Source organism: Marmota monax, unplaced genomic scaffold (genome assembly GCF_021218885.2).
Source record: "Marmota monax isolate L192 unplaced genomic scaffold, Marmota_monax_Labrador192_F-V1.1 WCK01_AAM20220418_F8-fsc00004, whole genome shotgun sequence".
In the NCBI taxonomy this organism is placed as follows: Eukaryota; Metazoa; Chordata; class Mammalia; order Rodentia; family Sciuridae; genus Marmota; species Marmota monax.
The window spans coordinates 31672981-31817159 of record NW_026692881.1 but is presented as its reverse complement, the minus strand read 5'-3'; the positions used below and the strand labels follow the sequence as shown (position 1 = coordinate 31817159).

At 39.3% G+C, this 144179-nt stretch overlaps 2 protein-coding genes across 3 annotated transcripts; one reads left to right on the top strand and one right to left on the bottom strand.

Moving 5' to 3' along the window:
• Window positions 1-63111: 63111 nt before the first annotated feature.
• LOC124096395 (phytanoyl-CoA dioxygenase, peroxisomal) lies at window positions 63112-64262 on the bottom strand. Its single transcript, XM_046450228.2, has one exon. It carries the CDS (start codon window positions 64090-64092, stop codon window positions 63370-63372), a length of 723 nt encoding a protein of 240 aa, XP_046306184.1. The 5' UTR covers window positions 64093-64262; the 3' UTR covers window positions 63112-63369.
• A 13246-nt stretch (window positions 64263-77508) lies between these two features.
• Window positions 77509-115014, top strand: Rab11fip2 (RAB11 family interacting protein 2). Of its 2 annotated transcripts, XM_046450137.2 has the most exons (6): window positions 77509-78260; window positions 83007-83449; window positions 84160-84628; window positions 93964-94004; window positions 105504-105549; window positions 110749-110851. In XM_046450137.2, the coding sequence occupies exons 1-5, from the start codon at window positions 77908-77910 to the stop codon at window positions 105512-105514; spliced, it is 1317 nt and encodes a 438-aa protein (XP_046306093.1). In that variant the 5' UTR covers window positions 77509-77907; the 3' UTR covers window positions 105515-105549; window positions 110749-110851. The 2 variants fall into 2 exon arrangements, with proteins under 2 accessions (XP_046306093.1, XP_046306092.1); XM_046450136.2 differs by lacking the exon at window positions 93964-94004 and having other exon boundaries at window positions 77517-78260; window positions 110749-115014.
• The last annotated feature ends 29165 nt before the right edge of the window (window positions 115015-144179 follow it).

Below are 144179 nucleotides of genomic sequence, written 5' to 3'. Positions count from 1 at the left end.
GAAGAGGCAGTGGGCTGGATGAGGCTCTGAGTGAATGAAGGTATGAAGACCAGGCAGGAAGCTGTTGCAGTCATTCCTGGGAGAATGAGTGACTCATATTGGGGCAGAGGGGACAGAGAAGAGTGGCTGGAGCCTGTGAAGTGTTACAGGAACAGGAAACGATGAGAGCTACATATGAGAGGGGTCCCTGAGGCCTCCCAGGCTTCGGCTCTGACTGACCTTCCCGCGGTGCTCATCTCTGGCTGGTGTTATCTCCCCATCTTCCTCCCGCTCATGGTGAGAGGTTACCCAGGCAGGTGCAGCAGGAAAATGGGCCATTTGCCTAAGAATTCATACTTGATGTAATATTAACTACCTAAATTGGTTCCTCTGGCAATCCCTAAAAATTCTTATTCAGGAATTTATTAGCCAAGAAATAAGAATATTCTGTCCTTTCCTTCTAAAAGACCTTCCATAAGGCGGAGACTCACTAAATGCAAACTTCATACATTCCTGGCGTCTTTCCATCCATTGAGATCAAAGTCCTCAAGAGTCACTGGCCTGGGTTACAATGACCATTCAGAGTTTAGGTAAAAATTAATGAAGCATACATTTTGGTTCAATGTAAGGAAGGACTTTTTGAAGAGGAAATGAGCTGCCTCCAGGGGACAAGCTCTCTTCACTTCCAGAGAGTCAGCTCAAATATCCCCTCTCACCATGCCAGCCCAGGGTCCTCCAGCGGAGTTGGTCACTCCATCCCAGCTGCCCCAGCACTTTGGGTACTTCTCTGTTTTAAGATTCATCTCCTCTTTTTCCAACTTTGTTACAAAAGACTGTGCGCACCTAGTCCTATCCATTGTTATGCCACATGGAAAGTACTACTCAAATATGGAACCATGAGTGAATGAGGGGTGAATGATGCTGGCTCACAGACGAAGTGACCACAGGACTGTGCTGTGATGGCCTTCCAGGAGCAGCCAAGGGGTGCATTACAACACCTTTAAGTCCCTTCTACAGAACTTCGTGCCCTTCCGAGCCATGAACAAACTCTACTCAGCCTGAAACCTTCAGGCCTTGTGATCCTGGGTTCTTAGAGAGCTCTGCTGGCCCCCAGCCCACTGCCTGCTGCCACTTACAGTGCCGTCACAGCACAGCTGGTTTGAACTTCCAATTTGGATTTGGTATCAGGAAAGTCATTGTTTTTCTTACAAGGATACTGTCCCCTCCTCTTGGCTCTATACTTTCCAACCAAGGGCTAGTTTCCCTCTCTCTCTTACACACACACACACACACACACACACGCACACACACACACACACTCGAATCTTGTTTCAGCATGTGGAACCAGGCGGAAGCCCAGATCTTTTCTAAGAAAAGAGTTTAAACACACTTCCTGTCCCAGTCTCTGAGAGCCACATCAGGATGGATGTTGAGCTGAGAATGCTCAGTGGACAGTCAAACCCCTAAGTCACGCCGGCACCAACCCCTGTAAGCTCCCCTACAAGTGTTGTAGGAAAACCCCACGGAAGTCACATTGTGTGACATAACCAGATGGCTGCTACAGACAAATGATCACAAATTGGTGGCCCAAAAACAACAGAAATTTATTCTCTTAGAGTTTTGGAGGCCCAAAGTCTGAAATCCAGATGTTGACTGGGCCATGCTCCCTCTGAAGGCCCCAGGGGAAGTCAGTTCCTTGCCTCCCAGCTTCTGGGGGCTCCAGACATTTCTTGGCTTGGGGACCTGTCATTCCAATCTCTGCCTCCATGGTCATACTATGTCCTCTTGTGTCTGCAAACTCCCTCTGCCTGTCTCCTACAAGGATATATTTGATTAACAGATTATGTTCGATTGCCCAGATAATCCAGAATACGTCCCTCCTCTCAAGATCTTTAATTTAGTTAAAATTTCTGCCATACATGTTGATGTTCACTCTTTTGCTATAAAAGTTCAGATGCATAGGCTCCAGGGACTAGGGTGTAGGCACACCTTTTTGAAAGCCACCACTGAGCCCACTACACTGGGTGAAGCTTCTTTTGCGGTCTGTCTTTTGGAAGATGCTTATGTTTTGTTAAGGCCGCTGGATGCTGGCGATAATGAGCCACTGAGAAAGCAAATGGAAGATCCTAAGCCCAGGGAGGTCAAGCAATTTGCCAAAGGTCACACAATAGCAGAACCAAAACCAGGGGCAGAACTTCAGGTATCCAGTCCACAGACCTGATTTCTATATCACACAGCAATCCCAGTGCAAATGGTTTGTGTGTGTGTGCATTTAGTTAAAAAAAAAACCCAAACAATAACAACAAAAAACTAATCCCTGCCTCCTGTTTGTGTGGGTGACAGGATAATCTTATGGAAAGGGAAGCCACTTGAGACAAAGCAAGTCTGAGGCCCAGTAGCAACCCTTTGTCATCAGTGAGGAATAAAAATGAAATGGCTGAAAATTCCACTCTGTGGTACTTATGAGGGATGTGGACAGATTCCACAGAATGAATGTGCCTAGAGAAGCAGAGTTTATTGTGTTTTCATAATAAAAGCCATGGTGGCTCTAGAAATAAACCAGCATAGGTTTACTTAAGCCTAATTTAAGGTCCAGTTTAAAGACTATGGCACAACTTTGCTGGAGAGCCATCTGCTTCACTGGTGTGTCTCCAGTAGAGTGATTTATGTCATTTGGAAATAGATAAATCTCCATCACAGAGTGGATTGTGACAAGACTCTAATGTTTAAAAATGTATACAGAACCAAGCACAATGACAGACACGTGAGACACTGTTGGCCAGCAACACTACAGTACCCATCATCCTTGTCTTGCGGTATAGGGAGGGAGACGCTTCCTCAACAAGTTAATGTGTTTGTATCTGAAAAAGAAGAATCATAAAGCCACATTTGGGAAAGTGTTTGGAAGCTCATTCCAACACTTTTTTTTTTTAAACCAAAACAAAAAAATTTGGCTGGCTATTTCTGGAACTGAAATTGTGCTCCAACTTCACAGGTCTTCAGGACACTGGAACCATATTTATTCTTCAGAAAAAAACAATTGGAATATGCTTATTTGTTTCAACAAAACTTCATTAAAAGCACTGAGCGTGTGCAAAGAATTATACTGGGACTTCCAAGTGCCAATTTTAAAATTATATCGAGGGCAGAGAACTATTTAACCAAACAAGCGAGGGTTCTAAATGTCCCTGAATGTTCCATTTATGGGTAGAACAACTGCAGCTGAGTTGTGGAGCACATAACTTCTGTGGAAGTCATAGTTTCTGCTTTTGCCTGCAGTGGGATAAGGCAGGAGTCACCCCAATTTAATAAAATAGCCACAGGATCAGATCAAGCCTCGTTTAAAGACTACTCTATAACTTAACACAGTAAATAATAAATATGATATGTTTTTTTAAATGAGGTAAGAAAATCAAAGTAGAACAAGATTGGAAATGAATAACTGTACTCACTTCCTGAGAGCCCATATGAAGTAGTAGGGAGCACAGCTTTGAAACCAGACAGAACTCAGGACTTGAATCTTGTTCTGTGCTCACTGACGAGACTGGTGACCAGCTACTCCTGCCTGAGACCCAACTTCTTCATCAGCATGTGGGATTAGAATGACTACTCCGTAGGATTGCTGGGGAGATTAAAATAGTGCTGAGAGTTAGGCTTACTGACTATATGCTACGTAGTAAGCACTCAATAAATGTTGTCTATTTATGAAGACAAGAATTGCTAATAGAGTTGATTCATGCAAAGAGGCAGTATTTGTGTTTAAATGCAGAAAAGCATCCATTCTTATCATTTGTGCTGCAATCTAGTATGTTCCTAGTTTGTTAGTCAGTACATATTGTTGACAGCTAAAAGGATCCGTTAAACTGCCTATTTGTTTTATTCATAGATTCATTTCATATATACACAGAAGGAAAGGTAGGTAAGTAGGTAGGTAGATTGGTTGGTTGATATACTCTTCCTTCTGCTCATACCACAATGGTGTTTCCTATTAGTTCTTTATACTAGAAAGCCAAATCATCTTACTGTTATGTCTCAAATACCCAGATAGTTCTCTTCCTCTGTCATTCTTCCATTTTATACCCCCAAAAGGAATAAGCCTGTATTGTTCATTGTAAACCCTGGCAAGGTGTTCAGAATTATCTTACAGGAAAACTTGTTCTTCTTTTTCATAGGCTAAGTTTTATGAAGGAGAGTCCAGATATTTTTCTGATAGAACGGCATTCCTAAGTGTGAGCCAATCCACATATTCCCATCATCCTTGGACAGAAAATAAAAGGAATAAATCAATACATCTTAATTTGACACATTTATTACAATTAGCTCTTTTGTGAACACTTAAAATTACTCAAAAAGGAAAATCCAGCTGACCCTAGGTAGAGCTCCATCCATTTCTTTTTCTAACTGGTACTAATAAGAATTCATACCTTGCTTGCATTTGGGGGGAAGAGTAGAGGGAGAAGTGAGTACACTCGAGTAGTAATGTCATGGGAATTATTTTTTTTTAAGGTATCCCAGCAGAGGCGCTGGATGGGGAAGAATAAATTGTCAGCAGCCTTTCTACTTATGAAGGTGGAGTTTGATGGACTGGCCAGGAACTCTGCCTAACAGTATGAACTGGAGCAAATGAACTGGGCAATAAAATCGCAACGCTTCTGTGAAATGCTTCTGTGAGTGTTTGCTGAAGAGGTGGAATCTCTTCCACAGGAAAACACTTGACACACTTTCCTTGGTGGTTAAAAGTTTGGAAGAAGATGATTGATACAAAAAGATCCAAAGTGCATTACAAAGCAACAAGGTGTGCATCCACAGCTAGGAAGGAAGGAAGCTCTGGAGAGCAGGTTTCTCTGATCTGGGAGAGATGAAAGGGAACAGTGTCTGGCTAGACAGGGACAGACTAGGTGACATGGCATCCTTCCAGGAAGATCCTGAGAAAGAAGATGGCGAGTGAGGCATTTCTAGTGCTGACTAATATTTAATTTTAGGCTGTCTCTTGTGTATGGGATTGTCATTCCCTCTAGTATTTTCAGTTTTCTTTACATAACTATTTTATGCAGCAGCCTTTAGACCATACATGAGGTCAAGCCAGAAAGAGGACAGCAAATAGAGGAACTGGAGTGAGAATTCAATGGGAGCAGGAATCTGGAGGGGAAACTCAGTGTGTTGTAGTTATGTAATACACTCACTAAATGTTTGTTGAATGAATGAATGCATGAAGGGGTTGGCACTTGGAAATATTGGGGTAGGAATGCTTAACTTGCAGAAGCCTGTAGTATGGGGGTGTGTAGAACCATTTTAGTTGGATAGATATTAATAAAAAGAATGCTCTCAGAAGCTTAAAGGCCTTGGCGACTTCTAAGCTACAGTTAACATCTAGGTATTGAGAAACTACTAGTATGGAGTTGAGGATACTTTAAGGTTGAGGATGAGAAGTAGAGGAAACCTGTTCCAAAGTTCTCTGTTTTCTATTTCTACATTACACTCATTTGCTTCTGCTGGGAGAGATGGAAAATTTTTCTGAGATACTTTTAAAAACTCAATCATTCAGAACAGAAAGGCCTGGTTCTATTAGTCGGCATAAATATTGTTCACATTTTATTCCTCTCAAACAAGAGATGCCATGACCAGAAAGCCATGGTGTGACTCCTCCACAGGCATCATTGAATCTCATAACCACGGGGTCGTGAGTCATCCTTTTAAACTGACAGTGGGATTCCACTCACGGAACCAAGGGGGAAAAATGGAAAAAAAAACCCAGCTAATTTCTGGTCCAACTTCTTGCAGATGATGATGGACTGTTTGAAGCTGCCATCTTGTTCTCCAACCCAGATCTGTAGCCAACCTCAGGCGATGGCTGGAGACAACAATGGCATTATGCTCCTCAATGCAATGACCATGATCTTCCCACACCAGCTCACATTGTAATCTCCACTAAAATTCCCTCAATATAGAATATAATGGGGGAGTAGAAGTAAATTAATGGCTGACATTATTAATTAATTTTCTACATCCAAGCAATATAGTTGCCTATTTTTACTTAGAAATGTCCTATTTGAGAGTGAGTCCATACAAAGTAAAAGCTCATAGGGAAAATGGAACTTCCTTTAGCTCTTTGGTTCTCAAGCAGGGGCAGTTTTGTCCACCAGGGGACATCTGGTACTGTCTGGAGTCATTTTTGATTATCATGCTTGAGGAGTGCTGCTGGTATCTGGTGAGCAGAGATTCTGCTAAACATCCTACAATGCACAGGAGAGATCCACACAGCAGGGAACTATCCAGCCCCAAATGCCAATAGTCCCCAGTTGAGAAATTCTGCCTTGAACTAAAGGTTTCAGGTGCTTTCATCCATCTGTCTGTCCCTTCATCTGTCCCTCCCTCCCTCCCTCCCTTCATCTAACAAAGATCCACTGACCTCTTGCAATGTGCCTTATAGATTAAGAGTTCTCTTGCTCCTTCTACCACCCCTAAAGATGGAAGTGGTTTTCAAATGCTGACCCTTGGCCCTCCCTGCCCTCTGCATTGTCCAGGAGCATTCCATTTTCTGAAGCCACAAGTCACTGCCCCCGAGTGTTGCCACTCTCTCAGCAGTTTCCTGTTTTGTGTTTTGTAACTCCATGAAGTCACATCTCCTTCAGGCTATTGGAACAGCTCAGCCGAGCCCGAAACCCACAGAGAGAGAAGAAATTAGAAAAGGTGGGGAGAGTTAATGGCCAAAGCCATTCACACAGCACCACCCCCACAGGTCCATCAGGTTCTGTGATCGTCATACAAGCCTGGTCAGTGAGGCATGCCTCTCCCGGGAGGTGCAGGAAGGCCCCATTTCTCTAAAGGCCCTGCCAGGCCAAACTTCCTGGAGAAAAACCCACTATCCATAAAACACACTCTGAGCAACACCAAAGTGCACAGTGACCCTTAGCTTTCTTCTTCTGAACAAATTGTTTAAAGACCAAGATGTGTTGGGGAGATACCGGGCACTGGAGAATTAGCAGCAGGTGCTATTTATAGAGCCACTGCGCTCTGCAGAGTTCTCTCTGCCCAGGGAAAGCCATTAATCTTCTCCAGCAAGAGAAAAAAGAAGTAATAAACTTAATAATGATTTAGAGCAAAGGAGGGAGAGAAAGCACTGAGGCTAATACTAAGGTGGATCTAAGCCAAGAGATTAGTTCCTCCCTGTGGAAAACAATGCACGCACGCACACACATACACACACACACACCCTCCCCCATGCACACACGCACACGCTCGTGCACACGCATGCGCACAGACACTAGGTATAGCAGGCCCTGCTCCCTCCATCCTGCCTAAACCCACGGCTGCTGTTCCTTCTCAAATAAAGCAGTTAAATGGCTCTTCTCCTGCGACTGGCATACACACGGCTCTCAATAGCACCGTGCTACAAAGAACACTCTAGATATGCTACCCTTAAAATAGAAACGCTGAGGCACCCACGGTGACTCCACCTTGCAGGGTTGTCCACTGCTGCCTAAGAAACAGAATAGGAACGCATTAACTTCTGGCTGATTCCCTTTATCAATAAAAAATGCCAAGACATGGCATTCATATTTCAGCATGGTTTCACTCACCCTGGTGGGAAGGCTGAGGAGCTCCTGAGAAGCTGGGGGAAAGGGTTTCTGTTTTGATAGGTAAGTTGAGTCTGCCAGGTAGGTCAGCATTCAAACTCCTATTGATTATAAGGTCTTTTGCTTTGAGAAATTCTCCTAAAGTTCTCATGGGCTGCAAACACAAATTATGATGAGCAGAAGATGCAGAAAATAACTTCTTCTTTTTTTTTTTATTCCCAAGCAGACACACACACACACACACACACACACACACAAAGCACACTTCCAAAGGGAGTGACTGTCCTCATTTGAGTCTTTTAAAGTTTTCAGGGAGTGCCAGTTAGTGGGAAGTATTTTCATTACAAACAATTTTGCATTTTAAAATTTAAGTATCCTTTATTCTTGGACATCAACCAGAGACAATGGAAAGAAAGAGAGACCTGGGCATCCACGCAGAAAACAGGCCCTGTAATGCAGCCAAAATGAATGTAGAATTCTTGTGCAACACAATGTTAAGGCAGGGGCATTGAGGAGAAATGTGAAATGAAGTCCAAGTGGCTGCCTTTTAGGTCTCAAGAGCTGAAACTGACTTGATGCCCAAGACTGCTGCTTCCCTGCTCAAGTATTCAAGCCACTATGGCGCCAGGGAAGAGCAATGAGAATGGCACAGAGACCACCACTTCAGCCTGGTGTTCGCCAATGGACATGGGCCAAATGTGCAGGGGCAACAGACCCCAAACACACTTTGTGTGTAATAGTTTTACAAATTTGATACAGAACAGATGTAGAAAAAAAATGTTAGGGGTGGATGTCAATTGGGTAAGTTTATGTCCCTTAGGGAAGCTCTTGGGACGCAAGAATACTAGATCCTCTATGTCAATATCACACAAGAAAGAGAATGGTATCTTAGAGGACTTTACTACATGAAATTTTTTCTTATTATATGTAGGACTTCATGATGTTAGCTGAATTGTTAGTTATATGGAAAACACCACCTTCTAATTCATTTATGTTAATAAAGCCTATTATCCCAATTACTGTTCATCATGACAAACCTGTAAAGTAGTTGTTGCAGGTATTATTATCCTCCTTTAAATAGGAAATCTGTAAAGTGGAGGATTGATGTTTCCATGTGAATAGGATGCTACTGGAACCCGGGTCTCCTGATTTCTACTTTACTGATTATCATACGATAGCAAATTTAAAGTAGAACACAGTGTCTCTAAATGACTCTTAAGTCTCTAAATGTAATTATGGTGTCACTGGGTCAACTGGTTGGAACATGATGCTCACAAAATAAAGACAATAATAGCTGTAGGCTGAATGGTAGGAAGGAACAACTAGTCTTGCTTCACGTGGTGGCTACAGACCACACCCCTAATTCCTTTGAGCTACTTCACAAATATATACAAATTAAAAATTTTTGAAATAAGGGGAAATGATACATAGGCCAGCAGAGATTCCTTAATACAAATGGGAGGAAGAAAAAAAATCAAGCTAATATTGAATTAAGGATAGGTCAGTGACGAATTTTTATAATAAAAGATATCATGTTATCATGAAGTAAAAATATATAATTGATTTTGAGCTTTTCTACTTGTATAAGAGAAAACCACACCAAGAGTGTGGTCACCACTTACTTAAGGTATTCATCAACCTGCAGTGACCCTGGTTCTTCACACTGTCAAAATCCAAAAGATAGAATTGTCCTTATTCCCACTGAAGGCACTTTAGAACTTTCTCCTTGTGAGAGTTTCAACAACTATAAGGACCCCTGACCTTATTCACAGATGAATCATGGAGAGGTTCCATCTAAGTTGAGTCCCCAGCACCACTGACATTCCTTTAGATTTGTCTTTGACAATTCCTTTATTTTTGGTGTTATAACAGCGCCTCTGCTTGCATTTCCCCCCTTTTGAAAACCCCAATGTTGGGTGGAAATGGTAACAAAAAATAGGAAACTCCAAGAGCCCATTTTTAAAATGACCTGTCTCTTCTTGAATCACAGAACTAGTTAATGATGGTGAAGAGACTTGCTTTTATGGTCTTTAGTCCTGAATTAATTACTTGATTGATACTCAATGCTGTATCAACAAGGTTTGGGGATCTGTCGAATTATTAATATTGCATACCAAAGTTTTCTCATTTATTTTTCAGAGGTTTCACCATTAACCATAGGAAAAAAAAATCAATCTAATGATTCGTTTTACTGGTAGTTATTTCTGTATATGGGGGGAGGATCAGTAGGCCATACATGAATCTGTTTCTATTAAAAACAGTGAGCACCACAGTAAGAGGAAATAAGCCTAAGGAAAGAAGACAAGCTCAGGATCTGGGTTCCATATTAAAAGAAGAGCTGAAAAAATGACATTTAATTCTCTCTTTGTTTAATCTAAAAGGTTTTTCTATTTCCATATATGTGTATGTGTGTGTAGATCAAATATGCCTATATATTTCAATATATCAATGTACCTTGATATATATATATATATAATATATATATATATATATATATATATATATATATATATATATATATATCTCAGTATTTGTTTTAGCAAAATCATGCATGGCCATTCTACGTAGTACTTAAAATTAGTTTCCGAGGCAGATTTTTTAAATAAGATCAATGAATAATACTATAGAAAAATCCTTTGCTGAAGATACCCGTTTCTCTGAAAACAAGGGAAGTTTCTTGGCTTTGGGATATTCGGTTGCCCTTGAGAGTTTGGCATTACAAACAACTGGCCCTGGCAGACAGTGCAGCTGCTGTCAATAGACACACCTGCTGGGTGCCAGTGTACCTACATCATGAAGGCTGAGATTGCATCGAGAAAGCAGACTCCTCTGCATCACGTGGCTTCTGAGAAGGTCAGAGAGTTCGACCACTTTGCAAGGAAGTGGTCTAGGTGTCCCGGTTGCCGTTCTGGCCTGAAGACCCAACCGGAAGAACTGGCATTGCCCTGTGGCCCAGCAACACCAGCATTACCAGCATTCTTTACTGTTGCCCCAAGCAGGTAAGAGTGCCTCTCTAGAAGGTTGATTAATCAGTAATCCAATAGATCAAAATCACAAAATTAACAGACAGAGTTCAATTATATCCTTTAACAGAAGAACCATCTTAATGGCTGTGGTGCCCAAGACAGGATATAAAGCTTATGTGGGAGGTTAAGAGGGCCAATCCTCCACAAACTCTCTGGAAGTGACTTTGCAAGTCATTTTATATCAAAGCCAGAAAGCTCTCTGCCTATCCTCTAAAAAAATATTATGCTTCACCAAGTTTTCTCTGGAGCTGGTAAGCAAGGCTACTGCCCCATCAATCTGCTCGGATTTATTTTTTAAGAACTGCCACCCAGGTACATCAAAACTCACACACAGTATCCCATTGGGGTCTCTGGAGATTGATGATTTGGCAGCAGTTGGGGCTCCTGCCTGGGGCTCACGGACAACCAAGGCATGAGAGCAGCAGTTCTCCGGCTTACAGTCCCTGGTTTAGTGAAAAAGTGAAGAGCATCAGCGTTGACGGTCTCTCCATGGGTGCTGTCCTGAGTTCTCCACAGTCAGAGTAACCAGCAAGATTCGGCTCTGAGGGATCCTGAAGCAAAAAGTCCCTTTCGGTTCCGTCCCAGGGTCCTCAACTGTGACTGGTACCCACACTTCTGCCAGAGCAATGGCCCCCTGCCTCTTACCCTCTGGAGGCTGCACCTGCTACCCAGAACATGGTGAAGAACTTTAGGCAACCGCTATGTTCCCAGACAGCTTTCAAAAGACAGTAGTAGGATTCTGAAACTTCTTTGTACGTATTTATCTCCAGCTTGCAAAAATTCTCCACAACTCTATTGGTAGAGATGTTATCACAATTATTTTGACCTTGACTTGATGAATCGCATAGATTATTTACTTGGCTTCTTACACACTGCTCTGAACACTACTGGGTCCTTTGCCATCTTAAAGACCTTTAGCTTTCCTGGTGATGTTATGTGAAGCACTTTTAAAAATATATTTGTGTCACAACTACTTTTTACTGGGATGAACTCAGTGTACCTTTGCTTTGCTTGTGTTGTGAATGAGAAACTAGACTTAAGGCTGAATTTAGATAAGAAAAGCCTGTGATAATATTGCTGAATAAACTTACCTTCTCTAAAGAGTAGCATATTTGTTTCCCCACCTTTAAGATATTATTTATTCCAATTTGTTCCCTAGGCAAATTTATACTACTATTTTATAACTTTTGGGGAAGGTAGAAAACTGCAAGGACTTTCTGATAATATTATTACAACTACTAGATTAAGAAACAGAGGACCTTTGTGTTTAAGGAAGCACAGCCCATCAGAGTTGGAGCAAGGTCATGTGAAAATCCATCAGTCACTTATTAAAACCCAGTTTAATGCACCCATATCCTCCCTGTGATGAGACCAAATTCTATAGAAACAGAAAACTCTTCCACCAGAACATTTTTTTGGACTGGGTACTCGTATCTGGTGTCTCCCATCTCTCCCACTTCCTTAACTCAGTTGCTTTGTGTCTTCTGGGGATAAGTAGCTTTTGTGGTTGGACCATAGAAGGTGATAAAGAAATTGGGAATTAACTAAAGAAGTCCCAAAACCGCAGTCCTCCAGATCTCAACAGACACATACATATACAAATATTAATTAAAAATTGTCAATATAAAAAAAATCTGTGTCACTGCATAGCCATTGAAACTGAAGTGGAGATGAATACACAGCACTTTGCACAGTCTTGCTCAGGAATTAGTTCCTAATGAATCCCACTTTGGGGTATGGGATCTTTAGAAATCTACATGGTTTGTGCACTGGGGGTATTTGACATTAGTGACGGGAATGAGTCCAGCTCTCGTTTTTGGAGAACTGTAACTGCTCAAGCTGATGTCCCCCTCCCTCCCAATGTCATGCCAAGCCCTGGCCCACAACATCTGGAAGATGCTGTTTGTAAATTTAAATATGAATATAATATTTAAGGAAACTGAGCAGTCACATAATAGTATTTTAGCATATGGTATTTTATATAGTATATAACATAAAACTGAAAGTCATGTTGAAAAAGAGAAAACTAACAGAACTCATGTTGACTTTAGAGCCTGCTGGGTTAAAAGCCACCCTTAGAACTACACTCCAGCGATCCTACATTTCCGAATCACTCTGGGCTTCACAGATGTTCCGTGATCATTGGCCTTTAAGGGCACGTAGTTATTTCAGTAACGGGAGCCCTGCAGACCTGCAGCAACGATCTGCCACAGAGGAGGGGTAGGATTTTTCTGCTCAAAATGGAAAATCTCTCAAAAATTCATTGATTGGAAATTTTAAAATTATCTAACAGCCCAACCAGTGCTTCAAGGGAAAGCAGGAAGTCCTCAGTGCCCTAATAATAATATTACGACAGCATTTCTTATGGAGGAAGAAAAAAAATGCTCAACTGTCTCCTGTCAATAGACAAATCAGTAGCACATGCTGGATGATAGATTTCTTTGCGACGTTGTTGCCCAGGTCTAATGGCTGTGTCTTTGAACCAGAGATCCCGTCATAGAAGGTATAAATGGGTCCCCATCAGGGCTGGTCAAAGAGGATTGATTCTAGCAGTGTCTTTTCAAATGACTGTTCTTCAAATACTCATCGTTTATTGAGTAGTTTCTTGGATTGAAGGGCTGTGGGGTTTTTGCTTTTTTTGATGGAGTCATTGATTTTTCTTTCTGCAATGATTTCGCTTAGATTAAGTTTTGCAGCCCACATTCATCAAAACAAAATAATTTTTAAAGAGTTCCTCCCTATAGGAGATATATATATATATATATATATATATATATATATATATTTTTTTTTTTTTTTTTTTTCTTGTTCTTCAAAGCAATAAAATTCACTTATTTGATGATAAGTTTTCCTACATAAACTTGTGATGTTGTTCTTTTCGTGGTGAAAATACCAGTAACTACCAATGCCATAGGAGAGTAAGACACAAATATGTAGATTTCCCAATATAGATATAGGTATAGGTATAGATATAGATATAGATATAGATGAATTTGCATGTCTGGGGAAGTTATTATTTTATTTTTAATTAAAGAAGAACCTTTCCATCAAGATGTTCCCCAGCACGTCATTTGGGGCTAGGTAGCAGCGACACAGTCTGAGATGGAACGAGGCCTCACAATGTGCTTATTAAGGAACTTTCTTGGCAAACCACTGAAAAATATCCTAAAGTGTGACCATCACATCTGCGTCAAGTTATGAAAAAAGTAAGGCTTGTTAACCTGCTGTTTGGAAACCAGAACACTTTTATCAGTTCATATAATTGCTAACCCTTATTCACTGCTCAACACTGGAGAGTTCTTTACCTCCTAAGATCCCACTAATTGCTGACAGATTTGATTTCTCCCTGACAGCAGGAGTCCTGTTTCTGGCCTTTACATCCAGTAATTGCTTTATTTTTCTCCCTCTGCTCTAAAAAACGGAATTCCCTTCTCCCCTGCTTGAACCCCTTTAATGGCTTCTTTCTCTGTTATTAAATCCTTGCCATTTAAATCACATTTAGCGATGTTTTGAATAACTGATTCCAATTACTGAGGCTCTTACCAAGAAGCAGCTGAAAACGCAAGTCATTACTTGCCCACAGACAAGCGGCTACACCTTCCAGCCAAGTCTCTGGTGAACTGTATTGTATTTCTCCTCAGTACGGGGCAATTTATACTCACAGGAGGCTGATGTTCAGCAAATATACAGCCGCTGGAACTCTCCGACACCATCATTTGCACATAATAGATATTAGATTTTATATTTATTTTATAAATAGCCCGATCCCTTAAAGAAACCCTTCCCTTCTTCCCACAATGGCCAGTGTAGGCCAGTTGGAACGGGAGAGATGAGCAGCTGACCGCTCCATGACCCACAGTGAGGTTGCCCTGGTCAAATAAAACCCATGGCGGGCCCAGACCCAGCACATGGAGCCTCCATGTCTGCCAGGGACAGGGCACAGTCTTGTCAGACTCCGCTTCCACAGTCCACAGGTTTTTTTTTTTTTTTTTTTTTTTCCCCTTGCTGTTGTGGCATTCAGAAATAATACTAATAATCTCTACCATCCTGTCTTGCTGTACTAGCTGGTTTTTTATTTACTTGGCAAAATAATGCCTTTGATCAATTGCATGGTGTGATGGCATTTCTGTGACTGTCTCATCATCCAAGGCTTGGGTCGTTTCTGTTTCTCCAACACATTGGATCTCAGGTGAGAGAAATGTTGTACCCTGTTCATTTTGGCAAATCTAGTTGGGGAAGCACTTTTCTGCCCAACTCAGATGAGCTATATATTCTTGCAACCTGTGCCCTGATGAAACATGATTTTGTGGGTATATTTCATGCAGGAAGGCCTCTGTTACCCGAGGTATTCTAGTAGGTGTGATATCATTTATACGTCATCAGCTCTCTTATTTTAAATATCGACTAGCCAGTGAATTTAGAACCACAGGTGTCCATGTTGGGATTATATGGTTTATAGGGTCATCTTGACAAGGCCCAGCCATCAAGGCTCTCCAGAAGATCAAACTTACAGAATTGGCAAATGTGAAGTCAGAATTCCTGCTTCCAATTTTATTTGCCAACTGTATGTCTCAGGGAGGACTGGGAGCTAAGAAAAACTATCACTGATTTCCAACCTGAGATTGTTAGCAAAATCACAAGATCTCTCGATTTTTGTGTATTATATGTACTCACGAAAAGTATTTTGTGTGTGAGGCTGAATTCTAGAGGTTTAATAAATATCACCACGAGGAAAATGATTTGGGCAGTGATTCATTGAGTTTGCTATAACTCTTACTAGACTTTTCTCTCCTTTACTGGGGGTGGGGGAGGGGGTCCAACAGGGGTATAAGTCAGCTCTATACCAAGTACAGCAGTGTCTTTTCTTCCTCAATTCATGGACATTTTGGTGTTCATCTTTTTGTTAAAGTAGGGAAATTAGGAAAAACTTTTCAAACCTATTTTTCTGTTATTTGATCCTCTTCAAAACAGTGACCCCCAAACACAAGTATCTAAAAGAATCTAAATGATGGGTCAGCATCACAGAGCGCTTCAAAAGCCTCACACTCTCCGCCATATGCCCATGGAGATCCAGAAGGGGCACAGCACATGGAGAAAGATGCAAGCAGCAAATGCACCTGGGATTTTGTATTTCCCATCCTTAAACATTGCCTCTTACATTATTTATGTGTGATATTTGTGAAAAGTGCTACCTTGAATGGCCCAGTCTTCTCTTTGTATATAAAGGAGGCAGGACTGATGGCACTGCCCATCCTAACGTCTGTATTATTCATGTGCTTCTAACCTAAAGGCCATCGCCTCATTCCCTCAGAACCAGGGGGGTGCTTATTCATCCGCAGAGACAAAAACCTCGTTATGATTCTGGGACTGAGTACATATCAGCATAGGCGGCCCAGCCTTTCCCAGCATCTATTATACATAAGGAGCCCTCCATTCCCGCCCAGCACCCAGCACCCTGCATCTCTCTTACCCCTTAGCTCTTTGTTGAGAAATCCATTTGCAGAGGGGCTACCCAGACCTCAGTGTTCTTTCATGAAGGTCCCCAAAGAAGTCCCTTGGGGTACACGGTATGCTGGAGAGGTCAACAAGACAATGCAGCTCTTGGGTTTTAAATACCAAATTCATCCCATCAGACAGGTAGGCGACAGGAAGAGTCTAATTAGAGCTACTTCAGTGGTGAGAAAAACAAGACAAATCAAACAGGCCATTGCAAAGACAAAAATGCAATATATAAAAATGGTCATTATGGTGGCTCTGGGCTCAGACCCTGGAGCTGCCCTACGTGGATTGGAAATTTGCTCTTTATCAGCTCCGTGACCTTGAGTAAGTCACTTAACCTCTGTGCTTCTATGTCCTCATCTCTAATGGGAACAATAATAATGACATCTACTTCATAAGAAGGAGAATTACATGAATTTAGCTCAGAGAACACTTTGACCAGCTTGGGGCATGCTCAAAAGACTCTGGAAGTATAGCTGTCAGTCATCAACCTAAGCACTGCGTCTCTGGCCATCTCCCTTCCTGAGTGGCCTTTCCTTCCCCTGTCTGTTGGAAGCCCCAGGGTTCTCAGGTGTGTGTGCTTTCTTTTTCCTATGGAAATTCATGCTCTAAGACTGTTTAGCTTAAGGGAGAAAATGACTCATAATATTGTGAGTTATTCCTACCAGGGATACTTGTGCACTGATAGGGACCTAAAACCTCTGAAAGAGATATCAGTGGTGGCCTTTAAGAGGCAGCTAAGAAGTCTGTAGGAAGGGAAATGGGAGGAGCCTTCCCTGGGCCTCAAATCCTGCCATTCTGGGGCTGCCTCCTGTCTATGTGTCTGTGTGTTGCTACAGAACACTGTGTGGAGAGAGAAAGATGTCACCCATTACATTATTTTGCTGAACAACCCTGACTAGCTCATTGCACTCTTTGAACTACCTGTTCTTGCACTCAGTAACCACTTGAGAAAGAGATAAAGCACATGAACAGCTGCCTGGTGTGGACTCAGTACCATCTGTCCACTGACTGTAAAGATACAACTTGACATTCAGATCCTACTCAGTGGAGCTCATGACAAAGGTAAAGAACAGCTTGCAAAAGGCTTCCATTTGCATTTTTTCATGGCAATTTTACCAATGTTTCAGCTTTGCATTGGGGAAAATCCCCCACCCCCAATCTTAAATATCTCCATGGGGTAGTAGCAACAGGGTCAGAAAGACTTCCTCCTCTTTTGGTTCCTTTAGTCTCAGAAACGTGCTGTGGGCTGAGGGGGAGGGGCTGTGTTGGAGCCAGTGGCAAGCAGTGCTTCCTCAGGACAGTGAGACATCCTGCAGGTCTTGGACTAAGATTCACAAGACCTGGTTTCCCGGTGATGGGCGGGGTGACCTTGAGCAAGTCCTACCCTCCTACCCTGAACCTCTTTAGTCATAGGTTCTGAACAGAATGATCTTCACAGCTTCTTCCCTCCCCAACACTTGCTGTTTTGAAATAAATCAGCCTTCGGTTTCCAGCGATCCAGTTTTTGATTGTTTATGAGTAGACATTCACCCAGAGAGAGAGGCACATTATTAATGAGAGGATATGTGAATATTAAAGATACAAAGTGCAATCACACATTAAAGACTGCAAAGAATTGTACCAGTCTGTGCATTCGTGTTTGTATGTGCATGTATGTACATATTTGCCCCAGGGCTTCACTCAAAACCTGCCCTCCTATGACCATCATTACTCCTCCAGAGATGGCCTTAGTAAGATCCTTTAAAAGAGCATACAAGAGGGACTCTGAGCTTAGCAGAGCAAAGTGCCTCAGAAGCACAATGACTCCCCAAAAGTTTGCAGTGTGTATGAGAGAGAGGGAAACTTAGGGAATGATTGTGTCTTTACCTCTGGAGCTCTCCAGAGGCGGTAATTCTACAGCCTTTGCCTTGAAATAAGCCTTAAGACTCATCAGGTAGATGCATGTGTTTCCCCAATATTTTTTTCACTTGAATTTAATGAGACAATAGACATACAATATAGCAGTTTTTACCATCATTTCATAATAATACATGTTATATATGACACTGATGATGATGATAATAATAATAATAATAATACAGCACTGACATTGACCAAAATAGCTGGGCTCTTAAGTTTTTGTTAGTTCTTTGTAACCTGGTAGAACTGTCATGACATTTATTTTTAGTGTTTCATTAAGCAGAACACATCTGAGCCCTTAATGAATAGTAATTAAAAGTCACAGCAGCATCCCCATTAGGGGATGAAGGGTTGTTATAAACACTTTCTAAAATAGGTGCTTTTCTAGGTGGGTGTCAGCACTCAGGAGGAAATTGAGACCTAATTCTAATTTTTTCACTTCTAGAGGTCAAGATAACTGCTAAGTCTGAGAATCAAAGTTCTGACTTGATCACTTTTCAATAGAGCACAGGGGCGGTGGAAAGGTACCAGTGGCAGATTCTAGTCCTGGTTCTTTAAGTGGTTGTGGAATTGACCAAGGGTAGAACAGTTGTCCTCTCTCACCCTTGCTTCCTCATCTTCGGAAGGGGGTAGATTAAATACTCCCCAAGAACATACTTGGCTCTAATAAGCTGTGAATTCCTACCCACCCCGATATGCCTATGGCCGGTGACGTTTCCCGGGCCTTGGCAGTTAAGCCCTTGCTATTATGACAGGTATAAACAGTCCCTGAATAGCCTAGCCCTTCACCTTGGCGTTCAGTTCTTCTTGTCCCCCTTACCTTGCCTTTCTTGTGGCTCCTGACTCTTGGACTCAACTGTCTTCTGTCATCACTGTCTTCTGGGCCACATCTATCGTCAACCAGCAGGCTCTAACTTACAATTCGCAGTGGATCTCTTCACTATCTTTCTCGGTCTTTTTTTGACCCCCCACCAGTCCCAGATCCTGCCTCTGCAGGATGTTGCTGTTCCCCAGGATGAACGTGACCCCCTTCAGCAAGTTGCATCTTGTTTGAATTCCTCCAGAAACTGACTCAGGAACAAGGATTTGGATGGAAGTAGTTTATCTGGAAGGCAAAGAAAACACGGATAAAACAGGGAAAAAGAGACAGGGAGGAAATTCAACCAAGAAGAAAGAGGCAAAGGAAAAGGAGGAGGAGGAGGAGGAGGAGGAGGAGGAGGAGGAGGAGGAGGAGGAGAGGAGGAAGGCTGTCGAGAGAGCAGCCACAGCGAGTACCCGACTTTAATGCCATGAAGACTCTAGAAGCCGACAGAGGGCAATGCTCAGAGTGACAGGCCCAAGGAGTGAGGGAGTGTGGGTATCTGTGTTTCAGCTCCCATCAGCATTCTATGGGGGGAGGGTTTTTAATTCTCAGGTACATCCTATCCTCCTGAGTTCAGGCAGGGCAGGACAGTGGTTAGACTCGAGGGGATGGGGCAGGCCCTGACACATCATGGCAGCCCTTGGGGCGCCAGCCCACTAAGGATTCTGGTCATCTTAAGAGCTTGGTGATGAAAGCCCATCTGTCCCACTCTTCAGCACCAGACTCTATCCCAGGTTGGCCTCTTCTGTCCCCTCTTCCTCCTTCCCAGCATCTCACTTCTTCATCTACCTTTCCATCCTGTGACCTTGGTCTTCTGGCTGCCAACTCATCTCTCAGTGACCAGCCTTTGTCCCATGGCTGAATTGTCTGCATATTGTTACCAGTTCTGCTGGGGCTCTCTCCTGAGCTCTTCTATCAAAAGCCCTGTGGTTTAGCTGTCCAATATTTGCTCAACTTCTTCTGGCTTTGGCCTCAGATCATTAGGAGGAATGTCCAAGGGATCTGATGATGTCACATCTCACACCTGTAAGGAGCTTTACCATTTATAAAGGTATTCGTGCCGCCTTGTGGAAAGGTTGTGGAGGTTAGAGTCTCAAGCTCCATGCTGGGTCCTTGGTTCTCACAGGTGTTAACTTTGTCCAGTGATGTTGAACAAGTCAATCCTCCTTGTTGGCAGAGAGTGGCTTTTCCTGTCTCTAAAGTATGCATGACCATGGCAACACCCTCTGTATAGCTTTTTATTACCGGACGAATACCTGAGATAATCAGCTTAAAAACAGAAAAGGTTTATTTTGGCTCACGGTTATGAAGTTTTCAGTCCATGATTGGTTGACCCCATTGCTTTGGACCTATGGTGGTACATCACGGTGGGAGCTCATGCAGGAGAAAACCACTCTCCTCATGGCTGGGAAGCGAGAGAGAGGGGAAAAGACTAGGGAGGGCCCCATTTCCACCTCTGACATTTCCACCACCTCCCAAAAGTTTCGCTTTAACAAATAGGTCTTTAGGAGACATGTCAAATCCTACCCAAGCACCTGCCTTCCTCACTTCACAAGAGTTACTGCAGCGTTGAGTGAGGCAATGTGCCTAAGAAAACCCCCACGGACTCCCTCCACACCGTGGCCATCTGAACTTTTACACTTTCAGAGCTTGCAGCAGCTTTGTAAGAAGGCAGGCAAGATGGCGTGTGCCTCATTTCAGGGTTGAGGGAACCAAGAAGCTCTTCTGACTCTACTGCCAGAATCTGGCTCTCACATGCATGCAAAGAATTAGTGCAGCTTCAAACCAAATCACATTGAAAATACATTTGGAATGTTACATTCTTGAAGAGCAAAAGCAAATGCATGACATTCTTTGAATAAGTACAGTCACCATCTGAGATCTTGGAACAACTGAAAGATTGTGATACTCAGGTCATTGAGACCAAGTTTTGCTCTCCCTCTTAAAATTAGTCACATAGTTAACAGGATCAGTCATTTGAGGTTTGAAAATGTACTAATAAATAGGGCTGGGCTGAAAAACCAAGAACTATGTACTTATCTGTTATTGCTCTTTTAAAAAAAAAATCTCCCCAATGACTTTTAATTTCCTAGATAGGGGTCAGCCAGCCTTTTGAAGAAACTCATTTATTTCAGCATCATTCCGAGTTCCTAATGTAAACGTCTTTAGGGGCTGATTTGGAGGAACTAGGACAAGACATACAAGACATTTCCACTACTGCCTGAAGGCAATTTGCATCTCTTAAAGATGAAGAGGCAGAGGTTAAACATAAGCTGAAATTCATCATACTTATATACCATGAGTTTTTTTTATATATCATTTCGTACAAATCCATTTTTTAAAAGTTGAATATGTGATTTTTAAAGTCAAATATCTGCAAAGGAAATTGGACTGACCCGAATCTGCCTTCAATGTTTAATGGTAAGGATGTTGTGAAATCTGAAGCAATTTTGTTTTCCATGCACACATTCTTTTTTAGGAAGAAAATCTTTCTTTGCTCCACATTCCTCTTTGTGCCCACAGAAATGCTTGATTTGGTTTGGTATGAGTCAAACAAACTATTCTCATCACAACTGGAGCAAAGAAAAAAGAGCTTTTCATTCAAGTTATGGGTTCTTGAAAAATCTATGTAAAAGCAGTCTATGTAACTGTAGCTGTTGGCCACTCTTTTGTGAGCTCTCTGTAGAATAGTTATTTTCTTCTGCACCCAACAGGAAAATAATGGGGCATGAAAAAATTCAGCTTATTAAAGTATAGGGAGTATAGAAAAATGCTTATAGAACTCTTTCCCCCATCTCCTGAATGGTCATGCATGTCCATGGAGAATTCTTTCTCTTCTTCTTCCATGTCTCCCTCAAGATTTTGCCCCATCAGCCTACCAGGTGTAAGAGGTGAAGTACAAGACAGAAACCATATCTAATGCTGAATTCCATGTGCTGATGTGCAGTCCGTATTAAATCACATCTGCCACTCCTGCTATGGTTTGCTTCACACATTTTAGAGAAATAATTATAATTCTCAAATCACAATGTTTAAAGGTGGATCCTTAACAAGAAGGAAGTTATGAGGCAAAGAGAGAAACTACATGGTTAGCTATATTCTCTATTGCAGAAAGCTTCTTAGCAAATGTGGGGGGAGGGGAATACCATCAATGATCACAGGGGGGCAAAAACTAAAACCTCCATGAATACTTGCAGAGGTTGTTAAATCCAATGGGCCAGTGTAATAATTTGGAGATAATAGCCTCAGTTCTCTGATGCACTAGGATACAATAGTTGTCAACTGTGAGGCTCTTAAAATATCGAGTGTATGAAGCACAGCTGGGATATTAAAAGTAGAGTGGAACAGGCCTGATAAATCAAAGGAGTTTGGAAAGCTGCTAAAGAGCCTTGTGGTTTGGGTGGTGCTGCTGATGGCAGGCCAAGGCAGCTTCATGAGTTCCAGGAAGCGACTTGGGAAGAACTTTCAGGGTCCCAGGTCCAGGAAGAAACTAGAAATGGCATCTAGTCTGCCCACCTGCCTCCAAAGAAGACCAGGCCAAAACTTTTTAAAATCCCAATGGAGAACTTAAATAGGTAGCATCCTTGGATAAGAAAGCCTAGGGGAGGGGAGAGAGAATCTATTTGTTTGTTTTTTTTTTTTTCCTTCTGAAAAAGCTAAATCAACCTCAAAGGGTTAGTTACTGGCTCTGAAATCGTGGTTGATTTGCAGATAAAACATTGTGTGGAAGTGCCGGGCACCCTCCTGCTCTGGGCCGCCCACTCTTCAAATAAGCTTTGGAAACACTTAAGTCTTGGAGGTTTTGTCGTTCTGGTTTGAGATCCAGCATGACTTAAAAACACTAGCCAATAAGTAAATGTCAAAAGATGAAAAAAACTTCTGCCACATTCTGTTTTTCATAAAAATATAGATTTAATAAGTTTCTAAAGGAGAACAGAATGGTCACGTTATAGAACATTGCCAAACTTATAAACTTTGACAGTCCCACATACAGAGATGAACGGGAAAGTGCATTTCACAAGAAATAAAATACGTTTTCTTTTTTTGTGTGTCTTCTGGATTCGCTGAAGAAGAAGGAAAGGCACATCTGTCCCAAATTGCTTTGAAGGACCAGAATGGCATTCGGTTTTCCTGAGCAAACGGACTCTTTCTACTGGGTTACCTTAGACAGTTTCTAAAAAATAACTTTGATGCTATCATCACACAAAGTCAAAGTGACTAACTCGAAAAGTGTCTCTTTTAACATCTCAGGGTTGGAAATAAAATTTGTCTCTGGTCTGTGCAATTAATTAAATACTTATAGGGTTGTTCTTGACAAGTTAGCAAAAAATAAATAATTACAGCTTTCTGTGGCTTTAGAGTATCAGTTTTCAGATGGAGATAATCACAGCCATTTTTTGTCAGTTCTTGTGAAGATCATATAAATCAATGTTTATAGCTACTCAAATATAAGGTATATTTATTGTTATTCAACTTAATGTTGGGCTATGGCTCAGAGAGAAATGGGCAATGCGCCTGGGGTTCACATCCTAGCTCTGCTTCTCCGCCTATTTAACTCCTCTTTACCTGCCTGTGCCTCAGTTTCCTCATCTGTGACACAGGGTTCCTGCCTCATATGGTTGGTTTAAGAGTCGCGTTTAGAAGGGAAGCGTGTAGTGTTTGACAGGTGGGAAGCACACTGCTGGGACTTATGTTGGGTTCACTGCTGCTGATGTCATTTGTTGTCATTTGTGTCATTATTTCTACTTGGCCTTTCTGGGGACGGGCTGCAGAACCCTAAGCGACCAAGGTATGGACAAGGATGTCTGAAAGAAATCCCAGGGCTCATGTTCTCTGGGTTTCTAAGTTGGGGGTAACACAAATGGGACTGGATGACCAAGTCCAAAGGAGACAGGACAGGAAGGGCCACGATTTGGGCTCAGGAAGCACAGGGAAGTCTGGGGAAGGTCCAGGCAGAAGGTGTTTCCTGGGCTATGTGGATGGCAGTGCTTGGTGTTAAGGGGTTCCCTGAGGACCTATGGGCAGGACACCAGGAGGAGGGTCACTGCCTCACAACCCCCTGCCTCCTTCTGAAGGATTTTAAAGGCTGTTCCGGAAAGTACTACCAAATAGCAAATACCAAAAATGTTTTAAGGCCATTCTCTTAAAATGTCAAGGAAGGCAGAATTTGGCATTCAGATGCCCAGTGCTCTTGGTAGGTGTCGATGTGAGTAGTCTTTTCAGATAAGGTCTACCCTCTGGCCTGCCAGGGGACCGTGTCATCAAATCTAATGGTGTCCAATGCAGGGGGGTCTTCAAACCACATGAACCATCACCGCATCTGGGTCTACTTAGTTAACTCAGGAACTGTCGCAGGGAAAAGTCAGTCAAATCGTGGAAGACATGTCAATCAAATCTGCATTTTGGACCTGCAGAGACAAAGGTCTCATGTGTTGATCTTCAACTGGTTGTTTTCTCTCTGTATAATCAGAGTATGTTTCTCTCGCTCTTGAATGTAAGTCTTTTTTTTTTTTTTCCTTTTAGGAGGACATCATGCAAAATGTGGTGGTGCTGCCCATTTTTTACTTTAATTTTATTTTCTATTGAGAAAAAAGGAAGAGATTTCCTTTGGATTATATCTTCCAAAATTTGGCTAATAGCAGAAATGCCTGGGGTGCTTGTTTTAAAATTGCAGACTTCTGGGCCTCACACTGTAAAGGAGTCAACATCTTTGGCCTGTGGTTAAAAAATGGAAAGGAACATAAAAATATATTGGGGTAAAAAAATGTCTTTCAGAAAGGGCCATCTCTTCATTCAGAAAATTAGAAGTCTTGTAATAAGTGTATTTCAATTTTATCACTGAATTTAGCTCTAAGCTTAGTTCCAAACACCTAACACCCTATCACTCTTTTTTGTTTGATATATTATTTGATTATACAAGTTCTGCTTTTTATATAATATGGATTTAATTGTTTCTAAAGAAGAGCACACTTTTATGATCAACTGCTTTTTGGAATTAATCAGTATATAAATAAAGGAATTAATTACTAGAAAAAATACAGAATAAATGGAAAAACATTAGCTGGAGACAGGATTTTTCCTCCTTTTTTAATATATATGTTTTACATAACAGGAAATCCCCTAGTTTATTTTTAGAAGGATGTAATGCACATGCTTAAGGAAATAACCATAATCTGTTCTTTCATGAAAATACAGATAAGACCCACTGAAAATTCCTAAATACTACATTTTCTGGAAAGTTCCCAGAAATCACAAGATTGCCTAGTATGAACAAAACTAACAGCATCATAGAACAAGTTGCCAAGATCTTCACACTCATAATCACCATGCATCCTTATTACTTGAGGTGAAGTTTCTGAGTCGAATATTCCCCACATCAAAATGGCCCTTCTTTTCTACTTTCAATAAATAAATCCAACCTGATGGTGGTCCCAGAGAAATAACTTCTGTGCATCCAGGCACTCACCTTTCTCTGTACCTATCTTTAATTTTTATATATATCCTTTTTGGTGCCTGTTCTGTCTCCCCTTCTATTTATGTAGCTTTTAAACACTTGTCAACTCTGTCTGGCTCAGGCAAATCAAGCATGGTTACTTTCCAAATTATCGATGTGTCTTTTATATGACTAAGATGAATGTGAACGTGCCCCATTGCCACAAAGAAATTAAATGCTTGGATGATGTGGTTAAGTAGAGTTGATACTAGTGTGCCATCAAGTCTGAAAACCGAGGTATTTGCTGGTACTATTCAAGAAAGCCATTACTCTTTGCTCATACTCTTGCGAGAGGTCTTGCCAGGTCCCGTACATCTCTAACTCTATATCTTGCACATTATCATCACTATTACCTATGAAACGAGAGCCACAGTGTGATTTCTGCCAAAGAAGACATCCTCATTTCCATCTTTATGAAAATTAATTCCAAATAAAGACCTTTTCCTAGTAATTGAGCCAACTAGTAATTAGCTGAATAATCAATAACATGTTTAGTCTATCCAGTTGAACAATAAAAAGCCCTATGCAGACATTTATTGTTTTATAAACATGGCTCTAGTCTGTGAAGTATAGGAATGGAACATCAGAAAAAAATAGTTAAGTATTCATCTCTCAGTCACATCAAACTCATCCACCAAATTAAATGAACATTATGATACAGCTTTTTCTGGAGCTCCATATTAAGATAGCTCTGCAGAAAGAGGAGAAGCCATGTACTTCCAACCAAGGGTCCTCCAACAACAGAGAGAGTTTGCCTTGAAAAACTGACTTTCTATTTCCAAAGTCACTTATATCACCACTTGAAAACCCACAGAACGGCTCTAGCTAAAGAAAGAAATTAAACAGGTAGAGAGGGTAATTTCCTGGACACAAGGCCAGGAGGAAGAGAAATGTTGGGTATTTTACTCAATCTGGCTGGCATTCTATACTGAATGATCTACAGATTCAGTTCTTCCCTGCAAAAGGAAGACCCTCTTTTTTTTTTTCTTTAGGGACTTTGAGAAAGTAAAGAGGATCAGAACAGCCAAAGAGCACTTTAAAATGCAATGAATTTACCTTTTGAACTAAACAAACATAGGAACTTGTGCGGTACACACAGACTACTGCTCTAATAATTTGTTTATTGACCCTAAGAATGATGAGATATGCTTATTAATATTATACAAATGTTAAAAGTTTAGCCACCATCCTTGATCTTTCCTATTTTTCTGTAATCTCTGACCTAACTAGGCTGCTAAATCCTCAGAAGCTTCTACTTCAGTGCTTCGATCAGAAGGTGCTAGATTAACCCTGAGATCAGGCAACTCCAGTCAATATCCATTTGTGCTCCCTGCCCTGAGAGAAGGCAGGTGAAAGGGAGATGCAGAAAATCTTCCCAGGTACTCCCAAGGATTAAATGACCAACTCAGTTAAAAAGCGAAGTCTTGCTGGGAGGGGCTGGGGGAGGAGTGAAACAGGTTGGAAACAAGAATACTGTGGAGGGTAGAGAGTCCATCATCCTCAAGGCCACCAGTAAGATCAGATCATCCCCCTTTCCCAACAGGCCCTAAAAATTCTGGGTAGTCTCCATTCTCCAAGTCCTCTAACTGCAGGTCCTTCTGGGAAAGGATTTGGAGTATGCTTATCATTTATCTTACATGTTGGTGACATTGTGGGAATCTTCCTCTACAACAGGATTTCTCAACCATACCATCATTGACATTTGGGGCCCAATAATTCTTTATTATGGGTGGATATCATGTGCACCATAGGATATTTACCAGTTCTTGACCTCCACCCATAGATGCCTGTGCATCCTGTCCCTTATCTTACCCCTTTGGGACAAACAACAATGTCTCCCAACTTTACAAAATATCCTCTGGGAGCGGAAATGCTCCCAGTTGAGAACCAGTCCTATGGAAAACCCAACCTTCCTTCAAGTAATAGGCTCTGGATCTTAGCTGACCTAGATTTGGAAATTAGGTGAGAGGCCACAACCAGTGGCTGATATGGACTCTCTGCTTGATAGCTCACACTCTTCAAAATGATTATTATTACAGACTAGTGGGCTGTCCACATATCTCATCCTGTTAGTCATTACCAAGGTTCCTATAAGAACAGACATCCTGGATCCTTTGTGGCTTATGTTAGTAATCACGTTCTTCTTGTCTCTGAGGACCAAGTGGTACCACCTGGTCTGTCAGTCCAGATCCCCATGATTCCCAGGAAGTCTAATTCCCATGAAAATACCTCCCATTATCCACTGCAACCTGCAATGGCTGGATACATTTTCCATTATTCTGAGTGATAAGTTGGGGGTGCATTTCACAAGGTTTTATAAACAATCCCACAGAATCGAGGCATCCAGTGTGGTTTCTCTTCTCATGTTTCTGTTCTTGTTCCTGACTTTTACATCTCAGAGGATCAAATTCCAAAATAAACCATGTATTTTGGGGGTCCTTCCTTTGAGGAGCCCAGACTATGACTCTTAGTATCAAGAATCACCACAGGAAGCAGAACTCAGGGAGGATTTGAAGCTGGAACCTTTATGAGCCATATGTCAGTAAGTATCGCATTGCTAGTGGTAAGTGTGGCACAGAGACACATGTGAAAGGTGTCTTTGGTACTTTAAATTATGGGGGAAATAATAACAGGCCATGGAGCCTTTGTTTACTCCATTTAGAAATCTTGGCAAGAACATAAGCTCTGCTTACCAACAATCAACAGGAGGCGTGCACTCAAGTCCTGAAGGACTCTCTGGCACATTAGGGGATCCTGAATTTTCTACCGCTACAGAGAGACTGCTAAAAATTAGACCCAGGATCTACCTGTGAAGCAACAGAGCTATAAAGGCACGTGTTTGGGCTGCATGTTCAGGCTCATTTACAGTTCTGCCCAATATGAAGAATCTTAGCCTGGCTTTCCTCTAAGAAGACTGAAACAAAGGCCCATGTGTAGGTAGTTTATTTTGGAACGTGTCCCAGGAAGCAGGACTAAGGGACAAGGATAGTAAAACAGAAATAGGTAAAAAAAAAACATATGGATGACTCAGTCCTGTAAGACCTTCATAAAAGCCTGATGAAATGAGTCTCAGAGCATCCACTCAGAGGGATGGAAAAAGAATTTACCATTGGATCCTGTCCCTGGATAGTAAAGAATTGCTCCAAGGAAAAACTCCCCTGCATTTCTGGACCATGCATGAGTTGGTCCCACCTGGTTTCTCTTGAATGTCCCATTCCATCATGTCAGAGAACTCCGAGGTCAGGGAGAGAGGGAAGCAAGACCTGGCCAGCTCACACACACCAAAGCTGATGGAAGCCTTCATGCAATGGCTCCCCAGAGCAGTGGCTGGAGTAAGTAGCGGAGCTCAGGGAACTTGAATAACACACGAAATAGGTCTGATATGGCTAGAAAAGACAGTGTTAGGGGGAACAGCAAATGATCAACAGTCCAGTGCTGCTAATAAGTAAGATGAGGGCTGGGAATGGACCTTCAGCAACACTAGAGGTCATGATGACCTTGACAAAATCAGTTCCAATGGAGCAATGGGGGCCAAAGGCTGAGTCACCACCCAGACTCACTCCTCCTCCACATGACTGGGGAAATTCAAACTATGAGACAGCGACCTCCTGGTCCTCTACCACGCAGCCTTCGGATCCACGTTGGCAGCCATCCTTGGCCTTTCTGGAGCTCCCGGGGAGCAGGGAGTCCTCTTCCTCTCTCAGGGTTACCCTGCCCTCTTCCAGCCTCCTCATTATTCAGTGTCCCTCCTAGACACTCAGCATTCCTTCTCTGTTGAATTTTTCCCAACCCGAAGCCACCAAGGAGCCTGGCACAGAGCACCTTTCCCATCTCTGTGTAAGAGGAATGGAGAGCACGAGGCAGGAAGCAATCCAAGCCAGCTCTGGCCATTCTGCTTTCCCTTGTGCGTACCTCCTTCTTTCCAGTCCCTTTTCATCTTGAAGGAGCTTCTGCCTTTACTAACTCTGGTCACCTCCTTGCTGCCCTCCTCTGTCTCCACTCATACTATGAAACCCCTCCTGCTAAACCCACCAGTGACCTCACTGCTGCTCAATCTGAAGGATGGCTTCCTCCTTCCGACTTGGACATCTTGGCAGCACATGGCTCCTTTGGCCCTTTCCTCCTCCTGTGCACTTTCTTCCATTTGCTTCTCTGGCTTTTCTCCTTCCTCTCTGCCCTGCCCCCTTTCCCAGCTTCTTTGAAGCCTCTTCTTCCGCTTCCTGCTTCAAGGGCGGATGTTTTCAACCTTGGCCTTCAGTCCTGATTCTTCTTATTCACTCTGCTGGCTTTTATAACCATTCCTGGATCCTGACGAGTCCCAAATCCTTATTGCCAGCTCAGCCCTCTGCGTGGCCTGGTGATGTCTGCATTTGTATGTTTCAAAATCCCCTTGAATTCAGCTTGATGCAAACCCCTTCCCCAGACCTCTTCTTCCTGCCAAGCTCCTTACCTCACTAACTAGGGTCCTCCTCCCTCAACTGGAGTTGTCTTTGACCCTTCCTCCTTGATTTTCCCATCCAATTAATGAACAAATCTTGTCAACTGTAGCTTCTAAGCTGTTCCAGGATATGTCCAATCCTACCAAGGGTACAAGCAGATGCTATTTGTAATTTTATGAGCCAACACAGTTATAGTGTTTGTTAGAGCATCATTTGGGCTGGCCTCTGGCTGTGGATCTCTGGTTATTGAGTACTATTAAGATCACCTCTGTCTATCACTGCTTATCAACAAAGAAATATTTTCTGTGCTCCTTGTCTTTCTTCAGTCTCTGATTCATTTGATGTTTCTGAAACGCAAATTTGTTTCTATCCCTGTCTTGTGTGAAACCTGTTGGTGGCTCTTTTGCTTCCATATACCTAGAAAACTCTTCCTCTTTCATTCTTCCTTTTTTTCTTTCTTTTTCTTCTCCCCTTCTACCTCCTCTTCCTCTTCTTCCTCTTCCTCCTCCTCTTCCTCTTATTCCTCCTCCTCTTCCTCTTCCTCCTCCTCTTCCTCTTCCTCCTCTTCCTCTTCCTCCTCTTCCTCCTCCTCTTCCTCTTCATCCTCTTCCTCTTCTTTCTCTTCCTCTTCCTCTCCCTTCTTCTTTTCCTTCTCCTCTTCCTCTTCCTCTTCTTCCTTCTCCTCTTCCTCTTCTTCCTCTTCCTCCTCCTCTTCCTCTTCATCCTCTTCCTCTTCTTCCTCTTCCTCCTCCTCTTCCTCTTCCTCTTCTTTCTCTTCCTCTTCCTTCATCTCCATCCCTTCTTCTTTTCCTTCTCCTCTTCCTCTTCTCTTTCTCCTCCTCCTCCATCTCTTCCCTCATTCTTCCTCATTTCCTCTCTTTCTTTCCTGGCCAACTGCCCTCAGCCTTCAGGTCTCAGTGTAGATTGTCAGTTCCTCTGGAATCCTTCTGGTCCCCGACCCAAGCCTTCTTTGTTCCTTCTTCCATCTTTTCTCACAACTTACGATACCTGCTTCATTGAGGACAAATCTGCACCACTAGCCCTTCTTCATCTCATAGTCTGCTTGTGATCCATGCCTCTAGGCCCTTCAGCTCCCCCACTCTAATGACACTACATATGTCAAGGTCGCCATGTTGCCACACCAGTGAACAATGGACAGTTCGGTGACATCTGACACTACTGCTCACAAATTCTGCCTTGAAGTACTTTGTCCCCATGCTTACAGGACACTGTACTTTCTCAGTTTTCTTCCCATGTCACTGGAGGCTGACTTCTGGACTGACTTCTGCTCCTCTGCCAGGAATTCTGCTCCTCTGCTAGGGATTCTGCTTGGAACCAACATGGCTGCAGTGGATTAAATGGTGGTCCCTCAAAATATGTCCACATCCTAATCCTCAGATCATGAACATGACCTTATTTAGAAAAAGAAAAAGGGTCTTAACACATGTACTTAAATGAGGATCTCAAGATGTAATCACCCTGGTTTATCTGGGTGGGACTCCAGTGCCAATGTCCTTATAAGGCAGAAGAGAAGACAGACACAGAGGAGAAAACAGAGACTAAGGTGCTGCAGCTGCAGAACAAGGGAACACCTGAGCTGCTAGAAGGACTCTCCCTAGAGCCCCCAGAGGCCAGCAGCCCTGCGGACCCTTGACCTCTGAGTTCTGGCCTCCATAACTAGGAGAGGATAAGTTTCTGTTTTGTTCTGGTTTGTTTTGTGGTACTGGGGATTGAACCTGGGGCCTGGTACATAGTACGCCAGCACTCAGCCTATACCCTCAACCCTCAATTTCTATTCTTTTAAACTACTAAGTTTAGGTCATTGGTTTATGGCAGCTCAAGGAAACTAATTCTTCATTTCCCTTGTCAAACCTTCTTTTTCTTCATTTTTCCCCATATTAGGCAAAAATGCAAAAATCCACCAATATCCTCAGATTTAAAGCCATAGGAGTTATACTTGATTCTTCTCTTTCTCTCCCATTTCACATCCCACCCATTTATCCTCTCTATTTAAAAAAAAAAAAAATTACCCCGAACCTGATTACTCTTTATTCAATCCACTATTGCTACTGAGTTCAAGTTGTTGTCAAGTTTTCCTCTTAAACAGTTTATCTTCCAGTTTCTCTCATTCTTGAACCACTGAGGACAAGCCCTAAACTCAAATACCATTTTGTACCTGAGTGAAATCATCCAGGGGCTTCCCAAGTCCTTAGACCCACCAGGGACTCATGGGACGAATGGTCTGGCCTTTGGTGGCTCCCAGCTCCATCCTCCACCATGCTCCTCCCAGCAGAGTCCTGCATTGGACACTTCCCTGCTGGGGAAGCTGTTCCCCTAGAGTCTTCCATAGCCGACTTCTCTCCTCTTTTAGATCTCTCTTCTCCAGAGCCTGCCCCTGGCCATCCCACCTAAGATGACCTTCCATGTCTTTTTATCATTCACCTTGATAAATTGACTTACTTTCTTCACAACACAAATTATCTAAGATTACATTAACATTTATTTACTTGTTTGTTGATGATCTTTCCTAGTAGAATGTAAGCTCGGTGACAAAGGGTTGTGACTGTCATCAAAAAATCCCCAGAAGCTAGAACAATGTGTGCCATGCAACTGACCCTCAAAGCATACTGGCTGAATGAGTGGACGAGTGCATTTTCTCTGCCCATTTGCCTGGGTCTTGTTCACCATCGTGTGCTCTGTGCTGACTGTGGTCTCTCATGGTGTGTATGTATGAAATCAATGAATGTATGAATGAGTGTTTTCTTGATCACCTCAGTGGGAATCGCCCCCTCTTCTGAACTTACACCTGATGTCACTTTCTATGTCGACACCCTATTCTGCCTTCAAGTCCACTCATTTCAATGTGTCATCTCTCTTACTGTGATAAACTTCTTGAGCACAAGAGCAGGATCTCTCTTATCTTGATTTCCCACATGACGTAGTTTGCCATGATACAGGGAATGGCACTTCAGAAGAAATTGGGCGGCTGACTGAGTGAATGAACACATGAATGAACTACTAAAAGGGACGTGGTTTTCAAGTTACTTTACAAGGATCACTTGTAAGCTTCCACATGCTTAAGACGGTCAAATCCATTATACTCATCCCAGATCTGCTATAGCTCTCTACCAAATCTACCACTTGAGGGGTTAGAGATTCTAGAAACTTCATTTCTTCTCTCTGAGCAATGACTATAAGAGGCCGCAAATAGCAAAGCACTCAGGATACCCATGAGCCTACTGGGCTCTTTTTGGGCCACTAACTCACTTAATTTGTACAGTTTAGCACATGACAAGATTGTTCAAGAGTACTATAAATGATGTCAGACACCATCAGAAACCACTTCAGAAAATCATTGCCTGTAGCCGGATCAAAAGGTGAACACCTGGCAACCTGAAATACCAGGAAAACAGAATAAATCAAGTTTTCCTCTCGACCTCCTCAAGATTTGCACCTCTGTTCCCTAAAGAATGTCCATATTTTCTTAAATTTTCAGCTATTATAATATAACTATAAATCATGTGTATGATAATAAAACATTTGGTACGTGACTGAAGAGACATTGTCCTGGGTTCCTTCGCCCTCCCCCGCCCCATTGCAATTATTTTGAGCTACTTTTGGGTCATTTTATTTACCCTGATGTCTTATTCAGGTTATTTTATTTTAGTACCATTTTAACAAGTAAATTGAACAAATAGTCCTGTTTATCCTAAGAAATAAATGGAACTTGAATTTTTACTACAAAAATGTATCAAACTTCAATATTTTGACTTTAAAAAGCAATGTAGTAGCATTTAACTGCTTTAAACACACTAGTTGAGGCAAACCGTAGAGCTCAGAATAATAATACTTCACACCCTTTTGTTTTTCTTTCTATGTCAGAGCGGGTTGGAAAAACAGGTTGGTTCTTATATGAATGACAGTCAGTGTACTCCAATTTTAATCCAATTATTTATTTCTTTGGGATGCCGTTGCTCAATATTGCCTACTGTGTGCTTCACAAGACAGCGAGTGTGGACAAAATGGTTTCACCTTGGGTCATCAGGATGCCTGGGGAAGGTGACCTAGGCCAAGCTGTACTTAGGTTCAGTCAGTATCCAAAAGGCTGTGTTTCCGCAGCAGGCCCTCTCACCAAAGAAGCAAAGCTGAGCTTTCTTACAGCAGTGTGGGAAAAGGAAGTGAGATGTGGGAAAAATTAAGACTTTTTTTCAGTCATTTTTATAGCTTGAACGTGGTTTATCTGAGATTTTGTGAACTTGATATGCTATTGTGTTAATGCTTCAAGGCTGCAGAGTTCAAAAAGAGATGGTTTGTTTGAAATTATGGCACCAAAATGTGTTTCCACTTAGGATTTTACAAAACAAATGCTTTGGAGATTTGGAAAGGGAGTCAGCATGGAAGGAAAGAACTCTTGAATTTTATTTTAGCATTCAGTTTCTTGTTCCCAGGCCACTATGGTCCCAGCACACGATGACAATCACGTTTGTTAAGCCCCTTTTGGATTCATCACCCTCTCCAAGAAAACATCAAAAAATGCCTGGGAGAGTTTTGTTCCTCTGAAAAATTAACCTGCTTTATTCTGAGGACATTTTTTAAAAGACTACCCCTTCCTTGAGGTATTCCTAAACTAAAATGTATTTTAAAACAAGGGTCTCCCTTGTTTAAAAAATGTAAGACTATAAAATTAATCCACTAACCAAAAATGTTTTTTTTAATAGTTGAAGAGTTTTTAAAATTTGATTTTTAACTGATATATAAAAACATAAGAATTGTACATGTTAATGGGATACCATGTGATGTGCAATATGTGAATACATTGTGTAATCCTTAAACTTGGCTAAACAGATCTATCTCCACAAATATTTATCATTTCTCTATGTGAAAGCATTTAGGATCCTTTCTTCTAACCTTTTGAAATATCAAGTATTCAGCTATTACCTCCAGTAACCCTCCTGCACAACAGCAAATTCAAATGGGTTTTTAAGTAGGCACTGTGGTCTCAAGTTGGTTTTTCCTACTTTTTTCAATACAATGGATAAGGAAAGCATGTGTGTGTGTGTATGTGTGTGTTGGGTGTGTTTGTGTACTCTGTGTGTCTGTGCTGGGTGTGTTTGTGTACTCTGTTTGTGTGTGTGTGTCTCTGTCTGTGTCTGTGCTGCGTGCGTTTGTGTACTCTGTGTGTGTGTGTTGAGGGGGGTTTGCTGTGGTTGGTTTTTCCTTCCTTCTTTCCACCTGAAAGAAGCAGGATTACCATAATGTGGTTGGCTGTCCCCAACCCTGCACTCTGCACAGACAGAGGGAACAGGGGAGGGACTAAACAGGTCAGAGGTTTGAGAAACAGGTGAGGAGGGAGCAGTACACTATTCACTTTGAGAAAGTCAGTTCTGGAGAGAATCCACTCCCATGTTCTTCAGGATCCCTCCCTTATACTGTTAGGCTTTGAAAACCTGAAGGGTGAAGACTTAAACAGAAGCTCTTGGTAGAGAGAGATTTCCTGAACCTGTCACTGACATAGGAGGGTCAGGATTTTTTGATATATTCAAGTATCATTATCCCGTAAGTTACTTAATTCTTATTTGCAAGTTTGACTCTTTTTTAAAAAACACTTAAATAAATTTATTTTGTTAAGGAGAAGTTTCTTTTGCTATCATACTAGATGTGGTGTTTAAAACATACAGTTGCCTCTTGACATTCACTGGGGATTAATTTCAGGACCCCTTCCATTATGGATACCAAACTCTATGGATATTCAAGTCTCTTGGGTAAAATGACCTGGTATTTGCATATAATCTACATATATCCTTCAGTATTTCAAATCATCTCTAGGTTATTTGAAATACCTTGTACAATATAAATGGTATGCAAATAGCTGTGAAAATTGTATTGTTTAGAAATAATGACAAAAAAAGAAAGTGTAATTTTTTTGTGTGTTTGTGGTGCTGGGGACCAAACCCAGGGCTTTGTGCATGCCAGGAAATCACTCTGCCATTGAGCTACACCCTGAGTCCTTCTAAATATTTTTATGTGCTGTTGGTTGAATCTTTGAATTCATAAACCAAGGCTGTGGAGGGTCAATTATATATTTATTTTAGAGATACATTATATTATAAATTCATATGAATATATAATAGTATATTTATTATATTTATAAATTTTGGATATATATTAAATATATTACATAATAAATGTATGCTTCAGAAAAATATTATATAATAAGTATATTATGTGCATATATTAATATATATTAATATAATAATATTAATATTTGTTATATTAATATATTTATATATTAATATATTTGATATATGAATATATTTGAATATATGAATATATTCTTAATATATTAAGTATATTAAAATATATTAAGTATATTATGTATTAACATATATATGTGGATGTGTGTGTGTGTACTATCTATGTGTATATGCACACCGAACAGTTTGCCACCTAAAAGCAGCTCCCTTTGGGAAGCACTGTTTTGAAGTGTCCAAAGTAGAATTAATTTTTTTAAAGGCTCAGGCACAAAAGGCAGCACTAAGCCACTTTTGGGGGGTACATAGCTGGCCTGTGTCACCACTCTGCTTGGTGCGTCCCTTCTCTTTTGTTATTCCCTTTGGTCTCCATTTATCCCAGTGTCCCTTCCTACTGTCACATTTTTTCCCTATTTCCATCTCCTACCTTGACACATCCCACAGAGATCACATATAACCTTTGCTTTAAAACAATACAGGTACGACACATTCACACCCCCAAGGGAGAGCAAGCGGCTTGGCTCCTACAAAAGCCAGTCACACATTGGAGAAATGATTCGAGCGCCAGGCTCAACTTCCTGTCCCTTGTGGAATTGCACGTTAATTATATGGGATCACCTAAATATTGCAGGCATAAAATCAAATTTAAAAATTATAGTTAAGACTCTTTTTTAACAACTTCACAGAAATAATGAATTGAGGCAAACTTTTTATTAGACTGTGAAAGAAACTGCATCTGTTAACAAGAAAATTCCAGATTGCCTCTGATCGCTGGTGGATGACTGAGCCCTCTGCTTCACCTACATTGACTACGTGGAAAAATACGACTGGATTTTTAAAAATGGTGCTTCCTGGATACTAATGCAGGAAAGTTAAAGTGGCTACCCCTTCTGCCCTTTTGTTTTCTTAATTCATCTAGAAAAATAGCTGAATAATAAAAACAGGAATTTTGTTTTGATTTTTGTTTCTTTTTAAAATGAAGATTACATGTAAAAGGTACACCAAAAACAGGCAACTGAAAAGTTTTTAAAAGAAACATAATACTTTCGAACATACCATTTATGTTCTCCTTTGCAAGCTCAGTGACACTTTGATGATTTCATACAGAATAGAGGAAATTTTAGTGGGATACAAGGGTCCTGTTTTAAATAAACCCTTAAATAAAATATTCTCTCACAAAAAATTCCAACCCAGTCAAAAGACAACTGACTCTACCCATTGTGGTCCTCAGTTTCTCCATTTGGGAAAGACGTAGGTTCAATAAAAGGGCTTTCAAGCCCCTCTCTAGCTATAAAAGTATCTGATTCTGAGATCCTATATATTGCCAAAATGCCAGATATCAGGTTTGTGTAAAGAAGCAAGTACAGGTTAAAACAAGAAAACTGCATACTTCTTATTTTGTTAAGTAGTGCCCTTATGCTAACCATTTGTGTATTCATGGTTTTCCTATCTTAAAAAGATTTCAAGGTCCAGTGACCACCCCAGATCTGTTCTTTTTATATTTGTAATTTAATAGAATGCAATTATTCATTGTTATCACTTTCCAAAATTGTGCCCTGTGAACAAAAAATCAGTGAGCTAAGCTGGATCCATCTCATATGTCTTATATCAGAGCTTGATTCCAGTCTGAGGCACTCACACATATGGCTGCATATTTTTAAATTTAAAAAAATCACAAATATGTCTTTTTCTTATTTGATTTAAGGCTTTAGTGTTGATATACTATTTTATATAATTCTTAAACTAAAAACTTGAGTCTAGATAAAATACAAACTATATGCCTAAGAGGCTCACTCTGAACAAAGGCTGAGGAGGGAAAGAAGAAACTTCCTTAGTTTTGTCAAAAAAGAGCAGATTATTTGACTGAGATCTAATCAAGGCTGGAATCTAGCTGCCTTGGGATGGGATGAAGTATGCAGGGTGACGCCGAGGTCTCTCGGAGCCCCTTAGGGCCCAAGCTGGGGCCTCACATTTTCACTTTTGTGGCTATTCCTACAAAAGGTTAAATATACTGTTATCCTATTTATTTTATAAGCACCAATTTGTAAAGTATGATCATTAAAATTTATAAAGCCTGATTTTGCTTTTTTTAAAAAAAATGCATTCATGATTGGCTTCTGGATAGCTGCATATCTGTGATCCCAGGAATCTGAGTTCCTGAGAATTGGATGTCTATTTCACTCAGTGCTGTGTTCCCAATGCTTAGAATAATCCTGGCACATAGTGGATGCTCATACAGAATTTGATGAAAAAGAAAATGAGTATATTTTTGTATATGAATTTTCCAACTGTACATTCTTAAGAGAAAGGATACTTTAGGGAGACCCACAGGAACCAACTGGTACACAATGTAATCTTTCCATCTTTTCATGGGACATCCCTCAAATGTGTTTTTACCCATTTCTAAAAACTAATACAAAGTAGCTGTGCAGTGGCACACCCATGATCCCAACAATCAGGAGGCCAAGGCAGGCAGATCTCGAATTCCAGGCAGCCTGTACAACTAAGCAGACCCCCATTTCAAAATAAAATATAAAAAGGGCTGGGAGGGGCCTGGGGCTATAGCTCAGTGGTAAAGTGCCTGCCTCGCATGTGTGAGGCACTGGGTTCAATTCTCAGCACCACATAAAAATAAAAATAAAGATACTGTGTGTTCATTTACAACTAAGTAAATATTTTTTTTAAAAAGGGGGAGAGTGCTGGGGATGGAGCTCAGTGGCAAAGCACTTGCCTAGCATGTGCAAAACTTAAACTAAGGGATACCTAATATAGATAGGCAACAATAATAAACAGATATTTAAAAAGATGAAGATGCAATTATTTGTTTTTTCAACCCTACTGTTACTCTCAAACTTCCTCTCACCCCAAGCCATCTACACGGGATAGAAGAGACTGATTGAATGAATGAGTGAACTAATGAGCAAACAAACAATTTTGAGAAAGACTATATTATCTCCCTTTTTGAAACTTAATTTGTACAATAATAATAACTAGCACGTGCAAGGTGCTTATTTTGTCAGGCTCTGTTCTAAAGAGTTCTCATACATAAACCTGAGTTATTCTTGCAACCCCCCTGAGAGATGTGCCCTAATTCTGCCTTTATTTTGCAGATGGTGAAACTGAGGCACAGAGATATAAGTGACTTGTCCATGATCACATGCTTAGGGTGAAATCAGGAGTCAAAGGAGAGCAGGGCATCCCGTCCACACTCCCTGCCACTCCAGAGTGCTGCTGCTGCTATGCTGCAAACAAACAACTTTGGCTGGCTTTAGCCCTGTATTTCCAAATGTATGTGACCACAGTGTGCCAATCAAAATATCCAGAACATCATGTAGAAGCACATATTCCTTTGTTTCCTTATAAGACAAATGCATGACCTTCTAAATAGGAAAAGGAGCTATAATCAGAGACATTCTCCTAATTTTAGGAGAGAGTTAATGTGAGATGAGTTTGAGCTTTCAGTTTCCATGATATAATTTACTTATCAAATGAGAGAAGGAAGATATTCTTTGCCTTCAATTAAAAATAAAATATAAGGGCTGGTGGGGGTTGTGGCTCAGTGGTAGAGTGCTTGCCTGGCATGTGTGGGGCACTGGGTTTGATTCTCAGAACCACATATAAGTAAATAAATAAATAAATAAATGTCCATTGACTATATATATATATATATATATATATATATATATATATATATAAATATTTCTGAGTTACTAACCAAATAAAGCTATTTAAATATCAAAATAATCGATACTATGAAGTTCATGAGGAATGAAGACTGTGAAATGTTCTGTTCTCCAAAATAATTGAAAGCCAGGCCCAACATTTTACCATGAACGGTTCCAGCTTGGCCTCCTTCCTACAGATGCCAGCCAACTTCTGTAGACTGGATGCAAAAGCTAATATAGAATAGCACTTTATTGCACAGGTCTGTATTCGACCTTAGGGTGGAGATGTAGATCTAGGTAAACTGCATTTTTAGGGGAGTAGGGAAGATAAGTTTGTCTTCTTTAAGAGGTACACAGTCCTGGTCCGTCCACAGTACAGGGAGCTTGCAGCATCTTTAGCTGATCTGTGAATTCTTGTCCCCATTCACCAAGATCAAGTTCAAGGTGCAGAAGAATGGTGAGCCAGGCCCACAGGTAGAAAAAGACAATGCCAATTCACTCCACTCTTGTCCCCTGTCACCAGGGGTAGGCATCAATGCCAGTTCTGTCTTCAACAAAAGCTTAGGGCAAGCAAAGGCCTCTTGGAACACAGTGGATGGCTTGGGTTCACTTTTACCACCAAGCAGTGCTGAGAGGGATGAGGATTCAATACACACTCACAAGGAAAGGGCCAGATGAGCTGGGGCTGGCTGAGGTTTCCTTGGAGGTTTTTTTATTAAAATTCTGATTACTGTCAGCTTACAAATCAGAAAGTAACAGAATCCAGAATCCTTGGCCACGCTTTGTAATGCTCAGCATGTGAACTGGGCTGCTCTGGTCCTAGAGCAGTGGGGGAAAGCTGGTTTTTAATGATTTCACTACTAAGCTCTACAGTTTATTTTACTAAATATAACTTCTAATGTTATGTTTTGAACAAAGGAAAGCGCCGATGTTGATGACTGTAAAGAATCACACACATATCCATTCTCATAGTCTTTCAGAGTTGAAGGTACAGCATGAGATATGTCATTCGAATGCATAATGGAGTCCCTCAGTGGTTCAATGGATGGCTTGAATTAATAAAAACATAGGGAAATTATTCTTTAAAACCATGAATTCACAACTACAAAGCTTATTTTTGCTTTGCTATTATTAATACAATAAGAGGTTTGACTTTGACCCTGGAATCGTAAACGTGGAAAACATTAACAGTATTATATTGACATGTCTGAGCCCCTCTTTTTTCTGTATTAAACTGAGGCTTCTGATAAGTTTGGAGGAGTCCCTGTGGCACCAAATAAAACTAAACAATTCATACAGACCAAGATCAAGGAGGGCTCGTGAATGCAAGGTTCCTGCTCTTCCATAAAAGAAAATTTTCTGGAAACCACTGGCAATTATTAATGTTTAAAAACTATAATTTAAGAAACCATCCTTTTAAGAAATAAATATTAACCTTTGGGAAAATTTTGTCCTTTATAGTAAGCTCCATAGTAGGGTTTTCAAAAACATGTTGGACTCGTGTTGATAAAAATGACTTCATAGTATTCTTAATTTCACCTTTTCCCTTTAACCACGATCTGTTTAAATTATCTAAGAATGAATAAGAAGGCTGAGGTTGTCTCTTTAATGTAATAACATATCCATTACAATAATAATTATAAGGATATCTTATAGAATGTTGTAATTTTTTTCTGTAAGTATTTAATTCTTAAGGTTGGGTTTTGGCAACATAAAACAAAATGGGATTATGTGTGTGTGTGTGTGTGTGTGTGTGGGTGCGCGCGCATGTGTGTGTCTATGTGTATGTGTGTGTCCTCTAGATCCTCAGCCTCCTCTGTGGGTAACAAAGAGGAAGTTTTTGGCAACCTGTGGGTTTTGCAGGCTGCTCTGTAATCTTGCAACAGAAAATTGCATTTGGTGTCAGAGATTGCAATGGAAGTCTTTCTCTTGCTTCTCAATCTAAATAGACCAGTAGCCATGAATCACAGATGCAATAGAACACATTCTGGAGGTAAGTATGTAAGGAAGAGGAGAAGCTAGGACCAATTGTCATTGGTCATCTGGTTGTGATACCCCCAATAAGTATTCAAGATCCGCTTTCCCCCCAGTAGGGTAACAGGCTGGAAGCTCGGTTTGAAGCCTTTCACAGCCTGAAAAGAGCGTGTGAATCATCGGCGTGCCTACAAATATTGCTGACTACAGCTCAGTGGTTCCTTAGATGTGGCATTTTCTTAGACTTTTTGCTGAAATTTATGACTTGGTAAAGCTTTAGGAGGAACAATATTTCCAAAGATAAATTTTTGTCAGAGAAATAAAGCAAATTAGATAAAATTCATTATGAGTCTTAAGAGGATATTTCCTTTAAGTCTAAAGTATATGCAACTAAAAATAATAAACTGTAGTGACATTTGCACGTTGTACAAGGGCACTCTTCGGTCGTAGCCACACGAGAAGCCGCATGCCATCAAGAGAAGGCAGATACTGAGCCTGCTTTTCAGTTGAAAATGGGTCGAGGGGAGCTGTCTCCAGGGAGCAATCACCACCAACAGCAAAGCAAATTGGATTGATCTTCAGAATTTCAAAAAGGATATATTTTCTTTCTGAATATAAGTACTGTTATGGCAAGTGATGGGTCGTGTTGGTTTGCCTGGCAGCTGTTAATGTCCCCCTCTTACCAAGATAATAGGACTCCTTTTGAAACTCCCCACTGGGAGTATTTTCAAACACCTTGGACCACAGATGACATCAGCTTTGATGTCCTTTAGAGTAGCTTTAATAACTCAAAAGACTGTTTCTCAATTTATTTTTGGTTTAAAGAATTGAGGTTCCATTTACCTAAGAAAAACCCTAAGGTTGAGTTGTGATGACACAGAATGAAATGAGACTTTTCCTTCCATACCCTCTCTGTCTTTAAGTGCAGCTCACAAATCTCTAGTGTGAGGATAGCAAATGTCAGTAATTATTTAAACAGGGTTTTGGGTAATGTTTGGTTTCATTAAACACCTTCAAACATTTAAACTTTGTTTATAAAGTTAATATGCTTTTTATTTTCAAGTACTTCAATTATCTGAACTATGGAAACCACAGTGTATACTTAAGTAACTTTTATATATCTAGCATATTAAACTTAAACACACAATGACACTAAAGTTATTATAAATGGTCCAACACTGAACGTGAGTTTAGTAAGAGTTCAATTTAAAATCTGAATTCTAAGTAAAATATTAACCATTCCAAAATGAAGCGTGTCTGAGAAGCAAGACTTTCGTTTTTAAAATAAAAACAACCCTGAGCAAATCAGTACAAGTTTATCACTCTAAATCAAAATCATACAATTATAAAATTTCAACTGAAGTTATAAGACTTTCATTTTAGCCAATCTCAGCGTTGCATGCCTATAACCCCAACTACTTGGGGGGCTAAGGCAAAAGAATCACAAGTTCAAGACCAACCTCATCAGTTAATAAGACCATGTGTCCAAATAAAACAAATAAATAAAAGGACTGGGAAGGTGGCTCGGTGGTAGAGCACCCTTATACCACCCACATGCACATATACAAAAAGACTGTCATTTTCATAATATCAAATTCATAAAGTAACAAAATATGAACAGCTCTCTTCTGAAACCTCAAATATTAATACTTCAAGTTTAATTATCACAATCCCCCATTGCTTAATTCTAAATCTTCCTAGAGCTAAAAGAGTCTTACCTACTAAAGTCTGTTAACCATCCCAGTTAATTTAGGTCACTGTTCACAGAGATTTTGGTCTGAGTGAGGGCTAGATTTTTGCTAAGAACCCTGATGAGGCTCACTGAAACTTGGTTTAAATGTCCTGGGCTACAAAATATGAAAGTGAGGTCCACCTTACTAATCCTTAGGGAAATGCTAATCAAAACCACAATGAGATATCACCTCACTCCCATTAGGTTTATCAAAACAAGAGTTGGCAAGGATGTGGAGAAATTGGAAACCCTGTGTGCCTCTGGTGAGAATGTCAAATGGTGCAGTGGCTATGGAAAGAGATGTCCCTTCCTCTGAAAATGAAAAATAGAATATGATCAAACCATTACACTTCTGGTGTATATCCAAGAGAGCTGGAAGCAGTAGTTGTAGTTGTATATGGACAGAATAACTTTATTTTATTTGTTCACTTTTATGTGGTGCTAAGGATCGACCCCAGTGCCCCATGCATGCTAGGCAAGCATTCTGCCACTGAGCTACAGTCCCAGCCCCTGAAAGCAGGATCTTAAAGAGATGTTAGTACATCCAAACTTGTAGTAAACTTGCTCACGATAGCTAAAGAGTGAAAGCAACCCACATGTCCACCGAGGGTGAATAGAGGAGCAAAACGTGGTATACTCAGACAGTGAATTATTACTCAGCCTTGAGAAGGAAGAAGATGCTGATGCATGCTACACAGGAGGGGGTATTGAGAACATTATACTAAGTGAAAAAAGTCAGTCACAAAAAAGGCAAATGCTGTAGGATCCTACTTAAATGAGGTGTCTCAGAGTAGTAACAGTCAAAGAGAGAGAAGGCAAAACCGTGGTTGCCAGGGGTGGGGATGTGGGGAGATGAAAGGTTAAAGGGCACAGAGTCTTAAGAGTTGCAAGATGCAGAGTTCTGGAGGCTGGTTGCACAACAATGTTAATGTACTTCACCCTACAGAACACAATACTTTAAAATGGCTAACACAGTAAAATGTATGCTGTGTGTATTTTACCACAATTAAAATTTTTCTTAGAATTACATCAAGAATCTCAAGTTTCATAATCGTGAGTGTTGATGAGGATGAGTAGAAATGGGAATCCTCCAACACTACTCATAGGAAGAAAAAATGACATGGTCACTTAGGAAAATCATCAGGTAGATCCTCAAATGATTAAATATGAATGAGCCATTCCACTCTGGTATATATAGCCTAGAGAAATGAAAACAGATGTCCATGCAGAAACTTCTACAAGAATGTTTATAGCAGTATTATTCAATATGGCTGAAAGATGGAAGCAACTCTAATATTTGTCTATTGACTAAAGAATAAACAAAATGTGAAATATTATCCCTACAACAGAATATAGGATCATTCAGCCATAAAAGCTAACCATGGGGCTTGCAGTCATTCTGTCGAAGAAGCTTGGAAGTCATTCTGTCACCCTATCAGGCAAAAAGCTGAACAAACTGAAAATCAACAGCTCTTCTTAGACCTGTTAGACAACAGGTCATAGGACAAACTGTGCCCCTGAAACTGGAGAGAAAGAAGGCAGTTGCCGAAAATCACAGCTCACTGGAGCAGAAACCTCCGTGGAACTAGCACTGGAGTAGGAAGACCTACGCCATCACTGACAGATCATCAGAGTTCAGAGCGGCAAGGCGGGGAACTCCAGGGGGCCCGGGCTTAAGGGGGTGCCTCTCACTGCTGTGGATTTTACCTCCAGGAGTTAGTGATCTAACACTGAAGGGTCTAACAGAGAAGACCAGAGAAAAATCCCCTGGGGCTTCTGGCAGAAGGAGGGAAGGGTAACTAACACTTGGAATTTTCCAGAGGTTTCTGTCCTTTTTAACAAAGCCTGCTCTCAAGACCCACCCACCAGGATGAACAGAAATACTCCCTCTAGTCCTCCACATGAGGGGAAAGAAGCAACCACTCCAGGCCCTTCCACAGCACCTATGGGGGCAGAAAAGGGACTTGGAAGCACTTGTGCAGTTCACAGCCCAGGGGCCAAGGCTCACTGAAAGGCCAAGGTTTAGCCATGCTTCTGTAGAACATTCATCTGGCCCCCGTTCCCTACCATCACCTCACTAAAGGCATATTTACTGCACTTCCTTTGACCTAGTATGTCATCTCTGTCTTTCAACAAAAAAGTTGCAAGGTGAACTGGAGACCAAAGAAAACGAATATGAGAGCTGAAAGAGACAGCACACACCACACTCGGAAGAGGCAGGAATGTTGACTTCAACAGCCTGAGAATTTAAAAGAACTACAGGATATGCTAAGGACTTCAATGGGGAAAGTAGGTGGCATGAAAGAACAAATGGACAATGTAAGCAGAAAGGTGGAAATTCTGAGAAAGACTCAAGAAGAAATGCTAGAGTTCGAAACAGAAATTAAAAATGCCTCCCTAGGCTCGTTGGCTGATTGAACATAGCTGAGCAAGATCTCCAAATTGAGGGTGTGTCAATAGAGACTTCCAAAACTGAAAAGCAAAGGGAAAAAATGGAACAGAAGATCCAGGGACCGAGGGACAACAATCAGAGGTGTGAATAGGTGTAAAGAAAAAGCCAGAAGGAGAAGAAACGGAAACATTTAAAGCAAATAATGACTGTGAATTTCCCACAACATAATGTCAGACATCAAGCCCACGATCCAGGTTGGTCAGAGAATACTAAATAGAATTAGAATTGTTGTTATGACAACAATAATAAACAAAAGAAAACTACCTCTGTGGAATCATGTTCAAACTGAAAGAGAACAAAAATAAGACAGGGATGAAGGGGAAATCCCAAAATAAGCGAGAAAGACGAATGAAATACCAGTGCATTCTTCCACACAGATAAACCTTGAAATCATGCTAAGTGAGAGAAGGAAATCCCCAAAGATTACATATCATATAGTTCCATTTATATGGAAGTCTAGAACAGGAAAATGTAGAAACAAAAGGTAGATTAAGTGGTTACTTAGGGCCAGTGGGTGGGGAGAAAAGTGGGGAAACAAGATTACAGGGTGGATTTTTAAAAAATATTTATTCTTTAGTTGTAGTTGGACACAATACTTTATTTATTTTTATGTGGTGCTGAGCTGAGGATCCAACCCAAGGCCTAGCATGTGCTAGGTGATCACTCTACTGCTGAGCCACAACCCCAGCCCCTATGGGGTGGATTTTTGAGGTGATTAAAATGTTCTAAAATTGACTGTGATGATGGTTTGTGAATATCTGAATATGCTAAAATCCACTGATTTATGAACACTTCCAAATGTACCTTTTGACAGATCTTTTAGCACTTTTTAGGATTATTTCACAATTTTCCAACTCAGAAAGCAACTTCACCTTGTTATTTTTATCCATGAGGTCCCAATTTAATTTGCAATGTGGTGGCTCTTGTATCTTTCCAGTTGTATTTGCTGGTGTCTTGCTTCACGCACCTTTTAGCATTATTTTAGGGATCCGTAACCATTTTATGCTTTCTTGCATAATCTCTATTTATGTCAAATGTATTTCAAATGTGAGGTTCTATTCACTGTAAATATAGCGTACTAATCCCTTCTGAGTCTTTGTTTTGCTGTTGCACTCAGAGCACGCCCTCAAGAGGCCCCTTCTAGATAGCAAGATTTCAACAAATCATATGGCTCAACTGTTGAACAGCTTCTCAAAATTTTGATTATAGTTCCATTTTAGTTTTGCTATATTTCTTTCACCTTAGCCTTCTATAGTGAACTTGTCAGTACACTTCAGTTAGATGTCAATTTCACGTACATTTAATATTTGAAATACTGAGCATTTTAAAAATGCTTAAAATGCGTGCAAAATGTTCATTTTGCATTGGATTGGTTAACTAATTGGTGAATTAAGAAAACCGCAGAAGGCTGGGCTGATAGTCTGCTGAAAAGAAAACCTCAGTCTGTTGTTTATAAATCACAAGACATTTGATACAATTACATTTGTAATTTTAAATAAATACAATATTTTGATCACCTAGAGTCAGAGGAAGCTAAACCTTTGATAGCCTGGTTTGGCTGACCACTGTGACTGCTAAACAACTAAAGCCAAATGAAGGCTTTGGAAAAAAAAAAAAAACTCCCTGAGAATGTTGTAAATATCTCATGCATCATGGTTACTGATAGTATCAGACAAAGTTATTGGAAGCAATTTGATTTTCAGTAAATTGCTCATTCAACAAATTGGTTTCCCAGAAAGTAGATTTTCTTTTTTTTCTCTCTTTCTTTTTGAATACTTATGTAACAAATATACAGTCACATAGAAGTTGAAACAGTAAAGGTTCATGTACTTGGTAAGCAAGTCTTTTATAGCATATAATCTCCATAGTTAAAACCAAAGACAAAAAAGGATACTAGTGACAAATTTAATCTTGGTGAAACTCTTTTTTTTTTTTTTTTTTTTGGCATTGCATGCTAACTAGAAAGATGGCTTTATTCAGCTGGACATTTTAAAGCACTTAGTAAAACAGCGACTTGACATTTAACATTTTTCCCTCTTGAAAACAAATTTATCTTTATCAGGGTTTGAAGTGATAAATACACTGAATGTAAATGAATACTTCACAGCAGCTTCACACGGTTATCTATCCTGCACCATTAATGTGTAATAAATAGATGCTTTAAATATTTGCTCCTAGAGGTCTCTTCTTGAACTTAGGCATAAGTTATCTAAACAGTTGAAAAGAGATTTATAGTTATGAAGAGGCCTGTATGTCAAGGAAAGTTTTATGATATGTTCTATAATAAATTAGCAATAAATGGATACAGGTGACTGTGGAATTTATGACCTTTAATGCTTTAATACCACACTAAAGAAAAACTAATTATTAAGGTCCTAAAGGGTAATAGAAGAATACCATCTACAAATTGTCAAATTAAGCCATTAGTGCTAGATATTCCAAGTAGGTGTTTTTATGTGACCTAGCCAGAGAGGCAGAAGCTAATAAATACAAGAAAACTCAATGTCACCATGCAGTGGAAAGGTGACAGTGAGGCCTTCTAGGGCAAACTGAAGAATTTAAATTTAAATTCTGGGATTTTTTTTTTCTCCCTCTTAAAAATAATCATTCTTTCAGCACATAAGAGAAGTGCTATTTATATTACAAAAATGATTAATCTCATTAGAATTTCATGCAGTATTTATTGAGCATTTCCCCCCCAAGTACCCATGAAGATACTTGATTACGAAAGATCCCAGGGAAAAATAAAAGTTATCTGATTGAAAAAATCAGATTTCAACTACTCGCAGGTTTTAGGGTGTCTTTCCCACACAAAACCTCAATTAAAACACTAGTTATAGCAATGAATCTCTACTTTCATCTTGAGTTTGTCATAAGAAAAAAGAATCCACCCTTTTATTCCTAATTTGAACCTCACCAGGAGGTAGATGGGTTTATTTCCTGGAGGGAAGAGGCCATTGTGAAAGTCTGCCTGTTAGTGATCTTCCAGTTTCGAGTCTCTCACCCTTTTAAAATCCATTCTCCACACTAACACTAGAGTGGTCTTTATTTTGAGGGGGAAAATGTGGTTATACCACATCGATGCTTCAGATCCTTTGATGGCTTCCAACTGCTTCGCCCCACTCTGTAGCAGAAGGCAGCCAACGCCTCTCCCCTACCTGTCTTTCCAGCATGTTCCTTCTGGAGCCCTCTGAAGTGGAAAAACACTGACCATGCTCGTGGGGCGTGCTCAGACTCAGCATTTATACCCCGTGTTTCCTCTGCTTGATGCCCTTTCTCCTTGATCTTCCTCTTCTTTCAAGGGACCAGCTGCGACGCTACTTCAAGTGTAAGAAGTGTCCTGTCAGAATCAATTGCTTTCTCCTTGCCTCCTTGTCATCCCAACCCTTTGCCTGTGCTCCGTTATTTCCGCGGGTGTCACTTCCTGTTTCTCAGCTAGAAATTGTGGAAGGCAAGGAAGGACCCAAGGCCCATGTTTTCATTCCCAGCGCCTAAGTATGTAGACAGGTGACAGTGTTCGATGGAGGTTGATGGAATGGAAATCTGGGGGCAGGACATTAAAGGTGGAGGGAGGTTGTTTGGGAGACTGGCTCTGGAAGCTTTTTTGCTCTTAGGTCCAGAGCTAAGCAAAGTCAGGAACCACGGTGATGTTTTCCAAGTTTCCCTGTTTCCTTAAGAGACTGCCACACAAGGGTGCAGAAAACAATATGCGTTATCTGAGATTGAGAGGTCTTTCTGCCTGGATGAAAATTATATTAATGAGGAAAATCATGCATTGAGATTTCTGAATGGGGAAGATGTCTGTGCCAGGGAAAGGAGTAAAAATCTACAATCAGAAGACGGGAATAGAATCTCTCCCCTCACTCTGTGATCTCATGGAAAGTTTTCCGTTTTTTATCTCGGTGTCCACCTCTGTGAAATTGAGGATAAGGAGTGTGACTTCACGGTGTTTTCATGTGCACCAACCAAGATCATGGGGAGGAAATGAACATGGTAGTTCCTACCGCTTAGTGAGGACCCGCTGCACGGCAGGCTTTATATACACTACCTTTCCCATAATTCCTAAAAAGGCACAGTGTGTTTATAAGAATCCTGTTTATCACATGGACACTGGCACTCTGAGTACTTCGTCATGTCCCATTCCTAGTCCAAAGACATGCTCCCTGGAGGAGCACCTTATACAAAAATGTCCCACAGATGTTTCCAGTGTGTGGAAATGGCCAACACTTTAGCATTTTACCCCATACCTCCTTAGAAAGAAGACCAGCTAGTGCCCAAAATAGACAAAGGTTTCTTTCACTTCTATATTTTGTTCCCTGTCTCCCCTGTCCCCATTGAAAAGACTCTTGTGATTGTACCCTGGGATCCCCTGGGACCTACACAAAGACTTCATATCTGTAGTTGATAATGGCCTCTTATCCTTCCCCCAACCTGGTGAATAATCCAGAGAGGCTGATGGCAACTCATTCACAGCATGCAAAGTCATAAGCATCTGCTTAATTTACTTAATTACTCTAGGGGGTATTTATAATTTTAAAGAGTATACAAATTAATAGACCTACCTTGTCAAAATGTTTAGTTTAAGGCTAGTCCAAAGGCATATTTGCTGTGAATTATTAGAACATAATCTTTATTTACTTAAACTTTTAAACAAATATTCACCTAAAAGGATTTAGGCCCCACAAAACTTGGAATAACTATGTAGAAAGTTCTGGTACAATTCTCTGCTCTCCAGTTTGTCTCTGGGATTGGTGTATTTCCTTCCCTCATTTCCATGATGTCTGATTGGCTGTACATGCTCAGGGTAAATCTAAGAGTGGCCAGGCAGAAAGCATGACCCCAGCTCTCTGGGGTCAAAGCATATCCTCCAATTCTCAGAGAATTTCATCCTCCACTTTCTGAGTTTAAATGAATAGATTCTTGAGCACTCTATTCTAAAAAATTTTTTTAAATGTACAATGTAAAAGGGTAGCTCAGGAGTAGCTTCATGATAGGGGAACTTTTCTGTGCATAGTGGTAGTATTAAAGTGAATCAGTACATGTGGACAAAATGTCATAATACCATACAGAAAGAAAAAAAATGCAGCGCAAATGTGAAATTTGAATGGAACCCTGTGGTGCATGCTGTTTTGCTGATGTCAGATTTTCATAAGGTATTATGATTTGTTCCATACTTTTATTGGTGCATTATAGCTGTACATAATGGTGCGATTCATTGCTACATATTCACACATACACATAAAATAACAATGTAATTTGGCAAATATCATTCCCCAGTATTTCGCCTTTCCCTGCCCTCCTTCCTCTCTCTGTTCCTTTTCCTCTACTCTGATTTTTATGAGATTCTACAAAAGTAGGTGAAGGATGTATGGGAATTCTCTACTATTTTTTTTTTTGCAACTTGTGATTCTTTAATTATTTCAAAATTAGTACACATGAAGTCTGCTGCTAGATGAGCAAAGCTAAGATAATGAAGTTCATCAGCCATTCTAGTGTCAATTTGTTTCATAAAGGACCAATCTTTTGCCCTGACATTGTGTCCTTTGACTTTTTTTATAAACCCTGCTTTATTTCTATATGTGTTTTATAATTTTATATACATGCATTTGTATAATGTTATATCACAGATGTAGATAATTGTTTGAAATTATTTGGTAAAATAAAAACTGGCAATTTGATATTCCCTTCCTTATTTTCTTTTCTTCTGATATGATCAGTCTGTGAAATCCAAAATCCAAGAGCTACCAAATTCAATGTCTTTAAAGCATTAAAATTCTAATAATTGTCCATTTATTTGCCAGTTATTCAGGGCTTACCCTAGTGCTAGGCATCATGAGAGTCCTCCCTCCAAAAATGAAAGAAAAGATAGGTAGAGGAATAATAATGCAAGGTAGAAGGTGAAAAGTACTGTGTGAAGTTTGGAAAATGAGCTGGAAATTTATTCTGACACCTATAAACACAGGCAAGGCTGGAAAAGGTGAGAATCGAGATGTCAAGTGGCAGGAAAGTCACCGGCTAGACCTTTCCATAGAAAAGGAGCCTCGTGTCAAGACTGAGTGAAGGGTGGAGAAAGGCAAAACCTGCTGAGCTTGAAATAAACACAAACTGTCCACAAGAAAGTTTAAAGGGCCACAGCCAAGAGACAGATTATGAGTCCCAAGGGAATCTTCATACTACAGAGGAAATGAAGTCACTCGTCTCTGTCTTTGAGTAGCTTAGGAATGAAATTATTTTCCCTGCTGAATCAGAAAAAAATATCAAGTCTGACCACAGAATTATTTGATGTAATAGTTTTAAAAGCCGAATCCTTAAAGCTAACACATTTCTTTTTTTAAAAAAGTGGTATCTCAAATATGGATTATCTAAATGAAGAGGAGGAAAAAAGTGGAAAGAAGAAAGAAAGGGAAGGAGAATGTGAAAGAAAAGACAAATCCCAGAAGTTAACACCACGAAGAACTAGAGGAGCAAAAAATAGAAAGGCTGCTGACGAAGAAATCTACTGATCAGAGGTTTTACTTTCTCATTTCCTATTGTCCCATCTTTGGTCATGAAACTTATAACAGCTATGAGTCTGAAGGTTTCCATATGTGACTGTAGTTGCTTCAGGATCCACACAAGTGAAATACCAGTAATTATATTTGTCATAAATTATGCTTGGCCTATTACCCAATCTATTTCTAGGAACTCTAAAGCAAAGTCTGTTAGTATACCTCCCCACCCATTTCTAGTAGCTTCCTTTAGTATACCAATAATACAATAGGAAAATCTTGAACCTATTGTAATATAGAGCTAGAAAAACATAACCATTTCCTACATTTTACTTTACAGCACATTTTTCTAATATGATTATTTAGGGCCAAAACACTAATAATTCCATTCTCTAGTCTTTGCCATTTCACCCCCCTAAAGATGTCTAGGTATATTGCAAATGTGAGTGCTATATTACTTATCCATTGCTGCATAAGAAACTACTACAAACTTAGCAGCTTCGAAACCTACACGTATGTATTGTCTTTGAATTTCTGTTTCTGCGGAGTCAGCAGAGCCTAGCTTAATCCTCTGTTGAGAATCTCACAAGAGGACAGGCAAGGTGTTGGCTGGTCTGGGCTCTTATCTGGAGACGCAAATGAGGAAAAATCAGCTTCCAAGCTTATTCAGGTTGTTGGCACAATTCATCCCTTGTGGTTGGGTGAGTGAGGCTGTTGGTTCCCTGAGGCCACCAACCTTGCCTCGCCTCAGGCGAGGTGGCTTGCTTCTTCAAGAGCAGCATGAGCCATAGCCAGCAAGATGGAGTCTTACATAATGTGAAAGGATGGTCAGTGATGTCCATCACCTTTGCCATATTCTAAAGGTTAAATGAAAGTTAAAGTTTCTGTTCACACAGCGGGAGGGCATTACACAACCAGGTGAACACCAGACAGCAGGGCTTAGTGGGGGTCTCCTTGGGGTCTGTCTGCTACAGGTTCTAATATAAAATACTTCATTTTGGGGGTTATCTCTTTACATTCAAAAGCAGACATAATTTAAAGGGTGAAAATGATGATAATGCGGGATAAAGGGAAACACTGAAGTAAAGAGGAAAAAACTTTAAGAAGGTGTTTTTATAAATTCTTTCAGGATATAGTAAATAAAATTCAAGTTTATGTTTTAAAAATTACTTAAATAATGTAGAATTGAATAATAAATTAGCTAGCTGATTTCTTCAAGATGCAATACATCTTACATGCTAAAATAGGATTCAGAAATTTTAAAGAGCTAAAAATTCAAAGCAACAGGCTGGGAGAAAATATTTGCAACATATTCAACAAAGAGATAATTAATACCCAAAATTAAAAAAAAAGAAGAAAAAAAAAGCTGCCCAGCATATCACTATAGAAGAAACAAAGTGCACTGAAGAAAAATGGACAAAAGATAGAAAAGGCAATTCTGAAAGAACAATAACATATGTATGGAGACAAATACACAATTGCCTTTATGATTAAGTAAATAAATATCAAGACAATAATGACAGGTACATATTCACTCACACAACTGGAAAAATTTAAAAAATGTGTAATGTCAAGATCTTTCAAGAATGTGAGAAATGGGCACTCATACATTTAATGAAAAGATAAATAAGCTCTTTAGAAGAAAGTGTAACACAATCTACAACATTTTTAAAAGGCTTACTATTTATTTGACCTGGCATTTCTAGATCTGGGAAACTGCCCCCAAAGAAATTCTTCTACTTTTTTTTTTTAAGTAACACACAGGAATATTCATCATAGCATTTTATAACAATGATATACTGGAAATAACTTAAATATACTACAATAGAGAACAGGAACATGACATTCCCATACTATGAAATTCTATGAGCCAATAAAAAGAATGAAGTTGACGTGTGAACTTGCTTAAAAAGAGCTCCATGGAAAATTGAGTGAAAAAAGCTGAAGAACAACAGATAAGTTATGATCTTGCTTATGTGAACAAGATGTGCATAGACACGAACACAGGTCAGGAAGAGTGAGAGTCTCATATCCAACTCTCAACCACGCACACCTTTGGTGGACGGAGTAGGAGGGCAGAGGATGTCAGAGAGACGGTCCTGCCTCGCTTGTATAACTTGGATTGTCTCCTGTGCACCGAGAATGCACAGTGGGAACAGAAATGCATGAACTGGCACCACATATTTCTCTGCTGTTCTAAGTGAAAAAAAAAAGAAAAAAATTCAATAATAAAAAAATGAATAAAATATTGTTTTAAACCAGCCCATTAAATTAAGGTACTTCCTTGCAAACCGCTTGATAACTGAGTCAGTCAATTTTCTGGCTTGTGATAAACGTAAAAATGAGATTCAAAATCAAGGAAAAACACCTATCTGTCTGTCTATCCATCCATCCATCTATCTATCATCTCACAATTCTCTGTCCCTGTCATTTATACTCTCTATCTGGTCTTGGTTCTTCTCAGTCCAGACTTAAAATTTATACCTTTTCCTTCTCAGAAGGTTTATTTTTCAAGTCCACTAGATAACAAGAAATAGAAGACATGTGCGAGGATATGGCTTAGGATTTGAACATCATCTGGGAAGACTTTCCTGCCATGTTCCGCTTCCCTCTGTCAAAGATTCCAGTGGCTCTCTTTTCTTAGCAGAATAACATCAAGCATTAAGGAGTACCCTATACAATTCCAATTTATTTTGTCACAGCCAAGGACTTTTTTTTAATACTTAATTTTTAGTTGTAGTTGGACACAATACCTTTATTTTATTTATTTATTTTATGTGGTGCTGAGGATCGAACCCAGAGCCTTGCACATGCTAGGCGAGCTCTCTGTCTCTGAGCCACAACCCTAGTTTCACAGCCAAGGACTTTAATGTTACCTCACGTCACTTTGTGCCGATAGGAGTGTTTGCTGATAGGAGTTGGTGCATTTTATTCTGATACCAGGTTTGTGGAAAAGAGCAAGCAAGATTTTTTTAAAAGTTAATCATGATTCAAAAAAAAAATCAAACTAAAAAACTTAAAAATTAAACCCCCAATTAAAAACATATGGCTTTGGGTCTTCGCGTTTGATGGGTAAATGTGTATATAAATTATACTTAGACTTGAAGGTACTCATTGCCCATTTTTACTTTATGATTACCCTTGCATCCATGCAGTGCCTTGTAAAAGCGTACCTAGCAGGCATTCCATCAACTCCACAAAATAAAACACATCTTTCAGGCTCAATGAAGTGCAGAAGATCTGGGTCTTCCCTCCTATAAATGTATCATATTGCATTTACTGGCTAATAAAGTCTCAAAGAACAAGATTGCCCTTCTTTTCACAACTTGATCCTTTACAAATTTACAAATGTAACGCTTTAACCTACTTGAACTCCAATCTGGCTCCCTAAGGGAAGATGCTAACCCAGAGAAGGTGTCTGTTCCCAGTTAGCTGGGCCAGCAGCCGTCTGGAGAGGCAGCTTCGCGCCTCAGGGGTGCGGTTGGCCTCTGCTGGAGGTTTGTGTAGCCCCAGCTAATGGGGTTAATGAACCAAGGTCAAAACAAGAAGACAAAGGAGAGAGTGGGCACCGCAAAGGCATATAACAGGCACCTGATACCAGAAGTTTAGGTCACATGGACAGGGTGAGAACTGTTATCAAGCAGGGGACCAACTCCCAGAACACCAAACAGAGATAAGAGCTGAGGGTAGGTAGGTGACATTCTTCACGATCCAGGTAGTCCTTCTTTCTTAGCCGTCATGTGGTTAGAGGAAATTCTCTGCAGAGTTTCTGTGTGCAGGCAACCTTGGCCATCTTACCCGAAAAGAAGGTTGTGACATTTATGTGGCCTTGTGGAGGGTTTGGCAATAAAAAGTTCATACTCATTCAAAGTCCACTTAGAACAAATCATTTTAGTTCATTTTTTTTTAAAGAAAGGGTATAGTTTAAAAACAGAAGCCCCAACAAAGGTAAATATATATAAGGAAGAAACTATAATAATATTGTAGGCAATAACTTGAATGTGACCTTGGATAAAAATGGAACCTTTTAAATCAAACAATAAAATGTTTTGTCTACACAACTCAGAGCTTTCTGAACTGGAAACAGCAACACAGTAAGTTTTTATAGGAAGTAGAGGGTAGAAGGACAAGAGAAGATCAAAGAAGAAATAATAGGTGGTATGGGAGGGACAGTTCCAAGTCCCCTGTCAGGAGCAGGGCCACAGGCCTCCTTGCTATGCCACGAAGAAGCCATTTCAGCTACAGACTCAAAGCTTTGAAAATTGTCCTCAGGTGAGACTGGGTATTTTCTGAATTTCCCCCATGTTTGACAGTGAGTCCATAAACTGAGTTAAATGGATAATTCAAGCTATTTGCTAAAGAATTCAGAGCTGCTTCAGTTTCCAAAACCATGACAAAAATAAAATGTATAATTTTGTAGGTAGTTTCAGATCAAAGCACTCATATCTAAAGCAACTACCCAGTTTTCTATTCCGCTCTGTGAGTAGATCTTCACTGGAGGCATAGAACAAATGCTGTCTTCCAGTCGGAAAGACATACATCCCATCTATGCTGGTTATTTTAATAGGGCAGGCGGCTCCAAGGCTCATGGTTGAAAGCCATCTCCACCTGCCTCTCTGCCTTCTTAGTAAAACAGACCCTGGCCACCACCAGAAAATGGTGAGAGTAGAATCTATCTTTGTCTCACTCATCTTCAAGGCAGACCACTGAGAACACTCAACAACCACTGGCTACCTCAGGGTCATTTCCTCCATCTTTTTAACAATGAGGATCCTGTGGAAAGCAGGTGATTTTAATCAGGATGGTGGCTCTGATGATCTCTATGTATGTGGGAACTTTGGCAAATAACATTAATGGTATGAGATCCCCAGGTGCTAACATTTTAATCCAGGTGAAAAATTAACTTATGTGACCCTTTGTGGCAGTCCTAAGGAAAGGCAGTCTGAAGGTGATCCATGGAGGTGGGGAAGGACAATAGTAAAAGGAAGGAAATAGTAAAAGGCCACAGTCTATAGAGAATGTTCTCAGAAAACAAATGCCCCATTCCCTTCCCCGAGTCCGCACCCCCCAGCACCACACCCTGTGATATAAGAGATGTTTTTTGTTGTTTTCTTTTGTTTTTGATGCATATGGGAAACGACCTCCTCCATCTCCTGGTTACTGTTTAGTCCAACTGGGCAGGGGCTCAAGCAACCATCTTTGATTAACACATGGTGAATGAAATCCACCCTGTTTTAGAACCAGTGGGTCTTGGTTTTTTGAATGCTCCCAGAGTCTTATCTTTATTTCTGACACAGTTGAGGCAACATAATTTTTTCTCTTGTTTCCTGATACTTGAACATAAGAGAAAAGCCAGTGAAAAATCTGTTTGCAGTGGTAATGTGCTCACCGGAACACTCTGGGAAATATTTACTTATTCTTCACAACAAATATTTGGTGGAGCAACTGAGCCTTAAATAGTAGCTAGAACTCTGTGGTGGAGGTATGATTGTCGCTGCATGAATGATAAATATTTCAGTTCAATTCACATGCAGCACGGAGCTTCTCTTCCGGGCAGGCAGGTACACAGGAAGTGTAAGAAGCACTTCCGGCCTTTTAAGATCTTTTTTTGAAGAGACAGAAATAAAGAACTCTGGAAGGTAGTGTGTAATGAAGTTCAAACACATGTCGTGCCAAAGACAGATTCTCGTTTGAAGTCCTAAATGAAAAAATTAAGTCGCACCAAAGCTCTGCCAAGAAAAATGGCTAAGCCCTTACTTACTTTGGTAAGTGAGGAAACAATGACAGCAAAGGTTTTAAAGTCAGACAAGACAATCTTGGTCATCCCAGAGGCAGTAAATATCTCAGCAGCTCATCCTTATACAACCTGGTTTTGAACTCTGTCTTCTCTGCTCATTCATTTTGTGATCTTGGACAAATGTTTTAACTCTGAGCTTCCAATTCCAAATGAGGATAATAGCATGATGCAATTTACTTCTTTCAAAGCTTCGGTGAAGTGAGAGCACAAACATGACATTCTATTATTTTTCTCCAATTACTACTTTTCGTATTGTTTGGGTGGGGGGTGGTCTACATCTGTCAGTCAAGAATTAAAACCCTGGGGCTGGGGATGTGGTTCAAGTGGTAGCGCACTCGCCTAGCATACATGAGGCACTGGGTTCAATTCTCAGCACCACATAAAAACAAAATATATTGTGTCCACCTAAAGCTAAAAAATAAATATTAAAAAAAAGAATTAAAACCCTTATAATTGTTGTTCCTATGTTAACAGTTCTGAGATCAGAACTGTTGCTATTTGGGGGAGATCCAAAGAGAAGAGTGAGAAATATTTATAGCATGGCTGCATAATAAATGATATCGTGAATTAACCAATTTTCTCTCCCTATGTTCAGCAATAATGAGACCAAGAAAAATGGCCTGGATGTTCAGTACAGAAAAAGAGTTGTATCGGTAAGATAAGCTGTTCAATCAACAGCTCAAGACCAGCAACTTGCTAAAAGGATCCACTTCAAGACCCTATCCTTAATTTGTTTCTATTCAAAGTTCTCATGTCACAGACTGCCCAAATCTTCCTCCTTAAATCGCCCACCCAGGCCCCTGCTCCCTTTCCTAATATCTCCACTTTGAGGCCTTCATAAGGCTCTGGCAAGATGGTGTTCTCCCTTTATTGCAGTAGATCTAAGAAACTTCTCTTAGTTTGATCAGGTCTCCCTAGGGATTTTAAAGAGAATTAATGATCAAAACATCCCTTAAAAATATCTTTAGCAGGGTTCAAAATAGTCAAGGCACATGAAATTAAAATACATACCCATCTGTCTGACTTAAGAGTCAGTTTGTATTCTCTGTAAAGCGTTCGCTCAACCTCATCTCACCCAAGATGTGTGGTCCAAGAGACTTGGAATGGGGAGGCTGCTTCCCATCTCTTCAAACAGGAGTGAGATGCCTCTACCCTCCAACCCCTCTAAAGACCTGACACTTCCAGGAAGGGGGAAGGATGGGCTAAGTGGTCAGCAGTCAGCCGTGTGCAGGGACTCTGTCCTCCTGCTGCTCTGGCTGGTTGCACATGTCCTTTTCTTCACTGCTAAGAGGGCCCCTGTGTAGATGCAGATTTGGTTTTCTCTGCACGCAGCATCTCACTGGTGCCTCTGTTGTTGATATCCACCAGTTCTTGCTTCCAAAAGCCCTTGTTGGTGCAGGGTAGCACCAGTCTGCCTCCTCTTACAAACTCTGACCCCTTTATGGAGAGCCAGGGGGACCACTAAGAAAACGAGAATAACAACAAAACATGGCAGTGAGAAATCCAACACACTGCTAAAATAGGTGACATAAAGACCGTAACTGGTCATCTTCCGTCTTCCCCATTACATGCAGTCCATTGTGCAGGTGACACTGCGTTGGTAATTAAGGAGAAAAAAATGTGAAAATATTCTGAGTGTACTGTTTTTAAGTATATAAGAAAAGGTTCCCAAATATTTCTACTTCAAAGCTGAATACTTAGCTACTGGGATTTTGTTAAACTACAAACTAATGTAAAAGTATCAAGTCCTTTAAAATTCTAGTGAAGATGAATGAGGAAGGAAATGTTGAAAGCAGAGTGTTAGTCCATTTTGATTTTTGTTGTTGTTGTTGCCTCTTAATAACTTTCCTCTCTTAAAAATACTTGTTAAAAATCTACCCCTAAAAGTAGGTGCCTCATTGTTGATGTGGTTAGATTCTATTTAAGGTGTGAAATTAATATGTGCCAACACAAAAGGGGGATATTTCCCTTCACAGTTTCCATGGTGTGTCTCAAAGACTATTGCTATTTGGGGGAGATCCAAAGAGCAGAGTGAGAAATATTTATAGCATATGAGTATAATAAAAAATGTAATCATGAACTAACAATACATTAAACTGGTAGGACATAGTTTACATTAGATCATAGGAATGAATATCAAAAATACAGGCAATATTTTTGAAAAAACAACCAGCAGTGAAAAATTTACTTATAATACAAACCAGACACTCCAAAATAATTTGTGGTTTACTTAATTCTTACCGTTCATCCTATATTCTTTTGAATAAGCTGAAGGAAGGCACCCAAGTAACTACCTCAGCTGTTTTTGATTTTGATTCTGAATTTTCAGTGAGATGAAAACTCTAGTCCATATAACAAAAAGAGATGGCATGGCATTCTCAGAAATTTATATTTCCCCCCCACCCAATGTAGATATGTATTAAAAAGAAATGTATTATAATAAATTACTATATTTCCAAATTGTCTCATTATTTCTGGGCAAATAATAATTGCATATAAATTCTGAATAAAGGAATATCACATTGCATCTTATGTGCTCTGCAATATGCACTCATAGAAAATCATTATAGTAACAAAACCAGCTGCATGTAATAGAAAGCAAATGATTTACAATGTTACTATGAGAAACTACTTTATTTCATATTATCATAAAAAGAACAGAACTGAATATTTGCATGACAAACAGAAGAAACCAGAAATTCCAAATGCAACTCAGTGTTTTTTTTTTTTTAATTTAAATAGGTATTAATGCTGGAAGGTGATCTGAAAAGCCTTCTACTCTAGAGAATATTAGCAATTATAATTTGCAAAGTCATTATTAGTCCAACGATTGAAAGAAAAAAATCCACAAACATTAGTGGAATATAGAGAGAAATACTTGGAGTAATATGTGCTTCTATCATAAACATCTATGTTACAAGAGCTTACACTTAGTGATTTGAACACTTTATTTCATTTAACTGAGCAGTAGAATGCATTTTTGTTCTTAAACGAAGCTTGACTCTGAAATTTGAATCACATCAAAAGCCTTCAATGTCCGCATTTTAATATGTTTATATATTTATCAGTCATTGCATCTGCCTCCCAATAGCCCAGTCTGAGGTAGCTGGACCCCCCCTCCCCTCGTAGAAGAAATTCCTCTGTTGCCTCCAAGATCTGCTCCTCTCTCCACCCAGCTGCAGCCACGGGTCCTGAAGCTGGAGTCTCCAGGATAAGCCCTGCCTCAAGAAAAGTTGAGCTCGGCCCATGAAACTCTCTCTCAGGCGGGCAAATAAAGGTTGAAAGTCAATGCCACAAGGAGTTGTGGCAAGAAAAGGGAGCATTAAGATGAGGAGAACAACAGGAATAGGCACAATACAGAGGATCAAGTGACAGTGAGCAGACAGCTACAGGGAGAGGCAGAAAACCCAGAGGCATGCCAGGGTCCCTCATTCAACCCAGACATGAGCCCCAGCTGTCGAGGTACCCATATCCCAACTTCAGTCTCCAAGCTGGGTCACCAGGATTGGGCCCTAGGCTTAAATATGAAACATGTCTTCAATTTTGTGTCACATTTACCAATATAATAAAATTATTCTAAACAAATTAACGACTGTGAATCTCAGATTCCTGCAGCCAAAGAACCTGTAATTTATATGCATATGTATAAAATCAAACATATTAATTATATACAGCTTATATATAACATATTATAACATATTGTGTTATTATGTAATTATGTATTATATATTTATAAATTATATTTACAACATAGTAGCATACAACATTTTATATATTTGTAGTAATATATAATACTAAACATAAAGAAATTACATATAGTATATATTTATATGTTATATGCTATGTTTCTAAAATTATAGGTTCTAATATATATTGTTAGATCAGAGACAAGTCTGCAGACATAAATATTTATATCTAAAGTCAAAGATCCAAGTCTCCAATGAGTCCATCATAGTGGAGTTCTTTTTAGTGTTCATGCTTTTTTTAGAGAACCAACTAATTTGAGTTCCCTAATCAATTTGCTGATAGGTGCACTGGATTAATGTGAAATATATTTTAAACATAATTGAAAAAAATACGGTAAATGAGCAGAGTACACCAGCTTATAATGAATCCTCCTTTATTGGTGATATGTTTAAGGCCACACACTCAGGCAATAGATACGAAGTAAAACTATTTTCCTATTAGCCAACATAATCTCTATTTTGATTCCCCTATTTCTTCTCCTGTCAAAATTTATCCAGAAAAATGTCATATTTGAATCAATTCAAAGCTTTCAGGATTTGAAAGATACATATTAACAGAAATATAGTTTCAGAATTTCTCCCTCCCCATCCTCTCCAGGACAAAAATTATGAGTTAAGGGCAGGACTAGAGTTGAAGCCACTGGGAGAATCCCAGGCAGGTCTATAGCTGTTGGCATTTCCACTAGCATCTAGTTGTATGAAGTAATAGGTGGAGATCCCACCATGGTCTGTCCCTGATCCTTGGTCCTTCTACTCCAAATCTTCCTTGTCCCAACCTGGCAAAATCTTTAGGTTTACCAGCCCTCTCTGGATCACTTTCAGGGGAGATGAGCTTTTCAGAGGTTGTCTGGGGCCTCTTTGATGGCAGGAGGCTGGGGAGTGGAGTTGCTCAGACCTTCTCTGCTTAGCATCTGCTGTCTCCCCATCCTGCTTCTCTCCTGCTGCCATTGCTGCTCCAAGCCAACATGGTGCACGGAATTAGGAAACTCTGGGACTTTGCTCACTTTTGAGGTACACAGGACATCTAGTTTTGGATGCTCATATTCATTCTAGTTTATCATCAATTTGCCCAGGTCTCAGTTTTGACAAGGGGAGAGGAGAATGGAAGATCTTGGAGACAATTTACCTGTTCAGCCCTCCTATCTTTATTCCCCCACACCCAGTGAAATCTTTGCCTAGTCTAGCTCTTTCTTTTTTTTTTTTTTTTTTTTTTTTTTTTTTTTTTTAAATCATATGCCACATTTATTGATTGTAACCCCAAACCAGTCTTTCTGAAAACAGTTATATTTCATTTTACTGTTCTTACTTCCACTAAAGTAACATCACTGCACTGCAACATTAACTCTGCAAAATGAAGTTCCCAATGCATGTGTCTTGATTTTGATACCAAGTGATAGAAAACATTACATCATCCCATATGAAAACATATTCCTTAGACTCCTTGTTTCTTTGATCTCCTTTTGAAAGAGTTATAATCAAGGACTGTTTCAAAGGGTGATTCTTTCTCCTTTCACAAGTCGGCCTCGAAACATCCAAATATCCTTAAAGTTTAAGCCACTTTCAGTTCCATACAATCTGTCTGCTATTCCCAAAACTTCTTTCTCGATATTTTCTTGAACGGTGCCCTTCACGTCAATGTAGTGGCAATCAGCGCTGGCGAAATGGCAGGAAATTGCTTTCCGGAATCCTTGAGTTTGGTTCCGACCAGATCCATGGATGAGCAAAGGGTGAAAGAAAACGGTGTCTCCCTTCTCCATCACAAGGTGCACTCGGGCATGGTCTTTGTCATAGTCCTGGATCCCATGGTACATGCTGTTAACTCCACCCTCCCACTGGGGGTAGTCATGCGGCATCAGGGGAAGTTTGTGGGTGCCTGGGAGGACAGCCAGACAGCCGTTGTTCTGGTCAATGTGCTCCATGGCGGTCCAAGCACACACAATGCGATTGCTGGGCCTGAAGGGGAAATAGTGCAGATCCTGGTGCAACGGGTGCCGGGAAGTCTTCTTGCCAGTATCTGGAGGTTTGTTTATCAGCATTGTATGCATCGCCATGATATTGGGTCCAGTGAAGCACTCCACATACTTCAGAATCTCTGGGAGAGTGCAGAATCTAAAGAGCTCCTTATCTTCCTGAAAATCTTGGATCTTCGAGATTATTTTCTCACTTGGACTATATTCTGATTTCGCAATGGACACATCTCTCATTATCATCAGTCCTACTGGTTTCGACTCCTGTCTGCAGATCTTTTCAAATTCAACCCTAAAGCGTTGAATATCAGCAGCAGATACTAGATTTTTAATAACAAGAAATCCATTTTCTTCATAAAATTTTCTCTGTTCCAGGCTTAGCACATTATTATCCAAAGTATACCACAGGGTCGGGCTACCTATACCACAGGGTCGGGCTACCTAGCTCTTTCATTAACTGCCTTCTTCCCAAATTCTTTATTTACTGCATAAATTGGCTTCTGTTATCTCTTCTCTTATTGTCTACTTTCAAGTGGGAAAGCTGAGAAGTGAGTCTTTGGTGTGTTTTTGGCTTCCCCTCTCTGAGCAGTTAGTCTGAATCTCCTACTTGCTGCCTGAAACTAGGAGCGTAGTCACAAGGGGATTGGCAATTACTAGGAATGAGAAACACATAAGTTATTATTAACCTTATAACCACATGAGCTTGTTAAGGCACGTTTTTCCAAGAAAGCACTAGGTTTGCACTTCCACAATACACTTATATTTAGCCTGTGTTAATACAGTCTATTCTTTTTGCTCTGCAATAGCCAGTCTTGGCCCATCACATGTATTTATCTATGGAGCTACCAGGTTCCTATTTGTCCTTCACAAGTGCCTTACCTGATAAAGTTGAGTCATATTTAATATAGTTTGAGTGATAGTAAACTAGAATTTTCTTATGTCTTAATCTGTTCCACTTGTATCATTTTAAGCAAACATTGATGCCAGAAGAAAAAGTGTGAGTGCTCATACATATACATATGTTATAAGCCTAAAATCATGATGAAATTTTTTATATTTGTAAAATTCTTTAGAGTTTACAAAAGGCTTTTACATACATTTTTTTGCTTTATATTCCAGCAAATATTCAAGGCAGATCACAGTGGTGTGTGAGCTGCGGGTACCCAATGTATTTCCACAAGGGACACTCTTTTAGCATTTTGTCCTTTGGTTTTGAGGGTTGAAGAGTTCAGGGCTGTCCTAGATGAGTCTTCTTCCCTGTATAAAGTTCGTTAATACATTTCAATTCCTCTGCCCTTTATGGATGCCAAACATTACAGTACAGGCTGCTGCTCATCTGAGTAGCAAAATTAGGTCAATTATTTTTCGCTTGTGTGTGCTTTCACTAAAGCAGTGTTAGGCCCTGACATCACGTCAAGAAAGCTCTGATAATGCTTAAAGCTCAATTGAAGTACAAGAATTGTTCAAAGAATATGGAGAATCTTTTGTCCAAGTGTCCTGCCACATCTTGATGTGAGCAGTGCCCAAAGAGAATCCTCTGTTTAATTTTGGTCATGCAGGTCATCCATGATACTCCAATTGCTAGAAAATGTTTATAATACAGGCTGGGAACCATCCTCCCTATATTATAATCTAAAGGTGTTCTGAAAATAACTTAATTCAGAAGATATAAAGATAAGCCAAAAATATTTGTGTTATCAGATATTCAGATAAAATAAGACATTGTTCAGGTTGATTGAACTTTGCTTTAGGAAAAATTGTTTAAAATTTGACCCTGAAACAAGAAGAGTTCCATCTATTCCCTCAAAGTGGTATTTCCCCCCTAGGCTTTACATCAATATATAAAATATAACAAGTAGGAAAACTTATAACAAATATAGCAAATACTTTAAAAGTTCTTTACTTTGTTTAACAAGATCAAATAGAAAGCACTAAATCTGCTGTAGTGGGGAGAAATTCCACCACCAAATGTTTTTGCCACCCCTGAACAGTTAAATGCTTTCCAAATGAACATTTATTCCATTTATTCTAGAAACATCATGTATTTCAGAATATCCCAGAAATATAATTCAATTGTTTACTATTTTTTTAAATCCTATTTTGGATTTTAACTATATATAAAAAATTAACAGGAGCTGGGGGTGGTGGCATCAACCTATAATCCCAGTGACCCAGTGTTGAGAGCCACAGCCAAAGGGGCCCCAGCAAACTTCCAGCTGCCAGCAAACTTCCAGCTGCTGGCTGATGATTGGCTCACAGCGGCCCCAGCAACATCTAGCTGATTGGCTCCTCGGCCCCAGCAACATCTAGCTGATTGGCTCCTCTGCGGTGATGCTCATTGGGCTGTTTCCCTGCCCTTTCAGACCACGGAGCTGCTCATTGGGGGACTTTTTTGGCTCCGCCCACGTGACCCAGCCAATCGGCCTCAAGAGCAGGAGGATTGTGGGAGGTGGAGAGAAGCTTGTGTGGGAGAGAGAGGCTTGTGGAAAGCCAGTGGTGGCAGTTGAGGCTCTGAGGGTTTTTCCTGAGAGGCTGTTTTGTTTGGCGTGCGTGGTTCTAAAAATAAAGTTAGTTTCTTTTGACAAGTGGCTCCTGATTGTGCCCAGCCAGACTGCGGCATTTGGTGGCCCGTACGGGGAGCGACTGAGGGTAAGTGAAACTGCTCGCCCCTGAGGGCAGGGCGAGAGGATGGGTAGCCATTTTAAGATTCCTCTTTTATTTTGCTTCACTTTTGTTTTAAGTTGCCTGTCCCTGGAGATGAGTGAGACGGAAGAAAAACCGCTCACATCTGAGGAAAAACTATTTACGTCTGAGGAACAGATAGGGAGAAAGGACGGATGCACATGTCAGGAGGATAGAAAGGCTAATGACTTTTTGTTGTTCCCTTTTTATTTCATTCTGTCTCGGTTTTGTTTGGCGTCATCTTGTTGGGTTGTATTATAGTAGAAATACGGGATCAGAAATTAGTAAAAAACAAACTGAAAGAGTGTTAAGTAAATTGTTAGAGGAAGGAGGCATCTCAGTAAAATCAAGAACAATCAGGGCATACGTTGATACAATACAAAAATGTAGCCCATGGCTTTTTAAGGAGGAGTTGTTAAATATATCACAATGGAACCATCATGGTGAAGATTTAAAAAGAATAGAAAAGAAAAGCCCAGGGACTCTGCCAGATGGCACATTGCCATTGTGGACATTCATATCTTGTTTGCTTAGTCCAAAGCCTTCAGTTCAGACAATGGTAGAGGAAGGAGAAGACATAATGATTCAAGTAAAAGAGAAGGTCTCTCAAGTTAGTCAGACAGAGGAAAAGATTCAAGTAAAAGAGAAGGCCTCTCAAGCTAGTCAGACAGAGAAAGAAAGTGTAAAACAGAAAAAGCCATCAGGGGGAAAGTTACATCAGGAGACTGCTACTAACACCTTTCTATCACCAGAGGGTGTAAGTGTCCAACCAACAGCACCACCTCTACAGGAGACTGCTACTAACACCTTTCTATCACCAGAGGGCGTAAGTGTCCAACCAACAGCGCCACCTCCATATGCTGGGAGGCCCCCAACCCCCGCAGTTGATAGTTGGGATCCTGAGACAAGATCTCAAATATTAACATGCCCTGTATTTGAGGCAGGAGGGCAGCGATTTTACCAAGTTTTAAATTTCAAAACAGTGAAGCAGCTAAAAGAGGCTGTAACAACTTATGGTCCTCAAGCACCCTTCACTGTAAGCATGGTTGAATCCATTAACAACTTGAACATGACGCCAGCAGATTGGGCTAATATGTGTAAAGCTGTGCTAAATGGAGGACAATACCTGTTATGGAAGGTTACCAATGAGGAATTTTGCAAGGAGACGGCTAGGCGAAATGCAGCAGCTGGTTATCCTCAGAGAAATCTAGATATGTTGTTAGGAAAGGGACCTTATGAGGATCAGCAGCAACAAATTGCATATGATCCTGGCGTATACGCACAAATTGCTGCAGATGCAATTAAGGCATGGAAGACTTTACAAGGACATGGAGGTTTACAAGGTCAATTATCTAAGGTAATACAAGGAGCTAATGAACCTTATGCTGAATTTGTAGATAGGCTTATTCAAACAGCTACCAGAGTTTTTTGGAATACAGAACAAGCAATGCCATTACTAAAACACCTGGCTTATGAGCAAGCGAATCGTTGGTGCAGAGATATCATTAGACCATGGAAACATGAAGATTTAAACACATATATTAAATTATGTAGAGACATTAATGAACAAGAGCAAGTCGTGGCAGCTGCAGTAAAACAGGCTTTAGATGCCAGAGACATTAATGAACAAGGGCAAATTGTGGCAGCTGCAGTAAAACAGGCTTTAGATGCCAGGCCAAAAGCATGCTACAATTGTGAACAAACAGGACATTTTAAAAGGAATTGCCCCATTGGAGGAGGGTTTAACAAAACTAGGTATCAAAGGAGTAGAATACCAGGTATTTGCCCACGATGCCGTAGAGGGAGACATTGGGCTAATGAATGCCGTTCTCAAACCACCATAGAGGGTATTCCATTATCAAAAAACGAACAAGGACCAGGTGTTTATCCACGATATCGTGGAGAAAGGCATCGGGCTCCATTGCCAAAAAATGGACAGGGGGGCCCAATGCTCCGGGGCCCAAAACCACAAATATACGGAGCACTGGAGGAACCCAGCAACCCCATCAGGGTAGTGCCCAGGACACATTGTCCATCAGATCCCTCATCAGACAAACCAGAGGGAGCGCAGGGTTGGACATCTGTGCCTCCGCCAGAGCAGTACTAACTCCAGAGATGGGAGTTCAAATCATTCCCACAGGGGTGAAAGGACCTCTTCCCAAAGGAACAGTAGGCTTATTATTGGGACGCAGCTCTTCTACTCTAAAAGGACTTATGATAAGTCCTGGGGTAATTGATCCCGATTATGAAGGTGAAATAAAAATTATAGCCAGTTCTCCAAAGGGTATATCAGTAATTTCACCAGGAGATAGAATAGCACAGTTACTAATAATACCCAGCCTACATGATAAATTTTCCAGTCGTACTGTAGAAAGAGGTTCCAAGGGATTAGGCTCCACAGGTGTAGATTGGGCTATGCTTTCTTTAAATTTAGATTCTCGCCCCATGCTAAAACTAAATATTCAAGGACATGAATTTAATGGGCTACTGGATACAGGTGCAGACCTTAGCATCATCTCTCGTCAAGAATGGCCAAAACATTGGCCATTACAACAAGCCACTCAAACGCTTCGAGGCCTAGGAGTGGCAACTAATCCCCATAGAAGTGCAATGGTATTAGATTGGAAGGATCCTGAAGGATGTGAAGGAACTATACAGCCATATGTATTGGATCATCTTCCTATAAATTTATGGGGACGAGGTGTCCTAGATCAATTAGGTTTGACATTAACAAATAACATCAACCAAAATGCACCCACTATTATGACTAGACAAGGTTTTAGGAAAGGAAAAAGATTAGAAAAACAAGAACAAGGTAGAGCAGCACCAATACAAATAGATCAAGGAACAGACAGACATGGGTTGGATTTTCAGAAAGGGCCACTGAGACAATAAAAATTACTTGGAAATCAGAAAGACCAGTATGGGTTCCTCAGTGGCCCCTGACTAAAGAAAAGATACAAGCAGCCCATGACCTGGTCAAACAACAATTAGCAGAAGGACATATACAACCTTCTGTATCTCCCCATAATACTCCCATTTTTGTCATCAAAAAGAAATCTGGTAAATGGAGATTATTGCAAGATTTAAGAGCCATTAATAATGAGATGGTTATTATGGGACCTGCTCAATCAGGGATTCCTCAGTTGTCTGCTTTGCCAAAAACCTGGTATGTTTTAGTTATAGATATTAAAGATTGTTTTTTTTCAATTCCAATTCATCCTGAGGATAGTCCACGTTTTGCATTTACTATCCCTGCACTGAATCATGAAGGTCCTGATCAGAGATATGAATGGAAAGTACTCCCTCAAGGGATGGCTAACAGCCCAACTATGTGTCAAATTTATGTTAACAAAGTAATCCAGCCACTTAGAAATCAAAATCCTGAACTACAAATATTTCACTATATGCATGATGTATTATTAGCACACAAAGATAAAAACACATTGCTAGAATGTTATGCCACACTTACAAACTTATTAAAAAATTATAATCTAGAGATAGCAATAGATAAAGTACAATTAAATTTTCCAATTAATTATTTAGGAGTTCTATTATCCTCAACCATGGTCCGTCCACCAAAAATTCAAATACGAGTAGATCAACTCAAATCACTTAATGACTTTCAAAAGTTATTAGGAGACATAAATTGGATAAGGCCTTATTTAGGTATACCAACAGGAGATTTGGGACCTTTATTTGATATCCTAAAAGGTCCATCAGATCCAAATTCACCCCGAATGTTAACGCCTGAAGCAAGAAAGGCATTAAAAATCATTGAAACATATATGGAAAATATGCATTTGGATAGAATTGATATAAGTTTGCCTTTATTATTTATTGTACTACCAACAAAAAATATTCCTACAGGAGTATTTTGGCAAGAAGGTCCATTATTATGGATACATTTATCTTATTCTCCTAACACTATTCTTACTAGGTATCCTGAGGCTGTAGGACAATTAATACTCAAAGGAATAAAAGCAGCAAAGGGAGTGTTTGGAATTTCTCCCAATAAAATTATTACTCCATATACTATGAATCAAATTGATGAGTTAGCTAATGAGTTAAATACTTGGGCAATAATCATGTGCAAATCTAATGTTTCATTTGATAACCACTTACCATCTAATCCTTTATTGTCTTTTTGGTCATTGCATCCTGTAATTTTTCCAAAAATGATAAGAAAAACACCTATCATGAATGCTCCAAATATATTCACTGATGGGTCAAATAATGGTACAGCAGTAGTAGTTACCCCTGATCAAACTTTTACATTTTTAGTACCCAAACAATCAGCTCAAAAGGTAGAGCTTAATGCAGTTTTACAAGCTTTTGTGATGTTTAAAGATTCTGTATTTAATTTATTTTCTGATAGTCAGTATGTAGTTAATGCTATAGTATCTCTTGAAGATGCTGGTAGGATTTCCCCTTCTTCTACTGTTTTCTCTTTGCTTTCCACTATACAAAGTCTAATCTGGGACAGAAAAGATGCATTCTTTATAGGACATATCAGGGCACATACAGGATTGCCTGGAGCCCTTAGTTTGGGCAATGATTTAGCAGATAAAACTACACATGTTCTATTTTGTTTTTTGAGCTCATACAGACCTAGGTTAATGTTTTGCTGAGCAGTTCTATTTTTTGACTATAGAGTTTTTAAACATTGCAATGGAGATTTCACCTGTAAAAAGTTATAAGGCCTTTACTATAATGTTATGTGTTGTATGTATTCTATTATGTGTGCACACTTGTGTTTTGTGTTATATGTTTGAATGTACGTATGTCCATATATCATATATGATGAGCGCTCATGATAAAATGGATCCAAATTTTTTTTTCACGTGATTTATATGGTTTAATTTAAATTGGGTAAACAACTGTTGAGGATTGTTTTAATATGTAAACAAAAAAGAAGGTTATCAGATCTGTTTGTTTACTTTCACCTTTCCTTTTCATTATATTTAATAATTCTCTTAAAGATAATGTAAATTGTTAAGAAAATTGTTTTCTTTTAGTGCCTTCTGTAATGTTACATAATTTTTTCTTTAGCCATTATTGCCAGAATTCCTATCTTCATCCCAGTGCCGGTGAAGACAATGTAAATTGTTAAGAAAATTGTTTTCTTTTAGTGCCTTCTGGAATGTTACATAATTTTTTCTTTAGCCATTATTGCCAGAATTCCTATCTTCATCCCAGTGCTGGTGAAGTCAAAGATAAAACCAATCTACAGCTTCTACAATAGCCATCACTGAACTGCTTGCAGAACTTGCCTGGACACATTGTGAGCTCACCTGTATGCATTGTGAACTATCTGTTGGTACAGCGAATTGTGGTACTGCTGGAGTATTTTTGCTGATGGTGTCACCAGTGGTACAATTTTTCAAAGGAGCCCTCAATTGGCTTAATGTCATGGCATTTTGCATCCTCCTCTACTAGTGATGGTCTAAAATTTGGGGGCCAACAGAGGTGAGGCAAAGAACCTCACCCCCCCACAGGTGCAAAGGCCTATCCACAAGTATGGCTGTATGCTGGACCGGTAGTCAGTGACAGGTATGATCCAATTGCAGTGGTACCAACCTAAGACAGGAGGCTGACGCCTAGAGGTCAGTTCATCCGATGACGGGTAAGGACCATATGTTGAATTGGACTGCCTAACAGGCACGGTCCCTAAGCCACATGCTTGTTGTTTAAACAGAGAGGGGGAGATGTTGAGAGCCACAGCCAAAGGGGCCCCAGCAAACTTCCAGCTGCCAGCAAACTTCCAGCTGCTGGCTGATGATTGGCTCACAGCGGCCCCAGCAACATCTAGCTGATTGGCTCCTCGGCCCCAGCAACATCTAGCTGATTGGCTCCTCTGCGGTGATGCTCATTGGGCTGTTTCCCTGCCCTTTCAGACCACGGAGCTGCTCATTGGGGGACTTTTTTGGCTCCGCCCACGTGACCCAGCCAATCGGCCTCAAGAGCAGGAGGATTGTGGGAGGTGGAGAGAAGCTTGTGTGGGAGAGAGAGGCTTGTGGAAAGCCGGTGGTGGCAGTTGAGGCTCTGAGGGTTTTTCCTGAGAGGCTGTTTTGTTTGGCGTGTGTGGTTCTAAAAATAAAGTTAGTTTCTTTTGACAAGTGGCTCCTGATTGTGCCCAGCCAGGAGGATTACAAGTTCAAGGCCAGCCTCAGCAACTTAGTGGGACCCTCAGCAACAAAGAGGGATCTTTTCTAAAAATTAATTAGTTAATTAATTAACCAATGTTCACAAAGTATAAAGATGATGAGATTCTAAAACTCTAATAATCATTTCTTTCAGCAACAAGATTCTCCTAAATTTCTGTAAGTACCAATGTTCTGGAAGATTTTAGAAAGCCTCATGATGGTAACACAATTAAAATTTGGAGGCAAATATCTAAGTATTCTCAAAAATTTTTATCTCAAGAACAATTATCTCTGCTTCTCAGTAAATATAATAAAAGGACTTTGAAAATTCTGAAGTTGGAAGGGCTTACTGAGGAATAGACAGATCAAGGCTTGCCAGGGCTATAGCTCTTCAGTTGGCAGAACTGGAATTAGAACTCAGGTCTATTGCACAAGTCCATGGGTTTTCCACCCTATTACCCACAAATTTCCCATGATTTCAGTGTCAGCTGTCATAAAAAGGTATAATTACCAATGCTACCTCCAAGTCCCTGCATGTGTACATAGGAGACATAAGTTACATGTTTATACTGCATTGCTTATGATAGTTGAAAAATTGGAAACAACTGTCCTTTGGAAGGACAAAAGATCAAATGGGGCTTAGTCATCTCATCAATTTGTGTTGTATGCATCAATGTGCATTGATTTTTTGAGGTGACAAAATTGCATAACATAATAGTATATCATGAAAAAAAGAATACAGACATCCACACAAAACATTCTTATGTACACATATATATTCTACTCCCTAAATTTTTACTCTCCTCAGCATGTTTTCACAGTTTTAAGAAGCTACAAATAATATGAACCTAGGTTATCTTTAGGGCTACAAGTAAAAAGTTTAAGGCTTTTCAAAAGACTAGCACTTACACGTAATTTCTTCCAAATCTTGAGCTGTTGGTGTCAATTTCCTCATGCAGGGCCTATTAATAAAAGTTATATTTATTTCCTCTGTGATCATTAATTACTTTCATTTGGTAGAGAGAACTGTTAGGACATCTTGAAGAATATTTTTTTTTCTTCCTGAATTAGAGGATCCTTCATTAATAAGTTACATAAAAAGGAAATCTACTTTAGTTTATTTTCCAAATTCAATTAGATAATTATAAGGCAATTTGCTTCTTTGTGCTGTGGATGTACTACATAGGATTATTAAATGTTAGACGATGCTTTGATGGCTGCTATTACAGACTTGTTTTACAGATGGCCCAGAGAAGAAAAATTACTTCCCCAAAGATACGATGTAGCTAGTAATAGACAGACCTGGGATTAAGATCCAGGCTGCTGACTCGAGCTCGCATACCATGTTGCTTCTCATGCATCACAGACTGCATCCATACACTGCCCAATCCCAGAAGACACATTCATCAGCCCAGTGATGAAAACAAAACAAAACAATTACCAAAATTTCCCAACTCTAGTTCATTGCCATTGTAACTTCAGATCATTTTGTCCAATACTTTTTTAGTTTGTGACTGATTCCGTGGTTCCGTTGATCTGCCTCCAGTGTAACTCTGCTGTGTATACATATATGAATTTTTTTTGAGACAGAGAGAATTTTTAAAATATTTATTTATTTATTTTTTAGTTTTTGGTGGACACAACATCTTTATTTTATTTTTATGTGGTGTTGAGGATCGAACCCAGCGCCCCACGCATGCCAGGCGAGCGGGCTACCGCTTGAGCCACATCCCCAGCCCCTGTGAATTTTATATACTTCTCAGTTGTACATGTATTTGAAGTGTGTGTATGTACCTGAAGGCTGAAGGCTGTAATGATACCTTGGGAGAGCTTCTTGCTGATGTTTTTACATCTCCATCTGGAAAAGAATTAATACCCATTACATAATGTGTATAAGAGCATTAGCACTCTTGACTCAGTGGGCTATTTAAATGTTGAGAGCATCATAATTGTCCTACAATAGATTTGCAGACCTGATTTTAGAGATGCTAATGTCCAAAGGGAATATCTTCCGCAATGCTTGGAGTAAGTTCCCTTCCGGGACGTCACTGAAAGGTGCAGCACTTAATAAATGTTTTCATCTGTGAAATCCTCTACTCCTAGGGAATAATGTTGACTATTTTAACTTTCTGGTAAAATCATCCTTATTCATTGCAGCAAGAATTGTAACAGTTTAAAATTAGAATTTTCAGCATTTTCCTCCCATAAAATGTTATTTTCCCAAGCCCTTGATTTTGGAATTGTACCAAACATTTCCGGACATATCATTAGTAATAGGATAACAATAAAAAAATGTGGCTCTCTTCAATTCTGGTATGTTGTCCTTATGCACGCAATCCTTTGTATCATTTTAAAGTTACTGTCCATGTCTATCTTAGTAAAATATTTTGGCAGAACCACTTTGATTCCAGATCTTATGTAATTGACATTATTTTTCATTATGAGTCAACCATATACTTGACCCAACTAACAAGTTTTTATTTTCTTAATATAATAAAATGAGAGAAACACTAGGAAATTTCTTCCCTTTTATAACATAATTCAAGATTCTTCTTAACTCATTTGTTTATTTGCTTTCCCCATGGGCAAAAATATGCTATTCTCTTGTTCTGCCTTAAAAATATTAAGTCATAATGTCTGATCTTGCCAGCAGTGAAATTGAATGATCTTGGCTCTATTCAAGTTTTAGGAAACTCAGAAAGAAATTTAGGTGCTACAGGAAGAAAGGTTAGCAATTCCATTTGGTTAGCTCTTGCCTTTAGAGTATTCTCTGAATTGTGTTGGAGTCTGTTATTGCGTTGCTGCGAACTACAGCTGCCAGCTTCTACCCCAGAGATGGCCATATTTCAGAGATGAGTGAAATGATACTTGTAAACAAGTTTATAATCATTAATAAAGCTTACCAAACAATTTAAGCTCTTTAGAAACACACATTCACTATTATAATTAATCATCTATTGTTTATTTAATTACAGCATTTAATAGAGACTTGAAGCCTTTAAAAATGCAATTTATAAAACTTTTAAACTTAATTAAATTGGATTTCATGATGCTTATTTTGCTTTTGTAAGTTTCAGGTGTCAAATTATTTCTCCCTAGAGATCCTGGTGAAATTCCACCACTGATGGTTCCAATGTACTCTTTAAAAATCCCTAAGAATATTTTTCTTTAAAGTTGACAACTGCCCACTCTGGGATCCAGATGCTATGCGCAATGCGATAATTCTGTTCTGCTTTCCACACATGGCCTTTTCATTCGCTCTCTCCCAGGGATGGAAAATTCTGCCTCGATTGGAGAAGTTTAAAATTTAGCCTGAAAACAATAAACACGATACCTTGCCCATTTGGGGGCCATTTTAAGTTGAAAAAAGTGCATTTACATCTATCATATTATTTTACTCTCTAAAATTGCATTTTTAGTCCTGTAATGGAAGAAAAGGCACTAAGTTATACAATAAATTGGCACACACACTGCATGCTAAGGTTTATGAAGGCTTTCCATGATATACAATGTAGTCTAAAAAACTTCCAAGAATTCCTTGGAAAGACATGAATAGAAATAAAGGCAGGACATAAAAAAAAAAAAAAACAAAAAAAAAAACTTTTTTTTTTTAATTGAGAACCAGAAGAGCAAAATGAGCCTTGAAACTATGTGCCATTGTATTAGGAAAAGTTCACCTATACTTCTTCCAGCCTCTTCTTCCCAAATTGGGTCGTGGCCTCCACACAGTCCAGGTAGTGCAGTTGGTGGTTAGTGTACAGGGGTAGATGCTTTCGGCTGGTCCCAACAGTCATGATGGGGTTTGAGACACTATGGAGACCTGTTCTACTTAAGTGAAAACCTAGGTTCAGGGAGGGGAAGTGTCTCAGCCAAAGTCTCATAGATTGATCGTGGTAAAGATCAGAACAGTATCAGGTCTTCTGATGCCAGTTCAGTGCCTCCTGAGGTCTTAATTAATGTCTGTGTTAGTTTTGACATCTTCTGTTTGCTTCCTTTCCCCCAAAGACTGGGTGGAGTATGTCCATTTTATTAAATTGATGGGATCTTCTCTTTTCAAAAAGGATTGATAAGAGGTTGGAGAAATTCTGTTTCCGACATTTAGAGGACCCATTCCATCTACTAGGGAACTCCAGCTGTGTCAGCGAGGGCAGATTTCCCCGCCCTCAAAGACTGAAACTGGGTCTCTCCCCAGCTCGGGCAGTCCCCAGGGCCTGGTGATTTCTCTCAGGAGTGGTTCCTATCCTGGACCTATCTGGTTCCTATCTCCAGGACCCTTCTGTCGGCCTTTGTGGTCCGTACCATGCAAGCACCAGCACTGGCCAGGCCCCAGCAGCACCGAGAACCTAGCGGGAGCGCTCAGGCACCGCATCCCTCGCCGCGCGCCCCGGTCTCCACGGCAACCAGGGAGGCGCCGACCCCTGACCCCGCGGCCCCGCCCGGCCCCGCCCCTCGCGTTCCCAGGATCAACATGGAGAAGGCGAACCCGGAAGTGCCGCCGCCGCCGCCCGCCCGGTGCTAGGAGCCGCTGGCCCGGCCAGGCCAGCCCCGCGCCCGCAGCCCTGCAGCTCGCGGCCCGCCCCGCGCCCCGCCGGCGCCGGGGCGTCCGCGTCCCCCGCCCCGTCCCACTCCGCCCTCGGGCGATCCGCCCCCGTCCGGGAGGAGGAGCCCAGGCGAGGGGGAGGAGGAGGGAGAGGTTTGCGAGAGGGAGCAAGGCCGCGCGAGCCGCCGGCGGTTCGTATTACCGGGGTTGGGAGGAGGAGCCGGGCCGGCCGGCGGGCGAGCGGGGCGGGCGGGAGGCGTGGGGAGGCGTAGGCGGCCTGGCCGCAGGAGGCAGGCGGGAGGCCTTGCGCGCCTCCCACCTCCACAGCCCCTGAGCGGCCAGGCCTCACCTGCCCGCAGGCCTCGGAGCTGCCGCCGCCCAGGGCCGTCCCCGGGCGGGCACCGGGGGACGGTGGCTACGCGAGTCGCGCGGGTCCGCGCGGAGGCCTGGACGGTGCGGCCAGGTGATGTGGGCCCCTGTGCTTCTCCAGAGGAAAGGGACCCCCAGAGCAGCCGTGCCCCCGGGCTTCCCCCGCGAGGCGCTCTGACATCTGCCCTAGGGTAGCTGGGCAGCCCGAGCCGGTCCGGCCGGGTCGAGTGTCCTTAGGATGCAGTGATTACGGAATTAGGCTCTCCCTACGGGAGGGGCACTCCCTGCGCTCCAGAACCCGGCGCAGAGAAAAAGGGCAGAATGATGCTGTCCGAGCAAGCCCAAAAGTGGTTTCCAACTCACGTGCAGGTCACAGTGCTCCAAGCCAAAGATCTGAAGCCCAAAGGCAAAAGTGGCACCAATGACACATACACTATAATTCAGCTGGGCAAGGAAAAGTACTCCACCTCTGTAGCTGAAAAAACCCTTGAGCCAGTCTGGAAGGAAGAGGCCTCCTTTGAGCTGCCTGGGTTGCTAATGCAGGGGAATCCAGAGAAATACATTCTTTTCCTCATAGTTATGCACAGGTCCCTGGTGGGTCTGGATAAATTTTTAGGGCAGGTGGCAATCAATCTCAATGACATCTTTGAGGACAAACAAAGAAGGAAAACAGAGTAAGTTTTGTAATTTATTTGAATTTGGGGGCACTTTACTTATTTATGAATTTTCTGATCCTGAAAATTACTTGAATGGGGGGGCATTGGTTTTTGGATTGAAATATGGCCAGTTTTAAGCACGCTATTTGCATGACTGTGAAGTAAAAATAGTCCTTGTAATGAAACAATTTTTAAATGGAGTGATTAATGACCCATTCTCTCTGTTAGAGGTAAATATCTATTATTGAATATTTTGATTGGATTTTAAGAATGTAAATATGACTTGAGAAAATCAACATTATTTTACTTTTTATAAGAAGCTTGGATCTCATTGTTGACCAACTAAAACTGATATAGGTGTAATTTATAATCTTTAAAAAACATTACAACTTTTCATGAAATGGAAAATCAGAAAATTAAATCTGCCAATGTAATGTTTGCATGTATGTTGAACTCTGTGGCTGTGGAAAGATGAATTATCAAATTTAAAACTCAGTGTTTAATTTGAGCATTATAAACACAGTTGTCTATTATTTTAGCCCAACCTCTTTTTAGGGTCATTACATCTTGATAGGGTATGAAGCTGTTAAAAGATAAAACACAGTTTTAAAAGTGCACACAAACCTCAATCCTGCACCCACTAATGTTTTCCTCTGAATTTGCATTATAGTAGAGTTGTTATTATATTACTTCAGAATTAGTTCTGCAAAACTAGTGTGTTTAGATCATATTAACGGCTATAAGATTACAGACAGTGATTAAATTCTTGTGATTTAGTGATTTAATGACTTCTTCAATAAAACATGGCCTTTTTAGTGTGACTTTCATGCTTGACTTAGATAAATTTCAATTTAAAAATTACAATACAAATTAGGACAAGCAATTATATCTAAAATTGAAAAAATAGTATGCTTTTTAAACAAATAAATATATATACCCCATTCTTAAAATATTTCTAGTCTGAGAGAAAATTAAGACCAATGGAATTAATGGGAGGAAATTGGGTAGAATTTGTAAGACGACTTAGACTTCCAAAACAGCCCTTGTGTTTCTTTCAGTTGTAACTAATTTATTTTCCCTTTGAGAAACTTTTTTTCATAATGATATTGTTAAGTTCATGTTAAATTTTTTATATTTGAAACTATATTTTAAAAACTCCTTACTTTTTCTGAACATATCTGTGCACTTCTCTTGATCAGAGTGTTTTGTTTTATTTTGAATCTGTTCTTTTTCTAAGATTTAATACACTTTGAGTAAAAAAGTAGAGTTAAAAAATACTAGGAATGCAAGAAGAAAAATGGTAAATATTTAACCTAATTGAAGAGATGAGAATATTTTAAAAGGGAGAAAAAGTTTTTACAAAGTGTAAAGTTAAATATTTATCAATGATTTTAAAAAGAAAACTATTGGATACTTTTTTATTAAAAAGTTGTGTTCAGTTTCCTCCAAAGGGTTCTTCATCAAATTTAAAGTAAGAAGTGAGTAATTACCAAAGAATTTGTTTCAAATTGCCAATTTGGGGTGACTCAGTATGTACTGTGTAAAATGTTTTGAATGTAAACTTTTAAGTATATTGTAACTTCAGATTTCTTACTGTACTTAAGTAGTACTTTTATTGAGGAATAATGTACTGTAGGCCTCTGGAACATAAATTTTTCAAGTTAAAGTAGGCCCAAGTGTGAACCCAAAGTTCTAAGGATGAAATAGCTTTTTAAAGTTTCTTCTTGTTTTATTTCTTTCTTTGGCAGTGTCACATTTACAATAAATTTGGCTATGAGCAATGCCCTAATATTGTAGTGTCTATATAAAATTGATTAGAACTTTTTTGGGGAAAATGCTTTGAAATGTTATCAACAGAGCTTGTGATGTTATTGCATTCAAAGCAATTTTCATATGTTATGAAACCCTTAACATTTTCTTTGTGGCTAAATGGGGACCACGTATTTGATGAGGTATGTTTATTGGTAATAATTCTAGATTTTTAATATATTTAATAGTTTCCTTTTCCAGCACAGCTGTACATGTGGCAAAGTAAGAGACAGATTTCAGCCACCGGTGTATTGCAAGAAAGATATTTAATATTCTGCACATTGCTAAACCTTGTCAGCATATTCCCAAATGCTTTTTTGGAAAACTGGTATGAGTGATGAAGACTACCAGCTGATTTAGAAGTCCCATGAAACTGCTGGGTGTGATGCTTTTTACTTTTTGACACTGAAGACAAGTATTTACATCTTGTCTTCTAGTTGTGTTGAAACATGATGGTTAAGACTATTATTTTATGTATTTTTTCATGTCTTGAAAATATTTTTTTTTTCTTTTAAGGAGAAGGGAAAAGGGCCCAAGCCCAAATCCTAGCAGTGGAAAGAGTACTTGTGTATTTCCACCTTTAATGGATGTCTGGGTTGGTTCTGGCATGAGATTTAAGATATAGTACAATGTTTAATAATAGAATGGTAAAATCGTTGATGCTATTATGTAATATCCATCGATTTTTTTACAATAGAAGGTGATGTTGATTTTTTAAAAAAATGCTGGTAAAAAGTAATAACAATTTGAGTCCCTAGAGTTAGGTATGATTCCAGCATACATAGATTTTAGGACTTTAGCATGGGTCTCTGCAGTGCACCTGCGTCCTGGCCTCTGGCACTCTTATTGCCAGTCTTGTCCCATTTCTGACCACACAGCACCAATTGCTTGGGAATAGTTCCCACATATGTGGTGGTTTCTGAACATGGACCTGTGCCCACTAAAAAATTGAACAGAGGCCATATACAGTTTAAACCCAGTACTCTAGAGGTTAAAAAAAAAACAAAAAAACCCAGCATTAATTCAGTGAACCTCAAATGCTGTGTCTTCATTTTATCTTTTTATCCGATGGGGAAACAAACATCTCAGGAGTGAGTCTTGAAGCCTTTCCCCTTATGTCAGTTTCAAAACAAAGCCACTAAAGCTTCTTGTCATTGCTACTTTTTAAACTAGTATATTTGTCGGAGTTATTTGCAGATTATTTTTCTTCTTTGTGGGGGGATAGAAAATGTACTGTATTTATAGTTGTATTCAGACACTGATTGCTTTATTCTTTAAAGTTATCTAGGTCTTTGGAAGTCCCTACTAAAAAACAAAATGGTGGATTGATGGTTTTAAGAATGTGATTCTAGAAATGAAAAATTGAATATTTATTTAGTGCAAGGCAAACTGCCTTCAAAGAGCTTATACTCTAGCAATAAAGAACTGCATTGCCTCCTTTTGGGCTGTCACATCTCCTGGTTAAATGCAGCATCCTGTAATATGTGGCACCATGTGGTTAACCTTATTAACACATGTGGTCCATCAAATAAGGAAGAACTTCTAGTCTCCTGCAGATGTTATTCATCAACTTTATTTTTTTTTCTTTTGACTTTGCTTTGACGTTGGGAAATTGTGTATCATTCTCTGTGCCTCAATTTCCTCACCTATAAAATAAGGATGTTAAAATAGATGATTTTATTTGATCTTCTTTCTAAAATTCTATGAATTTTGACTGTTTTCCCCACTTTCCATTTTTGGGTGTTGGTGTATTTTCTTCTCAGATTTACTTTGACTCGTTATACACATGGAAATCCCACATGCTTGTAGCTGGTGTAGATGTCGTGTGTCATTTCTGTCTTTCCTGGAAAGGACTGTGAACCAGTCTCCCATTTAATTCAGCCTTCTCTTGGTACATCCTGTTGCTAACAATGAGAGAAAGAACTAATGTAAAATTAGATCACAGTTCTTTTGTAGCTAAGAAAATTTGTTACACTTGATTAAAGCTATATTTAAATAACTTGTCTGCAGGAATGGATATCATGCTTCATTACTAAGTAATGTGAAAACATCATAGGAGCTCTTTTCTAGACTTGATTATGCAGTTTTCTGGCTGTTTGCCCTGTAAAATGACCAGTTGTGACACCAACAACTGGAGAATTTCTCATGGATAAAAATATTGTAGACAACACCAAAATAAACTTTGCTTCTTACACATAATTTAAAAATGGGCAGCACGATACTCTAATATACTATACAGTAGCAATAGTAAGTGAGGCAAATAGATTCTAATAGGAAATATTTCAACTTTTCAAAAAAATTTATAGGATTTATTATTTGTCACTTTCTATGTTTCACTCATTTTTGTATATTTTCTTGGAAAAGACTTTGATCCATTTTATATGAATCTAAATTACATCATTCACAGTTTAATGATTAGCAAACTGTATGTAGTGGTTTTAAGTGTAAAGAAAATTCTTATAATACTTTGACATGAGTAATATTTTGGGGTGGGCAAAATATTAATGTTATTAAAGTGTATTTATTATTTTTATGATACTCAAAAATAATTTGAATTAGTGAATTCTTTCAAAGTCTCTGCCTCAGTGTATTTTATTTAATATTAAAAAATGTTCTCTGTCCATTGGTAACACTTATCTCATATGGAAATATATTAACTATTGTTGATAAGAATTTTTGATGATGAGTAATTTTCAAATTGTGAAAGAAGACTTATCCAAAATCCTTACACTTGACAAAGACCTGTTCCTTCAGTACATGTCACAGTACAGAAATAATGATCTGTTTTTTAAAGTGAAACAATGAGTGAAACCACAAACACTCTGGCCAACAGGTTCTCATCTAGTGCTTGGTTGCCCTTGCAGTAGCTTTACCTAAAGAACTGTGTGTATATGCCAAGGTCTGATAGCCTTTCTTCATTACATGTTACAACACATTTTTTTTCTTCTTTTTAAGGTGGTTTAGGTTAGAATCCAAACAAGGAAAAAGAGTCAAAAACAGGGGTGAGATAAAGGTCAATATTCAATTTATGAGGAACAATATGACAGCAAGTATGTTTGACTTATCAATGAAGGACAAAACAAGATCTCCTTTTGCAAAATTGAAAGATAAGATGAAAGGTAGAAAAAATGATGGGACATTTTCTGATACGTCTTCTGCAATCATTCCAAGTACTCCCATGCCTGATGCCAGTACTGAATTTTCAAGTGGTGAAATACAGATGAAATCCAAACCAAAAAAGCCTTTTCTTTTGGGTCCTCAGCGTCTCTCTTCTGCACATTCAATGTCTGATTTAACGGGGTCCCACATGTCTTCTGAGAAACTAAAGTCTGGTGCTGTAGGTCACACACATCTTCTTGGACGCCACATAGAGTCCTTTGGAGCCGTTCCAGAAAATGGTAAGTGGTACCTTCTTTCCAGTGTAGTCTTTCCTCAGTAGTCTTAATTACTCTTGTAGTTTTTAAGTGTAACTTCTAAAGTAGAAAAACTAAAATTGCCGTTTCATGGTGGTATTTTATAGATTTAGTCGTCTATCAATTATTGAGTGTCTACTGTACCATTGATAAATTCATTGAAAGCAGAGTTTGTTTACATTTTTATATATTTTATTGGGTGATAATAAAATGAGTTTCAGTCTCTTTTCATGCCCTGGCTTCTTTTTTTTTTACTGTTGTTTCTCCTGCCTTGAAAACCTGAAGCATAAATGAACATTCAATTTCATCATAAGGTTCTTGGGGAAAAAACTTTAATGTTCAGAAATAAGAAAGTCAATTTAATGCTAATGATGAAAAAAAGCCAAAAAACAAAAAACAAACTTTGAGATTTCTAGCATTATCATGCCAGTGGGTCCTCTAGTTTTGACATTATTGTTTGTTTGTGTGATGGTTTCTGAGCTAAGTAAATTACTAATTGTCTAATAAGACACTAATTGTTAGTAGCCTAACTTCAGAACGTTATACCTTTCCATTTTAAGATTGTTTTCCTTGATTATTTTTAAGGTTAATACCTTTAAATAGCTAATTGCACTCATTCTAAAAGCTGCAGAATGTGTCAAATAGTATGATGTAATGTGTCACTGATTAAGTACTAACTACAAAATTGTTTGTAGGAAGTCTTAAGTCTCCACACAGAAGAGCATTAAGCTTTGATACTTCTAAAATGAACCAACCTGACAGCATTGTGGGTGAAGGTGAATCGTCTTTTGGAAGACAAAATGACCCATTTACAAATGTGACTGCTTCATTACCCCAAAAATTCGCAACACTGCCAAGGAAGAAAAATCCATTTGAAGAAAGCAGTGAATCATGGGACAGCAGCATGAATTTATTTTCAAAACCAATTGAAGTAAGAAAAGAAAATAAAAGAGAGAAAAGGGAGAAAGTTAGCCTATTTGAAAGAGTGACTGGGAAAAAAGATGGCAGAAGATCTGATAAACTTAACAATGGGGGATCTGATAGCCCTTGTGACTTGAAGTCACCTAATGCATGTAATGAAAATCGTCAGGACTATTTTGATTATGACTCAACTAATCCGTTTACAACAAAATTCAGGGCTTCAAATATAATGCCATCTTCAAGGTAAGCTTTGAATGGGGAAGGTTGTGCTATTTATAAAATAAATTCTTTTTATTTTGCTTGGAATTTTTTTCTTTTTTATAATTGCTTATAGAGCCAAGTAATTTTGCATACATCTTTGGAATTGAACTTTTTATCTTGGAAGGATTGAAAGGATAAAAGATTTTTATTCCCTACCCTAGTCTGCTCTCACTTATGTAAGCCAAAACTCACCAAAACTTTGGAGAAACAGCATGCCTTTTGATGAGACATGGTGACAGTGAATAATCCAGGGGTGTGAGTGCAAGCCAGAGATGTATTCCTAGATATTTTCCAGGGATTAAGTCCTGGGCTGTCTAGAGAGGCTTAGTAGACCAGTAGCGGCACATAGTCTGTTGTTTAAGAATTAGTACTGAAATATTAATGTTTCTATTCTGATGATTTCAGGATAGATTTTCCTTACTAAATGATTGTTTAGGAATAGTTTTGTGAATGTTCATTGGAATTCAGTGACCCGCATGGATACTGTAAATATGTAAGAGATCTTTATGAAGATTTATAATCATAGGAATAATCATTATGATAAAGATTAGAATTTCAAACTCGTGAGTTTTTAGTTTTATATATACTGCTACTTTTTCTTATTCCTTAGAATTTGGAACTGTATATTTTAAATGCAATTAATGAATTTTGTAGGTGTGAATGATTCAGTGAGGATAAATAGCTCATGAAGTACATAGTACAAAGCTAGCCCAAAAAGGGAACCCTTAAATGGTGACTAATACAGGTTGAGCATCCCAGTCAGAAAATCTAAAATCCAAAATGCTCTTCTTTAAGAAATGTGGACTTCAGCATTAATGGTTTTATAGTAGATGGAACTCTTGGAATTTTGGATTTTGGAACAGTTTATTAGAGTTTGGATTTTTCGATTGGGAATATTCAACCTGTAAAGTCTGCAAATATTCCCAAATCCAAAAAGCTTAAAGGCATCTTGGGTAAGGGATACCCCACCTGTATTGTGTTTTTGTGTTGTCGGTCATTTTATTCATGAGCAGCTCTTTGCTTTGTCCCACTGTAAGCAGCAAGGGTAGTGTGACAGTCTCCCTTGGAGGCTCTGCTCTCCCCCTCCCTTGTGCATCTTCCATCACATCAAAAGCCATGTATTTAAATTTTGGAAGGTAAATGCGTATTTCTTTCATTCTCTTTTATCAATAAATGGGTATTTGCTGTGGTTTTAGCAGCATCATTCAGTTTTGTTTATAGACTGTACCTCAGAGAAATAAATTTTTACCATTGGTGTCAGTGTGTTCTTGAAAAGTTTTGAAGTGCTATTCTAAAATATTTTGTGTTGGTATTTCATGTAGTATCCTTCACGTCTTTCATAAGTCCTACATTACAGGGGTAAATAAACATATATTAGCTTTTCTCCGCTTTTACTGACCTTTCTTTTGCAGAATGTTGTTGAAAACAACTGTGCAAGATAAGAGATAACTTAGAGATGGAGTAATTTCGGTAATTTTAGAGTTAATGAAAAGCAAGAAGATGGGACATGATAGAAAAATAATATTTTATGTTAGCATTTGAAAAATAATTATAAAAGTAAATATATATTTAATTGCCCTGGACTTGGGCTGCACTCATGGATTGCCACAAGCTTTAAAAGTACGTGTGGCCTATTGGTAGATGAAGACTTTGGTTGGGTTACTTCACTATTACTGTTCCTGTTAAAATTAGAGCTGTTTCATGATGTATGTAGAAAATGATTGCATGTATATAAAAATAGGTTTTTAAAATTTTAAGGCCTTTTTCTTCATATTTAGGAGGTGGCAGATATAAGGACAGAAAGGACAGAGTGTATAAATTCCTGGAAGATTCTCATTTTCTGTCATAATCCATCTTTGTGGTAAATGTGAAACATTTAAATAAAGGGGTAGCTCTAGTTAATAGTGTAAAAAAGAAGAGTTGAATGTAAGTTGACGCAGAGAAGGAATACAGTTCATGTTTTTAGGAAGCAGCTTTGTTTTGGGTAGAATTTGGGCAGATACTATTAAGATAGTGTGTTCTTTACATGACAACATCAGCATTCTTGTTTATCCTCCCAGTATCATCCCCCAGTTACTTGGGACTGTTTGAATTTCTCAAGTTAATGTCCAAATCACTTTTGAGGCTATAGACTCAAATCACAAGGACACGTGTTGTGCATTATTTTTCCCATAGTACTATAGATCTGTTTACAGTCTCCTGGACCCTTCTGACTAGTCTTTGTGAGAACACTGAACAAAGCTGAAGGGGAATATATAGCTGTGAAGCTGAACTTGGTTTTTGTTGAGGGGATTGGTCCATCTGAGATTGCAGGAATAGAGAAACTCTGTGATAGCTGTCTAAGTGAATAATACTTATGATTAAAACTAGAGAATTTTCTTTATGCACATAATTTAAAATTTCTAAGGAGATTTTTTTTAAAGAAGTGCAAGTGAAGTCTGCCTGAAGGAATCACATTGGAAATCACAAAACATACTTTTTTGCTTCTGTGTTTGGAATAGTTCCCCTAGCTATAATAAACAACTCCAGATATCACTGGCTCACCACAGTAAAAGTTGCTCACTTCTGTCACAAAACAGTACACAGAGGTGGGGATGGAAAATATGGCTGCTCTCTTGATGCAGTCATTCAGCACCACATAGTCTCTCAGGCTTCTTCCTTCTTGTAGTGTTACCATTTATCACAAGCCCTCCAAGATCATTGCAGCAGGGAAAGGGAGGGGAGGATCACAGGTGGATCATTTTTGTGTGTCAGGCCTAGCAGTGGTTTGCATTGCTACCCCATACATCCCCTTGGCCAGGGCTCAGTCATGTCCCAGTGCCATTGCAATCAGTTAAGAAATAGTTTAGTTGTATACCCAGAAGAAAATGGAACTGGGTTGACACAAGGTCAGCTTTCTACTGAGAAGTTTGGAGGCTGGAACACTGGGCATCTGCAGAACTACAGCAGTGTAATTGAGAGAATAGTTGGAATTTTTATAAATTTCAGGAAGATGTTTTATCAGCTTATATTTGGTATTGAGTTGTTTGTGTATCAAAAATGCTGCTACTTTATTTATTGATACAAAAGTAGATTGATGACATATTTATCAGCGAGTTTTACCTTTACCATTTATCAACTGACTCATCAACTAATTTGTTATAGTTGTCCCACAATTTGTAAAGCAGCTCTTCTTTGCATCTGCAGAATATCATTTTCTAAAAACAAATATGCTTGTATGATTCTTATACCTTTTAAATAATTTGTTTATAACCACTGATTTTGAGAAATTATCAAAAATAATTTGAAAAGTGGAAATGGTTGGGTGTTTTCAAAATTTTTTTTTTCTTTAAGCTGGGACATAGCTTAGACCCTTCTCTTAGGTAGGGATGAGTGGCCAAGTTCTACCTTATTAAAGAGCTAATGGAAAGATAAATATCACTTCTAAGTCTCTTACACTTCTAAGACCTCCTCCACAGGTCCAGACCAGGGCTGGCAGCAAGGCTTGTGGGCCAAGTCTGGCTTGCTGCCTGTTTTTGTAAATAAAGTTGTGCTGGTACACAGCCGCCCGCATCTTTGGGTGGCTATTTTTGTGCTACCGTGGTAGAGTGGATGGTTGTGTCAGAGACCGTATGGCCTGAGAAGCCCAGATATTTATTATTTGGCCTTTAACAGGTATAGACTGCTGCCCCAGCACCAACTGAATGCAGGGGTTCTTTAAGAAGGGCAGAGCCAGGAGATAGGAGCAGCTAGACCCCCCACATGTGTGTGGAAGGCCCTGGAGCAGGAACAACAAGTTGGACTTTGACTGAAAGAAAGATTCTCTGAATATTAAGTTGCTGAATTTTTTTTTATATATTTGTTACAGAAATTAACATTATTTACCCTACTAAGCAGGGTATGTAAACTATAGTACCTTTTGTTCTATTTAAGAAAACCCAGATCAAAAATGCTTAAGAACTACTGGTTTCCAACCCCAAATCCAAACTCTTCTTTCTGAATTCAGGGCTTACTGTATTTCAGACTTTTCTTACCTATCTAACATTTACTATTCCTCATTCTGTTCTTAGTAAGTTAATTTCCTTAGCGTACCTCTCTAACTTGAGGGTCTAGTAAGTCATGCCATCTCCATTCCTGGGCTCAGGTGTGGGCTACACTCAACCTGTCTCTGAGTGCCATCAGTCCATCTATCCTTAATGCTAAGAACTCTAATATTTTCCTGAATAATAACCAGGTATTTTTGTTTTCTCGATTTCTGTTATTACGTAAATCGAAACTGCTATGTGATGTTTATCATGTCCAGTTCTTAAAAGTTTTCTCCACTGAGCTGGGGAAACTTCCTACCAGTCATGCTGAATTTTCTTTCTTAGAGTCCCCCAGCACCTAGGTCAGTACACGTCCTATAGCTTGGTCATCACAGTTTCTTGGAGATTTCTTTTTTCCAAAACCACAGGTTGTTGGATCTCACCTTAGAGGGAGTTAGAATCTTTAGTGAGTAGGCACTGGAATAAAAAAATCAACATTTTAAAAACTTCCTGCTGATTGTCAGTCAAGTTTGAAACTTGCTGATTGAAGTTGTATCACCTTTTTCATAAGTATTGAATATGTTCTTTTGATGATTGTTTGTGCTAATAAACTCATATTTGAACAGAAGGCAACTTAGTGCCACTAGCTTTGCTTACTGGGCTGACAGACCCTAACTGAGTAGATAAGTCAGCTTGGCTAAAATGGATACAAAGAGAAGTAAGAGATTTTGCTGAATAGGTAAAAAGCACCTAAATTAGAGTGGACAGTAAAGACCAGATAGAAATATATATTTAATATTCAGGGTATCAGTGTGCTGAATGGTGTGCAACCTGTGGACAACTGAAGAGGAACTGTGGTATATGCTTTTCTCAGGAGCTCCAGCCCTGAGTAAGTTCAGAACACCACTTAGTTCAGACATTTTATTAACATACAGAAGAAATTGCTACCAATGTCTTACTTTGAAATTTTGAAAAAGTCAAGAATATAAGCCTACTCTGTGATAAGCTCATATAATTTGAGGTTAGTGGAGCAGCCAATCAGAGAAACAATGAATAGGAGAGACTCTTTCCAGAGAATTTTGCTTAGGGCACAAAGGTGTGTGACTTGCTTCCACTTCATTACTTTCAGCTTCACTGCAATTATGAATACCAGGTAACAAATTCTTAGTTACCCTAGGATAACTTACTGGTTTGTTTTATAATATTATTCCTCATATGATTGATTTTATTAGAGCATATATTTCCATTTGTAATATTTGCTGTACACAAGAGCCTGCCTCCTCTTAGCTGATGAACAGGCCAAAAATTCATTTAGGACAATATTAAGATCAAAACTCATATTCATCACTCATATTTTATAATTTTGCATGACAGAGTGCCTTTAACATCAGATTGACCTCTTTCCCTCTTTCTCTTTTTTAATCCTATTAAAATTCATCAATTCCTATCTATTATTGTGTCCTACCTTTCTCAGGAACTATGAAACATTGGTTTCCAGAATGGATATTTAAGTGTTTCTAATTTTCCCAAATAAAAAAATCACAATAGGCCTATTAGCAGGTAACCATTATTATGCAGTTGTATAAGATGGTCCACGAAAAAAATGGTCTTGTATAAGGTTACATTTTGATTTTAAGAAGAATGGTAAACAAATGATCCTAAAGAAAAGATCCTATTCATAGGTTTTAAAACTTCATTTTTATAACGTCCCCTATGAACAATTTTTTTTTCCTGAATGAGTTTAAAGATCAATCTTTGACATAATAAACCTCATTGTGCATAACATTTATTTTAATAGCAATAATTACTTTTTGTTCATATTTGTCTAAAGATAATTTGCCTGTTATTCATAGTAGGCTGTAAATCTTTTACGCAGCCAAAAATTTGCCTCATTTATGAGACAGAAAGCACAAACTCTTGAGATGATTTTTAGAGCCATTAATCCATTAGTGTCCAGGGATTTGCAGAATGTTTCCAATGTAGCAGTGTCCGTGAACATGAAATATATGATGTGATTAGTTCCCATAACACTAACTAGAACTTCTCTGTTTAATTCCCCAGAGACTACTTGAAACTTTTTTACCCTTTGTCATCCTAATACTCATTATATAGATCTCATTAATTGGTGCATTTCCCAATGGGTTAATTTGCAGATACTAACCATGGCATCCTTTTACTAACTCACTAATGCAAATTGATATTTATAATCTTAAAATTGAAAACAAAAAAGACAAACTTTGTTATTTTTTTTAAGCAGAGAGATTGAGAAGATTGAGATATAGAGAAATTATGTGAGAGAAGAAAACAAGCCAAAAAACCCACAAAAACTACTGTAGGCTAATAAACTGATGTGAAAATTTCTCAATTTACAGCACTTGACAGGTGCTAAAAGAAAAGCATCTTTAATTTTAATGTGTTGTTAGGACCTCTTTAGAGAGACTGTACAAGTTATTAACAAGGTCCTCTGAGACAGGAGACGGGTAATTAACAAGACCTATGGAGATATAGTTTAGGTAATTAACGAGCTCTTAGGCACTGGACACAGGATAACACATAGCGAGTCCAGTAGTTAAAGAGAACAGGTTGTTAGGATATGATCAAATACAAGATAGAGTCTGTAAGTCCTCTGGAGGTTTCTGATAGGAAAGTATTAAGATTATATTCCAGTGACCCCAGTGTGTTAATTTTTGTAAATCAATATGTGAGCTTTTTGGTTTAATGTAGTTTGAGAGAATTATTTCCTTATAAAATCAACAAGCAGGGGAGCTTGTTAATATAGATTAACATTCTTTATTAATTGCCAGTAATGAACATGTATATTGAGAAAAATACATTGGAAACACAAATTATATGGTTCTCACTTGTTTTAAACATTTATTGTATGTTTTTCATCTGTGGCCTGTAGGTTAACATGTCTGTTCTAGACTAACTTTGCTCTCTGTTGACATTAAAATGATCAGGATTTAGGCCAGAGGGGAGAATGCCTGGTGCCAGTTTGATTTTTTACTTGTTATCTCTGGTTCCTCCAATCAGGCTCTCATAATATCTTTAAGTTTGAGAGTTGATGGTATTCCCAGTTGCAAATATTTGATATAGTTATTTCCTGTAGCTATTTTATATTGCTGGGGTATAAATCTTGAGTTTTGGTTCAAAAACCTCCCACATGTGTTATACTCTGAAAGTGAAATATCCAAAACCCCTTGTGAATCTTATAGTTCTTTCCATGGCTTCTTGTCTCAGTGTGGCTACTCCAGTCTATCAGGATAATTTTTTTTTTTCTAAATTTCAGCTCTGATAATATAATCAAACGATATTTCCATTATAACTGTTTTTTGAGTATTTGCCATATAAAAAAAATCAGACTATTAAGATATCAATCCTGCTTCTTAAACTTACAGAAGAGAAGGTTTGTAAATATTAGGTCTTAATTTCATGCTAAGGACTGGATTTTTGTATGGGTACTGGGGAACCGTGGACATTTTTAAATTGGGTTGTGATGATTGAGCTAATGTCTCAGATAGCCTGGCAAGCATGGCGTACTTGTGGTGCAGTGAGGGGGAGGAGAATGACAGGGACACTACTGAAGAAGCTGCTATGATTATTGAACTGAGTTGGTGCAGGTCTGTTGGCAGTGAGAGTGGAAAAGAAGGGAACATCTTTGGGAAATATTTCTGGGCTACAATAGACAAGACTTGCCCATTCTACTTTTGGGTGGATGGTGCCGTGGTAGGGGAGAAGAAGCAATCATAATTATTTCAGTGATGTGTCTTAAATTTTATAAAACAGCACTTGGAAAAAAACATATTTAATGCAACAGTGTCAAGTCTATAGTCTTTGAATCAGATATTGGTATTGATGGAAAGGTTTGAGGTGTTTTATTTTTTTCCCCCGTGAGGTGCTGTCTTATTGTACATCTTTGTTAGAGACCAGGAATATGTGTTTTGAGGTGAGACTAGGAAATTAGTATCAAAACAGTAGCAGTTCTTGACAATTTGTTTTTCAAACCGTAATAAACTGTCTTTTTTTGAACACAAGAATGCAAATTCAATAACTGCTTAGGGATTTATGCATGTAAAGTGTTTTCACTTTAGCTTTGTAATTACTATGTGCATTTTTTCCCAGTGGTGTTGGCTTTACCAAATCTTGAGCCTATTGTACTCCTTCTGGTAGTTTCTCATTAAGAGAATAATTTGTATTTCTTACTTCTATGTGCACCACCTCAGATAGATGCCCTCTTCTTCTGTGCCTAGGACGTTCCAGTTGGGCCACTGATACCACATTGGCAATAATTAATTTTTTTTTAAATAACAAAAGTTTCACCTTTAGAAATATAGATAATGTTTTTGTGTATTTAATTTATGGTTGTAGTGTTACCTCGTGACCAGGGTTTTTAAAATAGCTTCTGGTGATATAAAATAAAGCAGTTAATTTGATAATGAAGAAAGTTTTCCTTATGTATATTTAATTAGTTTCTAAGAATAATAGGATCCAGACATTTGACATTTGTGTCTTTGAACTTACATTTTTAAGGGTGAATTATTCCTCTTTGATTTGTGTATTAAATATGTTACTATAGCTGTGTGCAGTGGTTCACAGGTAATCCCCATGACTTGGGAGGCAGAGGCAGGAGGATAGCAAGTTCAAGGTCAGCCTGGGCAATTTAGTGAGACTGTCTCCAAAAACAAACAAACAAAAAAACAACAAAGAGCTTGGGATGTGGTTCAGTGGTTAAGCACCCCTGGGTCCAATCCCCAGTACTGCCAAAACCCCACAAATGTTACTATATAAGTATACATAAATATGTAATATCTGTTAAATATGTATCAGCAATTGTTTAAATCAGTTCGGCTTTCTTAGAGTAAAACAATTCAAATCGCCAGTTTTTGTTTATGGTTAAACAAATGTGTGTAAAGCTGCACTAGGGCTAGAGGTTTGTAATTTATGGAACACTAAATCCTAGCCATACCAGCAATGGAGGGGACAGTAAGAAGTGACCCATAATCAATACAGAATGAACTGTGTTGAACAGAAGAAAGTGAAGTCTGCTGTGGAAAGGTGGAGGAAAAAGCAGTTTAGTCTCCTGGAAGTTGGGAAGTAACCTTTGAGGAAGAGACCTTTGAGTTTGGTCTTGACCATTGAACATGATTTTATGCATTGGGGAATGAGTTGATAGACACCTCTGTTTTAGAAAATAGCAAGAAAGCTCATTAAAAAATGGTTAGATGCATTTTGAAGGGATATTTTATTAATAGTGACTACACTATTATGTCTTTACCTACTAACCACTGAGTAATTTCACCATTTCTTTTCTAGTTGGAGTTATGGAGCAATATCTATGTCTCATTCTCAGCCTGGTAGGTTCCTGAGGAAGTATATTTGCTACTCTAGGCGACCAAGGAACCAATTAGCAAGTGCCCTGCAGCAGCTCGACATTAAGTATAATGAACTCTTTGTTATGGAGCCTGGTATGGGAATGGGGCTATTCAGGTTAATCACATATTTTGTTTATTGGATGCATACAATGTGTTTGTTTCTCAAAGATTTTTCATCTTCAAAGAAATTAATTACCCAAAATTATTAAAAATGAAAATCATGCTAAACATTGTTTAAGTTTGGATTCACAAGTATGTTTCATTTACTTCTTCCAGTGAAGGATTTTACAATGTAACATTTTACAATGTTACAAGGATTTTACAATGTTAAAAGAATGTTCTGAAGGGAGTCTAGTCAGGTGTGGGTTTGGCGCTCTCTGCAATAGCTGTATGACTTTACAGCTTTTCACAGCTACATATTTTGAACTGTAAAATGGGATGATAACAGTCTTAGTGGACGCACAGGAAGTGCTGAGGGTGGTGTTGGCCACATAGGGTGTCTGAAAATGGGGCTTTTGCTATGATCTTTTCACTCAGCATCAACGTATCAATTGTTTTCAATAAATTGGGTGGAATTTTTCTAAGTAATAATATATTCTCAATTTAAAAATAAATCTTATATTAGAATTTTTTCAGGAAGGCAGTTCAAACTTTCATAGTAAGATGGATAAGTGCAGCATAATATTGAAAATTCCTTAGAACATTTCAGAATCCTCTTTGGGAAAGGGGTACATACCAGACTTAGGAATTCACACAAGACTAGTGTATTTTTTTTTTTTTTTTTTTGGTACTAGGAATATAATTCAGGGGTGCTTTACCACTGAGCTATATCTCTAGCCCTTTTTAAATTTTTTTTTTATTTTGAGACAGGGTCTCACTAAGTTGTTAAGGCTGGAGGCTGGCCTTGAACCCGCAATCCTCCTGTCTCAGCCTCCAAGTTACGGGGATCACAAGCACATCCCATCGTGCCTGGCCTTGTGTGTCTCTTATAACCAAGATTTGGAGGAGGACTCTTTTATGTCTTTATACGTGAAAGTACCTTCTTTTTTTCTTTTCACTAAGAGTATATGATAGTGCCCGAGCAGTCTCTGGATTTGAGGTTCTTTAATATGCCTGAAGTAATATTTATATTTTTTAATGTTCTGTCAGTCTAATCTATTCCTTACTGAACAAAAAATACAGGACCAAAATTAAATATTCTTATATTGTCATCAAGTTATTTTGTGGAACATCTCTTGTACTTATAGACATGGGTAAGATCTTATAATGTCACCTCCTTTGGGTCTGTGTCTTTGGACTGTGAGACAGTAAGTATAAGGTGACTTTCTAAGATAAAGATGTTTGCTTTCAAACTTGATATAAGGGATGAAAATTTTATCCTTACTTTGTTATGTATCACTTTCCTTTCTCATGTAAGAATTCTATTGATTCTTTGATTCAAAGAATGCATAAGGCAGAGTGTCTGATACAAAATATGTAATTACTAGTGCTAATAGGTGGTTCCATTGGTAAGTGCTCATAGAAATGGAAGTCACAGGAGGGTAGGTGGACAGAATTAGACAGCCTAGGCATTATGGAGTAGGTAGAATTAGCAGCATCTCAAAGGATGGATCTGTGAGGAGAGAGAAGAAAGGGCTTTTGGGGAAAGGAAAAGATGAGTTCTTTGAGGGACTGTCAAGGACCCAGCCTACCTAAAACTATTAAAGATAGTGGAGATGGGACTTACTCCTAGGAACTTCTTAGGAATTCTAGGAATTCTTATACTCAAATTTGTACCTAATTTTTGAATAAAGTATGAATAGTTTGTGGCTCCACATTTGAATGATACTAAGAAATTGTCTTGTATGAACATTCCCAACAGGGACACTGATGTTGCATGCCTGATATGTGTCTAAAAAGGACCGAGACGCATGAATTCAAAGATGCCAGTGAGACTGCATTCTTAAGTGTCATTTTTGATGGAGAACAAAATCTTTTTGCCGTGAAAAGTAATTTTAATTATATCACTTACAGGATCGGGATAATGGCAAAGGAACCTGTAGATACTCAAGTATATCCAAGCTGCAGCCTTTAACTTAGTGGGGAACCTGTGTTCTTGAATATTATTTTTTTCTTTACGAAGAAACATTTAGAACAAGCTGAGATGTGTGTGTGTGTGTGTGTGTGTGTGTGTAGTATAATTTACAATTTCTAATAAGATTATTATTCATTTGTTGAGGGACCTGGAGAGTATTATTTTTCATACAAAAATGTATTCTTTTCCATTGAAAATATAATTCCATAGCCCTGTTGAAACACACTCTAAATTGATAAGTGTGTTTGTAGGCTGGGCTTCTCAGCATGGCGTGTAGGATATGGGGAAGTCCTCAAGTCACCAGCAGCTCTGCTGTCAAAACAGAGTATATGTAGGAACCTGTCCCTCACTCCAGGGAGGGCCCTGAGAAGTCTGGCTGCTTTGGATACACACCTTGAAGGCTCTGCAGAGCAGGGGTGCTTGCTGGCCAAGGCCCTTGCTGCAAGTTGTTAAAGAGCAATTGAGGCCTCTCTGGGATCAGAAGGCACCATAGCTTCCTTTCTAGGACATGGCTTTTTCTTAAACACAGAAAGATTCACCTTGGGTTGTCTTGGCCAAGGGTGTTGTGGGCACTCTAGCCTTTTTCACCTGGTCCAGAGAAGCCCAGGGTCACCTCATCCTCACCCTCATGAAGGAGTCACCTCTGTCCAGGCTTTCCTCACCCTCTCCTCACAGGGGAAAGTAGATGAAGACTGCTGAGTTGGTCTTAATCTCATAGACAGATGGAGACTGTGCTGATTCTAGTCCCACCAAAGAGGCTGGAATCTGTTTTCATCACTTCTTCCTAATTCCACCGTTTTACTTCAAAAATCAGAAGGACTTGATCACAAGAAAGCAAAACAAAAACAACAATTACTAGTATATGTGACAGATGGCAGGCTAGTGTCTGCTCAGAGCAACAGGGTAAGCATAAAAAACTGCCCCAAGTAACAAAAGGTTCTGTTTACATTAAGAGATACATGATGTAAAAATTCATCTGAATTTTTAAATTTAAGTTCAGGTGGCAAAGAAAGTTTTGCTTGTTACTGGATTTAGTCTTGTCATGTAGTACAGGGTACTAAAGGAGGAAAGGTTTGAGAAGCTTAGATTTAAAGGAATTGAGTTTGGAAATTTGTGAATTGTTTGTCCTTGAAATAATTACTGTTTCTTTTCTTCACCTGGAGGAAGTAGTACATTAAACTTAGTGAACATTATACTCTTGATGAAACATGTTCTTAATCATGGACATCCTTAAATCCTCCAGTTTTTGATCTTTCTTCAATAACATACTATTCATTATAGAAAAGCAACCAGGTCCAAATTTGCTGTCCGTGCTGTTTGGTGACACTGACCACAAGTTTTAATTGTCTTGCCTCTGAGATCTCATAAAAGATATCCTGTGAGAATATTAATAAGAAAATTACTGTTAATCCCCATAGACACTTATGTCTTAGTTCTGTTTTGCCATCAGAGTGTTTCATGTGCATGCCCAGTCCCAGGAGAGAGAATATGTATTTTATTCTATAATATCATTAATTTGATTGGTCCTGAGTTCTTTGCTTCTTTTCTTAAAATGAAAGAAGAAAAAAAATTACTGAGTTTCACCTTGTCTTCTAAGTTCCATATGCTTATGTGCATTTCTATTATGGAAATGTGCTAATAAACATTGTGTTACTGGTGCAGTCTCTCTGTGGACACTTTACTTTTTTAAGGCTTTGAAAAGAAGATTATTAAAAAACATATTAAAGACTCCTTTAACATGTAACCTTTATGGAATAAGAACTGGATTTACCAGAAGAATCTCAAATTAATCAGTCTTGTGGTTAAATACCTAACCTGTTTGGCGTCCTGGATAAATTGGCTAGTTGAATTGATTTTATTGGAAGCCCACCAATTTGAAAACTTATTTCAGTTTTTAGTGGCAATTGTAAATATTAGAATAATTCTTCCTATCTTAAAAGAACTGAAAAATATTCTCTATAGAATATATTCTCAGGATATATTCTTAGGAAAACAGTTTCTTCTGCTCTTGAGTGACTTCACATCTTGTTGGTTGAATTTGAATTGACCCACTATTGATTTACTTATTCAACTGTTATCCCAGTTTCTGCAGATTTTTATTAAATACTGGTATTAAGGTATTCATTCATTTATTACACATCTGCCATGCAATAGACACTGTCAGATCCTGGGATGGAAAGGTTAATGAGATCTGGTTCCTTCCTTTAAGCAGAGTCCAGTAAGAAGGGATGGGAAGCCTGAGGGGGAAGGGAGAAACAGAGAAAGTTACCTTTTGTACCTTATGTTTGAATCACACCTTGTCATATGAAACATTTTCATATTCATTTCTTCTACCCCTCTGCTAATCTTAATTCTTTGAAATAGATGGTGGCGTTTCTGTCTTTTAAATTTTATTGTTTGAAATATTGAAGAGTTGAGTAGGTTGTGTCTGGGCATCAAATGTTGTCCGGTCAGTCTGCAAAGATGAATTGGTACAGTCTGAAGGAAGGGCTTTTAAAACCAGGCTAAAAAAGTATGTCATTATTCCAGGAAGTTAGAGGCCATAAGTTTTTTGATAGTTGGGTAAGTAGGATAGACTTGATGAGAAGGCAGTGGTCAGCCTGCCTAGGTAGACTGGATGAGGAGGGTCGAGACCGGTAAGAGGCTGTTGTGTGCTCTAGGTAAGAGGTATTGGGTCTTGTAATGGAAAGGTAACTGTGCCAGTGAGTAGCAGCGGGGTAATGAGAGATCATGTCCAGAGCTGAGTAGGGGGAGTGGGTTTACAAAGCAGGCCAGGCTGAGGATTGGGCTGCAGGGTGTCTCAGTGCTTTACTTCGGGTGCTCAGAAGTCTGCTTGTTCCAGAAGGAGGAGGAAAACCCAACAGCTGATCTGAAAGAGAGGTGCATATATATTTCCAATTTGGGGCTTTTGCCAGACATTTGTGAACATGGTATTATAAAGGATAAAGAGTTGTGGTTAACAAGATGTAGTAGATTTAGTAGTCCTCCATCTGGTCAGTGGTGGCAGCCAAGATAGAGGAGAAAATGGAATCACAAGGGTAGAGTAGAGGAAAGACCTGAAAACAGCCTTAGGAAGTTAAGGGTGAAAAGAAGAAGGTGACAAGGAGAAGGAGTGCTGGGAACACAGGGGAAACTAGGCTGCCAGAAGAGAGTCCCGGGAGGGAGGAAGGAAGAGCCATTGTAGGAGATGGAGCTGAGGGGTGGAGCAGAGTGAGCGACTGTCCTCATGCAGGTAGTTTTTGGTGACCTTCACCAAGGAAGCAGTGAGTCCTCAATGAGAACTGGGGATGTGATGTAGATTGCATCGGGTGAGTAAGACCAAGTCACAAAGCCAGCAAGGGTTTCTGAGGGGTGCTTTGGAGATTGGCAAAGGACCAGCCATGGAATATCTGAGAGGCATTGGGCCAGAAATATGCTCTGGTGAGAGGTGAGTAAATATCAGTGTGTTGAGGAGAGTTCTCTCCTAGGAGGGAGGGAGAAAGGGCGAGCATTGAGCAGGTGGGATTTGAGTGCAGAGAAGATTTTACAGTGATTTACTTAACCCTGTTTTATTGACCACTGTTCCTTTGGAAACATGTCCAGAGAAATTGTTTGTGGAAATGTGTTATAAATTGTAAGGCAGTGTAACTATGAGGTGGTATTGTTCAGATCCAGGTCACTTCAGTCATACCACTTCAAAACTTCAGGAGCAATGAATCCTTAAAAGTATAATTCTAAATCAAAAATAATTTTGAGCATAAAGTGCTCTAGCCTTGTGAATGTGAAAGGTGTTAAATGAAAGTCAGAAAGTTTTTATTTTTCTTTTCCCTTTTAATTTTTTCTTTTTTGTGGTTAGCAGTGAATTGTCATTTGTAAGTAAATATGGAGCATAAGCCAGAAATTGAAGGGAAAAGGAAAGTGTAGATAGTTCATATACTTAAATTGTGATTCTTTCTTTCTGAGAAACAGAAAAATCCTTTTTCTTCAATCATTCGAAATTATTGAGTGAATAATTTGTGGCATTTGTTATACATATATATATATATCAATCATTGTATATAAATATCCTATATCATTTGAATCCTAGCAGGAAACAAAGGATACATTCAGAATGGATAGTTGAAGAGAGTTTGGTGAAGAGGTGTGGTCAGGGTTCAGGATGTCAGGAAGGGCTAGTGTAGCACCAGAGCCCAGCACTGCCTAGAAGGTGCTGCCATACTTAGGTGTCAGAATAGCTACAGAGGCAGCCGTGGGGAGGGACTGAGGAGGTGATGGCATGGACCATGGCTGGGGATATCACACCCATCTCCCCTTCTCTTGGTGCTCCAGTTTCCAAGGAAGCCAGAGGGGGAGCCTGGGTGGTGCACTGTCGGGAGATCAGCCTCCTGGGGAGAGGGGGTGGAGTCAGTGGGATCAGGATGGACAAACAGAATAATAAACAGGGTTATTTCAAATCCTGTTGTTTTTTTTAGCCATTGTTCTACAACTGAGTCTAAGACTTCTCTTAACATCATTTCTGGTTGGGAGAATCCTCAGGAAGTTGCATTGATTTCTTGAAATCCACCAAGAAACACAGTAAGACCACACAACTTAGAGCCTCTCTAGGCAAGAAGAAAAGTATGTGACCAAAGAGCTTGGACTGTGGAGCTGGGATGCCTTTCTTTGAATTTTGACGCTGACACTTAATTACTATGTTACCTAGGGTAAACTTCTTAACTTCCCTGCCCATTTCCTCATCTGTAAATGGAAATAAAAATAGCCTCATAAGTACTAATCATACTTAGAGCTAATGTCGTTCTGTACTTCATCACAAAGTAGAGATGAGCTATAAATGAGGCATTTCTCTTTTCTTTTTGGACTCATTAGGGTCCCTGTGGTGTTGCAGTTCTCAGCACACACCTCCTCCGCCCGCTTTTGTCACTGAAGTGAAGCCGTGGGTCTCTAGAGCCCACTCAGCTAAAGATCAATAGGAAGATGGCCTTTGAAAATTACCGGTGTTGATAGCTTAAAGTTAGACTTACTTCCCAAACACAGTAAGGAATTGACTTGTGTTTGAGGAAGCTGTTCCTCTTACTACCCCTGCCTTCTCCCCTCCTTACCAGGTGGCACACCTCTGGAGTTTACAAATAGTTTGAATTCACTTATTAAAAACAAAATGGGTTAAGCTGTAGGCCAGAATGCACTTTGATTTATAATTTCAGCAGTAATGGGGTTTGGAAAGCTCACATGAAAGGTACACTGATAACTCTAGTCACAGTTGATTTTGAAAGTCTTCCATAGAGCTTTATGTGTGGTTATATGCCTTCAAATTGAAAGATTTAAAATTCTAGAGCCAGAGAGTTACACAGCTTGCATTGATTTATAGTAATGCTAATACATTTTTGATAGATCTTTATCCTTATGGATTTTTTTTTGTCTTTACAAGTACTTCACACTTTTTCACTGAATGGTCTTTCCCCCTTCTTAGTTATTCTTTCTCTAAAAGAATGTATGTATGTTCTTTAAAAAAGAAAAAAACCTTTACCACTGCTGAAGTGATCAGTTTTATCACTTTATAAAGGTTGGTTTATTTTTCTGACCTATATGTGGGAGATTGGTCCATAGCACAAATTGAAGAGCAATTTTAATTCCCCATCAACTTGCTTCTACTATCTTTACTCATTATTAATTTTAACTTTGAGATAAATTAATAAGTGATATAGAAGATATACCAGTAATTCTTAGAAATATAATATTTGAAAATTATTTCAAAGTTTAAAATTAGTTTATTTGGAAAAATTCTTGAAAATTTAAAAATATCATGAAATAAAACTATCAGGCTTTTGCCTAAAAACTTCTTCAGAATATTAAGCTTAGCACATTTTATTGGTTTAAAATTTTTTAAATTATTATTTGAAATATTTCTAGCAGTTTAAAAGTTATTTTAAAATCTGTTGCCTCCAAACTTCTTTAGTTCTGACTTCTAAAATTAATTTCTTAAATTCTGGAGTTTCAGTTTATTTATACCTTTTTTCCCCGCATGAGTTTCCGTAAGTTTATTTAGTACCTGTTTAGAAACACCACTTTCTGGCCTGTCAGCAGCTCAGCTGAGCAGTCAGGCTGTATTATTCGATATCTTGTCTGACATGAGGACAGCAGTCCAAAGAGAAAGATATCACAAATTGGTGCCACACTTCGATAAATAGAGACATTTTATTTTCACCAAGCTAATTCAATCCAGTTCAGTTAACTCTTTTTTCCCCCCTTAAGGACAGATCAAAAAAGGCAGCCATGAGTGACAGCGTTCTTATGGGTTTGACATGTTAGTGTGTACAAAGCTGACCCGAGGGAGGGGCTTTGCCTTTGGATTTCAGACAATGCCGGGTTCAGGGCGGGCCTTCTCCCTGGCCTACTCTGTGCTCAGCTGGGGACCTCAGATCGCTGGCAGGCTCAGGTACAATGGGAAGGGGCTGGGGCTCAGGGCCCCAGATGCTCTTCCCCTAACAGTAGTGCCTTTTCAGCTTAATCATTCTTAAGAATTTTCAGACATTTTTAAGGAGGTCATTGAGTTTCATTTTAGTTCCATAAGTGAAAGCGATTGGATATTACATATTATTAGTTTGGTGATTTTGGTAAACTCTTTGTTCTAAATGCCTCTGCCTTAAAACCCCTTATTACAACAAATGTAATGCCTGCGTTTCTATTTCTTAGTTCAGTGATTTCTTCCTGAGGCGCATATTTAAATTTATCATCATAACATTGTTCACTCTAGAGGATGCAGTGGGATGGCTTGTGCCACCAAACACGAGACACTTCAAACAATGTTTATGAGAGAAAGTTCACATTACCAAGAAATTGCCTCTTGCTCAGTGGCTCAGGTCTGAGAGCCTCCTCTTGGGCCTCAGAGCCCTCCAGGGCACTTTCCCCTGAAACTGCTCTTGCGGTGTCCCACTGTGACACACTGTCTAGCAGCCCTGGGCTGTGCCATATGTCTGCAGTGTCTTTCTTTCTAGCCTGCCAAACCTGTGCTTCATGGACTTTCAAATCCTGCCTGGCTTGATCAACTGCTATGAGAGTGCATGGCCTTAATACCGTCTCCCTGCCTCTCGCTTGACCAAGCGCTTTCTCACAGTGAGGTTTATTGTCTGGTCAGTCCGTGTGGCCTCAGTGTCCAGGGCTTCGCAGTGTAGCCAGCGCCCATGAAGATCTGTTTACAGAGAATGGAACTAGGGCTGTGGTTACAAGGACAGATTTTAAAGCCAGACAACTCCACCAGTTAAGACAACTCACAAGTTGTCTAACCCAATTTGCTCCCTTATTTTTAAAATGAACGTACGGAAGAAATGATGATACGTACTGTATGACACTCTTAAGGGTCATGGAGATTAACTGAGTTGATTTTGATAAAGCGCTTAAAATGTTGTCAGGCCCAGATTAAGTGCCATGTAATGTTTATTTACTAACTTATTGAACATGTTCTACCTACCAGTCACTGTTTTTACATATTAAATCATTTAACCTTCACAGTAGTCTCGTGTGGTAGGTTCTTTTGCCATTCCCATTTTACTGAAGAAGGAACTCAGACAGTTATACTTAAATAATTTTGCATAAAGTCACATGGCAAGTACAGGGCAGAACCAGGATTTAAATTCACACCACTTGGCTTTGGGGGCCCCCAACCATTTCTCTGCTCATGAGCACCATGGTACACTGTCAGACCCGAGGGTAAATCACCTTGTCCTTGAGAATATCACAGTCAGATGGAGAAGGACAGAACAGAATTGTGTTTCTTGACCCTTCAGAAAACGTGGAGAGAGAATGGGGCAAGGAGGAATTAGCCCCCGGACTCTTCTGCTGACTAGCTGGGATTCAGAATTGGAGAGGGTGGAAGTCACAGGTGTCAGCAGCTGCTCCCATGGACCTCTAGGCCAAGGTGGACTTTTGAGGTTGTCTTTGGGGATTTTTCGTTGTTTTCTTTTCAGTGACTCTTTTGTCAGGCGTTTGAGGCTTTGTTGGTACAGCAACACCAGTCCAGGACCATGCAGAACACCCAAAAACATGGTAAGCTATAGGGAATGAGAAAATGTGGCAGCCATCTAAGCCTGGAAATGAATGCACTCTGGATATTTAAATCACGGGTCTACTGAGTCATCCTGGGTTGCTGAAATACCACATTTATCCCAGGAGCTCTACCTAGTAAAGGTCAGGAACTAGTTCTTGGAAGCAGGCGCCACAGATCTTAGCCATAACAAATGAAATCTTGGCTATGGGGAAAATTCTCTTGATGTGTTGTACACTCACTGTATGCCTTGCAGATTTTGCAGCATGGGATATGTATCTGTTGTTAAAAATTATTTTCCAGACAGGAATCCATGTCTGTGATTTCTGTCACACAATCAGAAGTTCTAAAGTAAATTTCTTAAATCTTCAGAGGATTCCAGTTATTTTGCTGATAATATACAGATAAAGGAAAAATACGTATCTTAACCGTTATCTTTTTTTTTTAATATGTGTGGAATGCAAAGGCTTCTAGTTCAGTAATGCTTTGTAGCGGATTCTAAGGCTAATACTCTTTAAGTGCTGTGCAAAAATTCAATGTGTAGAGTACTGATGAAATATTTACTCATCAGATGGCTTTGAAGTTGAGCTTCTTTGGGGTTGTAGTCCCCTTCCTAATGGACATGTTTCAAAGATGAAAATGGTTAGAGCATTCAGCTATGTATGATGTTTTCTTATTCTCTGTATGGAAGAAATCTGTTTTGTTTTTAGGTCCATTTCAGTTTTAAGTTTTGAAAGCTAGCTGCTTAGAAATCATATTAATGATAGAAATGATTCCTATACTCAGAACTCATTGATAGGGTAATGTTTTGAAAGTTAAATTTTCTAGTATTTTATACAAAGAGTGCTTAATGCTTTTATTCTACAATTTTTCTATTCTTAACTTCAGTTAACGCTAAAGTTGAAGGCTAAAGGTGAGTGTGTTTATATACATATGAAGAGTAATATAAAAGCAAGTAAAATAAAATCACTATGCTTAAAGACGTGTGGAAACTACATATTTCAATGTGTGATGTATGGTTCTTCGGTTTTGATAATAACTGAAGAGTTTACCTGCAGAGTTTAAAATCATAGATACTTGAAGAATGTTGAGTAAACACTGTCTTCTGCATCTTGGATTAAACTTCACTAAGGACTTCAGAAGTTTTTATGGCATTGTTGGTTAAGAATTTTCTATTTTGGGGGCTGGGGTTGTAACTCAGTGGTAGAGTGCTTGCCTAGCATGTGTGAGGCACTGGGTTCGATTCTCAGCCCCACATAATAAAATAAATAAAAATTGTGTCTACCTACAACTAAAAATACTTACAAAAAAAAAAGTATTTTCTCTTTTTGTTTCCTCCATTAGGACCATGGTACACTTCTAACATTTACATTTGTGTTTTATTACTTAGTTTTCACATGAATCCGACAAGCAATGAAGACCTCAGGAAAATCCCGGTAAGTTGCCGAGGGGTTAGAGAATTACCCGACACAAGCCCATCTCCTCTCTGGCACATATTCTTAAAAATGCCTCTGTCTCTTTGAATATCTCAGCTGCCCAAGTATTGCAGATCAGGGTGGTAATTTTGGAAGAAAGAGAGAAAGTGAAATTCAGACTTTGCCTTTTATATATTAGAGGGTGTGGCTTCTGTATATGATGAATTAAAGTTCCAGTGAACAGTTATAATTAGAGCCAATTTAGAGTGCACAGATTTTGCTTACAGGCTGTTTTGAAATTAATATGAAAGCTGTATGTCAAAGTCAGCATCATAGTTATGAAATATGAACATGCGGCAAAGACGGATGTTTTTTTGTTGTTGTCGGCACAAGGATTGAAGAAAGAATATGCTGTTTGTTAACGTTCAACAATAGGAAAAGCACCAGGGCAAGAGACCCAGTTAATCAGGAAGATATTTGAAGAAGCAGCAAATACTTTAGGACACTTATTTTCCTAGTCAGAACAAAACCAAATATATTAGCAGGGTTGGCAGTGATCAGAAGTCGGTTCACGTATTTTGCAGGGATTGTTCAGATATCTGAAGTTCATCCTGCTATTAGCTGAAGTCCAGGGTTGGATCTCACAATTCCATTGCATTTGTGGTCAATTCTATATCTGTTAAACCTGGAGAACACGTTATTTTACAAAAATATGGGCAAATGTTCTGGGTACAAAACTAAATTCTCACTGAATAACAGAAATAGAATTTTTTTTTCAAGAGGCTGGTGGTTGCTGTTTCCACCATCTGTCCCTAATATGTGTGATCCAGATGTATAATATGAATTTTTTTAAGCAGTCACATATCATGATTTTTTTTAGATGTGATGTGCCTAAAAGAGGTTGAGGTGGGGTTAGAGTTTATTTTATGAGTTATTTTAAGTTCAGTTGTCTGTCTTTAAAGTTGTACAAATATTATAGAAACATGGGACTTCATATTGTTTGTGCTGTTTTATGTAAATGATTTGTAAGTTTTGATGTTTCATAAATACTCAAGTCTTTATAATATGGCAGTCTGGCAAGAAATGTCAGACTATATGAAGTCAGCCTTTGATCAGATAGTAAAATGAATTCTATCAGGCGGTTATTTAATCTCAAAATGCAACATCAAAAAAATCGATTTAATGTGTAGCTATTGTTTATTAAGTAACTTTAATTACAATTTCTATGTGCTTGTAAATGTACTTTTCCAAATCTTGTAATTTATTGCTGTAAAAGCATCCTTAGAATTCTTTAAAGAAATAAAATGTGAAAATTGTTTTAGTTAAAGGATTTAAAGGTGATAAAAGAATCCTTGATGTGTGATTATTTTTCTCTGGATCCTAACTATTCTGACAGTGAAAGGATTACTAGGTGTTGTTAATTTACTGCAAGATACAATTAAGAGGAGAAAGCTCATCCTCAAACTGATGGTTATTGAGGAAAAGTATTTGAACAATTTTTATGTTGAGGATTATAAGATGTTTGAAATAATTTACATTAAGTTCTCCAGTAATAGCCATCCAGCAAGTTATTTTTTCCCCTTCTGGACATAGTATTTTGTAATTAAGTTTGTATGTCGTCTATGCTGGTGCCAACACCTGTCTGTGAAAGCTCGGTGTTTAAGCAGGAGCAGTAGCCAGTTGAAAGGGCAGTGTGAGCTCTTTAAGGCCTAATTAAGAACTGAAAGGGAGATGAAGGGACTAGGACAAAAGATGTGAAAGTAGCTGAGATGATATTCCCAGAGCAAAGTTCCTCATTAGAACAATAATGAGATGATGAGAGAATGCCAGGCCTTCATCTCCTCCCTCTCCTGTAGTTGCCTTGGATGTCAGTTACGCCCCACCAATATTTGGTTACCAGGACAACCTTTCTTTAAATCTCCAGTTATTTTGAGTCCTGATAATTTGCTTTTGTTTAAATTTAAATATTGTAAAAAATGTATATTTCCTGGTTTAAAAGGCTAGATTATGTGTAAAGCAAAAATAGATCACTAGTAATTCTCAGAGTCTCATGCACAACCCTGTTATTTAAAATTCCAATTAAAAAAGCTTCATGTAATAATTTTGTTATTCTTTAACCCAAACCCCATTTTCTTATATTTGCTTATGGACATTTTTTAGCAGTGGTGGAATAAGAATGAGAAAGGATTGATTGTGAAAGGAGAAGAGAGAAGAAAAATGTACATTAAATTTCAAAATAAGAAGACATCTTAAAAACACATGTGCTGGATAGAGCACTCAGGAAAAATACTGAGTACTTGGGAGTCCTGGTGTAGGTGCTGCATTTGGTCTTTGCCAGTTTGGAGAGTTCTCAATTTTTAAAGTTTTTCCATGACTAGTAGTAAATGTATCTTGAAAAAAGCAATCTTTATATTTGCCTGAGAGCTTTCCTCTTAATTTTTATAAACAGAAAATATTTTCATTTTCTATTGCTTGTGTTAGCTAATGTTAATCTTTATTATTTTCTTTGGTGTCATATCAATAAACTGAAGGATAAATGTATTCATTGAGTAGATCTCTCAATTTAAGAATCTTATGCCTAAAACTAGAAGTTTTACGTGGTTTCCACATATTGAATAAAATCTGGAACTAAGCCTGAAACTGTTTTTAATTATTTTATATTCTTTTCCAGAATATAGTTTATAGTACATGTGTTTCTAAGATGTTTTCCTGCCCAGAAACTTGATGCTGAAATTTGGGGTAAAATTTTCACATAAAAGGACAAAGGAAAAATTAGCCGGAAAAAAATAGAAATGTATTCCCAAGAAATCTTCCATGTGTTAGTATTAGGTCATTATGGGGGGGGGGATAAGACAAATAATATTTCTGTATATTCTCAATTATGGCTAAAAGTGTTGAGCAGTGTTCTGAGATAATAGATTATTTTGAGAGATTAAGTTGTTAGACTGATTTATATGATGGCATTAATTTAGACTACTTATGTCAAAATGACGAATTTTTAACATGTCTTTCATCCTGAGCTTCTGATGAAATGTTAAAAAAAAATTTAGCTACATTAAGAATTACTGATGTAGTACTAAATATAACAGTGCAAATGATTTTTTAGCTGTATATCATCACTTAATTAGTTTGGAGAAGTCAGTTCATGTATGTATAATTTCATTAAGATTAGAGATTCCAGCAGATGCTGCTGTTATGTTAAATTAAGAAAAAAACAAAGCAGTCAACCAATCACTCACATTCCATTTAGTTTAATTTCGTTAACCCCTGCAATTCTCACCAAACTCCTTATTTTCAGTAAATGTTTTATTAGAAAATTGAAGTCACATTAGGTGGACTTCATTACTTTTTAAAATGATGTTCAGAAAACTCAGTCTGTAGGGCACAGAATTTTAGAGTTGAAAGGGACTATGGAGATTCCTTCTTCGTCAGATTAGGAAAATGACCCCCAGCTTGGTTCTGCCTCAAGTGTATGCAGAGTTTCTACTTTGAGTAGAAACAGTAGCGAGTATTTAACAAACTTCCAAATCTACTCATCTTTATGGTGTTCATTATTTATTTCTGTAGATAGCTGTTTAATATATGATAAATTCTTTTTAAGAATGTAATTAAGAAATGCATAATAAGATATATAACTCTACACTACATATGACCAGTTAAATAAACTAGGAACTGTGTGGACTTAATTGATCTGAGAGAGAAAAGGGTAAAAATCCAGACAACACTTACTCTTCCTTCAGTAGTTTTAGATCAATATTTGAAATATTTTTAGGGACAAAGATTAAATATTAACTAATATACTTGCATCTTTTCCCAGTTTCTAATGCCAAAATAAAATAACTTGTTTTAAATATAGCTTATAGAGTTTAAACTCCCTTTTCTTTGATACCCTCTCTGTTCCTTCTTGTTAAATCTTGTCAGTAGCCCTGGATTTACTTTCAGCTTCTCCAAACAATCTCACCCACTGTTGCCATTTTAATTTTCCTAGAACATAGCTTTTGACCACATAATTTCTCTGTTTAGAAATCTTGGTTTCTTATTTCCCTTAGCAAAGAGTCTAAAAATCGTTAATCATAGTTTTCAAGATGTTTGGTATAGTTGGGACCTACCATTTCAGCCTCCCTGCTCCCTATTCTGTATCTTATTTTCTAGCCCAGCTCCACTGATGGCCTCTTGTTGGCTACTGGCTTGGAGCCTCATTCCCTAATGACCAAGCAGACCCCACTGCTGGAAATGCCCAGCATGCATTTCTGCATGCAGAGTTGCTGAAGTGCTTTTCTTGATTACTGTGAAATGTTTTTGTGGGTTTTTTTGGGTGGGGGGGTTTGCCATGTATTAATATTGGAATTCTTTTTCTTAAAAATCAATTAAATCAGTACCCCTTTCTTTATTGTTTGGTTATACTTCTTTTGTTTGAAAATAATTTTTTATCAATAGAATAAGCTTATAAGCAATGAAACAGTAAAGAATACAGATACAGTAACCGTAAGTGTTAATATAGTTGTAGTTGAAATAAGGTAAAGCAAAAAGGGAAATAAGGTAAATCAGATAGGTGTTGTTTGTAGAAAAGGAAACAAACCAGTAACTTAGGGGAGAAGAGGCCCAGCCAGCCTCTAAATGAAAACAAGTTATTCCCTTGCAGCTTTGCATAAGGATGCTCATTGATTTAATTCCAAGTGCTTCAACATGGCACAGCAAATTGGTGAAGCAGATTTGATATTACTGCTTCTTGTAGGCATCTTCCAACAAAAAGCCAAGGTGTAACATTAAACCACAGTTCAGTGGAAGCAATTCCATGAGGACTGATATCCAAGTGGTAGCTCTCAGTGGCTTCTTACGGTTCCTCTGAGTTAATATCTTGGATAGCTTTTGTTTTACTCTATTTTAGTTACAGCTACTAACTTAAATTCTAAATTACAGAATATTTCATCCTTTAATTTAGTCTTAAATTATATGGTCAGTCTCTTATATTAGGAAATTGTTCACAATGTGAAAAAAGGGGTTTAGAACATAGAGTTACAATGCAGGCTTTGGTACATCTGCCTTAGTTCCTGCCTCAGAACTGGCTGGCCAGTCTGCAAACAGGCACGTTAGTTGTAGATGAGGATGGAAGAAACCTTCATCGGGGTTTGAAAAACCATAACTTGAAGTACTAAATAATTCATAGGGTCTGTCCCTGATACTCTGCCTGCTAATGTGACAGTCTGTATTCTGTTCCAGGACAGCAATCCTTTTGATGCCACTGCAGGGTACCGCAGTCTGACCTACGAAGAGGTACTACAGGAGCTGGTGAAACACAAAGAACTCCTTCGGAGGAAAGACACCCACATCCGGGAACTTGAGGACTACATTGACAACCTCTTGGTCAGGGTAATGGAGGAAACGCCCAGTATTCTCAGAGTGCCATACGAACCATCCAGGAAAGCTGGCAAGTTTGCCAATAGTTCATAAAGCCAAGTCTACTGCATTTATAATTGGAAAGAGAGAGGGGAAGAAGAAATAAAGAAAAAAAACTGTTACTTGAAGAGGCTCCTCTGCCAGGTTTCATAGCATACTCTCCTCCTCTAAGAAAAATGGCCGTACCTATTACTAGCAGGGACTATCAAGAGGGACCTTTGAAGTGAGCAAAATGCTTTCAACCTTTGAGTGAAAATGGGCCAGATTCTCAATGAATAAGCAGTTCTGTAGGATTCACCTGGGTGCTGGTGCTGGCCCATTTATCTGCCATAGGCCAAGAAATATCTTCATAAGCCCATGAGTTACTCCTCAGGAATAGATTTTTTTTGCATTAAGCAGATGGAGACTGGTTGAATTCTCAGAAGTCAATTTGCAGATTTAGTTAGCTTCATGAATATAGCTCGTTATAAACACTACAAAAATCAGTTTAAATTTTATATACATACATGAATACATGTTCATGTATCTTTGTATATAAAATACATGCATATACCTCATATATACATGTGTTTTTAGTACATTGAAAATCAACTGGTTGCCTCTAAGGTACGGATACCAATTTCTGAGTTTGGAAATGGTATGTTCGCTGTATTGATGCAAGACAAATCGTCATTACTACTACTGCGGTCCCTCTAGAGAAGCTGCTTCAAATTGCTCTTGACTGTGAGCCTTGGCTTCAGAGTGAGCTGCTGTTTATGATCCCAGCATCACACTTTTGCTCTTTTTCCAAAAATTGTGATCCAAGGTCCCTTTTTAAAGAATGACAAATTTTAGGACACGTCATTAACTTCACAGCAGCATGAATTTCTTTGCTTTTTTACCTAACATGAGTTTTGTTTAAGGTTTAAGCAGAAGATAAGCTAATGCAATTTGTTTTGTTGAAATTCTGCATGCCTTTAAATCATTAGCAAAGAAAATATTACAAAGTTACATCTGAAAATAATGGGGAAAAATGTAGGTGCTCATCTGTGTCTGATAACCCAAAGCAATGGGCAGTTTCTAGGAATGAAAAATTAGGCTTGGTTTCAAGTTTCATCAATAACAGAACAGATGGTTGTCTTTGGGTCTTGAACCAAAAATAAGACTTATTTGGAGAGGAGTGAATTTTTAGAGCAGATTTTTACTAGCATGACGTTACATAGTACTCTATATCTACTCTCCAGTGATTGGTTTATCACAAAATTAGGGGTTCTTTTTTTTTTTTTTTAAGTCCACTCCCTCAAAATGTTGATTCCTTCCATGGATTAGCTCTATTTATTTGTACAAAATTATTCTGAAATTTAAGTGGGAAAAAACAGTGATCTAAGAATGTTGCTAATCTTCTGTTTAATTTTTCAGCTTTAAAAATCTAAAATACTATGAAAGTGTATCTGTGTCATTCTGAATTTAAAATGTAAAGTTAATTTCCATATGGAGACTGATGTATGAATGAATGAATTGCATTTTTTAATACTTATCTCTATTAAGACCTCATTGAAGGTTAAAGAAAAAGCAGACATAATAGTTTTATTTATCATAATATTTTGAATCAGAGAATACTTGGCCAAGCTTATATTCAAAAGCTAAATAAAACCCCTTGTTGTCTGTATTTTCTGAGTTTCTTTAATTTTCCTATAAGAACATGCATTTTGAAATTGTGAAAATTTTTCCCAATACAAAAAAAATTAAATACTTTTCTGAAATTAAGAAATATAGCTTTCATCAATTTTCCCCTCTACTCATTATTAAAGCTCTATATTAAACCTCATAATCTAGAGTGGGATTTTATTTTCTCATTTGAGGTCTTGCTAATTATTATCTTTTAGCATGGTGCCATTTTAAAGTAACATTTATTAAATGTTACAAAACATTGCTCTTAGCAGGTTTTTCTGATAGTATTGTTGGGACTCTTAAGTTTTTTTAAAACACCAAAATCCATGTGTTTTCAAAATTATGACAGATATCTATAGATTACTATGGTTTGCTATAGTCAAATTTGTTTTTTCTAGAATGCACTGAGATGTCCGTTTTCTATTGGGGGTATGTTTTCCATAAGTAAAACATTTAAAAGTATGGTTCAAGAAGTGCTGTTATTTTTATGAGGAAATTATTTTTCAGGAGCAGTTCTTTCCCTCTATAAAAATTGTTAAGAGTAGACTTGTTGTCCATAAGTGATTGGCTGTAACTAGATCATTATTTTTATCTTTAAAATCTAACATGTGTTGTATTTAAAACTAAATCTACATTTACTACTGCCTGAAAATGTTCTGTTCCAATGTTTATGAATTTTCACTCATGACCAGAGTAAACTTACCATGTATTTTCATAATCAGTCAATATAACAAACTAAAAACAAAAAGTAAAACCAGTTCCCAAGTAAACATGACAGTGTTTCCTGTGCTTGAGCAGAAGTGTAAACAGTGTCTTAATTTCTGGCATTCTAAGAAGAAAGGCCAAAAAGATCACTTTAGTTTATTTTTCCAAAGTGTAACTCTAAGCATTCTAATGATATATTTTGTTAGTAGCTTAGAAATGGAAATTAAATACATGTTCACATTAAATAATGCACAGTACAATAGACCTATAAGCAGATCTTACCTCTGCTTTTATGCCTAAAAGTGCATGCTCGCTCAGAAACGCTTCCACCAACAAGAGGATTTTTTAATATTACAGAATTGATGTTATCTGGTCTATCTTATAGTAATATACTTTTGTTATGTAATTAAACTTTTCTGCTCTTATTTTACAACCAAGTATTGTTTTACCACCATTTTGCCTCCCAGTTCTAAAAATCAGCTTTGAAAATATTGACCAAAACTTTCTACCACTTTAGGCGTCAAGTTTCACTTACTGAGTACCAAGGTTATTACTTAGAATTGTATATAAATCATTGTGTAACTCATTTATGAGCAGTGTTTAAGTATTGCTTTTTGCTGCTATCTTCTGTATTTCGCCTAGCTTCGCCTCCTCCCATGAGGGTAGTGTTATCCATAGATTATACATAACTACATCTCTTGCTTTTGGCAGTAAATCAAGATTTAGTTGTAATTTTCCAGCTGTGAAAATGTTGCCTTGTATTTAAAAGGGTTTCATGAATGGAAACCTGAGTGAAACTAAGCTCATTAGTGACAGACTTGCTTTCTTCACATCCTTCCTTCACCATCTCCCTTACCCCAGTGTCCCCCTACCTACCACCCTTACTTATAAGGGTGCTTATTCTTTAACAAGGAAAATCTTAAAAAAAGAAAAACCAGACTTTGCTGTCTTTAATGTATCTACAGTAATTGTCACACTAGAGCTTTTATTTTCCTCTGTAGATTTTTAGAAAGCTTTCTACCTTGGATTTGTAAAGCAAGCTGAAAGTTTTTTGATGTTCGTGGACTCATGTCTTTTAGATCTGGTAGGTGTCATCTGTGTGGGTGAGTGCGGCAGAAACCATGCCCATTCACCTCAGCTCTTGAAGGAGGATGGGAAGGATCACCTGCTGGCTCATGGAGGGAGGTGAGGGTCTGCCAGCACACGTTGTGAGCCCAGTTTTCACAGATTGAGGACTTGAATAATCCAGATGCAGTTGTTGAAAGTATTTAATATGCAATAGGTAGCACCTTAACTAATTAATCTGCATATGAAGGAATTTCTGATGTATTTAATAAGAAGGGTAGAAGCTTTTCAAGAATTAAACTAGAGTTGACATTTTATTTCATTTATTTTCTGTTAAATAATCCACTGTTACAATGGAATTGATGCATTTGGGCCTATTAATCTCTGAAGCTTCCAGATGGTTTGTATTTTGAGGTACAAAAATATGCTGCAGATTTAGAAATGTATTTGGATGATATAAGCATTATTTATAACTGAAGAGTATTACACCTACCTTCTTAAGTAAATGCTCTAGTAACTTGTGTACATTTTTGCAGGTACAAACTCAGAAGTGTGTAAATTGTATTATGCGGCAATTGTATAATTTATGTAATCTGATGCATGAATCAGAATTTTTATATAATATATGATTGTTGATTTATTGTAGGTGATTAAAGTGTTTAAATGTAATTCATTTGTCAAAATTTCTTATTGTAGGTAAAACAGTGCTACCATAATACATTTGTACATAAGGTTTGTTGTTATTGTTTTTGTTGTTGTTTTGCAATACTGGGGATTGGATCCAGGGATGCTCTATCACCGAGCTACATTTCCAGCCCTTTTAATTTATTTTTTATTTTGAGACAGGGTGTCACTAAATGGCTGAGGCAGTCCTCAAATTTATAATCCCCCTGCCTCAACCTTACGAGTAGCTGGGATTACAGTTGTGCAGCGCCACACCCAGCCTTTCTTGTCAGTTAATAAACACTTAGGATGCCCCTTGTTTGGTGTATTGTTGTAAGTATTCTTTTAGACCTGTAGAATTGCTTCACTATGAAAATGACCCTGAAAAGTCACTCAGAAGAGTACTTTCTAAGTATGTTGGTATGAACATTCTTCAATAGATATGAATACTGTCTACATATACGACGTGCCTCATAGGGATGGTGCATACAATTTGGTAGAAAATGATGTTTGAGTATTTATAGGTAGGCTCAGGCCTATGCCAAGTGCTTTCTGTTTCTGTGTTTTCATTTTTTTCCCTCAAGCGGCCCTGTTAGTTAAGGAACATACAAAGATTTGGAGGAAAGTTAAATGAAAAAAAAATAAAACAAAAAAAACCTATGGTACTCAAGAAAGAGTAGAGTGGGGTTGGCACACCCTATAGTTTCTCAGCACTTATTCTCCAGAGTTCAACAAGTGATCACACATCCAGTCCCCTTAAAATAGTAATCCAAGTGCCCACCTGTCCATCTGAGATGCCATCAGAGGGCATCATGGGTCTAATGTGTGAATGTGTATCCAAGTGTAGTGTAGACGGAAGTGTGTGGGTAAACTGTATTGTTCTAGAGGATGAGGCGTGATCCGTGGTCATTTCAGATCTAAGTCATACACATTTGGAACAAGGGATATCTCCACAGGTTGGAATGCCTTCCTGCTCTCTTAATTGCTCTCAACTTCCATAACCCGCAGTGAATCTCCTCTACATTGTTCCTCTTTCTATCCACCCCCTAGCGTATGCATTTCTTTCTCCATCTGCTGAGACAAAGATATTTGGGGCAACCTGGGAATAGAATGCTATTATTCTCTTAAAGGTAGCTATTTTTCATCTAGGTTTTATTTTAATGCCTGCCTCAGAAATGTTTATTTTTGAATGGGCTTGTCATCTAAATGCCCAACATTTTACATTTCTCCTTAAATAACTATACACAACAACACAACTTCATGATTTTATGGTTATCCAGTAAGTATTTATAAAGCGAGATTCTTTATAATTACATCAACTAAAAGTTCTTTATTTTTTCCTTAAACTACTTGTACTCTGAAACTCGATTCTGAAATGTTCAATGTTTTCATCATTAGTTGCCTGTACTAACTAAGAAGTTAAGATTTGTGCTGGGAGGAAGACATCAAGTTCCTTTGTCAGGAGGTTTCAATTCTGATGTGTTGTGGTGAACCATGAAGTCTGATTATTTATTATTGATGTGAGTACTGAAGTTTGTAAATGTTTTTTTTTTTTTTTTTAATAAATTAGAACAGTACTGTTACTTACCATTAACTCGCCTTCTGTTATACTCTGGCGAGTGACAGGAAAGTGGAATAAGAGACAGCAGGTCATAGCAAACATGAGCACTTGTGCTGCCACCCTTGGTGTGAGGATTACAGACTCCAACAGGAAAGCCAGGTTGGGGAACTGAGAGAGGGCAGCTCAGGTGTAAAGAACAGGGACCACAGGACAGTGGCAATCCAGAGCTAGTTGTACCCACTCACAGGGAGCAACAGCTGTTCAGTTCCTGCTCGTATTGCCATTTGGAAATGAACGCAAGGCCAGGGTTGCTTAACCTGATCTTCTTAGAGAAACTGAAAACAGTACAGATTTTTGTGTGAAATATGACTACAAATGTTGGCAGAAAATTCATTTAAAAACAAAACAAAACCTTAGAGCTACTAGTTTGCAGTCTCTTCCTTAGTATTGCTGATGTACCATTGGGCATCATCTTCATGATCATTGTCACTATCCTGAGGGTAAGAACAATTCAGAGGTCAGTGTTGTGTACTTCTGCCAGAAATGATCTTGTGTCTGATTCCAAGCTGGGCTGGTGGAGGGGTATGTGTGGCATATGCGATATGGAGTATCACATATGTAATAATGGAGGGCGCTGCATGTGAAGAGAGGGAATGGAGAGTGAGTATCCTCCGGGTATAAAATTTCAGCTATACAAACTGAGGTTCTAGAGATCCACTGTGCCACATTGTGTCTGTAGTGAGTAGTACTGCATTATACACTCAAAATTTAAAATGAAATTTCATGTTAAATGTTTTAACACAATAAAGATATTTTTTAATTTAAAAAACAAAAAGACCTCCTCTGGTTTACCTGTCCCTGAGCCTGGCTGTGCTGTAGCTTGAAGAAAGAAAACAGTGCTGGTAACCAGAGATGTGGTCTGAGACCTACTGCCCTAGTGCTTAGAGCATTCTAAAAGGGTATCCTGGAACCCAAACACACTCTCTTTGTGGTAGTTGTGACTTTGCAATGTCTTATTGATGGCACTCTTACTTTTTCTGTTAAAAATTGTCTAGAAACCATTAAGTATCCCAAAGATCAGTTTACATAATATTGTGCTGTGTGTGGATAAAATCATATACAGTGTATGGCGATTTTCAGTAACAGAAAATCACATGGGTTGGTTTTTTCTGGAACTTTCTATTTAATGTTTTGCTTTTGTACATTAGCCTTTTAAAATTTGGCCATACTTTTTTATCCCTGCCAGATCAGGAAAGATGGGTTGTTGTATCACCGGCTTAAAGTGTCGTCCTTAGAGCAGCACCTGAACTTATTAGAATGATTTCTCAGGGCTCTTCCCCAGCCTCACAGTGTGCTTAGGTGACAATGTAGAACAGGGAATTGAGGACACAGCCCATGTGAGGTGTAGTAGGGCAGAGGTAAGAATGTGCACCTGAAGATGTGTAATGGACCTTAAATGAACAAATGAAGCCAGCGGTGACTTAGGTGGGAGGTTTTACGCCATGGCCACTTTCTAACATTGCTATGCTATTCTGTCAAATGACTTGTTCATAAAGAGCTTATATTCTCTTCACAGTCAGGACTATTGAGGTCTCACTTCTAGGGAAATAGAATGAAATTTAAAAGTTAAGTCTTGCATCCAGTATTAAAGACACCGAGTGATTAGGGAAAAGTCATTGTGCATTAGAAGTGACGTAGGGGTATGCCATGACATCCAAGGGGAGAGTGTCAGTGGTTTCTGCCCATCTGTGGAGTAATGTCAGGGGCATTTTATTGAAGATAATCTTAAGAGAACAAAATTGGCTTATGAGTTTTGTTTCCTCTCCTAGTTATTAAGGAGGCATTAATGAGAGGGAAATGGCAGAGAAAGCCGCAGGAGTTGGGTTGAGAAGGGAAACAAGCCATCAACCTGATGAATTTAAGTCATAGTCTATGAGATCCACTTCTTTTAAAGAAATAATTCATTTGTCATGAACAGTTGACTAATCCAGTAGTGGCATTTAATGTTTTTATGTTTACATTTGAAGACTTTTTTTTATTAATGTACTGTTATTGAACATCTTTCATGATTTATAAGCTGTAAAATATTTTAATTCTTGACTCATTTGTTTACCAAACTATTCATTTAATGCTATATAATATATAGCACGTGAGACCATCTGTTGGGAATATTTGAATACTGCGCACACTGTGAAGATATGTACAGCAAATAAAGCTCAAAACACATGAAATATTCAGGAAGAGTTTGTGATGAAGACAATCCATTTATTTTAATTTTAAAAAATGTGTGAAATCTAGTCATAAGTCTTTCCAAAACTGAAGGTGTCTTCTTATTTTAGGTAAGTACTATACTGAGATGGCATCAAAAAATCATATTCATTTTGATCTAATTTTAAATATAAATATAGGAATATATATACAAATATATAGAGAGAAATATACAAATATATACAAATCAGAATTGCACTTCGAAGAGCTCAGCAGTAAGAGGGAGAAGTCACTGCAGAGGCCATAGAGATATGCACAGTCCATGAACCAAACCAGAGAGGGAGGCTGTGAGGAGGAGGTGACTCAAGGGCCTGGGGTCAGTCACAGGGTGTATATTTATGGGGAGCACCAGGTGTCACTTGTTCTCTTGCAAACACTGAGCTTAGTGCATTGATGCGTCTGGAATCCTAGGCCTTGAAGGGTACTTTAATCCTGGTGGAGGTTGAGGCTACCTGTTTGTTTCTTCCCTCTGAACTGGTAGTGTTGAGGGCCACAGCAGAGTCGGGATGGCGCATGGCATTTTGCCAGAAGGAGTGGTAAAGAGGTGACCACCGAGCCATTGAGATGATGATGGTTAAGTTAAGCTGTGTATTCAGTTGTATATAGACCCCTGCTGTCTGGCAGTAGGGTGGCTCCAGGAATAGCGGCCACCCTCGGGTGCCGGCTACTTTGGAGCTCCAGTTGAGCTCTTGCAGGATTCCCAGAGAGTGCACAGGGGAGCGTGTGTGGAGAGTGCCCGTGAGAGTTCGGGAATAAAGAGTTGCTGTTTGAACCTACAAGTACTTTGTGGCAGCTTGGTTATTTGTGCCCAGCCAGACTGTGGCAGTAGAGAGTAGAGAGAACACCATGTGTGGGTCCCTCAGAGCAAGGGCACTTGTGAAAGACTGAGAGCTCAGCTTTTCTAAATCCCTGGGCTACATGGGGACACCTGGATTCTGAGATCAAGCCACCTTCCAGCCATTGTAAAAATCACACCCTGCCCTCACGAGCCCTTGTTAATTCAATTTGTTGAGCTACTGCCTGTCGGGATGCCTCCCATAAGAACGTGTCAGAATGGTACATGCATGGGACAAAATTTGGTCCCCATGAAATCAAGAGAATGTCTGGATCGGCAGGATTCTCAGTCCTAGTGTTCACTTTAGCAGTACCCGCCTGTTTTGATGCCTAAATTGTACCCCCTTGGAATTAAAAACAGTTAACTTTTTTCATGCCCATTTCTATGGTTTCACAATGCCACGGTGACCCACTCATGGGTGTCTCCCAAATTCCCAAGGCCTGTCTCCTTGTCGAAAACGTAAGAAGACCACAACAGTGTGCCATATCTAATTTCTGATTGTCTATTCCACATACATCTCTGTTGGGATATTATCATTTCAGCCTTCCCCCTGGTTGACATTATCACTGACTCCAGGGAAATTTGTGTCCACAGAATAAGGTAGCACTCTCCCTTCCCTTGATTCCTGCAGACTAACCCACCATTTCATAACTGCCTTTCAGTTGTCTTTACACCTGGTTCTGCCTATTTGTTGAGCAAACTGTGCGTCAAACGGGTTTCACCTCAGTTACTCTTCAGTTTTGTTTGTAGGGAATGAATCCACATATTCAGTAATGAAACAAACTTCCATATGTATGTCTAAATGGAAAATTAACTTCTACCTTCAGTATTTTCATATTCCTATTTCTCTGTCCAACACATTGATCATTTTGAATTGTATGTTTTTGGAAAGTCTCAAATCGATGGCCAGGGGAGCTCCCTATGGATACATTTTTAAAATCTGGAGTCATTTCCAATCCTGCTCACTCCACTCTGCTCAGAGCCCCCCAGATGGCCTCCCATCTGATACATTTTCTTGTTCTTATTTTGAGGTCTATAATAGTTATTTTATAAAAATATACTAAGAATTCCTGGCAGGGACTGGGACTATAGCTTAGCAGTAGGTGTTTGCCTAGCACATGTGAGGCCCTGGGTTCAATCCTCAGCACCACATACAAATGAATAAATAGAATAAAGTTATTTAAAAAAAAAAGAAGAATTCCTGGCAAAGAGTTTTGGGACTCTAGTCACCACAGCCCTGACATGGACACCTAGCTCAGTACCTGTCTTCTTGTTTTGTTGGGTATATATGAGAACATTATTTTTATTAAAATCTATATGGTTTGATGAGAATCTATTATAAGCACTTACATGATCCTACTCAGGAGCACGCTCTGAAATGAATGAAGATACGAGTGTTTAACAGGCAGACAGAATTGGCCCTAGATGACAAATGTGGCTGCAAAAATAGTGCCAGAGTGAACTGGGAATAGGAGAAGTAAGTGTTCATTTCAAATCTGTAGGCAGTCGACCAGAACTCGATGGCCATGCTCACTTGACTTCTGTATTCACTCCTTTATCTTAGGGAGGGCTCCCAACCCCTGGAGATGTTGGTGGACTTGTCCCAGAGCCCCGCTCTGTGCGCACACAGGAGAAAGCGCCTGCTCACCTTTGCTTCCCTGCTGCTTGTGACTCACAGGTCACATCCAGTCCTCAGTTAATACACGTTTGAGGGGGAAGGGGGGGGAAGAGTGCAGTGGCTGGCTCTTTCAAACACTGCAAGAAGGTTCTACTTTTTTGTTGCATGTGATTTGGAGGGCAGCATGCTGAGATTTTAATTATCTACACTTTAAAATATGGCAACTATGGTTATTATAAAACACTTTCCGTTGTCCTCGATGGAGGGAGGAGCTCCCATTCTAATTTGACTTATATTTGTAATTAAAGAGAAGGAAAGAAACCTTGAGCGGTCCCTAATTGAAACAGGGAGAACATCGATCCTTTTGTTTAGGAGTCTTACAGAAATTCTAGACATAAAAAAGTTTATTTAATTATATCATGATGCAAAGTAAATAATACATCATTGTGGCAAGAACATCAAGCAAGATAGCCTTTTCTGTAAAGTGCTTCCTTAATATACATGAATTTCATCAACTAGTCAGGAAGAATGAGTCTGGAATAAAACCTCAGTGAGGCCTGGTAAATAGATTTCATCCTGAGTGTTAATGGATTGGCCAATAGTTGCTGCTGGGTTATGGAAGTTGCTGAGGCTTCACTTGGCGGTCTCATTATTGTGTAGATATGAGGTGTCCCCCCAAAATTCATGTGTGAGACAATGCAAAAAAATGTTCACATGTGAAATGATTAAATTACAAGAACTTTAACCTAGTTAGTGGATTAATCCATCCACACAGATGTGGATTAACTGGGTGTTAACTCTAGGCAGGTAAGGTGTGGCTGGAACAAGTGGGTCACTAGGGTTGTGCCTGTAGGATTTATGTTTTTTCTGCTTCCTGGTTGGCGTGTCCTGAGCTGCTTCCCTTCCCCATGGCCTCAGGCTATGAAGATGGCCCACCAGGGACTGATCTCTGAAATGGAGAGTCAAAGTAAATTTCCCTCCTTTATGTTCTTGTCAGGTCTTTTGGTCACAGTAATGAAAAGCTAACTAAAACACTCACCCACCCATCAATCCAATCCAACATTCACCATCCATTCTTCTCTCCACCCAACAAACATGTACTGAAAATCTGCTTTGTACAAAACACTGTTCTAAATACTAACAATGCAGAGTGTTAACAAGATGGGCAAAGAGAAATAATGCCATGACCAATTAGTGAGGTCTACCGGGGCTCCTGAAGTCCACGCTTCCTCCCACTTTGAAGAGCATTTTAAAATCTTTTAAGGCCTACTCAAGTTAAAGTAGCCAGTTAAATGTTCTTGAGTTAAAAATGGCAGAACCAGCTGGCAAGAACTTGATTGTGATCTTCCTGCGAGGTCAGGACTTCTCTTCTCTCTAGTGCAGATCCAAGGCAAGAGCTAATGATAGATACACTCCCTAGCATAAAGGATTAATGATGAGCTCACAGGCAACTCCAGCATGACTCTCTTAGTTCATCTATGAGTTTAATTTTGAAATAAATGTAATTGAAAGCTGGGAGATGTTTCTAAGCAAGATTGAAAAAAAATACTAAAATATCTCCAGTGTAGGGACAGTTCTTGAATAATTAATTGAAGCAATAATGTCCATTTCCTGCCTTCCGGTGCTGCATGGCAAACAACTCACTATCATTTTCTACCTGGAATTGCAACCATATCATTTAGAAATGAAAGATGGATTAAATTTTACTTAAGAAAACTTCATCAACATTTATGACACATGCATTCTTTGGTTTGAAGAAAAATGAATACCAAATCACTGAGCAGATTGAGTTGTAATATAAAAAGGATTTTTAAAAAGCAGCTTCTAAATTAAATAAAACTAACTGAACACTTCTCAGAAACAAGAATAATGATGTCTGATTTGCCTTTTTACTGTGAATAATTGCCTTCACGAGATGAAACGTAGTCACCTTCAAAAATGAAAGCAAAGGTCCAAAGAGTGGGAAAAAATGGATCAGGAGAGTCTTGAAGCCACTGAAATATCACCTGGGAAAAAAGCAAATTCTAATCCTGCCCCTGTCCTTGTACCAAAATAGATTCTGTAGGGGTTAAAATTCCAAACATAAAAGATGAGTTCTGAGTAGGATATAGGAGTTTTTGTTCTGTTTTGTTTCTTAATAATCTTAGAAAAGAGATTCTATTCAAGTCATAAAACTGAAATTTTATAAAGAAAATATGCTTCCATTTGACTATATAAATGTTTCACTGTTGGAACCAAAAGCGGTGTAATCTAAGTCAATAGGCAAATGGCCAAGGGAAAACTGTTAGAAAATATTCAGAAAATGAATGGGCCAAAGAAGTCCAAACAGCTTTATAAACCTTGGTGAACTAGAATAAGCAAAGCACTTCACCAGTCAGCCATGTGAACGTGCAGGCTTGCTGGGTTGAGGGAACACAGGCATCATTTGGAGAGTAGACTGAGATAAGCTCCTCCTGGGAGGGGGATTTCACAATGTCTATTAATATCTCTGATGCATACAATTTTGACCCAGCAATTTTATCCTAGCATTCTGTTTTATAAATATCTTAAAACATGTATAAAAATGTGCATTTGTGGCATTTTTAATAATGGAAAGCCAGAGATAAGCAACTAGTCTAATAGTTCTTGTTATCAAGTTGAATACTATGCAGCAAGTAAAAAGCCACAAGATGTGTATATAAGCTGATGTGACAAAATATCCAAGATATTGTTAAGGAATAAGAAAAAGGCAACAGACTTAAAATGCAGAGATTGCTCCTGTGATTTGCACATTAAAACGTCTATGTATGTATTTGCTGGAACATTCCTGGAAGAATAGATGAGACCGATGGCAGTAATTTCTGATGAACCGGACTAGATATTTGCATGGGAGACAGATTAACTTTTCCTAAATCCCCTTTAATCTGTTTTAATTTTTTAATATGCATGTGTCACTTTTAGAAATAAGATATATCTTTTAATCAATTTCAGGACAATTTGGCTATCTGATTTTGACTTGAGACACTCTTTCTCTGAATAATTTAGGGTCTGTATTTGGAAAACAATATGCAGAGCACCTCAAGGAAGCCCCTGCCCTAGAGGCAAGGAGCGCACACCTAGTCAAGAACAAGAGTCCAGCTCCTTGGGGTTCACAGCCAAGGGCTTTCCCACTGTGCAGCTGGCCTCCCGAGTCCTCTGGCTGCCCTGAAAGCGGATGCTGTCTCTGCTGGAACAGCACAGAGCAAGGAGCTGCTCCTCAGATTCTCCAGGGTTTCCCCGATAAACTCTGTGGAATTCAGTCTGGGAATTTCTTTTGAAATTTTCTGAGCTAGACAGCAAAGTTCTAGAATTCAGTTTCTTTCACCAGATTGTTTTCTTTAGCTGGAATCTGAATATCAAACTCAATGTTGAGCACGAAACTGGTGTTTAATAATTATTTTAATGATCTGGTTGTAACCGGAATAGTTTGTAAATCTTTAGGGGGAGAAGCCCGTCGATATAAATTACAAAGAAATGAACAGGCTTAATGCTACTTTAGTGGGAACTTTTCCTGTTACAGAGTTGAGACGTACACTCCTAAACCATGGCTTCCTTCTGAGAAAGGCAGGTCTCCTCGGTAAATATTTTTGCCAGAGAGACTTAATTTGAATCTAATCATGAGAAAACAATCAGACAAAACTAGAATGTGGTCCATTTTAGCCATTTATCTTCAAAAACTTTGATGTTATGAAAAACAAACAATAAATAAAGTGTTCCAAATTTGAAAAAGATTCTAGTCTATTTTAGACATAGCCAAATGCATTGCACAAATATCACAGGTTCTGGATTAGGGAATAAAAGACTTTTGGCAGACAGTTGAGGAAACACATGTGAACTGGATATTAAGTAAAATGAATGTTAATTTTCCTAGATATGTTGATATTTATATAATGCAATAGCCATTGTAGAAATTGCATGTTCAAGTACTTTGAAGTGTTTTGATTTTTGCAACTTACAGGCAAATGATTTTAGAAAAGAGTATGGAGCTAGAAAACTAAAATAAATGTAGCAAAATGGTAACAATTTGTGAATCTAAGTGAAGGATATATGTATGGGTAGAGAGTGTATTTTTCTTTTAAATAAGTTTGAAATTTTCAAAATATAAGAAATAGGGAGAAAAAATCTGATCTGGCTTTCACAAAATCACATTATTAGTAAACAGATACAGGAAAAACAAATTTAAAGATGTTTAAAGTGCTCCTCTCCTGCCTGCCACCCCCTGACCAGCATGTCTCCCCCAGCACACCCAGAGGGGACAGTGCCTTGGTCACAGCCCTTTGTGTTGGGTTCTCCTGGACCCTGTGCCTCCAGACCCTGCACCTCGCTGCCTGCCCCACCCTCTGATCCCAGAGGCCCCAACCCGCCTCCTCACTCAGCAACCCTGGGGGGAGTGTCCATCAGTGGTCCCAGGTGGCTTGTGTGTCTCCACCTTTGCCCTTGACCCTCTCTGCGTTCACCCCCCAGGTGTCTGCTGTGGGGCCTCGAGCCCCCTCCTCTGTCTAATTACACTGAAGTGGTGCCACCTGGCAGTCTTCCTTCCTGGGCCTTTACCCTCCAGGGCTGTCGGGACCCTCTGTCAGCGTCCACTCCTGGCCTCCTCCTCTGAGCCCTGCAGACTCCCCAGGTGTCCAGCTCTGGGCCTCTTCAGACAGCAGGAAGGCCAGGGTGAGACGGACCCATGTGGCTCCAGACCCCACACGCGGGGCCTGGTGGGTCTGGGTCCTCTGTGTTGCTTTCTCTGATGAGGCCACCTGTACCAGGATGGTGCTCTTGCCCTGCCCTTCTGTCCCTTCCCCTCACTCTTGCTTTGATTCTTTAGGGTCACACTTTGAAAGTTGATGCCAAAACCCTCCCTGTCACTCCACAGGAATCTCCAGGACCCTCTAAACAACTCCCCAAACAGATGCCAACCTCGAGGCCAACTTTTTTTAATGTTCTGAGTCCACTCTAGCAAGGAGGCAAAAACTCAGGGGTCAATGCTTATCTGTGTGTCCCAGATTCAGCTTTGACCTTTCCAGTGGAGTTGGACTATTGGTGCAGCGACTATCGTGCAGGATACATTTAGAAGGAAAGTAGCAGCTGACCAGACTGGAAAAGCTTGTGAACCAAGGGACTGTCATGCGGTTGTCTCTCAGTATCTGACGGGAACTGATTCCAGAACTTCCCTGTACACCAACATCCACAGATGCTCAAGTCCCTGATCGCCATCACATCCTCCCATGGATGTTAAGTCACCTCCAGTTACTTAGAAGGCCTGATCCACTGTAAATGCTACCTAAATCATTGTATTATATTGTTTGAGGAATAATAATGAGAAAAAAGTCTGTATGTGTGCCATACTGATGCATTTCTTAAAAAAAAAAAAAATTTCAATTCACGCTTGGTTGAATCTTGGGATGTGGAGGGACTGAATTTCACCATAACCCATTGGCAGGATTTACCACTTGGACAAATGAGCACAGTATGCAGAAGGCAGGTTACCAGGTGGCACCCCCCACTCCCTGTACTGATCTATAGGAGTTCCTCACTCGAGTGTCCAAAATAGCAGAGACTAATATAAACAGAGAGTCAAAACACAGTGGAAGGCCTGAACTACTCACCAACAAGCCTTGAAATTCTGCCCAGTTACTAAACTTGTTTGCTTCTATTTTCTTATTTGATAGGTCAAGGAAGTAGCCCGGCAGGATTGGGGTGCTGTGGGGTTGGTAGATTTGGTGAGTCTCTAGTCTCTCCCATGATTATACAATACAGTGATCTGGGCTTTTATATTCTCCCCACCCACCTTTTTTTTTCTTTTTTAAAGAAAATACCATTTTAAATCCAGAGAGGAGGTCTCAAGTTTTTTTTACAATTCTAGTAGTTTAGTTTTGAGCAGTCAAACCTGATATGAACCAAGGCTTGAATAATATCAAAAGAGTGGTGTGGAAATCAAAGAGTGGCGCATGCGGAGACACCTGCAGCACATCAACACGGAGGTGTCCTCCTCATTGATCTGACTCTCCCAGGAGCCACTGCAGACACCCCAGGACGCTTTGCCGGCTCTGCAGCCTGCACTGCAGCCATGACAGGTTTCATCACCTCTCCTAAGTGTTTGATGATGGTACCTTTGATCTGAGCCCGAACTGCCAACTCAAAGTGATCGTTTGTTTAATATTTGTCACACACCCGGAAATTCTGAAACCCAAAACAGAATAGGAAGGCACACTCTAACAAGGATTTTTCTTTCCAGCCAATTAAGGTCATTAAAGAACAGTTTCCCGATTTAAATAGTTGCCTAAGCATAGGCTGACTGAGTTTCCCAGCAACAGGTTACAAAAACGGTAGGCCAGATCAATCGTGGCAGAGAACAGAAGGAAAATGCAAATGTGTACATGAAAGTATGATCAAGTAATGCCTTTGACAATAACATGGTTTAATCTAAATAGAAGGCAGATTCCAAACATGAATCTAAGCATCGGAATGAATACTAAAGTGAACCGGAGGGATATTTGCCAACAGTTTTGCTCTGGTCATAACAAGAATAAAGTTGAGAATTCCAGCTCTTAGTGAAGTTCTTAGAGAATAATAAAACATTTAATTTTGAAATAACACACCCCCCCACTTGACTAAATTTTCACTTCCATGGGTTATTTCTATAGAGGAGCAACAATTTCCCTTCTTCTCCCAGAAGGGAAAGCATTTGGGACAATTTCAGCTATCTGTCAGGAGGGGTCTGACTTAGCTGACTGGTGGGTTGGAGAGGATACTGGGAACCTTCACTCTGGGGCAGCATGTCTGCAGGATGTGTGCATTCAGGGGATGTCTTGGTCACACAGTGAGCTCAGGAGGCAGCTCTATTTGTGCAAGGGGACCTCTAGTCAGCTAGAGACATGCATGACCACAGAGGCCAGGTGCATCTCATTCAGGATGAAGGATTAAGAAGCCCACTGTGGATGCATGATTCAGCCATGTCCTCTAATTTAGTTTGATCTTACCCAAATATTCTGGCCTATATATAAGACAACTATGAAAACCTAAATTGAGCAACATATACACCACTTATGAAAACTCATATTTTTGTCTCCAGTTGTCTGATCCTCTGTGTGTCTCAGGGTGGAAGAAGGAGGTGTTATTGATGGTGGTCACTGCAATTCCATAATAATAAGCCAATCAACAGTTACCTCCAGGGAGATGGGCTCGTTCCAGGAACCCAGGCTACAATGAGGTTAAGACCTGGTGTCTGTCCTGAGGAATATTCATTCTAGGATTCTGCAATTCAGTCATTAGTTTCACTTGAGCATAAGGTTCTGCCTCAGTCCCCTTTTGATCTCCTTAGGTGTTATCATTCCGGCTTACAAATAAAGAGCATTTCATCTCAAATATGCATTCTGGAGAGCTATTTTGGTTCACTTTGTATTACTGTTGGGCTTTAACAGCTCACAAAGAACAAATTTGATTGTGTTTATATTTAAACCTTCTTAACAAGAGAAACAGAAGGATTAGATTCAATAAAAACAGGAGCAGCATTCTGAATGTGTTTAAACAAGTTTCCCCTACTGATAAATAGAACTATTGAGTATCATTTTCAACTACACTGACAAACGACAAAAAAAAAGAAAGAAAGAAAGAAAGAAAAGAAAAAGAAAAAGCCATCAGTTCCCCTAAAGAATTTGTACCATGCTCAAGGCAAGTTACAGCTGGATCCTATTAGAGGAATCAATCTTTTCTGGCAAATGACTCGTAAGACCATTTAAATCCATGAAGTTTTTTGGTAAATTTATTCAATTAAAAGGAGTTTTCAATATTTTAGTAAACATTAGATTACACATAATATTCTTGCAATCTTAGGAGGAAAAACAGAGGACAGCACCCACCCAAGCCACTCTGCAGAGCCTCAGCCCAGGCCTCAGGAGTCCCCCAGCCTCAGGCACGTCTCGGTGTGGATTGATGGGAGCTACTTGGGTGCGCTAATGCCGACAAATTCACTTATCATTCATGATAATCACTCCTACTGCTGCAGGGAAAATATTTTTTAAGTACCTAAGCATTGGAGGATTACATTATGCCATGCTAAAAAGGAAGAAAATACCGTCGATAATGACAAGGTGACATCCTCAGGACTCTGCCCCAGTCATTTTCTTATTCTCTTATTAAGCTGCTCTGTGTCCAGAGATGTTTTTCATCTTAAATTGAGACTGTAAAGTTTTCTTTTATTAAAAAGTCATTTGAAAAGGCTCGCTCTATCAACTTTTTAAAGTTGAGCATGGAGCTCTACTATGTAACTTTAAAAAAACTCCATAATAGAAAGTCTGTCTTCCTTTTTATTGTCCTTGTAGCTGGGATTCAACCCAGGGGTGCTCAACCAGTGAGCCACATCTCACATCTTCAGCCCTTCTTAATTTTTTAAAAATTTTTTTATTTTTATTTTTTAAATTTAGAGACAGGGTCTGAGTTGCTTAGGACCTCACTAAATTGCTGAGACTGGCTTTGAACTCATGAACTGTCTGCCTCAGCCTCTCAAACTGCGGGGATTAGAGGCATGTGCCATCATGGTCAGAGGTAGAAAGTCTGTCTTCTTATTGCCCAAAAGAGTACAAGGAAAAGAAAGGCAAGCTCCATCCCTACCTTCTTATCTGTAGGTGGAAGTCAGAATTTCACAGGTAAATGTCTCAAAGCACTTACTGATGGGAAGAAAAAGATTTTGACCCTACCTTCTGGTGTGGGATGAGCCAACTGTAAATGAGGATCATCTACCTTCCAGGTCTGAGGATGAACACAATTGAGTTTTTAAAGACTTTTTTGAGATTTCAGAGAAATTTTACTGCGTTAATCCTAGAAATACTCATCGGATTCAGAGGGCAATGAAATATCACTTCCCACTAAGTTGAAAAGAAGAGAACTGGGTGTGTTAGCTTTCTGTGACCAAAACACCTGACATAAACAAGTTAATGGAGGAAAGATTTATTTTGGCTCATGATTTCAGAGGGTGAAATCCATGGTCATCTGGCTCCAAGGCAGAACCTTATGGCACAAGGACATGGCAGAGGTAAGTTCCCCAGCTCATGGGAACCAGGAAGCAGAGAGAGAAAGAAGAAGTTTCCAGGGATGAGATATAATCCCCAAGGGCATGCCTTCAGTGACCTGGTGATCTACTTCCTCCAACCAGGTCCCAGCTCCCAATAATCCACTTCATGGATTAATCCACTAATGAGGTTAAAGCCCTTATGCTTATGATTCAATCAGCTCCTAAAAGTCTTACTTCTGGACTTTGACACAACGTTACTGAAATCCTTCAACTCAATCTCTGTGTGTGTGTGTGTGTGCACTATTTGTTGATTCTTCTCAAGAGAACCCTAACTAACTCAGCATGTAATAGAAAGATTATCATTTTTTTGTTTTGTGCCTTTTTTTTTTTTTTTGCTGATGCAAGTTTTTGTCCAATACATTTTCATCCAAGTAATATATGCATATAATTTAAAATGTTTGTAATTTCTATAATGCAAAAAATTAAAAATGATGATCCCACACCCTCCTTCCCCTCTGTCCAACCCTACTTGAGTTCTCTGGAAGCTTATTTTATTTCTTGCTTTTGATACTTATCTCCATTTCTCTTTTAAATTTATAGTGCTCTCTCTTAGATCCTCATTTTTATCATTTTCTACTGTGCAAGATGAAATCAACTTTATTTTATATGTCCATTTTCTTCCTCCCTCCCTCTCATCTGCAAAATAAAGGTGTAGCACAATTTTAGGTTAAATCCAGTTTTAATGTCTTAATTAGTATTAATTTATAAATATTTCTCACCACTGAGCCAAATAGAGTACTAGGATTACAATTCCTTCTCTCTCTCTCTCTCTCTCTCTCTCTCTCTCTGTACTGGGGATTTAACCCAGGGGCACTTTACCACTGAGCCACATCCCCAACCCTTTTCATGTTTTATTTAGAGACAGGATCGCACTAAGTTGCATAGGGCCTCACTAAGTTGCTGAGGCTGGCTTTGAACTCACGATCCTCCAGTGATTTTTATCATTTGGAAAGATTTCAAAGTAACATTAATGTTGCTCAACACTGAGTCTCCTCAATTCACCATCCACTGAACTTAGTTACATTAAGGTCTAATTACTGAGCTAATTGGATTATGATTACATATTCTACTGCTTTTGTTTGTGAAATTTTGCCATGTTACCTAGGAAGAAGTTCTTTAAAAGAGGATGCTCACTCTTCTGCTAAAATAATACGCATTTATCCATTTGTTGTATATTTTACTCCTTGCTAGGCATGGACTGAGCTTTCATCATATCCTCATCATTGAGCATATACTAATGAATGGAATAAACCTAAGTCTTGCCCTTAAAGAGCTCAGAGCCCAGGTGGGGACGGAGACAATCAACAAATAAATGTGTCCATGTATATTTTTAAATGGTGGTCACTGAATGAGGGAGATGAATAGGGTGATGTGATTGAGAACAATTTGGGGAGTCACTTGAGTCAGTAGGGTTGCCTGATTGAATTCATAAAAATACACCATGCCCAGTTAAATTTGAAATTTAGATAAAAGATGAATAAGTTATTGGTGATGTAACTATGCCCCATGTACTATTTGGACTTAAGATATACTAAAAATGTAATCAATATTTTTCTGAAATTTGAATTTAACTTGGTGTCCTGTAGTTTATCTGACAATGCAGATGGTCAAGGAAGGCCTCTTGGGACAGGTAACATTTGCACTGAGAACCGGAGAAGGAGTGAGCATGGAGTGGGGACCCCAAGAGTGAGAGCTGGGGGGAAGCTGGAGGGAGGCTGGAGGGAGGCTGGGGAGAGGAGTTCTGATTGGGTGGGGCACTGGTGGAGAACAGATCATGCCAAAGAGGGCCAATTTCACTTGAAATATAGACTCTTCTCAATATGCAATGGGGCTACATCCAGATAAATCCATTGGAAGTTGAAAATATAAGAAAAAATACCTCCGATACACTTAATCTACTAGACAGCACAGCTTAGCCTAGCCTAACTTAACTGTGCTCAGAACACTCTCATCAGTCTACATTTGGGCAAAATTAGCTTTAAAAAAATCCTGTTATATAAAATCTGAGAGTAAAAAGCAGACCGGTGGATGGGTATTGCACCATTGTACAGGTGGAACCATGTCAGTGGGCGGAGCCTCTGTATACTGCCAAACCTTTGAGGCATTTTAAGCCTGGGAATGGGGTGAAGGATCAAACTTTGATATTGAAATTATGATTCAAGCTGCAGCATTGAGAAGAGATTGGAAGGGACAGAGGGAACCTGCTACTGGCATTGCTGACATCCAGGAAGGGATAATAGCTGTTGGGATGAAGGTGGAGATGAGGTAGGCAGAGCTGAGATATACTGTCCTGATGGACCTGACTGTAAATGCTCAGGAATGGCCCTACAGGCCTCCTGTGCCCTCTATAGGAGGCCCATTCCTGAGGAGTGAGACTGGAGAGGAACAGTACGGGGGTAGTAGGGGATGAGATGACCAAGGGTTCAGAATTAGAAGAATTCAGGTTATTTCACCGTGAGTCATCCGGCCGCTACCAACACTGAGAGAGGCGTGGAGCTTTGTGGTTCATAAATGATGCACTTGTACATTTTCTCATTTAACAGAGCATTTCTTTAATTTTGGTGCTATCCAGTTTGTTAATCCCTAAACTGGAAATATTAAACCAGAACCTCAACAGGTCCTTGCTTAATATCTTGCTTAGACCCGATAATTTGTGCCCAGAGTGATTGATGTCTGATGTCTTGCTTTTATTGCTGGTTATAAGCTACCATACCCTTGACAGTATAATAGGTGTGAAATGGGATTCTATGTGTTTTCTTTCCTCTGCAAAGCCAGTTTATCATGGTATCTAACACAGAATCGAGCCAGCGCATCTTTGTCGGGTAACGTCATCTAAACTCCAGACTCCAAAAAACCAGCTATTAGCTGTGTCAGTTTGGAGAAATATTGAATACCCAGTGCCTCTGCCCTGGTCTACTGAGCTCCTGGGATTATGGGTGATAAAAGACTTCAAAATTGATAAACTGTGATTCCCTCTTGATCTAAAATCTTGACCAAAAGACCAAAATGCAAACTTTCCACAGGTCAGTGGCCAAGGTCATGAGATATGGTATCAAAAGCTCAGGGTTCAAACCCAGGCCTCCCCTCTAACCTTAAACAAGTTACCTGAACTCTCTAAGCTCCATTTCCCCCAGGGTATTATTATATGACATGAACAGCTTTATATTTTTATGTGCTTAGCATAAAGCTGAGTACACAGTAAGAATCCCATAACATCTTACTGTTATTATTTACTTAATTAATTATATTACTGAAGGAAGTTATTGAACTGATTTGTTCAAAAAATTTTGGTGAAAAAGCCATGGGCCATGATCATCCTGAATGACATGGAAGTGTCAGCAGAGTGGCTACAGATGTGGATGCCAGAGCCAGTCTGCCAGGATTTTAATCTCAACCCTGACACTTTCCAACTATGTGGCTTTGACTGAGTAGCCACCAAATTTCTCAGATTCTCAGTTTCCTTGCCTTTAGAAGGAGGTAATTAGGTTGTGGTTAGCATTAAATGAGCTAATGGTTGTAAAAACCTTCAATGAGTACATGAAAGGTATGTAGTAAGGCTTAGTCAACATTTGCTAGCACTGGGGAGGGACAGAGTTGATGGAGGAGAAATGGAAACTAAGTTGAAATAATAGAGGGTTGATAAACTACTGCCCCCCAAGAAGACTAGGCCTGTTCTCGTTCCAGGGAAATCTTCTAATAATGGTGGCCTGATTCTTCCAATGCCTCCCACTCCTTCTTTGAAATTCTAAGGTGACACAAAATGAAATTTAGATTGGAATCCATGCAGAAAGACACCTGAGCCCTCTGGAATAATCTGACCTGCAGACGGCAGCATGTGCCTCATGTGGAACAAAGAAGTATAAAAAGTTGGCCCACTCTGGTGGGCCACTGAGCACAAGCTGTGGAGGAGGCACCGAGGATTGAGGAATAGCCAGTGTGTGCGGACAGATGCAGTTGTTGGGCATGAGGAAAGGAGAGAAAGGGGACTGGTTGCTATATGGCATCAAAATTCATGTGTAGGAGTTTGGAGGAAAGTGAAGGTTGGACCTTTACTAAGAGAGAGAACTAGCTGGCAATGTAGAATGTGCACACAGCCATACTGTCCATGATTTAACAGTGTCTCCCAATGTCCATGTGTTATAAACTTGACCCCAATGCCACACCGTTGAGAGGTGTGTCCTAAGGGCTCTGCCTTCATGAATGGACTAAAGCCATCATGGAGGGACTGGGTTCATGATCACAGAGTAGGTTTGGTACACATGTGCGTTCATCCCTCTCTTTCTCTCTCCTTTCCTTGCACTTGCTCTCTTGCCCTTCTGCCTTCTGCCATGGGATAACGCAGCACACAGGCCCTCCCCAGAGGTGGCAACCTTGACCTTGCACTTCAAGCCCCTAGAACTCTGAGAAAGGAATCTAAGTCCTTTATAGTTACCCAGTTTCTTCTATTATGGTAACACAAAATAAACTGAGCTATTTCCCAACAGTCCATATTTATGGATGGAATTTCTTGTGATTCAGGGAAGCTGATCCCAGCCTCTGAACTAGATGGAGCTCATGACTTAGGTCAAGCCCGTCACCCAGAACCTTCTGTTCATTTCCTTTTACTCTTCCCCACAAGGATGGATTCTGAGGGAGGCATGGTTCCAAGATGGTTCAATGAGTTAATCTCAAGTCTTTGGTTTAGGGTTCTGGGATAAAGACATTCCCTCTTCTTCTAGATGGTGTGAGTGTGTAAAGCCTGGAATCGGTGGGAGCAGTCATCTGCTACTCTGAGGGAAGCCAGCCTGAGGCAACATCATCACATCCAGCAAAGCAAAGGTGGGGGAATTTGGGAGAAACATATTTGGACCTCAGAGAACACCAGGCACCCTTGACTTGAACTGTGACTGAAGCTTATATGACTGTAAAATATTTTAGCTATGTGGGCAATAAATCCCTTTATTGCTTAAGCCCCTCAGTTGGCCTTTTAAAAACCTCTGGCTTTTTCCACACTCAGAGATCTGATTTGTCAGCCACTGAGGGAAGATCCATCGACTTTAGCCAGTCTCAAAGAACTGGTATCTTTCTCCATAGCAATTGCTTATGCAATGCCCAGTTGTAATGAGATCACTGGATGCATCTGGGGTCAGAGCCAGGGGAGTTGTTTGTATGAATTGTTTAATGAATTGGATATTCAGTAATATTTAGACACATCTTGAAGTATTCAGTTTTTAACTCCTTAAATGAGATGGAGTCCTAATGACAGATGGACTCCTTAGGTGAGGGAGCTCTCTCCTAGAGAGCATGGATACTGTACCAGTCAGGATCAGCAAGGTTATGCTGCAATAACCAACTACCCCCCCAACCTCAGTACCTAAAAGCAACAAACCTGTATTTCTCCCTCTGCTGCATATCCATTGCAGGTTGATTGAAGGCTCTTCTCTGAGATTTCTTTATTCTAGGACCCTGGATGATGAAGTTGACACTCTATGGAATGTTTTTGGTGACTATAATAGAAGAAAACAGATCTCTCTAGAGACTAGTTAAATCCTCAAGGCTAGAAGTGACACATTATTTGTGTTCACAGCTTATTGACTGGTACTAGTTAAATAGCTCTACTCCGACCACGGGAGGGTCAGGAGATGCAATTTTACCATGTGCCTAGAAGAAGAGAGGTAGAATTATTTGGTGATCAGAACCTGTGACTGTTACCAACCTCTGTGGACCATCTTTTGTCCCTGCCGTTTGGCTACACAAGTCTCTGTCTTCCTGGCTTTTTTTTTTTTTTTCCTTTTGGGTACTGGGAATTGAACTCTGGGAATGTTTAATCCTTGAGCCACATCCCAAGCTCTTTTTATTACTAGTTTTATTTTGCAACAGGATAGATTCTGCCAGGTTACAGTGCAACAATGAAGTCCTTGGAGGCCCTTTGCCTTTGTCAGATGATTTTGCATATCTCTGTTCTGATTCATCATTACACACACAATAATGTCATCCCCCAAATTCTTCAAAGATGAGCTTATTGTTGGTTAGGTCATTCAGCCCTTCACTTTTCTAAGACTGTGCAATCAGTCTTTCTCCTTCTATCCCATCTTTATGGGATAGAAAACTTTATTCCTCAGAAGTGGAGTTATCTTTGAATAAATTTTTCTCACATTCCAGATGAAAGTATTGTGAAAAACTCTACACTCTCACATAAAATTACAGCTGGTTGGTCATAGTCATCAATGTTATGATATGATTTGAAGCATATAATAGAGAGGGATTTTTTAAAATTGAACATCATTGGTATAAAATACAGAAAGCAAGTGATATCACTTCAAGAAAGTCAGAGATGTCACTGCCTACCCATCAGTGTGGCTCAAGGAGAGGGGTTTATTTTCTACCACTTTCCACCATAGGTACATTTCCAAGGCTGAGTGCTGACTCACCTTGGGCAGAGGGCTCTCCTAGGGAAAGTCAAACCAGGTGGTCAGGTGGACAGTCAGACACTCAGTAAGTTTTCTTCCAGTACATCAGAACACATGAGTTCTGATGTGGTCTGGGAAGCTATACTTTACTTTGATGCCGCAGTCTGTCTCGGCACAATTTCAGGAGCCACTTGTCAACCAGAAACAAACTTTATTTTTAGAACACACGCTAGACCACAGGAGCTCTTTAGGAATTCCTTCAGAGCCCAACTGCCACCACAGGCTTCCTCGAGCCTCTCAACCCCCATTCCTCCTGCTCTTGAGGCCGACTGGCTGGGTCACATGGGTGGAGCCAAAAGAGTCCCCCAATGAGCAGCTCCGTGGTCTGAAAGGGCAGGGAAACAGCCCAATGAGCATCAGTGCAGAGGAGCCAATCAGCTGGAAGTTTGCTGGGGCCTCTGTGAGCCAATCAGCTGGAAGTTTGCTGGGGCCCCTTTGGCTGTGGCTCTCAACACTTTGAGACATAGGTTTTACTTCCAGCAATAGATTGGAAGCTTCTAAAAGCCAGAATGAAATCTTCCACGATTTCATAGCACTTAGAGGCCAAGTCCCACTAAAGAGAAGAAGCCGGCCACAAATGCAGAGCCAGCCTTCCCTGCCAGACCTCGGCCAAGTTTATCTTTGTTTTTAATAAATTTCATTTTTTTAGCAGTATTTTTTTCATAGCAAAATTGAGTGGAAGGTACAGAGATTTCCCACAAATGCCTCACCCTGACCCATGCATCACCACCACCAACACCCCACAGCAAAGTGGTGTGAGTGTCACAATCCATGTCCCTGCACTGGCACAATGTGGTTACCAAAGCCCGTAGTTTACATTAAGGCTCACTCTTGGTGTTGTACATGCTGTGGATTTTGACAAATGTATACCGGAGGAGGACATGTATCCAACCTCGAGTATCCTGTAGAATAGACTCACTTCCCCAAATAGCCTCTGTGTCCTTCCTACTCCCTCCTCCCTCCCACAACTCCTGGTAACCACTGATCTTTTTATTGTCTCTATGATTTTGCCTTTTCAAGAATGTCTCATGCTTATAGTCATTCAGTATGTAATCTTTTCAGATTGACTTATTTCACTTAGTAAAATGCATTTAAGGTACCTCTGTTCCTTTTCATGGCATGGTGGTAGTTTGTTTGTTTGTTTTTGGATGGAATGTATGACAATTTCATCTAGTCGCCTACTGACTGCTTCCTAGTTTCAGAAATTATGTTTTAAATTTTCTTCTTTTTTCTTAACTGTACTGGACATTGATCCCAGGAGCACTCTATCCCTGAGCTATATCTCCAACCCTTTTTTAATTTTTACTTTGAGACAGGGTCTCATTAAGTTGCCCAGGCTGGCCTCAAACTTTGTGATCCTCCTGCCTCAGACTTGTAATTTGCTGGTATTGAAGGTGCCACAGTCTGGCTGGGCACAAATCACGAGCCACTGAAGCAGGAACAAACTTTTATTTCCGAACTCCCGCAAACACCACGCACTCGGCCTTCTCAAGGGACACACCACCCACCAACTGGAAATCCCTCCTCCGGAAATCCCTCCTCCAGCACTTCCCCAACCAATGCAAACTCCCCAGCAATCCCGGGAGAACTCCAAAGTAGCAGGCCCAGGCGGACAGCAGGGGTCTAATATACAATTGAATACACAGCTTAACATAACCATCATCATCTCAATGGCTTGCTGGTGTCACCTCTCAACCACTCCATTCTGGCAAAAATGCCATGAGTCATCCGGACTTGGCTGTGGCCCTCAACAGAAGGTGTGTAGCACCATGCCCAGCAAGTTTTAGAAATTTTAAATAAAGCTGTCATAAATGTCCAAGTGTAAATGTTTGTGTGAATATTAGTTTTTGGTTCACTTAGGTCGGTACCTAGAAGTGCAATTTCCTGATCATATGGGAAGAGTATGTTTAGCTTTATAAGAAACTTACCAAACCATTCCAAAGTAGCTGTGCCATCTTGGATTTCCAACAGCAATGGATTCCCTTTCTTCCACAACTTCATCGAGATTTAGTGTTGCCAGTGTTTGGGATTTTGACCATCCTGTTAAGAATGTAATAAGATCTCATCTTAATTTGCAGTTTCCTAATAACATATGATGTTGAACATCTTTTCATGTGTTTATTTGCATCTGTATATTTTCCTTACTGAGATATGTATTCAGATCTTTAGCCCATTTTTAGTAAACCTGGGTTTTTTTTTTTGTTGAATTTTGAGTTTGTATATTTTGGATAACAGTCATTATCAGATATGTCTTTTGCAAATATTTTTTCTAATTTTTGGCTTTTCTCTTTACTCTCTTTATCTTGTCTTTCACAAAGCAGAAGTTTTTCATTTTAAAGAAGTTCAATTTATTGATTATTTCTTTCACAGATGGGGTCTGGGGAATGATATCTGGAAAGTCATCACCATAACCAAGGTCTTCTAGATTTTCTCCTATTATATTTTAAAAATTTAATGTTTTTGCATTGTACATTTTGGTCTATGATGCATTTTGACTTAAATTTTGCAAAAAGTATAAGCTCTATGTTTTAAATTTTTGCATGTAGATGTCCAATTATTCCAGTACGTTCCGGAGAGACTTCTCTCTGTTCCTTTGTCAATGATCATCTGACAATATCCACATGAGTTTCTTCTGGGCTCTCTATTGTTTTACTGATATGGCTTTTCCTTCACCAAGACCACACTGTCTTGATTATTTTAGCTTTATACTAGTTCTTGAAGTCAGGTAATCACAGTCCTCCAACTTTCTCTTATTCAACATTTGTTAGATAGATATTCTAGGTCTTTTGCCTCTCTATGTAGATTTTAGAATCGGTTTGTTGATATCTACAAAAATAACTTGCTGGAATTCTCACTGAGATTGTGCTGCATCTGGACATAAATTTTGGAAGAATTAACATCTTAACACTAACAAGTTTCCCTATCCTTAAACATGGAATAACTCCATTTAGTTAGTCCTTTGGTTTTTTTCATCATAGTTTTATGATTTTATTCACTCAGATTTTATACATGGTTTGCTAGGCTTTTACCTATGCATTTTATTGCTTTGGGTAATAATGTGAATGATTATTTCTTCTTAATTTCAACCTTTACTGTCATTGCTGGTATATAGAAAGGCAAAGGATGCTTGTATATTAACCTTATATCCTGTAGCCTTGCAATAATCACTTATTAATTTTAATAGATTATTTATGTATTTATTGGTCAATTATTTTAGTTATTCTATGTACACAATTTGGTCATCTGTGACACTGGCGAAATTCTGAAGCTTTGTGGAGTGATTGAACAGAAAAATAATTCTCAAAACTTCTAAAGAACGAAATTAATCTGCAGTCTTTTAGGGCAGAGCACCCATGCTCTCCATCCAAAGCCTAGGGGTGTTATACCTGAGAAATAGAGATGAATCAGGTTGTTTTTTTTTTTTTTTTTTTTTTTAACTCGGGGCACTCAATCACTGAGCCATCTCCCCAGCCCTGTTTTGTATTTTATTTAGAGACAGAGTCTCACTGAGTTGCTTAGTACCTCACTTTTGCTGAGGCTGGCTTTGAACTCCTGATCCTCCTTTCTCAGCCTCCTGAGCTGCTGGGATGTTTTTTTTTGTTTGTTTGTTTATTTGTTTTTTTGGTACTAAGGGCTGAATCCAGGGGTTCTCTACCACTGAGCTACAGCCCCAGCTCCTTTTAAAATATTTTATTGTGAGACAGGATTTTGCTAAGTTGCCAAGACTGGCCTCCAACTTGCACTCCTCCTGCCTCAGCCTCTTGAATCACTGGGATTACAGGTGTGCACCACCACACTCAGCAAACTGAATCATATGTTACTGAAATATCAACTGAGTCCTGCCTGAGTTCAATCCCTGAATGGGATTCCATGAACAGCCCCTCCATTTATCTATTTGCCAGAGGAAAGAAGACACCATCACTGGTGAAAGACCTAATGTGAAGCATCCATGATTCTTTATACACATTATCAATTGTGCACCAATAAGACTAGACTTGCAAAGAGACAGAGGAATATGATCAATAGCAAAGGTGATAGAGCAAAAAAGCAAGTAGAAAAAGACCCACAAATGATTGAAACTTCAGACTCAATAGTCAAGAGGTTTAAATGTAAGTGCTTCACAGACAACAAAAGAAAAAATAGACAAATTGGACTTAGAGATTCCTGTGAATCTATCTATGATGATCTCAAAATAAGCAGATAATTTAAAAAGTGTCCAGAGTAGCTGTTAAAATAATAATGCTATATATGTAAAATTACCAAGCTAATAGAGGGTATATTCCCAGAACGAAATTCTATGGAGCAGTGAAAAGTATCAAACTACTGAAAGAAGCCAAGACAACACATTGCCCTAGTAAAAGAAGCCTTATATGGAAGTGCATATGCTATACAATTCCATTGATTCTGCATTAAGAATAGACACAACTAACCCATGGCAGGAGCAAAGTTAGAATTGCAGCTTGCTCTGGAAATGTTGGAGGGAGATTTATACAGAAATGGGACTGGAGGGAATGTGCTGGTGATCATACTTTCTTCTCATTCGATCACATGGTTGCATGTGTCTGTCATAGGATGGTATATTTGAGACTTCTTCATGGCACCGAACATATATTTTATCTTAAGAAACTATTGAAAAATATTGAATTCTAATAATTTTGCACATCCTTAAGTGATGAGGGGTAAAGTGTGTTGGCACCCTTCTTAGTTTCTAGAAATAACCCCAAATTGCCCTTTCCTCCCCATTTTTTTTTGGGGGGGGGATCATTGGAATTGAAGGCAGTGGTTTAAATGCCTCTGCTCACTTTTTCATCCTTCTGGTGACCTATACCTAATCTTAAATGCCATTAGTTTGTTTATTTTTTTCATATAGGAAGTGTTTACTGAGTGGTTAGTGTACATTGGCCCTATGCTTCTCTCTTCAGATAAATACATGAACAAGACACACAACTCTTCCCGGATGTGGCTCACAAGCTGCAGATTCATTGTATTCTTTCTCCAGGACCTTAGACGAACTCATTGCACATGGCAGACAATCGACTCGACCTTTATAATGAAGTACGCGGTCTTGTGTAAGTTACTCTTTGTCCTTCCAGGCTGGTCAAACTGTACTCAGAGCACACCCATCTCAGAACCTGCCGCGCGCTCCATTTCGATCCCATTCTCTGGGCCAGTGAGTAGAATTCTTCAGTGGTTTGATGCCAACATTTCTGGATGCCTATGTTTTTCATTTCTCTTAAAGCCCACTGAGCTTTGGCGCACAGTGCACCCAAAGAAAACACCAGAAGACATGTTCCATCCACTCGATGTCTCAATGTGGCAGTTTAATGATCTTTTGTCACAAAGATACTCTAAGTGACAGAAGTGGCACAGGTGATAAAAGTGACACATCCACAATATTAACAATGAAAATCCAGGGAAGACAGCAGACTCTGAACCAGCAGATTCAGTTCCATTTAGCCAGGCTGCTTCTTACAGATTTTCCCACTGAGCTCTTGAATCCTGCCTTGGAAGTGCTGTCGGGTAGAAATCGTGCTGATTGTACTTTAACCTTGGCTCATTTGGGTGACAAACTTGGAGGAAAATGACCTGCTCATAATATTGGATTCTGCCTACATAATTCTTCTAGAGCTCTTTTTTGTTTGCCTTGTGTTCTCTTGTGCTTCTTAATTTCACTAAGCCAGGATTGGGGCTGAAGTAGGTGATGTTTCTGGAAGAAACAGACCACTTATTGGTCCCAGGTGGCACCGAAGCTTTTGATCCTAATACAACCATTTTTTAAGCAATGCCTGGGACTTGTAAAATTGGTCATTTTATTGCAGAAATACATTATACTTTCGGTTAGAAAATGCCCTCATTGGGAGCTGCCACCTGACTGGTGGACGACACAGTCAAGTTTTTCAGTCACTTCCCAATCAAATAATGCATTAGCTCTTAAAACATTTTGGCCTGTGCATTTCAGGGAGGGGAAGCCATTCTTCTAGTGAGATATATCTCAGCACACTTGGACAAGAGAATTATTAAAGCCACACTTTGTTTTAAATGACATTGAAGCAGAAATTTGCTAGTTCATACATTATTACCAACAATCCTACCAATGCTTTGCAATTATCCCTCATTTATTATCTCACTGTCTTGTTTGATCCTAATGACAGCCATATGCGAAAGGGAGGTCCAGAGGTACCATGTCTGCCTGCTGGTCAGATGAAGAACAGGAGGTTTATGGAGCAGAAAAGATGAAGCTTCTTTTGGCTGGAACAGAGCTGGTCTAGTATTGGCGACTTTCCTTCCAGTGATCTTTCTGGGCTGTTTGTTCAGGGTTCTTCCCCATCCCAGTGACTATGCATCTACAAATCTCTTGGGAGGAGTCCCTTGGTCCCAGGGTTTGTGGGTGAGTTGAGCTGTTCCCTTCTGGGGTGGGGATGTAGGCAACATGGATGAGGAGAAGTCCCTTTCATTCTTTGCTTTGCTGGCTGACAAAAGAGTGGTGAAACTTGAAGACCACCAGAAACTCCCTCTCATCTGTTATTGTGCTCATAAAGGTCGGATGCATATTAGCGGCCAAAGCCACTCCATCACCATCTTTCCAGTGGAAATAGTTGGGTTAAGAGCTGTCCTCCTCTGTGAGTGTACCTTTCTTTATGGAGCAGACCAGAGGGAAAAGTAATTGAATTTAATAAAAGCTGTTCCCAATATAAAGCCACAGGGAAATACAGTTAACTTCAAAGCCAAGATGCATGGTTCCTAAATATAATTAATTGCCTGGCTGTTTCTTCCATCAAATCTCAATTTGACAGTGAAGAAGTGAATTCCTTGGCATTTTTATTTTATAGTAACATGAAGTCTCCACTGATAATTATGGCTAGATTGATAAAAAGTCATTCTCAAAAATGTCATTCTTTAGATTTACCAAAGTTTGCCGCGGCTGTAACTTCTTACCCCTTCTGCTTAGGGGAGCTAGGAATTGTATTGGGTCATCTTAACCAAGTTGTCAAAAGTGAAACTTTTGTGAACAGTGCTCTCTTGCCCCTTGTCCACCTCCTATCCCCCTTTTTTATACTTTTCTCGAAGGAAAAAAAAAAATCTTCAGGGAAAAATTTTCTCTAAGCAACCCACTTTGAGAACACATGGATTTATTAATTTTTCATCCATTCGTTCATGGTAGTGCATCTTCTTTTCAAGTGTCTGTTGCTTTTCTTACCAACAATTCTAAATGCAAGTGATTTAGTATAAAGCTGCTTCCTGGTGAAAACCCCTTTTAATGACTTATGAGGCTAAAGATGTGGAGACGGACTCAGCATCCGGGCTGCATGTGCTCTTGTTTGGTGCTTGTCTGTGAGTGCCAAGGGTTAGATAAATAC

Excerpts from the sequence above, each read along its gene's own strand:
- Rab11fip2 (XM_046450136.2), top strand. The coding sequence starts at position 77,908 with ATGATGCTGTCCGAGCAAGCCCAAAAGTGGTTTCCAACTCACGTGCAG. Across the intron at positions 83,450-84,159 it reads TGGAGCCGTTCCAGAAAATG|GAAGTCTTAAGTCTCCACAC; the intron begins GTAAGTGGTACC and ends AATTGTTTGTAG. Across the intron at positions 84,629-105,503 it reads AATATAATGCCATCTTCAAG|TTTTCACATGAATCCGACAA; the intron begins GTAAGCTTTGAA and ends TTTATTACTTAG.
- LOC124096395 (XM_046450228.2), bottom strand. The coding sequence starts at position 64,092 with ATGATAATGAGAGATGTGTCCATTGCGAAATCAGAATATAGTCCAAGT.